At 45.7% G+C, this 144179-nt stretch overlaps 1 protein-coding gene and 1 long non-coding RNA gene across 10 annotated transcripts; both read right to left on the minus strand.

Moving 5' to 3' along the window:
• Positions 1-17449: 17449 nt before the first annotated feature.
• On the minus strand, positions 17450-58294 carry LOC138918320 (uncharacterized). Of its 8 annotated transcripts, XR_011427554.1 has the most exons (7): positions 58063-58265; positions 56058-56131; positions 54055-54147; positions 53658-53717; positions 52126-52222; positions 28130-28337; positions 23955-24840 (listed from the first exon to the last, which is right to left on the minus strand). It is a non-coding gene; the product is annotated as an uncharacterized lncRNA (long non-coding RNA). The 8 variants fall into 8 exon arrangements; XR_011427552.1 differs by lacking the exons at positions 54055-54147; positions 56058-56131 and adding an exon at positions 17450-17754 and having other exon boundaries at positions 24664-24840; positions 58063-58294; XR_011427553.1 differs by lacking the exons at positions 23955-24840; positions 54055-54147; positions 56058-56131 and adding an exon at positions 17450-17754 and having other exon boundaries at positions 58063-58294.
• Positions 58295-76397: 18103 nt separating this feature from the next.
• LOC138918481 (ral guanine nucleotide dissociation stimulator-like) lies at positions 76398-87444 on the minus strand. Of its 2 annotated transcripts, XM_070240063.1 has the most exons (16): positions 87171-87444; positions 86658-86768; positions 84895-85005; positions 83836-84029; positions 83139-83246; positions 82284-82474; positions 81833-82137; positions 80846-81061; positions 80376-80479; positions 79797-79866; positions 78959-79027; positions 78444-78518; positions 77843-77869; positions 77350-77471; positions 77042-77145; positions 76398-76702 (listed from the first exon to the last, which is right to left on the minus strand). In XM_070240063.1, exons 1-16 carry the CDS (start codon positions 87306-87308, stop codon positions 76641-76643), a joined length of 2007 nt encoding a protein of 668 aa, XP_070096164.1. In that variant the 5' UTR covers positions 87309-87444; the 3' UTR covers positions 76398-76640. The 2 variants fall into 2 exon arrangements, with proteins under 2 accessions (XP_070096164.1, XP_070096165.1); XM_070240064.1 differs by lacking the exons at positions 86658-86768; positions 87171-87444 and adding an exon at positions 85409-85574.
• Positions 87445-144179: the final 56735 nt, after the last annotated feature.

The following is a 144179-nucleotide window of genomic DNA, read 5'->3' on the forward strand; positions in this document are numbered from 1 at the left end:
CATTCCTATTTTGTAGATGCATAAACTGAGACTCAAGGCAGTTGTATAACTTGCTTGCCTAAATTAAAGTAATGAGAAAAGACCTATTTTTAGAAACCCTGTGTGTGTTTACAATCTCTATTCTTTTACCATGCTGTCTCCATATTTCTGTAAATTTCTTTATTTCCACAAATCATCTCGTCTTAAGTCAGTTAATTGCCGTCTTCTCTTGCTAATCTGCAGACTAAATAATTCAAACTATTTTACTGTGAGTCCTTTACAATGTAGATGCAGATAGTAGAAGAGCCTCGTGCTGCGCATGTGGGAAAAAGTGTGGATTTACCTGTGCTTCCACCTTCTGGAGAGTTAACGAGGTTGGAAATTGACTTGGTGGAAGATGATGTACATTATTCTGCTGGTATACTCTATATGCGTATGATAATGTTCATGATCTCCTGTGCTTTCTTAAAAATTAAGAAAGTATATTTCTTTTGGCTACAACGATAAGGTCTAATATTTGTCTTATCATCATTTGTTTTATATATCTCACATTATTAGATGGTTAGAAAGATTTTCGCTTTCTCTTTTTGCCAAGGGGCGGTAATCAGAGTTGTGAGCTGTGTTTTATTCTTGCTCTTAATCATAACTTTTAACAATTTCATTTATGTAAAGCACTGATCAGAAATAATGCAAATTGCTCAAAGGTATTTCTATTCATGGATTTCTTATATATAAAATTTTGATCATTCTCACTATGGGAGAAGATAATGACAGATATTATCCAAAATCTGTTGGTATACTCTCTCAATTTGTGTTTATAAAAATAGTAATGCTGTCTTACATTCACATTGCATTTTTCAGTTTACTAAGTGTTTCCTGTGCATTAACTTATCTGATCCTCACGTTTACGTTTTCTTTCTTTTACACATATTTATCTTTTCAATTATATTTTACTCAGAGTATATTTAAAATTAACTTATAATTCCTAAGCACACAATTACCAGTGATGCAGGACAGTGTTTGGCAACATAGTTACTACTAGGGCAGGTTAGTTTATGATTGAAAATTCACCCATTTATCATATTCAGCTGAAGTCAAAATTCAGCAATTCATAATATTCTGCGAGTGGATAATTAAACACTGATTACTGTTCTTAAATAAGAATTGGAGTAAATTTACCTTTGTTATTGTTGTCTAAAGGAATACCTTCTCTTAAGAATGCTCTCAAAGTTCTGTGATATCGAAATTTTAGTTATTATACAACTCTATTATGAGGTGTCATCAAATCCTAACTTTGCTGTTTTTCTCTAGCAAATACTGCTTCAGACAAAAAGCTTCTAATCGTAATTGATACAGATATTCTGATGAATCATCTCAAATTTGCTAAAATTTTGAAGACAACAGAAATCACAGGTATTTATAAAACATTTACTGATTCTGATTTTCTTATTTGAGTTGATATTTTATATTAACAGTGATGTGGGGTTTTTTCCCCACGTATGTTTCCATTTCGGTATGCTATTAAGCACATATGTATTAAGCATAATCAGCTTAAGTAAAAAAAAAAACAACAACAGAGCCTTCACAGGTTAACCCAGCAATCTAAACTTCTCTTGTTTGATATCGAATAGTATTTGTTTTTGTAACATTCTTTTGACACTTACATCTATTTTTAATTTTCATTTTTTATGTATTATCTCTTTGTTTAGGTTGTGAATTCCTTACTTTAAAAAACTTCAAATTCTCCTACAGCAGTTCAATTTAGTAATAAGTACTTGTTGACTTCTAAGAAATCTTTTCATTTTTCAGGCTTTGACAGACTTGTATTAATAATTCCCTGGGTTGTTGTGCAAGAGCTAGATTGTATGACGGCAGGAAAACTGCTAAAACATGCCCAGCACAAAGCCATACCTGCAGTTCATTTCATCAATGACAGTCTCAAAGATCAAGATCGAAAGCTATGGGGTCAGTCAATACAACTCGAATCTCAAAAACTTTGTAAGTATTGTTCTCTCACGGTCCTTCCTGATTAAGATTTGTTTGGGTGCTGACTCGTTGGAGGGAAATGGTGCAGAACTTCTAAGAAACTTATAACAATTGGAATGTGAAATGCAGAACACAGTGATCGTTTGGGGTATTCTATTAGGCTTTGGTTTTGGGGGTCTTTGATTTTTCTTTTTCTTTTTCTCCTAGACCACCTTAGGTTATGTGTGTATTTCACAGATAGTGACAACATAGTTCTAACGTATAGTTGTCTATATTACAGTACTTTGAATTCCTTTTGTAAAGATCATTGTTGAGTGATGAGGCCAGTAAGTGATCTGGGTTTCTAGTCTGTCACTGTATGCAGTTAGTATGATGCAGAAGCAGGCACTGTTTTCCTCTCGTCTGTCAGAATCTATAGTAAGCAGGTGTTCTTATAATAAAGGTCTATAGATTTCCTCCTAATTTTTTTTTTCTGTATTAGTTTCTTTTATGTCATTTTTAAATCACTCTAGTCTTAGAACCAAGTATGTTTTTTATGTTTTATATAACTTTTTAGAAAAAAATCTGTGTGTAGAGCAACACTGTTATATACACGTGTAGAGGATTTATTTCATGCTTCAAAAATTTGTTTCTTCCCAACTCAGAATTATTTGTATATGTAGATTCACATTATTTTAAATATCATGGATTTATGTTATTTACTGTACCCATATTTCACTATAAGACATGAAAGACTTTGTCCAAAACTGAATCTAATCATGATATTAATCCTGAGAAGCCTTTTGGCACAGCTATTTAGTCTTAACTCTTTGAGGAAAAAAGGCTTCCACCATCCATTCATTCATTCCCTTTGCAAATATTTATTAGCTCTTGGTATATCCCAGATACAGTGCTTATGCATTTTGAGAAGTAAGTTCGTATGATGTTTCAGAGCTTTTAAAGGAAAACCATGAGTAAATATGACTTATTAGAATCAATAAAATGTTAAAATATTTAAACACATTGTATTAAATTGGACATCTTAGTCTTTTTTTTACTTTTCTTTATGAAAAATTTCAAATGCAGAAGAGAATAATATAATGAATCCCTATGTACCTATCACTTGTTTTCCACATTTTGCTATTGTTTATTTTCTCATTTTCTTTTCTACTTCTCCCCCAACTCCTGGAACTCCTGCAGTAGTTTGAATCAAACCCCAGATAACATATCATATCATTTTTACCCATAAATACTTTGGTATGTGTTACTAACATATAAGACTTTTTATTTTATTATTATTTTCTTGTTGCTTTTTCTCCCCAAATCCCCCCAGTACATAGTTGTGTATTTTAGTTGTGGGTCCTTCTAGTTGTGGCATGTGGGACGCTCCCTCAACATGGCCTGACCAGTGGCCATGTCCACGCCTAGGATCTGAACCAGTGAAACCCTAGGCCACTGAAGTGGAGCACGCAAACTTAACCACTCAACCATGGGGCCGGCCCCAAGACTTTTTATTTTAAACAGCCACACAGTTAACAAAACTAATCCCTGATCTAAGCTATCATTTTGGTAAAGCCCCAGTCCTTATAAGCAGTGGGAATTTTTCTTACTCTTAATATTTTATTGTTTTTAGTTTGTTGATGCAAAATGCATTTTATTATATAATGATATAGATATTAATGATAATTATAGATAACACTTATATGACCATTATTCTCCAGACCCTTTTCCAAGTGCTTTACAGCTAATATCTCATTCAAACCTTATAGTACTTGTGGAAGATAATTTTATTAGCCCCATTTTTTTTTTTTGAGGAAGACTGGCCCTGAGCTAATAACCTCCAGATCAAAAAGTGGTTGTGAAGATTGGTTAATATGTTACATTATAGTACTTGATTGCTCATGGCCTGCAGTAGGTGATAATTCTCTCATGTCTTCATTATATGAAAAGCTTATGCAGGTTGATTGGAATATGTAAAATTCTCTTCCCCTAAATGGACAAAGATTATTAATAGGTAATTCACAAAAGAAGAAATACAACTAGTCAGCCCATTGTTTGCTGCAAATATGTTCCTGTTTGTTGTTTTTAATATTATTAATTTCCCATGTATAAAAATTTTTATTTTGTAGCTTTCACTTTTTCCTTTTTTTTTTTTTTATTGCTTCTAAGTTTAGAAAGTTCCTCCTTCTCAGCAGCTGCTGGGAATACTTACAGTGCTTCAGGGCTTTAGGAATATGAGTTAGTAACTTTCAGGAGAGCAATTTATCAGTGTGGATCAAGAAGCCTAAAGATATAATTCTCTTTCTAGAAATGTATCCTAAAGAAATAGAGATGCTCACAGTGATTTATATAAATAGTGTTCACCACAGCGTTATTTATATAGCAAAAAATTTGAAACAATGTAACAATTGGAGAAGTTATATACGATGCTATAGCCATATGAGGGAATACTATATTTTGAAAAATGTTAATCAAATGTAATATTAAACAAAATACGATTTAAAAGAATATAAAGTACAACTCCAAATTTGTTAGATTATGCATATATACTTAGTGAATGTTGGTTATATTTAGCTGATGAATTATGAGTTATTTTAATTTTCTTTATATTTTCTGAATTTTCCTGATTTTCTATAGTTATTTTATTTTTATAATAAGGTAAAAATAATTAAAGGCAAAAATAAAGTTATATGCCACCTCCCCTACCAGACGTTTGTTCCATCATTTTTATGTTTTCTTTTATTATATTTTTTGTTGATTCATTTATTTGCCAAATATTTGTGCCAATGCTGTTGTAAGTGTTGGGGCTGCAGCAGTGAATGAAACACACACAGCCTGCTGCTGAGAGGCTTAAATTCTATTTAGTATTAAAAATCATATTAACTGTAGTTTATACAGAATTTGTTTTGGTGTTGTATGTCAGTATAGGTCATTGCTGTTGAGGTGCCATTTAAGCTGACTCTTAGTAAGTATATATAACTTAAAAAGCACATGCTGTTGCCATATGTTGGGCCAAGTGCTTCATATCAATTTCCTCCTTTAAACCTCCTGGTTAAGCAGTTTGCCCAAGGTTATACGTCTGGTAAGTGAGAAAGCAGGGATTCAAACCCAGATTCGTCTGTTTCCAGAGACTTTGTTTTGTTCACTTTTGAATAGTACCTGAGCAGATGCTCAAAAATATTTGTTCAATAAATACTTCATGACTATTCTTGCAGTTTTAAGTGTCTTTTCCAACCCCATGTATCCTAAAAACGTCTTTTAAGTTGAGATAGCTTTAAGCATGATGTAATCGCCTAATTTACTTATAATCTCTAAGTGACTGAACTGAGACTAGAATTCATAGCATTTGGTTTCTAGTATGGCACTTAACTTGCTGATTATGTTTCTTTCCTTTGTGTTCCTGAATAGGCATATCTTATTCCATTTTAGCAGTAAACTAACCACTTTGTTAAACCCATGACTATATGCTACTGAATTCTAGATCTAGAATTTTCATGGCATTATTTTACTGTGTCTTACCTTCCTCTTTTTATTTAAAAAGTTTTCTTTCTTTTAGATGTTTTTGATTTGTAAATACAGCCTAGATTGTTCATATAGTATCTGGATTTTTTTTTCCTTTTTCTCCCCAAAGCCCCCTGGCACATAGTTGCACATTCTTCGTTGTGGGTCGTTCTGGTTGTGGCATGTGGGACGCTGCCTCAGCGTGGCTTGATGAGCAGTGCCATGTCCGCGCCCAGGATTCGAACCAACGAAACACTGGGCCACCTGCAGCGGAGCACGCGAACTTAACCACTCGGCCACGGGGCCAGCCCCAGTATCTGGAATTTTAGTGTGCTGATTGATTGTTGCTTTTGTTAAATTTGCAGATGGATTGAGTGACGAGAACAATGATGATTGAGTATTAAAATGCTGTCTTCAGTACCAGGAATTATTCCCTTGTTCTCTTGTTATTCTGTGCATGTGAGTTTCATAGTCATTTTACTCTTTTGTTTTAATAGCAACTTATCCCAAAGAATTTTTAAAAATCATACTGTATCCACCATACCAAGGATCTGAAACATGCATAATTTTCTAAATCTGCCGGTAAGCATATTCAGTTATATCTCACATTCTTATAATGTGTAAGCTATAGAAGAATGAGATTTGAATCTCATGAAATTTCATTTCAATTTAATTTGTATGATATTTAGAAGACTTTTGAAAAAGCAGGGGAAAGTCAATTTAATATCCCAGTAAAGTAGTTCAGAAATTAAAATCTGACATTTTTTGGTCATGAGGCAAGAAGCTTATTTAATCGACTAATTAGTTTGTTGGGGAGGGTAGGTTATGTAACACTTATGTCCTGGGTGCCTGTTATGGGGTTGGAGTTGGAGTCCTGGGTCTGCCACTTATCAGCTTTGTGACCTTGGAAAGTTGCTTCACTTAGTTTTCTTACGTGTAAAATATAGGGAGAATAATAATACTTGCCTCGTGAGGTTATTGTGAGTATTTAGAGAAAAAAAATATATATATATATAAAGGACTTAAAGTTGTGCCTAGTACATCAGATGCTCTCTATAAGAGTTTTTCCTCCTCCTTCCTTCCTCCTCCTTCCTTTCTTCCGTTCCCAAGTGATATTTTCATAACTTAATTCTAAGGTAAAACTAACAATGTTAAGCAAAATTGTATTCATCATATGTGAGAAAAAGCTCTGAAGGAACCAAGCAGAGCAATTTTAATTTGCAGCTTTAGTCTGAATTTTATTCACTGCAAAATGGGAGTTTTACAATTTCATGATTGTGCCTGAATTCTCTGTGAAATGGAGTGATTATAGAAATGAAGAGCCCTAAGATTTTTCTTGTAAGGGGGCTTGGTCAGTTATCATTTTAGCTGTCTTCAAAGATGTTATTCATTTTGGCATTAAATGAAATATTAGAGATTTCTATCTCTAGGTTTTAAATTTTTTTTGATGAAGGACATAATATATCGTTTTGGAGTTTGTTCAAGGCTGAAATAGAACTAGTAATATGTTGATCAGTTTGAATTTGAGATAAGCTAGATTTGAGAGATAATTGTTATGTAATTTTTTTAAAGTTCAACTTAGAATGAAAATTAAATTGAAGAGACTTTATCAACTCTCCATTATTTCTGCAATCAGTGTTTTGGGATTAACAGATGTAACATTTTGTAGTGAAATGAACATTTGTAATCAAACCTTACTTTTTAAAAAAAATTATTTTATTGAGGTCATATTGGCTTATAATATTGTGCAAATTTCAGATGTAGTTTATTATGTGGGGCCAGCCCAGAGGTGTAGTGGTTAAGTTTGTGTGCTCTGTGGCCTGGGTTTCATAGGTTTGGATCCCAGGTGTGGACCTACACACCACTGTAGCAGCCTCCCATGTACAAAATAGAGGAAGATTGACACAGATATTAGATCAGGTGCAATCTTTCTCTCACACACACACACACAAATACATTATTATATATCAGTTTCTATATAGACTGCATCATGTATACCACCAATAGTCTAGTTTTTATCTGTCACCACACATATGTGTCCATTTACCCCTTTCACCCTCCCCGAATCCCCTTCTCTGGTAACCTCCAATCTGTTATCCTTATCCATGCGTCACACCTTACTTTTCATTCTGGCGTTAGCATGCTCCACATGAGCCTGTTTTTATTTTTATTTTTTCCTATAAAGGGTGATAGTCATGCCTACTGTGTAAGTCACACCTCCTTATTATAAGGATACATTTATATTGCTTAAATGGATGATGAAGATGATAATTAATATTAATTGATAATGATAGTAAAGGAGAACCCTTCTATCATACTATATACTATACCTCATTCTAAGTGCTCTACTTACATTTACAATCCTAAATATGGGCCAGCAACCCCTTGTTAGTAACTTCAGTCCATATCTCTCTTCTAAACTCTAGACTAGTACATTCATCTACTTATTTGATATCTCTACTTGGATGTCTCACAGACATCTGGGACGTACTGTCTCCAGAAACGAACTCCTGATCTTTCCTTCTAAACTGTTTCCATCTGAACAAAAAGTCCCACCTTCCACCCATTTGCTAAAGCCAGAAAACTCGGAGTCATTTTTGATACCTGGCTTCCCCTCATAATCTATATCCAGTCAATTCGCGAGTCTTGTATGGTCTTTTCTTTATCTCCCCTGCCACCATCCTATGTCAAGCCATGTTATTTTTCCTCTTTTCTTCCTTTTCTACTCTAAGATTAATTATGCTCTCTACTTCTACACTAGCTCTCCTTCATTTACTCTTCAAAAAGTAATAATGGTATTTTTAAATTTTTAATTTAAAAAATTTCATTATGGAGAATTTCAACATATTCAAAATGAAAGAGAGCTGATAAACTCCAAAGTACCCAGCTGCAACAATTACCGTAATTCTGCCGTCTTCTATCTATATTTCCATCCACTCTCTGTTCCCCATATGGTTATCTTCATACAGTTCTTTTTTTTTTTTTGAGGAAGAACATACAATATTAAAATGCACAAATCTTAACTCTACAATGTTGACAGTGGGTACACTGGTGTAGCCTGCATCCTCCTTGATATATAGAACACTTCCATTGCCCCTTTGTGCTCTTTTTCTGGTTTCTAAAGGTGGAAGCTTAAGTCATTTATTTGAGACTGCTGTAGATTTCTTTTTAAGCACTGCTTTAGCTGCATCCCACAAATTTTGATATGTTGTTTGTTTATTTTTATTCAATTCAATATCCTTTATAACTTCCCTTATGATTTCCTTTTTGACCCATAGGTCATTTAGATGTTTGCTGCTTAATTCCAAATATTTGCAATTTTTCCAGTTATCTTTTTGTTATTTATCTGTACTTTAATTCTGCTATGGCTTGAAAACATAATTTATAGGATTTCTATTCTTTTAAATTTGTTAAAGTTTGTTTTATGGCCAAGAATATGGTCTACGTTGGTGAATGTTTTATGTGCACTTAAAAAGAATGTATATTCTGCTCTTGTGGGTGGAGTATTCTATAAACTTCCATTAGGTCAAGTTGGTTGATAGTGTTGTTTGGGTCTTCTATAACTTTTCTGATTATCTGTCTACTTATTCTACGATTACTGAGAGAAGAGTATGGAAATCTCCAACTATAATTGTGGATTTGTTTACTTCTCTTTTCAGTTCTATTTGTTTTACTTCATATATTATGAAACTCTGTAGTAAGATGGATACAAATTTAGGATTATTTAGGATTCTCTTCTTGGAGAATTTGCCCCTTTCTCATTATATAATATCTCTCTTTGTTTCTGACAATATTCCTGGTTCTGAAGTCTCCTTTGTTTAGTGTTAAGATCACTATTCCAGTTTTGTTTTGGTTAGTATTTATGTGGTATATCTTTTTCCATCTATTTACATCTATTTACTATCTGAGTCTTTAGTTTTTTTGAGGATGGCATAGAGTTGGTACTTTTGTCCAAGCTGACAATTTTTGTCTTTTAATTGATGAGTTTATATCATTGATTTATTTGGTTGGATCAAAATCTACCATTTTGCTAATTATTTTCTATTTGTTTCATCTGCTCTTTTCTTCTCTTTTTCTTTCTTAGGTTATTTTTTATGGTGCCATTTTATCTCCATTATTGATTTATTTATACCTTTTTGAAAAAACTTTTTAATGGTTTCCCTAGTGTTTACAATATACGTCTTTATTTGATCCAAGCCTACTTTCAAATAATATTATATTGCTTCACATGAGGTGTAAGGATCTTATAACAGTATATTCCCAATTTCTTTCTCTCATGCTTTGTGATGTCATTGTCATATATTTTACCTTTATGAAATAATAAACACATAGTACTTTGCTACTATTTTTGCTTCAGTCATTTACTGTTTAAAGCATTTAAAAATAAAAAAATGAATATTTTAATCTTTCATTCCATTTTTAGCACTTTTCATTGCTTTTTATAGATTCAGGTTTTTGTCTGGTATCATATTCTTTCTGCCTAAACAACTTTCTTTGACATGTGTAAGTTTGTTGGCAATGAATTTTCTAGTTTTGTTTGCCTGATAATGTCATTATTTATTATTTATTTTTGAAAGGTATTTTTGCTGGATATGCAATTCTGGGTTGACTTTTTTTTCTTCTGGTATTTCAAAGATGTCACTCCATTTTCTTCTAGCTTGTGTGGTTTCTGATGAGAAGTCTGCTATAATTGTTTTGATTCCTCTTTATATAATGTGTCTTTTTTCCCTCTCATTGTTTTCAGGATTTTTTTCTTTGTCTTTTGCTTTTTTAGCAGTTTGTTTTAGCAGTTTTTAGCAGATGTGCCCAGGTGTGTGTTTGTGTATGTGGGGGCAGGGTAGAGAAGAGGGAAGTTATGCTGTTTGATGTTCTCTGAGCTTCTTGGATCTGTAGTTTGGTGCCTGTCTTTAGTTTTGAAAAATTCTTAGTCGTTATTTCTTCAGATATTTCTTCTGCTCCATTCCCTCTTTTGTCCTCTGTTATTACAGAATTACATTGTAGTAGCCAGCCTCCAAGATCACCCCAATGATCTCTGCCTCTTAGTATTAAAGCCTATGTGTAGTCCCCTCCTCCACCATACCAGGCTCAGTTGACTGCATAATAAAGAGCAGGCATCAGAACTGATAATGTTACTTCTGTGATTAGGTTATAAAAGACTGGGACTTCCTTCTTGGTCACTCTCTTTCTTCCTCTCTTTCTTGGATCACTTCTTCTGGGGAAGCAGGCTGCCATGATGTGAGCAGCCCTCTGGAGAGGCCCACATAGTGAGAAACTGAAGCCTCCAGCCAAGAACCAGTGAGGGCCTGAGGCCTGCCAACAGCCACATGAATGAGTGCCAACTAACCTTGAAATGGCTGCAACCCTAGGCAATACCATGCTCCTGCCTTGTGAGAGAACTTGAGCCAGAACCATCCAGTCACGTTGCTCCTAGATTCCTGACTCTTAGGAGCTGTGAGAGAATAAATGCTTGTTTTAAGTTGCTAAGTTTTGGGATAACTTGTTACACAGCAGTAGATAACTAATACATGTGTGTATGTTAGACTGTTTGATGTTGTCCCACAGCTCTGGGTTTTTTTTTAACCTTTTAGTCTCTTTTTGTTTCAGTTTGGGTAATTTCTGTTGACTTGTCTTCAAATTTGTTTTTCTTTCCTCACATATTTCAAGTCTGCTGAGGAGCCTGTCAAAGGCATTCTTCATTTCTGATAACTGCTTTTTTTTTAATTGCTAGCCACTTCCATTTGATTCTTATAATTTTCATCTGTGCGGAAACTGCCCATTTGATTTTGCATGCTATTTACCTTTTCCATTAACTTTTCCATATCCTTTAGCATATTAATCAAAATTATTTTAAATTCCCAATCAGATACCTTCAACATCTGTGTCATATCAGAATCTGGTTCTGTTGATTGCTTCATCTCTTGGCAGTGTGTTGTTTTTTCTAGGCAGAATTTATGTGCAGCTTTTAGGGCTCACCTACTCTGTGGTTTCCTCCCTTCTTCAGTTTCGCCTTTAACTTTCTATCTGCCCTGGCCAGTCCTGAACATTGTCTTCTGACATTTCAAGCCACTAAGACTGTGGCTTTCTGTCATAAGCCGTTGATGAATTGGGGAATGCCCTCAGGCGAAAAGATAGAAACTTCTTGTTTTCACCAGTGTAGTGTCTGTCTTGAGGGTAGACCCTCTTCTAGCTTCTGCCTACATTTTAGTGCTCTCGAGAGCCTTCAGATAGTTTTCTGTTGTTGTTCAGATTTTCTAATTCTCATCTGTGGGAAAGTTAGTCTGATCAAGCTGTTCTGCCATTAACAAAAGCCGGAAGCCTGCTGGACTCCAGAATAACAAGTTAACAGACACAGATGTGATCATGTCACTTCCCCATTGAAGCCCTTAAAAATGTCTTTGCATTTGTTAAGGTCCTTGCCTTTCTCTCTAGCCACGTAAATTGGTCTCCTGCACTATGCTCTAATTATACTGACTTCTTTCTGCAAATAGCAAATTTACACCATTTGTCTTATGCTCCCTCAGACTAAATTTGTAATTGCCTGCCCTGTGTAAATTATTTCTCTTACTGTGGCTCTCTATTTATTTCTTTTTGGATGATCGTATTCTTGTGTTCAAATCTGGCTTCCACGTACCAGGTATAACTTTGGACAAGTTACTTAAACTTTTTACACCTCAGGTTCTCATCTGTGAAATGGCGATAAGATTAGTACCACTCCCACCTAGGAGGTTTGTTGTGAGAATTAAATGGATTGATATGTGTAAAGTGCTTAGAACAGTGCCTGGTACCAGGAAAACTTTTGATATATAATAATTATTATTATCCTCAAAAACTCATATGATGTGCCTCTGCTATGTGTTAATTCCTTTATCTTTCCTGTTAAAAAAAAAATTGCTATCCTTTGTTAATATGTATGCTGAGAATCACCAACCTCTGATTAGATCCCATGTATTTTGAGTTGCTGTGTGATTTATCTTACAAAAAATAAAATATTTTTTACTCCTAACCTCAACCTTAGGTATGATAGAAATTTAAGAAACAAAGGCCTAATAAGTGGTGTGAAGTCACTCAGTAAAGAATAATTGAGTGCAGAGTTGTTAAACTTATCTCTGAACACAGATGTATGTCATCAGCCCTGTATATCTAAGCAACAATTGAAAGCAGGTAGTATTCTTACTACAAATAATTAGAAATATATCTTATTTTATATACTAAGATTATTGATAACAATTGGAATTAATAGTAAATTTTCATCTTGTACATTTAAAATAACATTGTTTGGAATATTTGCTGGCACATAAATGGTAGAAATAAATGAATGCTATAATGGTAATCCAAAAGAAAACATAATTAACATTATTGCCTTCTACATACACTTTTACAAATTAATTTGAATTTTTGTCTGCACACTCACATTTTTACATATTTATAATCACTGTATGCATGCTATTTTGTACCTTGAAGAGTATGGCTTTTAAATTAATAGTAGCTACAGGAAATATTCATTTGAGGTGGAGAGAATTTTTTTGTTTCTTTCTACAATTAGCCTTATATTCATAACCTTCTATTAATACAGTAAAAACTCAGTAATAGAGAAACTTGAGGGACTCTAGTAATAATTATTTTTTAATTTTAAACTAATACTTAAAAAAGCTAAAGGCCATACTGTTGTTTAATCTCTTTTTCTTGACCAGAATAATCTGTTCTATAGCTTGTTATTTGATGGTATATTATATTAAATCTGACATAATTTAAAAATACATCCCACCTTTTTCCTCTGTGGGGAGTGTAATTATTGAAATCTCTAATATTGTATGTACCTTTTACATATAATTATAGAAAAATTCATATGTACACATGCTACTTTTTTGACCTTTTTGGTAATAAAATTTCTTTTGTCATAAAATTCAAAATGGCATTTATTAGAGGTAACAGGATATTCCAGTGTATGGTTTTTCAGGGGTCACATACTTTCAGTTTGCCCATTATATGACTGTCATTTTTAATCCTTAGTTTGTATTTCTAGAGATAAACCACTTAATATTTTGAATTTTCCAATAAAGAAATTGCAGTTCTTTTCAGGTATCAAAATAGTAATGTTAATGAAATGATATTAATTAAAATAATAAAAGCTCATTTTAAAAGGAGAGGGTGTAAAGGCAGTTAAGCTGGAGATTTTGGTGCTTTCATAACATATTTCATCCTTCTTGATGTGAGCAGCAATTGGAAAAATATACTATTTTTGGAAGCAAAACATTTTGATCCATAGTTCTTGGTTTTCTATTATAAATATATATAAAGCATTTTTTGAATTTTTCCTTTTTTTGGAAAATAAAAATAAAATTGTAGTTAAAATATTACACTCATTTCTTAAATTTCTATTTTAGTAAAAATATTTAGTTGCCTTTTGTCAAAAAGATAAAGCATTGGCTAACATAGTATATTTATCTTGCATCTAAAACAAGTATACTAGAGATACATGTTTCTAAAGAAAGTATTGGTTTGTTTTCCAAGTAATTCAAATACTAATTATATACATAAAGTATTTATTAATTATGGCTTAATACTAACTGTATATGTGAAATGTTTACTATTCGTGTCCTAAATAAAGCCTGTAACTGTTTTTTTTAAAGAAGCAGCACCTTTGGAAGAGAGCTATGAGGAAGAATCTACAAATTCTGGACTACTCATTCTACTTGAAAGCATCATATCTGACCTTGAAAAATCTCTTGGAACAACTTTATCTTCAATATTAGAAACAGAAATGAAAATTGCTTTTGGAAACCTTTGGATGGAGGTGATTATTTCAACCCTAATAGTTGAAAATTTCTCTTTTATTGCTAAAGATTTGTTACCTTACTTTAAGAAATATTTCTTGTATAAAATGTGTAAGCTTCATTGTACTAATCTATATAATATTATGGGTTTTTTTTGAAGTTTTTGAAAATACTTTTTGAAAATTAATTGATGGACATTTCCTAAAGACCAGGACTATATTTTATTCATTTTTTCAGTGAACAAATATTTATTGTGAATCTCCTAGTGTCAAACACCTTGCCTCATGGAGCTGAAGTTGAATTCAGAAAAATTTCTCTCATATGTGAGTCAAAATGTCTTGTATAGGGAATTCCCCTAGCAATATGTATTCAAAGAAGTATATATTTTGGCTTATGTCATGTAAATATGAGAATCAGAGTATAAATTTGATCTTATTAGCAAGATATCTTGAATTTTCTTTAGACTCACATCTTTTCTGCAATCAGTAAAACACAGCATTTGGCAATAGTGGCCTTTTTAGTTTAGTTTAAGGTTTGTTTGCTGTTGACATTTATAGCTGGGAGAAACATTATTCCCCATCAACTATAGACTGTATCTATTCCAGATGTTCACGGAGATGCTAATGTTTGCCAATATGATGTGTTTGCTGCTTGGTTATTATCAAGTGTTGAACCAAGATGAAGAATGATCAGATGCTTCTAGGAGGGTTGACATAAATTAGATATTTCCTAATAGAGTCTAGGAAAATCATTGCATGTGAATGCTTCCAAAAAGGCCATGCTGACGTCTTGAGGTACTAAGTGATCAATCTTTTTTTTTTTTGAAAGATTTTATTTTTTTCCTTTTTCTCCCCAAAGTCCCCCAGTACATAGTTGTATATTCTTAGTTTTGGGTCCTTCTAGTTGTGGCACGTGGGATTCCGCCTCAGCGTGGCTTGATGAGCAGTGCCATGTCCGCGCCCAGGATTCGAACTCATGAAACACTGGGCTGCCTGCAGTGGAGCGGGAGAACTTAACCACTTGGCCACGGGGCCAGCCCCTCAGTCTCTTTTTATACATGTCTTTGCAAGAGTGTACCAAGTGTCGAGCATAGTTGACAACTTTTTCTATATAGATTTTTTCCAATTATATGAAATAACTAGACTGATTTCCTCAAAGAAATGACTGTGTTGAAAAGTAGATTGATGCCCTTTGCTGGTTAAAACTATGCTTTTTCCAATTAGAACTGTGCTTGCTTTTCACACATATAGTTTCTGAAACTATAAGGACTAATACAAATATGAATTTTACAAAAGCAATTTGCAATGGAATTAGCCTTTAAGATTATGATTGGCTTTAATAAAATATCTTTTTAGTTTAAAAAGAATTTAACTATATTTTGCCCAAAAATGTATGTAGGAATTCCTGAATAGGTACTTTTTAATAATAGGAATAATAAATAAATCAATAGATGCTATTTTTTTCTAAATACTTTTTAGATGCTGTACTTGAAACCACCATGGACTCTAATACATTTGTTACAGTGCTTTAGAAAACATTGGTTGGCTATATTTGGATTAGTTATGGAAAAGAACTTGCTTTTAACCATTGAGAGCCTATAGGAAAATCTCTACAAAGGTATGAATCTTTTATTTTGTATTTAGCAGTGTTGTGTTAAAGTGAGACTAGGAGATATATTCCATGGGATGTGAAGATGAATTAATAAAAAATTTGTCATTTACTTCTTAATTATTCATTTTTAATTCTAATTTCTAATAGGAATTTGTGACAGCTGGTTGAACAGAGCTTATGACTCTTAATGGTATCATTGTTGATGTTACTGGATGTTGTGAATATATAATTTTTAATAATGTTTAAAACTTTTTAAACCATATTTTACAGTTTATTCAGATATACAAATAGAATTATTTAGATTTTTTTAAATTTCTCATTAGGTTTAACATGCAAACTCTGACCACATTTCATGTACTAATTTTAAAAATAATGTATCAAGGTTTCTATCTAAGCTGTAGGGATAAGGAATAGGAAAGCTTTGGCTGTGGTGCGTAGTGAATTTTAGAACCACCAAAGACTATATTCCAGCACTTAGTTGGTGGCTTTTAAAGTACGTGGTACAGAACCTCTTGCAGCACCTCTGGAGTTGCCACAGACTGGAGGAGGAAAGGTTGGTGAATGGGGAGCCTGGTAAGTGGCCTCTGGCCCTCAACTCCGACTTTAGTCATGCAGCTTCCTTTTATCTGTTTATCTTTGGAAATTCCATGTAAGATTTGAAAAAGAAAGTTTCTCTGCTAAGAAGAAAAAGATGTGAAAAGCACTGATCTAATGTTATTAAAGCCCATTGTTGTATGATGAAGAAAACTAGCCCTGAGAGGGTAAGTGATTTATCCAGAGTCAAACAGGTATGTATTGCTGTACCTTTAAAAAGCAAAGTGTAGGGGCCAGCCCCGTGGCGTGGCGCAGTGGTTAAGTTCACAAGTTCCACTTTGGCCACCCGGGCTTTGCCAGTTCAGATTCCAGGTGCCGGTTCGGATCCCGGGTACAGACATGGCACCGCTTGGCAAGCCATGCTGTGGCAGGCATCCCACATGTAAAGTGGAGGAAGATGGACACGGATCTTAGCTCAGGGCCAGTCTTCCTCAGCAAAAAGAGGAGGATTGGCAGCAGATGTTAGCTCAGGGCTAATCTTCCTCAAAAAACAAACAAATAAAAAGCAAAGTGTAACCATTACTAGGATGTTCAGTTCTTGATTTTTTTGAACTCCTAACATGAAGTGATCTATTTATTCTATGTATTACTTTATTTATTACTTATATCCTGTCAACTTTTAAAAAGTAACTGTGAGTATGAGGGCTATTAAATAACAATCTGATTACAAGAGGGTTTAAGTTAGGTTTAAAGGCACAAGAGCCAGGTAATAAAGAATCAGAAAGATAGCTTTACCGTAAAACATATGCAAACAATTATTGCATCACTTGAATACAGATTTGAACACTCAGCTTCCTGGAAGCTAAGACAGAACAAAAGCAAAAACGTATTCTATAGTAGGTATACCAGTTCTCTCTCTCTTTCCCCTGAAGTGTAAACTCTTTGAAAATTTTTATATTTTTAAAAATTCCTCCAGGGGATTTAAAGCTCCTAATTAGCGACTTATGACTTATACGTGGTAGATGTTGCATGAATGTCTCTTTTTAAAAGTTACCAATTTTTAAAATAAAGATACTTTCCAGGCATTGTCTTTAACTTATGGAACTTATTTATTAGGGGTATTATTATTTAAGGGACATGGAACAACCTACTGGACATGTCTTCAAAGCAGTTTTACAAGATATATAGAAACACTTTTCATATCTTTTACTAGGGGCATAATTTAGTGGAGTCTCTCAAAAGAGAAAATCCATAAACCGTGTATGATCTTGAACGAGATTTGGTTTCAAACAGAGGGTATTTGGTTGCCATCTTCTATCTGTCTGTTTTCCAGCGGTGGGCCGTGTTTCACTCTTACACGCAGCTCAGAGGTAGTGGGCAGCAGCTCTAACTGGCAGTAGGGAGAGAAGTGAAAAGATGGTGACTTTTGCTTCTGCTAAAAAGTCATTTTTGGAATCATTGTGTGTGTAATTTATTGACCCTTGGTCTAGAAGAATCTGATGCCTAATGTTTACTGACTTGTGAAGAATACATAATAGAAGTACAAAAGTGCCTTCTGCTCCAAAATAATTTTGAATTGGAAAAATCACAGTTTATGATTTTGTTTAATATCTTTTTTTTTCTTTAAAGATTTTATTTTTTCCTTTTTCTCCCCAAAGCCCCCCGGTACATAGTTGTGTATTCTTCGTTGTGGGTTCTTCTAGTTGTGGCATGTGGGACGCTGCCTCAGTGTGGTCTGATGAGCAGTGCCATGTCCGCGCCCAGGATTCGAACCAACGAAACACCGGGCCGCCTGCTGCGGAGTGCGCAAACTTAACCACTCCGCCACGGGGCCAGCCCCTTGTTTAATATCTTTTAATAGTATCCTCAGCTGTTGAGTTATGCATATGTGTTTAACTTCAGTATAGCAAACTCGTATCCTTAGATCCATTCATAGAAAATTGTATGGAAAATGACTAATAGTTTTTTCTGGCTTTGTTATCTATATTTACTTTAATCTAAATAATTATTGACCTATATAAGCATTAAACTGTTTAAACCGTGTAGATTTCTTTACGTTGTGTCTAAGTACTGAATTTATGTTTATTTCCCTTTTGCCCAAATCTTAGTAAAGGATTTTTGTATGACAGAAGTCAAATGATTGATTCAAGAATGTAAGCCCTCCTGAACACTGACTGCCTTGGAGAAGCACCCTTAAAAGAAGTTGTGTCCAGTTTCTCCTCCTCAGGAGACTTACTGGATTCATCTAGTCTACATGCTGTCCTATGTGTAGCATCTCTCATCTCTCTTTTCCCACAGGAATTTAAACTCATTGATTTAAAAAATAACTAAAAATGTGTTTTTGGTGTTTTTTTTTGAGGAAGATTAGCCCTGAGCTAACTACTGCCAGTCCTCCTCTTTTTACTGAGGAAGCCTGGCCCTGAGCTAACATCTGTACCCATCTTCCTCTACTTTATATGTGGGACGCCTGCCACAGCATGGCTTGCCAAGCAGTGCCCTGTCCGCACCCGGGATCCGAACCGGCGAACCCCGGGCCGCCAAGGAGCAGAACATGCGAACTTAACTGCTGTGCCACTGGGCCAGCCCCCAACTAAAAGTGTTTTGTAAGGAAATAATAGTGTTTGTTTGATAAAGGAGAAGCCAGAAGCTTGGCTATAACCATCAGATTAGATTAGAATTTCTGAATGTTGTATAATTAAGTATTAAAATCTTTTTATTTTCATTTCATCTTTCAGTATTTCATAAACAAATGCTTCTTGTGTAAGTGATACAGAGGAACTCTGGGGGCCGGCCCGGTGGTGCAGCAGTTAAGTGCACATTCCGCTTTGGCGGCCTGGGGTTCGCTGGTTTGGATCCCAGGTGCGGACATGCCACCGCTTGGCAAGCCATGCTGTGGTAGGCGTCCCACATAGAACGTAGAGAAGGATGGGCACGGATGTTAGCTCAGGGCCAGTCTTCCTCAGCAAAAAGAGGATTGGCAGATGTTAGCTCAGGGCTGATCTTCCTCAAAAAGAAAAAAAAGAAAAACAGAGGAACTCTGTTACTTTACCTCACAGTTCCAGTAAAAAAACTATGCTGATGTTTCAGAATATAACAGAGTCTCTGAAACGATGAACATTAAAAGAAAACAAAACAAACACATTGTAGCATGGTTATTCTAAATGCCTTTGAAAACTATGTAGCATTCTATCTTAGTAATGGAAAGAATTTTTTCTGATCTGAGTTTTGGTGACATTAGAAAGTTACTTATCTTCACTGTTCTTAACGTTTTAAATCTTTGAAATTATTGCCACTAACCTCTAATTGGTTTGAGAATTTAATGTAAGTAATTTAGTTTCTTGAGAGAAAATTGTTATACCATTAAATCATTATTTGTAGATTAACTCACTTTACTAATTTACAGGGGACAAAAATTCTGCCAGCTTCTTTTGCCCACAGCTCACTTTTACCCAAATTGTTTATTTTTTGCTGAAGTTGTGTTGTGCAGAGAGAGAGCACACATTATTTTCAATAAACCTAGTATTACATTTCATGTAATGGAATGTGAAGGTAAATCTCAACGTGATAACTGAGTTGATTGAGAGGTACCACATAGAACTTACACGCCTACCACCAAAATGTGACTCTTCCAATGCCTCCACAGTAATTTGTGTATGAAACAACCTCAGTTTTCAAAATCTGTTGTTTAACTCATTTGGTGATTCTCTCTCTTTTCTGAAGAGGATAATGTTCTTTCACTTAACTTTTACTTTGAAGTTGACCGTGTTTAGGGAACTCCTGGAATCTGAATACACAATACCAGAAGCAACTCCAAGAACTTTATCTCCAACAAAGCCTGTTTAATTGTTGCTTTTTACACCAGAGCGATAAATTAGGAGTGGCATGTAGGTGTGAATGCGTACTCTTCTTAACTTCCATAATTAATATTAGATTGGCTTTACAAAGATGTTTTTGTGTTGTATACTCATTCTTATGTGTTTTTTCCTTCTTAATTTTCAGTTTCCAGCTAACAGTGCAGTGGATTTTACAACAGTGGAATTCCTGCTTCAGGATTCTAAGAGTTTTTACATGCTTTCAGCACAAGGTCGCATTGTGATGCTATTCTTCCACAGGCCTTTGCTCAAGTAAACTGCTCCAAACATTTACAGAGGTAAGATACCTTTGGAATGCTGTTTAGAGTAGCTAATCACATACCTTCTAAAAATGTATTTAGCAGACAACAGCAGGTAAAGGATATTTTCATTCTAACTTATTCTAATGTACTAAAGGCATTAAGCAAATACTAAGTGAATTGAATGGAGAGTAAACAGTTATTATTATAAGTTATAAAACACACATCCTCCTATGGAAGCCGTGTCACAGCAGTGCTGGGATTTTATATTATTTCATTTATGGATGGAAGAAAGCTGTGCAGTGTTGTTTGATTGTTCATTTTCCAGTGCTCCAGACCAGGGGATCAAAACATGCATCAAAATACTCTGGAAATTTTTTAAAACATGCAGATGCCAAGCCTTTATCAGACGTTACTGAGTCAAATTTCTGGCAGTGGTGCCCAGTAATGTTGTTGTTCTTGTTTTACTTTTTATTTTGAAATAATTTAAAACTTAGAAAAAATTTGCAAGAGTAGTACAAAGAATTCCCGTATATATCCTTTACCTGGTTTCCTGATGTTACATCTTAGCACATTTGCTTCATTGTTTTTCCTTTCTACCTGCCTACCTGTCTATCAACTTACCTATCCACATTTTTTTCTGAACTCTTTAAGAGTGTGTTGTGGGTCTGATGCTCCTTTACCCCTAAATAGTTCCATATAAATTTCCTAAAGAATAAGGATATCTTATGTAACTAGCATAATTAGTTAGGAAATCAGTGCTGATACAGTACAATTTTTGAACCTATAGACCTCGTTCAGACTTTGCCAATCGACCTACCAATTTAACAAGTGTCTTCATGTGATTCTTGTGCAGTCAGCCTAGGAGTCATGACTTTTTACCCCTTTTAAACTATGTAAGTTTTGTCCCTGGTAATACTCTATTTCTACAGTCTTCTAATTTCAAATCTGGGAAATTCTGGGAGTTTTGTGTGCCAGAAACTGCTCAAAAAACCTCATTATCACAATTACTAGATAAGATATTAATGCTGCTTTCATCTAACATATATATATATATATATATATATATAGTCTGGAAGGGGTGAGATTACGGAGGAAGCTCACTTTTCCTCACATAACCCTCCGGAGTCCTGTGGATTCCAGCTCATACCACATTCTGGATTTCCCTGAATTGGCCTATGGTTTGCATCAGTATTACTCAAGCTTTTAAACTAGAAAGCAATATACAAATATTAATACTTTTAAAAATATTGCTCTTACAAACAATGACTTTATTTTAATATATAATCTATAAATTATGTTATATTAATTACATGTAATGAATTAAAATAATATAATTATATAATAAAATATAAAAATTATAAAATATAATTTTAATAATTATATTATTGAGTTTATGTGATTTTATTATATAATTAATATTATGTAGTATGTAATTATTACATAATTATTTTTACATAATTAATTATAAATCTATATAGTAAACAAATGGGTGCACTTTATTACAAAAATATCAACTCGTATAAGCACAGACATAGCTAAAGTATTGGTAAATTTCCCCCAAACGATGCTTAGGTCATTTAACATTTAAATCAAGCACATGGTATGAATCCCTTTAAAACACGCTTTTGCTGAAGTATTTGTGCACATACATGATTAGAGTCCTTTCTTTCTGTTGACTGATCACACCAGTGAAATGTGAAATGAGTTGTTTGACTGACTGGACTTTTAGAAATCAAATGGGATAGGCACAGGGTTTGGAGAAAAGCCAGGTCTTACGTACAGCAGTATTCTACAGTGCAGGGACGGCCACTTTCACATGGCTTTGGGTCTGGGCTGCCCGTGGCCTGTGTGTGATGCTGTCGGTGACGGGCCCTGAGATCCCCCACAAGCCCCGGAGCGGGCGGTGCTTCAGTGGACCAGTTGACCCATCTCTACCACAGACACACGGCACAAAGCACACTGAGAGGTCGTGAAGCTCAGTTAATATTTAAAACGTTTTGATGCTCAGGTAAAAGGGGATTCAAGTTGTCACCAATTAGTAGGAAAAGACCAATTATTATACAGACCTATTATCTTTTATAAGCAGAAACATTAAAGGAATCTAAAAGCTGTCACTTTTTATGAAAGAGCAGATGGCCTGAATTAGACCCCTAACATATAATGAGTGTGAGTGTGTCTGTCCAGGTCTGGATGCAGATGATCCAGATCTAGGTATAGACAACTGAACAGGAACACTTTTAAGGGCTGTTGGGGGAGGGAGAGAAGAGAATGGAAAACACACTGTCGATGTCCTTTGAGTCATTCTATTCAGTACTATCTATAGGGATTGATCCAGAAAAAGCATTGCCTTCTGTTCCAGACTTTAACTACTTGGAAATATGTTTAAATTATCATATTTCAATAAAATTCACAATTTAGGCAGTAGAGACTTCCTGAGTCCCTCCTCTGGGCCAGACACTCAGCTACTATGATGAACAAGCCACAGCACTGGCTCTTCAGGAGCTGACAGTCCAGTGGAAGGAGACAGGTATATAAATAGGGCTGTTACCCTACACCCCAATTTCCTACCTTATCACCCCATCACCACTAAATTAGCATCTGGTTCTTGGAAGGAGTAGTCTGTCTCATGTCAGCTCCTGAGTTTTCTCCTTAGTGGTCGTGTTCCTCCCCAAACCCCTAAGTCAAAGGCCACCACTGCTTTTGCTGCAGCTCATCTCCTGAAACCCCCCAAAGGGCTCCACATACAATTATGGAGATTGTGTAAGGCACCCTTTGGGGACATAGACTACTGTAGGTTCACAAGGTGACTAAGGGAACTTCATGTAGGAGAAAACATGGCAGGCTAAGTCTGGCTTTTCCCAAAGGCAAAAGAAAACTTTTTGCAAAGAAGTTCAAATCTTTGTAACCCTCCCAAGCATCTCCCCAAGAAACTTGAAGAACACCCATGTCCTTTGCTAAAGCAATTATCTTCTAGTTGGGACTGGGGACTGGGGTGATGGCTGAGGGAGCCTCCTTCCCTGAGAGATCTAGCTGGTGCTTTGCCATTTAAGGCTGATCTTTGAGGTGTCTATGGCAGTCTGAAGTGAGAGTGGTCCTCATCACTCTTCCAGGTCTTCTGGAGGAAACCTTTGATTCAAACACACACACACACACACACACACACACACACACACACACACACACAAACAGGCACACACATACACCACCTGTTTCCTTTGCCCTTAGACACAGGAATTCTTAAGCACGGGGTCATCAATGCTGGTTTCCCAGAGCAAACCCCTAGGGACTGGAGGAGGGTGATGAGTGAAGGGAGTAGCTAGTCTTCCAAATAAAGCAGGAACAAGCGATAATAGCCACGGGACTGTGGCCTTTGGGGAGAGGGACTGGATTAAACTGTCTGCTTTGAAGGTAAATTGTCTGACTGAATTAGATAAGGTTTTTTTCCAATTTGGTTTGCAAATATAGTGACAGGAACATTTTTGTTTGAGTTTACTCCACAATCTCAATAGTCATAGATTATCTACAAACAGGTTCAGATACTTAGGAATAAGGATTTTGGGTAATAAAGATTCTTTTCATTGAGTGTGGGGTAGTAACTAGGAACAAGAAGAAGAAGCATGCTAAAGTGGTGGGATGATTCAGCATGGGAGAAATAGTGAACCTTCTGTAAACCTGAGGATCTTTTCTTGACTCAGCAGCAAGAACTGGTGTCTTAGCACTTTTTTGCCAGAGTTACTAATGACCCATTATAAAAGAACAACTGAGGTTGATTATTTATCACGAAGGGATTTCTGTGTGTAGATAGAGCAGCATTTGCTCGATTGAGCCTCTCTCAGTCCTAATCCAGCGCAAAGGCACTGCTTGGCCTGGAGAGGGGTGTGACGTGCCCTGAGGAAGCTGGACAGAATCTTCTTCCCTCGAACCACGTGTTCATTCATCTAGTTTCTGCTCTGCTCACTCTTCCACTAGTCTGTTTTCTCCACTAATGGCCTGCCCCACCTCTCTCTCTCTCCCAACACTTTCTATTCTCCATTCATATGGCAGACAGAAGATGCTGTGCATAATGGAGCCCAGTTCGTGAACACAGGTCTCTCCTGGTCAGAGGGGAACTTCTCCTCTTTTCTTTTATTCTCCTTTTGTCCCTCTTTTCAGAATTTTAGCCAATTACCTCTTTTTGCTCCTCACCTTCTGTGACAAGTCCACTGAGCTTCTTAGTTTTAAGACAATAAGGGGGATTTGTTCCTGTAAACTCTTTGGTTAAAAAAAAATGAAAAACAGTTCTGTCAGAGATGGAAGTACAGGTAAGATCTGAAGCTCGTCACCGCTGGGCAGTGCCAGTTCACTGGGGGCTCTGTAAGTGACCTGAGAGGAGACATATTTAGCAGTTAAAAGTATTTTTAGGAGACCTTAAAATAGAGCCAAAGAATAAATCTAACAGAAACAAGAAAAGGAGAACTTGGATTCTGGGATACCCTGTGGTTCTTGAAATGTGAATAAAATTACTTCCTGAAAAAGCTCAAAAAGGTTGTTAATCATTCTCTTCTCAGTCACCATGTTCAGCAGGGTCTCAGGTGCCTGTCTGACAAATAGCTCCATGGGCGTGAGTGATCCAAATGAGGCACAAATCTTTACACACTTCCTACGTGTCAAAACAGCCTGCAAGATTTTAAAGAAACGTCCTCACTTGACAGCTCCCGTCAGTAGGCCCTGGGACCATGCGGGGACCCGACACGTTAGGTGGACCTGTTCCAGCTACTCCATTCTTTCCTTTTTCATTCCCTTTCTTTTCCTCTCTCTTTTTAATTGAGTATTTTATATGTTACCACCTTCATAACTCTAATGTTCTTGGTGGTCAAATGTTACTGAAATCAGGATCCTGAGAGTAGTCCAAGAAATAGTGTAAGTGGGAGTGCAAGAAAGGTTCTTCAACGGATGTGTTGAGTCCAGCACACTTTTATCTTATCAGTTGGTTTCTTCTTCCTTGAGAGAAGGAGGGGAATAGCTTGAATGAAAAGTACATAGACCAACTTGCTATAATGCGTCATCTTAGAAGTTGACTTTAGACAGATGAAGTTGAAGTCGTATGTGAACACATAGTACACCAATTCCTTCCCTAACCCTTCTATTAGGGCTCACTGTGCCCTCACCATGTGATGGTCATTGTGTTTTTGTGCTATGCTCCATGAGAGCTATCAGCTGCAATTAACCACCTCCTTTTCAGATATTTAAAATCTACCAGTGGGAACAAGTATGTACACAAATAACTTTATTACTAAGTGGAAGGTAATGTCCCTGTAAAGATATAAATAAAGCTCTTGAGTGTTCTTAGGAGAAAAAGATCAGATCTAACTAGAGGAATGTGAGGAATTCATGCAGGAATGGATTTTCCACTCAAAATGATTTCTCAAGAACTACTAAGCCTCCAGCAGCTAGAGATTCGTAAGAGGTCATTCCAAAGCTCTGGGAATTGTGCCTGGAAAGCCAATAATGTGGTAAGGTTTAGGTGTATTTGGGAAATGTTCATGTAGGCTCACTGAGATGTTCCAGGAGACATTTATGGATAAAAGACAATGAAGAAGACACAGATCCTGTCCGTGGAGAGCGTCCAGTCTGGTGTGGGACATGATGAATAAAAAACAATGTTTGCTACAGTGTTAGAAGTGCTGTATTAGAGGCACATACAAGGGAGGAGGAGGAGGAGTCAGAGAAGGCAGTAAAGACTGGTCCTGAAAGAGACAGACAATTTTATTAACCTGCATGAATTACAGGGGAAACTAGAGTTTATACAGAGATACAGAGATGTGAAATGCACATCCTGTTGAGCAAATTGTAAGATTCAGTGGCTAGAGCGTGTGGGACAGGATGAGCCAGGAGGGGCAAGAAATGAAAGTCCAGATAATTAGGTTAGGGAAGGACCTTGAAGGCCAAGGAAAAGAATTTGGATTTATTTGCCAGGCAACAAAGGCTTCTAAGTGAGGAAATAAAATAATCATACAAAATTATATAAGTAAATACTTTTTTCTTTAACCAAAATAAAACACAGAACCTCCTCTCCTAAAGACTATGGAATACCAAAGAATAGACAGACATACAAATCCAAATAATCTGGTGAATAGGGCAGTTAAAAATTTTTCATAATGGTCAAGGGCAAGGACAGCCCTGAGCTCCTAGGATTTTAAGATACATGAGAGCGCCAATGTCTGTGTTCATCACCAAGCCCCAAGTGTTCAATTAAAATTTGTTGAAAAAGTGAAGGAAATATCGGATAAGTGAGTGAAACAATGAAAATGACCCCCAAATAATTTCAATCTTTATGAAAGGAGGAAGAACAAGGAAGACCAGTGCCCTCCAGCTTTGCGTAGACAGCTTCTACATGAGAAGGAGGGAATCAATCCTACATCTTGTGTTCTCCTTGGATGAGTCAATAACTAAATGGTAGTAAAAAGAATATGTCCCAAAGTCAGGGGAAAACAAGAGGTACCATTCCTAGTGAGCACACTTCCTGTGGACTTTCAACACATGTGCACAACACATAGGTAGGAATGAAGAGATGACAGGATGCTGTAATTGGTGAAACTGAGAGCAACAAACGTACTCATCTTGGTTACATGATAAAAATGACTATAGGAGGGATGAACACTAACACTCCATAGCAGAATAAATATCGAGTAGTTAATTAACAGTTTCAGCAGAAGTGATATGTAAATACACATACTTACTAAGGAAAACAAAGTAGGAAATCCTATTATCTGTTTAATATCTGTGACCTCTTTAAAGCTAGAAACCACATATTTGATGTCTTTGGTTCCTAGCACTGAGCACACTGCCTTAGTAGGCTAGCAGGCTCTCAAAAAATAAATACTAAATGCAAATGAATATACTCAGATGCCCCTTCAAGTGTCTGCATCCATCACCTTCCTCCAGGGTGTGAAGGTGGTGTGGTCTACCCACCATCACCTGCCATCACCCAGGGGGACCTCAGGAGACCATCCTTCCTCTGGAGCCCACCTGTCATTTCAAGGTTATGACAGTAAGGTGGCAATTTTTTACGAGATTTTCTCCTTCTTTCCTTTTACTGTTTCGAGGATCGCTAGGGTGGCCGTAAAAACAAGAGCCTGATAGCTCTGGAGAGAGCCAGGATGAGGGCAGGGCAGGTTGTACAAGCCCTTCCACAAATGCTCTGCCAGGCCCCTGCCTTGTGTGCGCAACACCTCAAAGCTGACTTAAACGCATCCCACTGTTCCAGGATGGCTGCCTTTCCAGACTGTAGACTGCTGCTGGGGCAACTTGCCAAATGCTGCTCCTGGTCTGAGAAGGTTAACCAGTGTCCATGCTGCATGGGAATGAGCCTGCAGAATCAATGCCTATCGACACTGAGATTTCACTTGGATCTAACTCTGCCAGATAAAGCAGTAAGAGGCGTGAAATCCAGCAGTTCACCTGAGAACAAATTTCATGCCGGTAAATTCTAATCTTTGCTATTGGCAGTGTTGTTCAGCTCTGCAAAGGCTGCCCCGCCTTCTGCCCTTTCCCAGCCTGGAAAGCAAAGCCAGCTTGGGTCACACCTGTCCTGGTGGCAGAATCCATTGTGTGTCACGGCCTCCCCTCCATGTCAGCACAAATATCCTTTAAGCCAAAACTTTCCTCTTACCATTTCCATGACGGAATCATTTCATCTGTAATAATTTTCCATCAGAGGCTGGAGAGGAGGCTGCTGGAGTTTACCTGCTGTTCAAACCAGGCACGGTGGAGAGAGACCATTTTTCTTTGTATTTGAAACCACCAGGAGGATGAAAATGCCCCATCAATACAGCCAATCAGGAGTATTTTATATCTATTGCTGCAGTGAGAAAGCCCACCTGTAACAAAATAGAAGAGGGATGCAAAGAAATAAGAAGCAAAAAATAAAGAAGAGAAGGAAGAAAGATTTAGAGAAAAAAGGGAGCAGGAATAGTCAATCCTTCCTGTCGAAATGCTCTGTGGTTTATAGCGAAATAGTGCTTTGCACAGCCGGGGTTGTTTGTCAAGGGTTAAATGTCACTCAAATCACGCCCGTTATGAACTGGAAAGTGTGTACGTGTGTATGCGTGTGTGTGTGTGTCTGGAAGGATCGAGATGTGACGCTACTTTCTTATGCATTTCAAATGGAGCCACGCTGGCCTGGAGGTGACCTGCCACACGATTTTTAAATTATCTCTGAGCGCGCTCCGCTTGTTTTGGAAATGCTCTAAATAAAAATAATGGACTGTCTTTTAATAAGTCTCATTGTGAGGATTCCACATGGCAAACCACGCAGCGCAGCTTGGAGGCAAACATCGGGCATGTGTGATCTCGCTGGAAGAGAGACAAATGGTGATGCGAGGAACTCGATCGAGGGACTGCTGACAAGAAAATGGCATTTGCAAACTGACCCATCTGTCAGGGTGGAGAATATTGGCACCTGTCATGCAATTTCAGTCATGACTTTTAATAAAGCTGCTTTCCCTTAGGTAAAATTGGAACTTGACTGTAATGTTAGCTGCGAGCACGTCTTGTTTTCCCCTTCAGAGCGCTTTTGTACGTGAGGCGGTTCAAATGAGTCTTAAAGCCAAAGTAATGATGTTTACCAGCTTTTCCCCTGTTCTCCCCAGAACTCTGGATTTGAAAAAGATGTTGCACTGAGTTTTCCTTTTTTTTTCTTTCTTTCTTTTGCAAAATGTCTCCTTTTGCCAATGAATGCTGGTTTCGGCATAGACTTTCATACGGTTCGGCTCACCCTTCTCCCCACCATCCCTGACCTCCCTCTCCCCCTCGCCTCCGCCTCTGACTGGGTTGTTTCAGTGAATTTAGTCCGAGGAAGTATGTATATAATAAAAACTCGATTGGGATTTGTTGGGTGTCAGTCAATAAACCAGTCAGAGTTTAATTACCAGGCAAGTGATGGGCTGTGGTGACAGGCACCAGCTCCAGTGGAGAGGATTTCTTTTGGGGCAACCACTACAGAAAAAAAAAAAAAACTAAAAATGAGGTTACTTTGAATGTGTGTGTGTGTGTGTGTGTGTGAGAGAGAGAGACAGACAGACAGACAGACACAAGGAGAAGCTAAGAGACAAAATCGAAAAGCAAAAAGTTGAGTGCAAAAGCCAAAGAGAAATGAAAAGTTAAGGAACTCCACTGCTGCCGTCAACCCTATCGAAACTGGAACTCTCACTTCCTACCAAAACTATCGGAAAGAATTACTGTATAAAAAATGACATAATGTGTTAAATGCTGTTTCACACAGTAGGAATCAAGTGTGTTTTCTCCCTTATTAACTTCCCACAAACAATGAACCATTTCTTTCCCACCCCTCCCAGCGCCCAAACACCACTTTGGAGCAAGATTCCAGGTTGAGAGACCCTACTACAGATTCAGGATTATTGGGGCGGGGAGGGGAGGGCGGGGGGAATATTCTTGTCTTTTTTTCTAAAGGCAATTCACACTCAACATAGATTTTATTTTTGACTAGTTATAGGAAATGTCATCTTCTACCTGTCATGTGTCATGAAGCTGTATGTGAAGATGCAGGGTATTTTGACTGAAGGGATGTTCTATTTTCTTTTCACTGTTCTCCAGTGGTATGTCTCAGTTTGTTTATTTGAAATTCTTAGATCATTTTAAGGAATTGTGGGGATCTTTGACTCAAGGTAGTATATCCACTACTCAGAGAACCCCTCTCGGCTGGAGTAGGAGAGGAAGGGAGGCATCGGGCTGTGCTGAGAATCTGGGATGGTGGAGGAGGCCCAGAGTATAGATCCTTTCCTAGAATTTAAATTCCATTGAATTTTACCAGAGTATCCTGGATCTTTTCCTCCTTTCTGGAATTCTTTTAGAATTATACAAAAGCATGAGATTTTTATAAATATATCATAAAGGTTTAAGACAAAAAAGATCAGGCAGGATGAGCTGTGAAGATATATGAAAAAAAATTATACACAGCACCAAAGCAAAATCAGCAGGCTTTTGGCTTTTGCCAATTCTTTGTGAAGAAAATATTTGGCATTTTGCCTAAAATCTTAGCAGCAAACATCAGCCATTCAAGCTTAAATTGATATTGAAAAACAAAACCAAAAAGGAAAATAAGACAAAACCCTGCACCCCTGGGCCAGAAAATTGCCTGTGACCTGAGTCCTGGAAACCTATAAACTAGAGCCAATTCCCCCACTTCCATTTGCCCTGGGTTGAATCCTTTCTAGGCCTCAGTTTACCCAGCTTGCCGCTCAAATGCCAATGCTCTTGGGGACCAATAAATTCCTCTATGGTTTCAGTCCAGGTAGCAAGTGATCAATTTCAATAAACTTAAGAATGAGCAGGCTTTGTTTAAATGTCTGTTAAAACAAACTTTATGACTGCTTCAGTGCTGTAACAGATAGCCCACCATGTCCACATACCCCATAAAACACGTCACCAGGCTTCCCGAATATGTCAGGTTAAGAGAACCAGAATCTTTCCTGGAGCATTTCTGTTTTGAATGTCTCACCCCATATGAACAACCTTTAAGTCCAAACCTAATGGGACATTGTAACCAGAAGAACTAGAATTACAAGAAATAATAGTGGTATTGTCTCAGAGAAAAAAGGAAGATCATGAAGTGGAAAAAATAAGCGAAATACTATTTTAAATTAGCCAAAAGGAGCTTCATTCTCTATGGTTTGACATTTTGCAGTGTCAAAAAACTGCCTGCGTTTTCAACCCATCAGGATTCTTACCTGCCGCAAAACTGCGATCAAAGGAAAGGCACAGACAATCATCCAGCCACAACTGGATTATAATCCAATGCTTACCAAGAAGGTAAGACAAACCTAAACACGCCTCAACAACAAAAAGACAGGCGGGTCCCTCTTTTAAGCCCACTATTTCTGTTGAGTATCATTTATGTACATCTTCAAATAAAAGAGAAAAGCAAACACTGAAACAGTTATTAAGTGTGGAGCTTTCCACTGCTTCCAAGCGATCACTATCATGGAGAGATGTCTACGGCAACTCTCTGTGCAACATCCCTCATTGCTGTTGTTGTTGAAATAACCATGGGGTTTCAGAAATGAGTAAAAATTAAACTACATCTTTATATTATCCTATTTTTAAAGATCTCCAGGAATGGGATTTTCACAAAAGGAATAACACTCTATTATGGTGCCCTAAAACACTTCACCACTTTATATTCGAAGTGCTGCACTAGGAGCTTGTTTCCTCTTGTTCTCTTAAGAGAGAGAGGAGAGATTTCACTTATGTGCTGTTTTTTTAATTTTTATAGACCAGCTCACTAGCACAGGATGAAAGATTTGCACAAAAATGGGTGTGGAAGTCACTGTTGGCAACAAGTCCCTGCTGGCGGATTGTTCCCCGGCAGCAAGCTCCTTTGTGCCCAGCACTCCTGTTGTAGTTGTTAGCACACGCTCCTTCATTCACTCACACACGGATCCCTCGTTCATTGGGGCAGGCCACGCATTTTGACTAAAGACCTCCTTAAGCTCTAGGGAGATATTCAAAAAAAGGAAGGCAAGGCCCCTGCTTTAAAAGAGCTGGCCTTCTCATGGGGATAGACTGAAAACAACCAAACACGTAAGCAAGAGAAGCATCAGGTGGTGATGAGTGTTATGTGGAAAATGAAAATAACACGCACTAGAAAGCTCCTTTGGTTTTCTGGTCAGGAAAGATCTCTCTGAAGAGGTGACATTGAAGCAAAGGAGCCAGGTGAGTGAAGGTCAAAGCAAGAACATTCCGGGCAGAGGGGACATCTTGGAACCTTGGGAAAGGAAATGAAGGCTGGCGTTTTTGAAGTGTAATGAACAAAGGCAATGTGACCAGAGACGAGTTAGGACAGGCAGGCGGGAGGAAGACCATGTAGGGTCTTGTACCCATGGCAGCAGTTTACATTTTCTGCTAGGTTTAACAGCAAGCTATTGTAGGGTTTCAGAATGAAGACTGACATGATTTGATTTGAGTTGAGTTTTAAAAGCATCACTCTAATGTCTATTTAAGTGGCCAAAAGTAGAAACAAGGAGACCAAAGAGGGGATATTGCAATGGTCCAGGCAAAAGATGGCTTGTGGCTTGGGCTGGGATGACTGTAAAGAGATGATGAGAAGTGGATAGATGCAGGACTTATCTTGAATTAGTCAACAGGAACTGCTGATGTATTGCTTGATGCTGAGAGATAGTGAAGTATATCCTTCAGTATGAGCGGGCTATACTGTGTGACACACAGCACCAAAATCTTAATGGCTTAGAACAACTTAGATTAACTCCCCCTCCATGCTCCATGTCCATGGAAATTCAGTAGGGACTTTGTTCCACATTGTCCCCACTCAAAGACCCAGGTTGATGGAGACGCTGCACTTGGAATGTGGCTGCTTGCTGCATTAGGATTAAAAGAATACAGACAATCATGCACTGACTTGTAAATGCTTCCACACAATGGTGACACCTGTCACCTCTACTCACAGCTCATTGGCAAGGATCATTTGGTCAAGGGGAGGGAAAAGTAGAGTTATTCTCTGTGGAAAACAGTGGAGGGAAACCGGGTATTGGGGCACATAGCTAATATTGATCACAGGAGGTGTCAAGGGCAATGCCTCCATTTTTGATTTGAGTAATGGCATAGATGGGGCCGCCATTTCTTGACTGGGAGATGAGGGGAGGAGCTCTTGTAATCCTTCACCATGATTATAGCTGTTGGTTCAACACTCATCTTGCCAGAGACGGTGCAAGCTCCATACTCCTAAGGTCACTACTGTCCTAGACTCTATGAACCCAGCACCATGACTGGAGTATAATATTTGGTGATTTTATGAATGAATTAATGAAGCAAAGAATAAGTCATTAAGCCTTTTTTTTTTTTTCACTTTCCAAGGGTGGCAAACGATTCTATTTTCAACCTTCCTGTCTGAAGTCAACCCAGAAGTCCACATTTAAGCCTGTATTATAAGCCAGGGCTCAGCTGCATGGGCTGATTCACACAGGAGGGGTTAACAGCTACATACTTTCCCTGGCCGACATTTGGCTGTGATGAAGTTTCGTGCTCTAGTTCCTGATACCTCCATGAGTTTTGGCAACTTATCTGAATGCTTCAGATTATCTTCCTGGTCACCAGCTGACTTCTCAGTTTTTGAGTTAGCTGCACTTTCAACTCCAGCTAAGGGACACTTTGGTCAGCCAAGGCATTCTGACACTATCCTATGAGCCATTGGAAGTATGGACCATTTTCAAGTCAAGAATTGGCATGAACTGTGTGCTGACTGGAAACTCCTGAGGGCTGGTGCTATATTCCTTGAATCTAAACATTCCCAACACCAATCAGAGTAATGGTCACACATAGGCACACAATAAAAACTTGACATGTGAATTACTGAGCAAATGAATGAACACATAGATGATTGAATGAGGTTTAAAAAGATTAATGTTGTGGCAGTAGCAGGTTTAATTGGAGGAGGTACAAGCTTGTGGCAGAAAAACAAGCCCTGTTGGAAGAGTCTAGAGGTGAATTTATAATACCCAGATACCGTCTGTCTCAGTTCAGTGAGTCCCTGGCTGAAGAGTGATATTTAAAATTGCAACTCAATATTCCTTCTGATTCAATGTCAGTGCGACTTGTTAGAAAGACACAGGGCAAGATTTAAAGAAATAACTTGTAAAAAATTTATATAGAGAGATAAAGTTATGTCATCAGAATTACTAATACCTGACTCCCCATGCAACAGTAACTCTGAATTCCAACACTATATAATTTGATCTAATGAAAACATGCATTGAGTACAACTTTAAGATGATAACGCTTATGGTTTTCAAACCCTTTTTAAATCTGTGATATCAATTTAGGCACCTGCTCAAGACACCCAAACCACACTTTTGGCATATAGGAATACTAAAATCCACTTAATTTTCCAGTGGTATATTAACGTGGAGTTGTTTACTTGCAAGAACAGAAACACAACTAAACTAGCTTAGAGGAATGCAAGTGCTCATATGAACAAACCACAAGCAGGACAGGACACAGCTGGAAAGGTTGTGTGCAGCTGAGCTTTGAGGATGGCTGAGACCAGGTTCTCACACACCATCAGCTTCTCTCCTTGTCTCCCACTCAAGTCCACTTCCTTCTGTATGTTGACTCTGTTCCTTCACACGACAGATCAGCTTCCTTCACAGTAAGGAAGACACGGCAGCCAACAGCTCTAGACTCTGATGTCTCCTCTAGGGAGGAACTCAATCCCTTTCCAAGCTCTAATTGGATGGCAAAGCAAGATGCAGATCATCTGTCACCTGGAGATGAGAGGGAGAGTGATTGGCAGCTTTTACTGAAACCACAGGGCTGTGGCTCTTGATCAGTGGTAGGAGCAGCTCTCTGAAGAAGAATGGGGTTGTTTCCAGCTGAAGAGAGCCTAGGCACTCATTCTTCCACCGTCTCTCTATGCTGTAAACCTTCAGGAGGCTGCTGCTGCTGCTGTTTACTCTGCTGGGGTTGTTTTTTATTTTTAACCCCCACTGTATGAGTGAGAGAATGAGCGTGTATTAGCTTGTTCAGGCTGCCATAACAAAGCACCGCAAACTGGGTGGCTTCAACAACACAGATTTATTCTCTTACAGCACTAGAGGCTGGAAGTCCAAGATCATGGTTTAAGCAGATTTGGTTCCTTCTGACGCTGTGAGTGAGAACCTGTTCCAGGTCTTTCTCCTAGTTTCTGGTGGTTTGCTGGCAATCTTTGGTGTTCCTGGGCTTGTAGATACACCCCCTTGATCTTTGCCTACATCTTCACCTGGCACTCTCCTTATGTGCATACACATCCAAATTTCCCCTTCTTATAAGGACACCAGTCATATTGGATTCGGGCCCACTCTTGTGACCTCATTTAAACTGAACCTCTGCAAAGACCATGTCTCCAAATAAGGTCCCACTCTGAGGAGCTAGGAGTTAGCAGGGCAACATATCCTTTATGGGGGGAGGGGGGACACAATTCAACCCATTACAGAGGGCGAGGACATTTTTGCTCAATAAAATGGGTGGACTTCTTGAGAGTGAACATCATTCAGTCTCTAACTCAGTTCTTCTTAAATCCCTTTCACTTGCTAATTTATTGTGTTCTTAGCATTGCTATCTGTGTTTTAGGAGGTTTTTTTTTTTAACCAAAGTTAATATTGTCTATTTGCATTTAACTTTGGCAATACAAATGTAAACAACTTCACTTTTCTTCACTGTTACCAAATCATAAGTAATTACACATTTTTTATTGTAGACCTATGGACAATCAACATACAAATTCTTTATTTAGAACTTTTTCAACCAAATTAGTTTTTCTTTAGAATATTTCTCAAAAGGAACATTGGCTTCTTCCCCATCTAGCTACTAAAATAATTCTCAATAAAATCAATCACTACAGTATAATATGTTAAAACCGTTTCACACATTCCGGTAATCGAGTACTGGATCCCCTTTTGAATTTATGTCTTCCATGTTACATCACAATAGGTATTAAAGAAAGAGGTTAAGGGAAAAAATGAATGACTAATAAGTGGTATTATTCATTGTGATAATTTGTGAAGGGGAGAAAATTCGGTTTTCAAATGAAAAGGTATCAAAATCAAGGATTGATCTGAAATTTTGTTTTAAAATAGTGTCATTTTTTGCCCCGGTCTGTGAAACCATTTGTGCCCTCAGATGAGCCACTGGGAAGACTTGCTGGAGTCTCTGAGCAGAGGAATTCCTGGACACCCAGCTTACCCATTCTGGACTCTCATAAAATGTTCTCAACATGATAAAAATGTGTGTAAGTATATTTTTTTCTTATTTTTTAAATTAGTAAAAAGATAACTGAGTGGGACCCTCAGAATGGTGTAATGAGTAACTTGGCAATTTTCCCCAAAAAGCAATGATGAAACTGCATAAAATTATTAAAACAATTACTTTCACACTATGAAAATTGAGCAAACACATAAATGAATCAAGAAGCATTTATTCAAGCAAAACTACTGAACTCTAGGAAGGGACGATGAAAGTGTCCAGAGTTTTAGCCTAGGGATGCTCCCATCTCCCTCTGGCTTTGTTTTACCAGAGCTGAACAAGGTATGAAAACCAGCACCTTTGAGCTCTAGGAGACTGCCATGAGTTAGAATGGAGTATGGAAAAACCCCATGCCTGGAGGTGCTGTGCAAAAGGAATATGAACCTCAGTGCAAACAATTGGGGATGGATAGCTAACACAGATGGTCTGAGGGTGCAGTATCATGAGACTAACCAGAGGTTAATCAAGACAATTCTGGAAATGAGAAAGCCAGAGAAGCTCTTAATAAGATTTGACATATTCGTGGCGGTCTGGAAGGTTGGGTGTATGCATAAAGTTGTGAGAACCCTAGCCATCTGTTCATCTCTGGCTGAATATGAGGTCTTGAGTATGCAAAGAGGTGACAGGAGAAGGCCCTGCAGAAAGTAAAAAGTCAAGGATTTATTTTTTTTATTTTCTTGAGGTCATAATAATTTATATCATTGTGAAATGTCAGTTGTACATTATTATATGTCTGTCACTATATTAATGTGCCCCTTCACCCCTTGTGCCTTCCCCCCAACACCCTTTGCCTCTGGTAACACCAAATTGTTCTCTTTGTCTGTTAGTTTATCTTCCATTTATGAGTGAAATCATATGGTGTTTCTCTTTGTCTGCTAAAAGCTGGGAATTTTAATGTGTTTCCCAACCAACACTCAGATCCATTGTCAAGGGGTAGAATGGCAACATCTGGCCATTCATCAGCTGACCACTAAGCTATGGTGACCCAGAAGTGACTCTATGAAGCCAGGCTTAGAAGAGAAAAAAAGAATTAAAAAAATAATAATAAACTGGTCAGAGACATCAGCCTCTCCATGTTGCAAAGGAGACAGATTACATAATTAGTCAAGTCGGTACACAAAAGCAACAATATCAATTCTGGGAGAAGTAGGAGATCTAAATCCAGAGTTGGTGCAATATTATCTAAAATGTCCAGTTGTCAACAATAAAAAATGAGACCTGCAAAGAAATGGGAAAGTGTGAACCATACATGGGGAAAAGTCAACAGAAACTGTTTCTGGGGGAGGTGAAGATATTGGACTCAGGAAAAAAATACTTAAAAAGAGCTATTATAAATATATTCAAAGATCTAAATGAAACCATATTTGACAAACGAAAATAATGTCTACAATGGCTCATCAAATAGAGAATCAATAAAGAGAGATTACTTTTTAAAAAGAACATAACAGAAATTCAAGACATAAAGTGTTGAATATCTGAAATGAAAAGTTCCAAAGACAAGCTCAACAGCAAATTGAGTCGTCAGAAGGAAGATTTTGTGACCCGGCTGATAGGTCAATGGAGATTTCCAGTCTGAAGAAACAAAGATAAAAGGAATAAAAATTAACAGAATGTCACAACCTGCTGGGAAAACAGTCAAGCATAGCAAGAATACACATGACTCAAGTTCCAGGAGTATAATAGTTACTTTGAAGGAGAGCAGAGAAAAGGGCAGAAAAGTTCTTTGAAGAAATAATGGCCCAACATTTCCCCAAATGAGGAAAAACCAATCTAGAAATGCAAGAAGGTCAACAAACTTCAAGCAGTATAAACAAAAGGAAATTTACATATTAACACATCATAGTCAAGCTACTGAAGGCCAAAGACAAGTAGAAAATCTTGCAAGAAGCAAGAGAAAGAGGACTCATTATGTACAAGGGAACCACAAGCAACTGAAGCTGACTTCTCTTCAGAAACAATGGAGGCCAGATAACATTGAAAATGCATTTTTCTCTTTCTTTTAACTGATTGTAAAGATGATTGCACAAAACGATAAAACTGTATTGTTGGACCTATATAAAGATGTAATATATATATGAAAATGGGACAAAGGCAGGGAGGAATGGAGCTATATTGAAACAGTTTCTAAACCTTACTGGAAGTTAATTAATATTAATCTTAAGAGTATTATGTTAAGATGTATATTGTCTTCCCCTGAATAACTACTAAGAAAATAATTCAGGATATTAAGAGAACCAGTAAAATGTTCCTCTGGAAAAAATATATTTAATATAAAAAAGCAGTAAAAAAGGCACAAAAGCACATAAAACATAGGAAACAGCAAAATGGGAGTTATAAAGTAAACAATATCGATAATTGAATTAAATTTGAAATGTATGAAGGACTCCAATTGAAAGCTGAGATGGTTGGGGCCAGCTCTTTGGCATAGTGGCTAAGTTCATGTGCTCTGCTTCCGTCACCCAGGGTTTGCAGGTTCTGATCTCAGGTGGGACCTATCAGCCCTCATCAGGCCACACTGCAGCCACATCCCACTAAAGCAGAGCAAGATTGGCACAGATGTTAGCTCAGCAACAATCTTCCTCAGGCAAAAAGAGGAAGACTGCCAACAGATGTTAGCTCAGGGCCAATTATGTTCAGGGAAAAAAAAACAAAGATTGTCAATCTCGAAACACAACAATATACAACTGTATGCTGTTTACAAGAGACACACTTTAGATTCAAATAGACAAACAGGTTCAAAGTAAAATCATAGTAAATTACACCATGCAAATAGTAACAAAATAGCTGAAGTGGCTATATCAATATCAGGCAAAATACTCTTTGATGTCAAAAACGTCACTAGAGACAAAAAGGAATATTTTATAAGGAGGAAAAGGGCAACTTACATAAATATTTAACAATTATAAATATAAACATATTTGACAACTGAGCAACAAAATACATGAAGAAAGTCTGACAGAATTAAAGAAGATATAAACAAATTGTCAACAATGGCTGGGGTCTTTAATATGCCATTCTCAGGCTGGGTCCAATGAAGAAAGAGAAACCTCACAGTAATTTGAACAGGAAACTGTTAATATAAATGACTATTAATTAATACTTACATAAGCAAATTAGAATAATGAGAGATTAGCAAGTAAGTAAACAGAACGCTACAGAATATAAGACTAGACATATAAGGAACACTAAACAGGGCTGAGATTGAGGGCCCATGGGAGATCCACTTGACAGGAATGAGATGCAGACCTTGTGGGAGAGGGCAAGGCATTCACTTACTGAAAGGACAGTGCACGTAGGCTGTGAGAATGGATCTTCAAGAAGCCCACCCCCTAGGGTGCTGCGTAAAGCTGTCCACGGGACATCTCACCAGAGATACTTAACTGCAAAACTGCTCAATGGGAGACACACATGGAAGCTGCTGATTAGTGTGAGCTGCTGGCACCAGGCACTGGAGAAGCTCTGAGTGATGCAGGAGCCAAGGAGATACTCCACCACAAAATAACCCAAGGATGGGTGTGTGATTAAAGAGCAAAAGTGTATTTACAGAGCAGCCAGAATGAATGAACTTATAGCTGAGTCAATAATTTTTTAACTGTCACACTGTATTCCCAATAATGGAGAGAAAAACTAGATTAAAAAATGAATATGAACAATCTTATCTGCCAATTGGAATGGTGTCACGTATAGAATAGAGGCACAGACCATATGCTAGGCTATAAATCACTCAATATATTTAAAAGAACTGAAATAATGTCAAGTTCTCCTATCACAATATAATTGAATTAAAAATCAACAGAAAGAAATGTGGGAAAATCTCAAAGTTTGGAAATTAAACTACCTGCTTCTAAACCGCCCATATGTCAAAGAAGAAATCACGATGGAAACTAAAAATAATCGGAATGAATGAAACAAAAACAACATCCCACAACTGATAACAAGTAAACGAGGATGCAGAGGAAAATTTATAGCTGTAACACCTATATTAGAAAAAATCATTTTAAATAAATACCTAATTGTTCACCTTAAGAAGATATAAAAGAAGAGCAAAAAAACCAAAAGCAAGCAGAAGGAAGGAAATGATCAAGAAAAGAGAAGACAGGGAGAGGGGCAGAGCGAAATGGCGGGGTGAGCTGACCTGGGACTCTCTCCACTCCAAACTACAACAAAGGATTGGAAAAACTGAACTTCAGCCAATAATCCTAATGCCAGACCATCAGAGAACTACAGAAACAAGACCACGGAGGATGGAGAGGCTGCAGACGGCCTTGGAGGAGCTAGAAGGGGGTAGGAGAGAACTTCGTTCCCTCCTCTAGAGACTGGGATCGCTGCTGTGGGTGAGGGAAGGAGTGGGGAAGGGGCTGCACAACCGGGGATCGTCCAGGACTCCCGCCGCTGGTACAGTGGAAACCCACTGACAGGGGAAAGCTTCTGTGCATGGGGACCCCATCAAGCCAGGGCACCGGGAGACGAGAGAACGAGAGCTGGTCAGAATCCAGATCGGTGCGTGAGAATAAGGGCCCCTGCTCCCCAACCTGCACTGGTTGCCGCCATCTTGCCTGAAGGCGGAGAGCTCAGAATGTGTGGCTCTCAACCCCCATCTAGTGGTGACAGGCTGTAACTGCAAACGAATACTACCATCATGTGCAAAAACTGCTCCTCTAACATCCAGCAATTTATAAAAGCTCCAGAACAGAAGGAAAACAATAAAAACACAGAATTAAGTCCTGAGGACTTGGAAATAGGTAAACTAAGTGAAAATGAGCTCAGAGTAGCTATCATCAAAAAGCTCAACGAGGTAGAGGGAAAGAAAGAGAAACAAGTCAATGACTTCTGGAGTTACTTCACAAAAGAGATTGAAACTATAAAGAAGAATCAATCAGAAATACTAGAGATGAAAAATACGATGGATCAGACAAATCAGAATACGGATTCCCTGAATGCCCATGTAGACACCATAGAGGAGCAAATTAGCATAATCGAAGATAGATAGGCTGAATGGCTCCAGACAGAGGAAGAAAGAGAACTAAGGATTAAAAAGAATGAGGAAAATATCAGAGAGATATCAGATTCAATGAGGAGAATGAATTTAAGAATCATCGGAATTCCTGAGGGCATGGAAAAGGAAAATGGAGCAGAAAGTGTGCTTAATGAAATTATAGAAGAGAACTTCCCAAATCTAGGGATTGAGGGAGAAATGTGTGTGGAGGAAGTTTTCAGATCTCCTAGATTTGTCAATGTAGAAAGACCTACTGCAAGGCATATAGTAATAAAAATGGCAAAAATGAAAGACAAAGAAAGAATACTCAGGGCAGCAAGACAAAAGAAAATAACCTACAAAAGAACTCCTACCCGACTTACAGCGGATTTCTGTACAGAAAACTTACAAGGTAGGAGAGCATGGAGTGACATATTCAAAACTTTAAAAGATAAAAATCTTCAGCCAAGAATGCTCTATCCAGCAAAAATATCTTTCAGATGTGAGGGAGAAATTAAATCTTTTCCTAACAAAAGTTAAGGGAATTTGTAACCAAAAGTCCTCCACTACAAAAAATCCTTAAGAAGGCTCTCATACCTGAAAAAAGAAAAAAAAGTGAGAAAGAGGTCACAAGCCACAGAGTAGGGAGACAGATAGCTAGAACCAGAATACGATAGCAAATATTCAACTATAGCATTAGGATAAAGGTAAGGAAACCACCAAAGTAAAGACGATCTTATCACTCTGACTACAAACTCATAACACAAGTTGGAATAAGAGATGAAAATAATAATATAGGAGGGGAAGAGGAAAGGGACTAAATCAGTCTAGGCCAAGTAAGTAAGAGACCACCAGAGAATAGACTATATTATACATGAGACTCTAAATACAAATTTGAGGGTAGCCACTAAACTAAAAAACAGAACAGAGCCACGAAATATAAATAAGGAAAAATCTAAGAAACCCAGCATAAGAAATTGCAGAAGTCAATGGGTAGGCTAAAACACACAGGACCAGAAACAAAGGTAATGCAGGGAAACCAGATATGACAGCATTAAGTCCATGTGCATCAATAATCACCCTCAATGTAAACGGATTGAACTCTCCAATAAAAAGACACTGAGTGGCAAAGTGGATTGAAGAACAAGATCCAACAATTTGTTGCCTCCAGGAAACACACCTCAGACCCAAGGACAAACACAAGCTCAGAGTGAAGGGATGGAAGACAATACTTCAAGCTAATAGCAAGCAAAAGAAAGCAGGTGTTGCAGTACTTATATCAGACAAAACGGATTTCAAAATAAGGCAGGTAAAGAGAGACACAGAAGGGCAATATATAATGATCAAAGGGACACTTCATCAAGAAGAAATAATGCTTATAAATATCTACCCATCCAACACAGGAGCACCAAAGTTCATAAAGCAACTATTAACAGACCTAAAGGAAGATGTTAAAAAAAAAACAATAATAGTAGGGGACCTCAACACCCCACTCACATCAATGGACAGATCATCCAGACAGAAAATCAACAGGGAAATAGTGGAGCTTAATGAAAAACTAAAACAATTGGACTTAATAGACATATACAGAACACTTCATGCAAAAACAGCAGAATACGCATTCTTCTCAAGTGCGTGTGGAACATTCTCAAGGATAGATCATACGTGGGGAAACAAGGCAAGCCTCTACAAATTTTAAAAAACTGAAATAATGACAAGCATCTTCTCCAATCATAATGTTAGAAGGCTAGAAATTTATTACAAGAAAAAACCTGAGAAAGGCACAAGGATGTGGAGACTAACCAATATGCTACTGAACAAGCAATGGATCATTGAAGAAATTAAACAAGAAATCAAAAAATACCTGGAGACAAATGGAAATGATAACATACCATGCCAACTCATAGGGGATACAGCAAAAGCTGTATTAAGAGGAAAATTCATCTCAATACAGACACATCTTAACAGACAAGAAAAATCCCAAATAAGAAATTTTAAATTACACCTAATCGAATTAGAGGAAGAACAAACACAGCCCAAAGTCAGCAGAAGGAGAGAAATAATAAAAATCAGAGCAGAAACAAATGCTATTGAAACGAAAAAGGCAGTAGAAAGGATCAATGAAACAAAGAGATGGTTCTCTGAGAAGATAAATAAAATTGACAAACCCCTAGCCAGACTTACAAAGAAAAAAGGGAGAAAGCTCAAATAAACAAAATCAAAAATTAAAGAGGAGAAATAACAATAGACTCCAAAGAAATACAACAGATTATAAGAGACGACTATGAAAAAGTATATGCCAACAAAATGGATAACCTAGAGGAAATGGATGAATTCTTGGACTCCTGCAATCTCCCAAAGCTCACTCAAGAAGAAGCAGACAATTTGAACAGACCAATCACAAGGAAAGAGATTGAAACAGCAATCAAAAACATCCCAAAGAATAAAACCCCAGGACCAGATGGCTTTCCTGGGGAATTCTACCAAACTTTCAGAGAGGATTTAATACCTATGCTTTTCAAGCTATTCCAAAAAATTATGGAGGATGGAACACTTCCTAAGACATTCTACGAGGCCAACATCACGCTGATACCAAAGCCTGACAAGGACACCACAGAAAAAGAGAACTACAGGCCAATATCGCTGATGAACATCGATGCAAAAATTCTAAACAAAACTTTGGCAACCAGAATTCTGCAGTTCATCCAAAGGATCATACATCAGGATCAACTGGGATTCATACCAGGGACACAGGGATGGTTCAACATCCACAAATCAACCAACGTGATACACCACATCTACAAACTGAGGAATAAACACCACACGATCATCTCAATAGATACACAGAAAGCATCTGACAAGATTCAACAGTCGTTCATGATAAAAACTCTGAACAAAATGGGCATAGAAGGGAACGACCTCAACATAATAGAGGCCATATACAACAAACCCATAGCCAACATCATACTCAATGGGCAAAAACTGAGTGCCATCCCCCTCAAATCAGGAACGAGACAAGGATGCCCTCTATTACCACTCTTATTTAACATAGTACTGGAGGTCCTGGCCAGAGCAATCAGGCAAGAAAAAGGAATAAGAGGAATCCAAATAGGGAGGGAAGAATTGAAACTCTCGCTTGTTGCAGATGACACAATCTTATATATAGAAAACCCCAAAGAATCCATTGGAAAACTCTCAGAAGTAATCAATAACTACAGCAAAGTTTCAGCATATAACAGTAATTTGCATAAATCAGTAGCATTTCTATATTCTAATAACAAACTAACAGGAAAAAGAACCCAAGAACACAATACCATTCACAATCGCTACAAAAAGAATACAATACGTCGTGGTGAATTTAACTAAGGAAGTGCAAGACCTATACAATGAAAATTAAAAGGCCTTTCTGAGAGAATTGGATGATGACATAAGGAGACGGAAAGACATTCCATGTACATGGATTGGAAGAATAAACATAGTTAAAATGTCTGTTCTGCCTAAAGCAATTTATAGATTCAATGATATCCAAATCAGAATCCCAATGACATTCTTTACAGAATTAGAACAAAGAATCCTAAAATTCATATGGGGCAACAAAAGACCCCAAATTGCTAAAGCAATCCTGAGAAAAAAGAGGAAAACGGGAGGCATCACAATCCCTGACTTCAAAACATACTCCAGAGCTACAGTAATCAAAACAGCATGGTACTGGTACAAAACCAGGTGCACATATCAATGGAGCAGAATTGAAAGCTCAGAAATAAAACCACACATCTATGGGCAGCTAATCTTCGACAAAGGAGCTGAGGGCATACAATGGAGAAAGGAAAGTCTTTTCAACAAATGGTGCTGGGAAAACTGGAAAGCCATATGTAAAAGAATGAAAATTGACCATTCTTTCTCACCATTCACAAAAATAAACTCAAAATGGATCAAAGACCTAAAGGTGAGACCTGAAACCATAAGACTTCTAGAAGAAAACGTAGGCAATACACTCTTTGATATCAGTATTAAAAGGATCTTTTCAGACACCATGTCTTCTCAGAGAAGGGAAACAATAGAAAGATTAAACAAATGGGATTTCATCAGACTAAAGAGCTTCTTCAAGGCAAATGAAAACAGGATTGAAACAAAAAAACAACCCAATAACTGGGAAAAAATATTTGCAAGTCATATATCTGACAAAGGCTTAATATCCATAATATATAAAGAACTCACACAACTCAACAACAAAAAATCAAACAACCTGGTCAAAAAATGGGCTGAAGACATGAACAGACATTTCTCCAAAGAAGATATATGGATGGCCAATAGGCACATGAAAGATGTTCATCATCGCTGATCATCAGAGAAATGCAAATCAAAACTACACTAAGATATCACCTTACACCTATTAGAATGACAAAAATATCTAAAACTGATAGTAACAAATGTTGGAGAGGCTGTGGAGAAAAAGGAACCCTCATACACTGCTGGTGGGAATGCAAACTGGTGCAGCCACTATGGAAAACAGTATGGAGATTCCTCAAAAAATTAAAAATAGAACTACCATAACCCCCAGCTATCCCACTACTGGGTATCTACCCAAAGAGCTTGAAGTCAGTAATTCCAAAAGTCCTATGCACCCCAATGTTTATTGCAGCCTATTTACAATAGCCAAGACTTGGAAGCAACCTAAGTGCCCATCAACAGATGATTGGATAAGAAGATGTGGTGTGTATATATACAATGGAATATTACTCAGCTATAAAAAAGAACAAAATCGTCCCATTTGCAACAACATGGATGGAACTTGAGGGAATTATGTTAAGTGAAATAAGCCAGTTATAGAAGGACAATCTCTCTATGACTCCACCCATACGAGGAATTTAAAAATGTAGACAAGAGAACAGATTAGTGGCTACCAGGGGAAAGATGGGGGGGGGGGGTTGGGCACAAATGGTCAAGGGGTGCACCTACAAAACGAGTGACAAACGATAATGTATAACTGAAATTGCACAAGATTGTAACCCATCATTAACTGAATAAAAATTAAAAAAAAAGAATAGAGAAGAGATGCAAGTCTATTAGAAATAATAAAAAATTACGGCAAAGTTGCAGGGTACAATACAAACTTACAAAGATCAGTTGCATTTCTATACTCTAATAATGAACTAACAGAGAATTGAAGAATACAATCCCATTTACAATTGCAACAAAAAGAATAAAATATCTAGGAATAAATTTAATCAAGGAGGTAAAAGACCTATACAATGAAAACTATAAGACATTACTGGAAGAAATTGATGATGACATAAAGAAATGGAAACATATTCCATGAACTTGGATTGGAAGGATAAACATAGCTAAAATGGCCATACTACCTAAAGCAATCCACAGATTCAATGCAATCCCAATCAAAATCCCAATGAAAATCTTCACAGAAATAGAACAAAGAATCTTAAAAATTGTATGGGGCAACAAAAGACCCAGAATAGCCAAAGCAGTCCTGAGAAACAGGAAGAAAACTGATGGCATCGCAATCCCTGATTTCAAAACATATTACAAAGCTATAGTAATCATAACAGCATGGTACCAGAACAAAAACAGGCACACAGGTAAATGGAACAGAACTGAAAGCCCTGAAAAAAACCACACATATATGGACAGCTAATCCTCAATAAAGGAAGCAAGAGGGGCTGGCCTGCTAGCACCGTGGTTAACTTTGCTCATTCCTCTTTGGTGGCCCAGGGTTGGCCAGTTTGGATCCTGGGTGTGCACATGGCACCGCTTGGCATGCCATGCTGTGGTAGGCATCCCACATATAAAGTAGAGGAGGATAGGCACAGATGTTAGCTCAGGGCCATTCTTCCTCAGCAAAAAGAGGAGAATTGACAGCAGACTTTAGCTCAGGGCTAATTTTCCTCAAAAACAAATAAATAAATAAAAAATAAAGGAACCAAGAACATAGAATGGAGTAAGGAAAGCCTCTTCAATAAGTGGTGCTGAGAAAACTAAGGAACCACATCTAAAATAATGAAAGTAGACCATTATCATTCTCCATAGACAAAAATAGACCCAAAATGGATCTAAGACTTGAATGTACGACCAGAAATTATAAAACTTCTGGAAGAAAATATAGGCAGTACACTCTTTGTCATCAGCCTTAAAAGGATCTTTACAAACATAGTGTCCACTCAGACAAGGGAAACAAAAGAAACAATAAACAAGTGGCCACGACTTCATCAGACTAAAGAGCTTCTGGAAGGCAAAAGAAACCAAGATCAAAATGAAAAAACAACCCAGGAACTGAGAGAAAATATTTGCAAATCATATATATGTTAAGGGATTAATCTCCATAATATATAAAGAGCTCACACAACTGAACTATGAAAGAATAAATGACCCAATCAATAAGTGGGCAGAGGATATGAACAGGCATTTTTCCAAGGAAGATATACAGATGGTCAATAGGCAGATGACAAGGTGCTAAACATCACTAATCATCAGGGAGATACAAATCAAAGTTACAGTTAGATATCATCTTACGCCTGTTAGAACAGTTACAATCACCAAGACAAAAAAATAACAAATGTTGGAGTGGTTGTGGAGAAAAGGGAACCCCCATCTACCGCAGGTTGGAAGGCAAACTGGTGCAGCCACTTTGGAAAACAGTATGGAGATTTCTCAAAAAATTAAAAATGTAATTACCATATGACCAAGCTATCCCACTACTGGGTATTTATCCAAAGATCTTGAAATCAACAATACAAAGAGACGTATGCACCCCTATGTTCACTGCAGCATTATTCACAATAGCCAAGATGTGGAAGCAACCCCAGTGCCCAATGACTGATGATTGTATAAAGATGACGTGGTATATACATACTATGGAATACTACTCCACCATAAAAAGGACATAATTGTCTCATTCACAACCACATGGATGGAACTTGAGGGCATCATGTTGAGAGAAATAAGCCACACAGAGAGAGAAAAGACCATATGATTTTACTCATATGTAGAATATAAACAAACTTATGGACAAAGAGAACAATTTAGTGGTTACTGTGGCGGCAGGAGAGTGGGTACAAGGGGTGCAGTGGCACATTGATATGGTGTTTGATAAATATTGATGTACAACTGAAATTTCACAATATTATAAACTATTTAGACCACAATTTTTTTAAATTGGTTTTTTGTAAAGTTCAAAAAAAGTGAGACAACATGAGTGACATCAGCATCATGGTGGAATTTTCCCCCTTGTCTCTCCCCTCTCAGTTACAGCCAAATGGACATGCACTGACCAAGAGAGGATTTCCTATACAGCACTAGAGGATGCCTAAGAGATCCATGCATCTATACATCTGAAGGTGGGTGGACTCAACCCCCAGTAAGCAGTGGAACTAGGGGAGAAGCCCCCACCACCCTCCCTGAGCAGCAGCAATCCAGGTTGTGGATCCTCACACAGTGGCTTGCACAAGTGGTGAGGACAGCCCAGCTCACATGACTGCCGGTGGAGCATGGATGGTGGCACCCTGGCCTGTGTGACTGCTGGCACAGTGGAGGTGGCCTGGCCCACACAACTGTGAGCAAATGGAGTTGGGGCAGAACAAATAGCCCCTTTGCCCCAACACTGGCAGGTGGAACGTGTGACCAGAGCCTTCAGGAAACACAGCAGAACTGATGACCCAGCCCCCACTGGTGGCACCCCCCCCCAACACCAGCTCAGCAGCAGCAGGAGATACATATAGTTCTCCAGGTCCCTGGCAGGGAAAGTGACACCTGTGAACCCAGCACCCCTGGCAGCAGTGCAACCAGCACCTTCAGACAACCCAGGACAAGCATCACCGGTCATGATGGGGCAGCAGCACCCACGCCTATGGGAGCCAACAGAAAGCCAGAGGGGTCTCAGATAGACCAGCCTCACTATACCTGGAAGACCTAGAAAAAGAACAAACAAAGCCCAACGTCAGGAGAAGGAAGGAAATAATGAAATCAGAGCAGAAATAAATGAAACAGGAAGTAGAAAAACAATAGAAAGGATCAATGAAACTAAGAAGCGGTTCTCTGAGAAGATAAACAAAATTGACAATATCTCAGCCAGATTCAGAAAAAAAGAGAGAAGACTCGAATAAATACAATCAGAAATTAAAGAGGAGTAACTACAGTGGACACTGCAGAAACACATTGGATTACAGAAGATACTATGAAACACTATATGTCAACAAACTGAATAGCCTAGAAGAAATGGATAAATTCTTAGAACCATATGACCCCTCAAAACGGAATCATGAAGAAATAGAGAATCTGAATACACCAATCACAAGCAGAGATTGAAACTGTTATCAAAAGCCTCCCAAAGAAAAAGTCCAGGACCATACAGCTTCTCTGGTGAATTCTACCAAACATTCAAAGAAGATGTAATTCCTATGCTTCTCAAACTATTCTGAAAAATTGGGAGGACAGGACACTTCTGAATTCATTTTCTGAGGCAAACATTATCCTGATATGAAAACCAGACAAGGACAACACAAAAAAGCAAAATTACAGGCCAATATCAGTGATGAACATAGACGCAAAAGTACTCAACAAAATATTAGGAAATTGAATACAACAATACATTAAAAGGATCATACACCACGATCAGGTGGGATTTACTCTAGGGGTGCAGAAATGGTTCAACATTAGCAAATCCATCAATGTGATGTATCACATTAACAAAATGAAGACTGAAAATCACATGATCATCTCAATAGATGGAGAGAAAACATCTGACAATTTCCAACATCCATTTTTGATAAAAACTCTCAATAAAATGGGTATAGAAGGAAAGTACCTCACCATTACAAAGGCCATATATCACCAACCCACCGCCAACATCATACGCAATAGTCAAAAAGTGAAAGCCATTCCTCTGAGAACAGGAACAAGACAAGGGTGCCCACTCTTGCCACTCTTCTTCAACATAGTACTGGAAATTTTAGCCAAAGCAGTAAGGCAAGAAAAAGAAATAATAGGTATCCAAAAAGGAAAGGAAGAATTAAAACTATCACTATTTGCGGTTGACATGATTCTATATACAGAAAACTGTAAAGAATCCAACAAAAAACTATTAGAAATAATCAACAAATACAGTAAAGCTGCAGGGTACAAAATCAACATTCAAAAATTATTTGCATTTCACTCCACTACAGTGGCCTGTGGTTTGCCAGTTTGGAACTATACACCGCTCATCAGGCCGTGCCATGGTGGCATCCCAAAGAGAAGAACTAGAATGATTTACAACTAGGATATAAACTATGTACTGGGGCTTTGGGGAGAAAATAAAAGAGTAAGATAGGCAAAAGATGTTATCTCAAGGCCAGTCTTACTCACACACACAAAATCAGTTGCATTCCTATACACTAATAATGGACCAGCAGAAAGAGAAGTCAAGACTATAATCCTATTTACAATTGCAACAAAAAAGAATAAAATACCTGGAATAAATTTAACCAAGGAGGTGAATGCCATATACACCAATAACTATGACATTAATGAAAGAAATCAAAGAAGACAAAGAAATGGAAAGATCTTCCATGTTCATGTATTGGAAGAATAAACACAGTTAAAATGTCCATATTACCTAAATCAATCTACAGATTGATCTACAGCTCAATCTACAAACTTAATGCAAACCTGAATGGAATACCAATGATATTCTTCATGAAAAGATAAAAAAGAATCTTAAAATTTATATGGAAAAACAAATAAGACTGAATAGCCAAAGCAATCCTGAGGGGGGAAAAATACACTTGGATGTATCATGCTCCCTGAACTCAAAATATAGTACAAAGCTGTAGTAATCAAAACAGCATGGTACTGGCATAAAAAACCCAGATATACAGATCCTTGGAACAGAACTGAAAGCCTAGAAGTAAAACCACACATCAAGGGACAGCAAATCTTCAACAAAGAAGCCAAGAACACACAATGAAGAAAGGACAGTCTCTTCAATTAACAGTGTTGAGAAAATTGGAGAGCCACATGCAAAAGAATGAACGTAGACCACTGTCTCACATGATACACAAAAATTAACTCTAAATGGATTAAAGACTTGGATGTAAGACCTGAAACCATAAAACTCTTAGAAGAACATATAGGCAGTACAGATTTGGTGTAGGTCTTAGTAGTATCTTTCTGAATACCATGTCTCCACAGGAAAGGGAATCAAAAGACAAAATAAAGAAATGGGACTACATCAGACTAAAGAGCTTCCGCAAGGCAAAGGAAACCATCATCAAAATGAAAAGACAGCCTACCAATGGGAAGAAAATATTTGCAAATCATACATCTCACAAGGCGTTACTTTCCAAAATATATAAAGAACTCATACAACTCAATAACAAAAAAAAGAATAATCCAATCAAAAAAATGGACAGAGGATATGAACAGACATTTTTCAAAGAATATATCCAGAAGGCCCACAGGCACATAAAAAGATGTTTGACATCACTAATCATCAGGGAAATGCAAATCAAAATGACAATGAGGTATCACCTCACACCAGTCAAATGGCTATAATTACCAAGACAAAAAATAGCACATGTTGGAGAGGATGTGGAGTAAAGGGAATGCTCATAAACTGGTGGTGGGAATGCAAACCAGTGCAGCCACTGTGGAAAACAGTATGGAAATTTCTCAAAAACTTAAAAACAGAAATACTGTATGATCCAGCCATCCCACTACTGGGTATTCATCAAAAGAACATGAAATCAATAATTCAAAAAGATATATGCACCCGTATGCTCACCACAGCATTATTCACAATAGGCAAGATGTGGAAGCAACCTAGGTGCCCATCAAGGGACAAATGGATAAGAAAGTGTTGTATATATATACAATGGAATAGTACTCACCCATAAAAACAGACAAACTCATCCCATGTGAGACAAGATGGATGGATCTTGAGCAAAACAAGTCAGACGGAGAAAGAAATACTGTATGATTTCACTCCTATGTGGAATATAAGCAAACACATAGATGAGAATAGATTAGTGGTTTCCAGAGGAAAAAGGGATGAGGGAGGATGAAATGGTAAAGCCACATATGTATGGTGACGGATAAAAACTGAATTATTGGTGATGAACACAATGCAGTCTAAAGAGAAACTGAAGTCTAATGATAGACACCTGAAATGTATACAAGGTTGAAAGCCAATAGGACCCAATAAAATAACTGTATATACAGGTACATATATATATATATATATATATATATATATATATGTAAATATAGACAGTGACCACTAAAAATAGGCACACATAGAAAAAGCAAGTTAAAATGGAATTTAAAATAAATATTATTAACCCCAAAGAAGCAAAAAAGAGAAAGGGGAACAAAAGCCAAATGGAAAAAAAGAAAACATATAGTAAAATGGATGACCTAAATCTAACTGTCAATAATTACATTAAATGTAAAAGCATAAAATTCTCCAATTGAAACTTAGAGTTTGTCATAACAGATAGAAAAACAGCACTAAAAAAAAGCAAAAGAATATCTTAAATACTCAGAGTCTTTGTTAAATTCTATCATATGTAGTTTCGTTATTTTGACAAATATTTTGAATTGCTGCATAGCACTCTAATTTATGGTTATAATAGAATTAATCATGTTTAGATATTACGATGCTATACATTAAGTTGGACAACTTATCTAAGGTCTTTTCAGTTCTTGCTCTTTGTTAATTTAAGACTTATGATTTTATTCTCTTTTATGGCCACTAGCAATCCCTGACTGAGTACTTCTGTGGTTCATGAGTTAGAGGATACTAATGTAGCATGATCCAGAGTTGTGTCAAATTCATTCAAATTCATTGCATCCTAGTTAGCAATAAAATAGTCATACTTATCATTCAGGAATCCCTTACAAAGGACCATGATCCATATAATTTCAAGTCCTAAATCATATTGCTATTCAATTCCAAAAACCTCACAGAGCATTGGATCTCAGCCTCCAGAGACCGTTCATTGCTGGGCTTTATCACATGTATCTAGAAAACTCACGTCTGTGAGAATGTCAGAGTCTTTCCCTGCTTGGCCAAATGGGATCTCCATCTCTCCTCCAGCTACAGTTCTGACACGGGAAGCTCAAATAATTTCTTGACAGGACTTAATTTCTTCATTCCTCCATTATAGCTCTTAATATTACTAAGTTGAGCACATAGGAGAGAATAATCTGGTCAGTGAATACATAAACACTGGCTGGAAAAGACTGGGCCACATAAGGAGGACTAGGTTATTTGGAACCATTGTTCAGTTCACTGGAATGGGAGGAACTGGGAAGCACATAATCAAATGGGGTTCTTAGAACAATTAATGAAAACGTTTACGTCTCACTATTTCAATGAGAAGGAAACACTAACTTACACATACCATGGTTTTGCACCTACCAAAACTGATCAGTCCTCCTTGGGATTCCTCTACTGGGAAAGAACAAAGAGAATCCAGAGCTGGGAAAGGAAAAAGAGACCATGAGAGCAAGCATAATTTAGGGTTACCATGAAAGGAAGTAACATTTGGCTCCTCCATTCCATTTTGCATAATACCACTAACTGTACAAACACAATATGAAAAGATTAGAAGGATTGTAGATAACCCCAAACTCTTCCCCTAATCCCCAGGAAACCCAAACACTTCAGCAGACAGTTTTCTGGCCTGTCCTCCACTTTGGGGAAGCTGCTCTGCACCTGAGACTAGGCTGCTCAGCCCTGCCCTGAACAGGTCCTCGTCCCTCCATTCACACCTTCCAGGACTGAAAAGGAGCCACGCCATCCAACCACACCTTACCTCATGGCCTTGGGGTCCCGTGAGGTTGAAGAGGTTAGAAAAGACATAGAACTGGTCAGGAAGTATTCAGTATTCCAATTCCAGAAAAACTGACTGTGATTAAACACATTACGACATATTCATGTAATAAACGTGAAGTCAGGAAAAATATCGTGAACATGGAAAACATTCCAGAAATACTGTCAGTAGAAAAATCAGGTTATAAAACTAGGTACAATATGATACCATTTGAAGAACATATGTGTATCTCAATATCAAATGACTGAAAAATCATCAGACTTCAATAGACAGAAAACAAGCTAGAAAGTTGTACATTCAAATATTAACAGTGCTTATCTTTTGTTCCTGATGGGGGTTTTGTTTAAGTATGTATTAACTTGCTGATTCAATGGCCATTTCGTAAAATATCTATGCATGTGAACATTTGTTGTGTGTTAAGTGGAAGCTGTTTTCTAAAATGTGGAAAGTTCATTCTTCTAAACAGATTTTAGTAGGTCTTGGAGAAATGTACTAAATTTGGGTTCTTTTACTAAATGTTTTTTGTTTCTTTCAGTTACCAGTGACACAATCTCCTCTCAGGTTTCTAGGCATGCTCATTGTTGGATGACTGTCTAGACAGATGCTCAAGTCCCTGAGTATAGCTAATATGTACTGTTGCTGGTCTCGGGGTTACATCCTTCTGCAAGTTTTCTGTACGGAACCCTTTCCCACCCTGTGAGTCACGTCCTCCAGAAAGCTACTCAATTATCTTATCCCATCAGTCTCACTCAGCAACCACCATCATCAGAATAAAAAATGTAATGTAGGAGTTACCGTGTGACCCAGCACTTCTGCCCTTAGCTATATACCCAAGAGAATGGAAATATGCATTCACACAAAAACTGGTACACAAATGTTCACATTTCTAACAGCCAAAAAGTGGGAGCAACCCAAATGTCCATCAACAGATGGATGAGGAAAATGTCGTTTATGGATATAAGGGAATATTACACGGACATAAAACTGAAGGCTATTTTGATACCGACTCCTCGTGGATGACCTTGAGGACACTGTGCTAAGTAAAATGAGCTAGTCATGAAAGCATAAATTTTGCACGATTGCTCTACTATGAGGGTCCTAGAGAAGTCAAATTCATAGAGACAGAAAGGAGAACGGTGGCTGCCAGGACTGGGCGGAGAGGGGAATGGGGAGTTAGTGTTTAATGGGACAGAGTTTCAGTCAAAGATGAAAAAGTCCTGGAAGTGGACGGTGCTGATGGTCACACAACAATGTGAATGCACTTACTGTCACAGAACTGTACACTGAAAAGTGGTTAAAATGGCAAATGTAATGCCATGTATACTTTCCAAAGTAAAGTAAAAGAATAATGTGCTTATCTACCACATGGACGAACTTTGAAAAACTCTTGCTAGGTGAAAGGAGCTAGACATAAAAGGACACATACTGCATGATTCCATGTAGACTGAATTTCAAGACTCAGCAAATCCATGGAGACAGACGACGTGTTAGCGGTCTCCAGAGTATGGGAGGATGAGGGATAGGAAGTGACAGCTAACAAGGCCAGGGTTTCTTACTAAGGTGATAAAATGTTTTGGAATTAGATAGTGGTACTGATTTTTACAACCTTGTGAATATAGTAAAACGTTTTCTTTTGAGTACATTTTTACAAGGTGATTTTTGGGGCTGGCCCAGTAGCGTAGTGGTCAAGTTCAGCACACTTTGCTTTGTTGGCCCAGGTTCACACATTTGGATCCCAGGCATGGACCTACACCACTCAACAAGTCATGCTGTGGTGGCACCCCACATACACAATAGAGGAAGATGTGCACAGATGTTTGCTCAGGGCCACTCTTCCTCAAGCAAAAAGAGGAAGACTGGCAACAGGTGTTAGCTCAGGGCCAATCTTCCTCACCAAAAAAACAAAAAAAAACAGTGAATTTTATGATCATGAATCTATCTCAACTTAAAAAGTAATGTAAAAATTTGCAACATAAATTCCTTACCATCACGGTGCTCTCATAGGTCATCAGAGTTTAATCACAACCCGACAGTGGTGACTGCAGTCAGAATGACATCACTGCCGTATAAAACACCAAGTCACATTATCTGAATCTCCCTAGTGGCCTTCGATGCATCTATTCCTATTCAGGGTTTACTTTACTTACCAGAAGGAATGTAAAAGTGTCAACTATGTCATTTGAGTCTTTTTATCACCCCGAATACTAAGATGGCATGGTCTGGCATATCATAAGCACTTACTAAAAATCTGATTATTCTACTCCAAATTCTAGTTCTAGACATTTCTTAAGAAAATACTGAGATAAAGAAATGCACGTACAAGTATGTTCAATACTTAGTTTATGACAGCCAAAACTAGAAACACAAAAATCTAACGGAACAGGTTAATTAACTTGGTTCTGCTATATGATGGCAGGTACAGCATTATTAATCAGGATGATACTGGTCCAAGTGTAAAATACGCACTCATAACTGGGGATCCAGTTGAAACTTAAGACATAGGTTCTGTTCTCAGATTTTCTAAACGTAACTGCTCTTAGAGTTCATGACATTTTAATGCCTTGGGTTGTTCATCAGTAAAACTAAGAGTGTGAAGATCACTTACTAAGCATGAATATCTTGGAGAAATATAATCTACATAAAAACTTAATAACATGTTGTAATCCTATATAAATAAGTTAGATATTTTTACTGAAGAACATTGCATGCCCTCTAATTGGGTATTATAAAAGAAACAATTATTCTTAGATTAAAATTGTGCTTATCAGCCCTGCTCTGATAATGCTCACAAAACAAAGGGAAAAAAGTCAGGACTTTTGCTTGAGAATGCATTTTTAATTCATAAATCAAGAGTTTCTAGAAAAGAGGAGGAGGAAATTTCCCTCCCACCGAAATGCAGCAGAATCAAAGAGACATTTGTGAATCACAACCTGCCCAAAGAACCTGATGTGATCAAGCATCTCATAAGTGAGAACATCAGTAAGACTCTCAGTGCCCTGAAGCAGCAAAGAAAGACGTGGGGAAATACAATGATTCCTTAGTTTCTTCTATTTCAATCAGTATTTGGAAATGTTTTTGGGAAGACAACTAAAATCAGATATTATTGCAAAGTTTTGTTAAGTTTTTCTTATATCAATAATTTAAAATCAATGATTTTATGGAAAAAAAAAACTATCCTCAATGTTGACTTTTTTGTGTAAAACAATTATTTTCCCTTTTCATGGTTCTTCTTTTGGGGATGGCAGGACTGAGGAGGAAGTCAGGAGGCACCAGGCTTTTCTTGGGGCACAGAATGACTTCCTTACACGACACTCTCCAGGTCCACACCCGCCCTGCTCATACACATAAACAGATGGAAAAGAGGACAGAGCCTGGACCACGGGAATAGGTTTACAGCACGTTCCTGGGGTCCGAGCTCTGGGAACCCCCAGGCTCTGAGACAGTAGCTGCCCCTCAGAGCTCCCAAGTAGAGAACTCCCCAGGCTATCCCAAACTAACCTCGGTGCCCCCTGGCTGGAAATCTTCCTTTAGGGCTCAATGTCCTACTTCCCTCTTGCAGCCAAGCAGCTGTGAGGAGAGAAGAGGAAGAAGCGCCAGGGAGCCCAGAGCCACCAGACAGTGAAGCCACAGACCCACAGCCATCACACCCGCACAGGTGAAGGACATGCAACCAAATCCCCGTCACCCCAGCACAGCCACGCACCTGTCACAGCCTCGCAGCCACACCCACGGCACGGAGGCGCATCCCACCGCTCATTCGCGTCTCTCACACACACACCCCGCCACACGCTGCCCGTCTGTCCCCACAGACACACCGTCCTCTGCCTTTCAGGCCCGAGAGTCCCGCGAGGACTGGCGTCCCTACTAAGGGCCTCCACGCTGTGAGCGCTTCCGCCGCCAGCCCTTCTGGTTCACGTCGGGCTCGAACTGACTCGCTTCACAGGATTCCCGCATCCTGTGCTAACACATCCACAAATGAGCTCCACTCACCTTGCAAAGAGGGAGAACCGCGCGAACACGGAATGGAAGCCGAAGATCTGGAGTGACCGCTACCCTCTGGGAAGTGTCGCTCCAACCTGAACATCTCCGGGCGCCGCGGCTCGTCCGAAAGGCCGCCGAAGCGCGGAAGTCCCGTTGAAACGGCACCGCGAGAACCGCCCGGAGCCCGGCCCGAGCGCAGGTCTCTCCGCCAGGAGCGCGACGCGAGGGCGCGTGCGCGGGCACGGAGTCTGCGCGGAGGCCGCTGGTGCGCGTGCTCGGTCCAGAGGCGCCGCTGCGCCCAGGAGGCCGAGCAGGGCGGCCCGGCGCCGGCTCCGAGCGTCCGGCCTGTGCGCGCAGAGCCGCGCGGGAGGGTCGGCGGGGCGGCCCTGGGGAGAGAGCGCGTGGCGGGTGTGAGCTCTGAGGGCGGGGCCCCGGGCGAGTCCCCTCAGGCGGCTGCAGCCTGGGGACAGCATGTGGGGCAAGCAACTGTTGATCCCGCCGGGGATGGGCTGGTTTATTCAGTGTCTGTTAGCTGCGTTTAAACAGTGTGTAGGAGTGAAGTAATACACATTTACTTAATTCTCTAGGCTAAGCTATAATAGTCAAAATGGAATGAATAATTAAATGTAAAAGCGATCTGGAGATACACCTGCATATGTTTTTGTAATATTAAGTTAGGGACAGATTTTCCAACCATAACTGAAGAGAGAAATGCTAAATAAATACTGAGATTTGACTTGATAATTATGTGTAAACATCCGAATCATCTAAATGACAATCAATTATTGAAATAAAAATTGATGCAAGACAAAAATTCAATAACTTAACACATGTAATGAACAGACAGATAATCTCAAGGCACTGTGTTTTTGTCGCTCAAAATAATGGTCACTAGTCTAAGAGGAGAGTAGCAATAACTATAGAAATATAAATTATATATGCAAATTATCAGCATTACATGATGATAGTTGAAAATACAAATTACCATTAGTAATAAATATTATCATCAAATACATCAGAATCAGAATTACTTGACCTTTTAGGAATTGATCCTGCTCTCCATAATGAGTAACTAAGAAAATATGGGTCATTTTATTCCCTTAACTCTGTTTATGCTCCTGAATCTCCTGATGCATTTTATTGCTCCATCTTTTTCATAATTATTTTTTGTAGCTTCTTTCTCTTCAGCTGAGACATCTCCTACGTTCTCTTTACACTATTCCATAAATGATCCCAATTTCTTCCTAGGCATCATTGGTGAATTCCATGCTTGTGATGACAATGTAGTGATAAATTATCCATGTGTTTTTTCCTCCAGTTTTGTCTATTCCTCAAGTGACTCTCCTGGATGTAGCAATAGGCCAGTAGCGATGCATGACATTTCGGTCAGGTCAGGCAGTGAGAAGGAAAGAAAATCTAAACTCTCTCTTTGAGATTTTCAATGCAAGATCTGGGTGGAAGCCGACAAATAATTTGGAAGTACCCACGATTAGTCAGTATGAGGATTTTATGCTCCCTCAAGAGTAATTGAGGTGGGGGGTCGGGATGGGGGGTGAAAGGGATGAAGAGGGTTGAATAACAAACTTCCAGCTATAAATAAATGTCTTGGGGATGTAACGCACTTGTTGACTCTATTTATATTTATATTAACTATAGTTAACGCTATATTGTGTATTTGAAAGTGGCTGAATAGATCCTAAAATTTCTCATCAGAAGAAAAAAATATGTAATTATGCATAGTGATGGATGTTAACTAGACTTATTGTGGTGACCATTTCACAATATACACAGATATTGAATCGCTATGTTGTACACCTGAAACTAATATAATATGTCAATTATATCTTAATTATTGTTTTTAAAAAGAGTACTCGAGGTTGTTTGATCAGATGGACAAAAGAAGCTATTTCAAAGGAAACAAGAAGACCTAATATTTAGAGTCTAATATTTAGACTCCGTGGGGTCCTTGAGAAATGACTCTGTGTCCTGGCCACACTACTGGACAGTGCACTTGAAATACCAAGTAAAGTAAAAGAAATAAATGATATCAGTGCCCCACAAACATTTTCACGTAGGATGATGTAGGAATCCCGGGTTCCCTCCTACCCTGTCCCCCACACACAAATCTTGACCAGGGACAGAATTACAGAAAAGAAAAGGCTGAGTAAATTTACACCACAGTCATCACCACACACCCACCAGAAGCCTCAAATTAAAATTTGGACAGTATTAAGTGTCAGCAAGAATGTGAAGATATGGGAATTACAGTGTGGGACTATCAATTGGTTTGTTGACTTTGAAGAAAAAAATGACAATATCCCCAGTAAAGCTGAAGATATGGTTACCCTATGATCCCTGCTTAATACCATAAGTAAATCCATGCGAATGGTAACCAGATATATATATGTGTGTATATATATATATACACACAGAAGAATCGTCTCAGAAGCATCATTTGTAACTGCCAAAAGTGAACACAATCCAGACCTCCATCAACAATCGAAGGAATAAACAAAATGGTGTATTAATAGGATTAACTTGCAACACTGAGTATGAATCTTAAATACTTAATATTGAATGAAAGAAATCAGATGCAACAGTATATATATGTTACCCTAATTACACAAGGGAAAAAAAACAGGCAAAAATCAGACTATGATTTTGGCATAGAAATAGACATGATAAGAGTATAAAGAAAGGCAAGGGAGGGTTATTATACTAATTTGGATATTCGATACCCTGGGGGCAAGAGGAGTCTAGCAACAGTAGGGGGCATGCAGGAGACCTACTGGTGGTAGTAGTACTCTATTTCTTGACCTGGGTTGATGTCACACAGTTGTTTATTTAATAACCATCTATATGTATCCATTTTTTTTGTTAAGATTATGATAGTTTACAACCTTGTGAGATTTCAGTTGTACATTATCGTTAGTCATGTTGTGGGTACACCACTTCACCCTTTGTGCCCTCCCCCTACCCCCCTTTCCCCTGGCAACCACCGATCAGTTCTCCTTGTCTAATATGTATCCATTTTTGTGTTTGTATATTTCACAATGAAAATGAAATAGAAGAAAGGAAGGTGAAAAGAAAGAAATTTCTCTATTCATGAAGTTCTTAAAGTTATAATTTTTGTCAATCAGGTTTTTCTCCAAATTCAGATTCTAAAAAAGTGAAAGCACAAACACTGTTTTCAGGACAAGCGTAACTGTTCTTTGTAAATGTATTTCAAGTCAATGACCAGCTCACACTGACCTCTGAGTCCGTAGGTTACGATCTGATTGCCTCAGTACTTAAAATAAGCTTAACTGGACATTTTCAAAGATTATTTTCACAGAGCTACAATTCACTCAGGCTCTTTTTTCTGTGGATCTCAAAACAGGAATCCTGCCTCAGCAAATCTAGCATTTATTTGTCAGTATGCTTTGGAGGAGAAAGAAAAAAATTCTTAATTTTGTCAACTTAATAATGGAAATTGAATGTGACTGTTGGGGGAGGCGAGCCTCCTTTCACAATTATGAAAGAACACAGGTTTATTAACCGTGGAGGATCCCAAAGTGAAGCCTCTGGGTCTCTTCCTAGGTCTGAGTTGACTTGTGGTGTCTTCTTTTTGTCCTTTTCTTCATATTCTGATGATTAGACCACTTAACCCTCCTTCATGCTGACAGATCACCGTTGGAGCTGTGAGGTTCCTGTTACCCCAAGCTGGTGGCATAGTCTCTCCAGTTCCCGCTTTCCTCATTGCCACTGGAAAAATCCCCTAGGTTTCCTCAGTTTGAAGTTCTGCTTATTTCAAAATAGTTTCATTATCCCTGCTACTGCGAACATCTCGCCCTCTTGTTTCCAAGAACAATGTTTAATGAAAAGACCTCTTCTTAAACTAAAGATGAAATCCCATCATTCTACTTATTGTATGTAGGAAATCCACATCTACAGGACCCTTCAGAGAGGGACCCCTCTTGCCCTGGAGTAATCCTATTAAGCACCTTCATCTCACTGTTTCTAATTATAATAAGAAAGTCAGAAGAAACTCGGTTTCTCCTATAATGACTTCATACAAGAATTTCTGCAAGTGACAAAACGTTGGAGAGAATGACTTCAACACTCAACAGACTGATTTTTTTTTTTTTAAATAGGTCTGATTATTTCCTACAATGTGAACAGCCTTTGTGTGTCTCCTATGGCTTGACTGACTCACAAAGTTGTCCTTTCTTTTCCTCCAATACCAGAAGTTGGAAGGAAACCCCTCCCAGCTACTGTAACGTATAAGCATGTAACTCATTGTCTAAACACTGTAATCGTGGAGGATGTTAAAACTTGGCAAAGTGGAGAAGATTGTTCTGTGCCATGCATCATGAGGTCATGACCATCAGTGAAGACTGTCAGAGCCCTCAGTGGCCAGATGGCCCGCGTGCATCAACTGGCATGGTGTCACTGAGTTGGAGATCTCTCCTTGTGTTCCAGGAGTAAACACATGGAAGATGTCATAGACATACAGAAGGGAATGCTGTGTGAGGTCGTAGCGAGGACTCTCCTCTTCAGACCAGGGCAGGGAACCCAGCACACCAGAGGGATATGGCACCTGCATAACTGCTTCAGTGTTTTTGTTATTATTGTTGTTTTTTATCAAAATAAAGCATTGTTTGCTTTGATTCTCATTCAGAATTTTCTTGATGATACATTCCATCCTTTGAATTATAGAAAATTCCTGTATTTCAATGAGGCGAGGACATGTTCACAGGAAAATGGAGTTCCCTTATATGTATGAATCTTCTTGTGTCCATTAAGGAGACATGGCAAGACAAAGCTTTCCTCAGCACACTCCACAGACATCCACTGTTAACTCTTCCCGCTTCCAATGTCCTAGTTCAACATGTCAGTTCTGGCACTCCAAAAGTAAGTAATAGTTCTTCTAAGTGATCTAGGATTAACAGAGAAATTTCTCTGCTAGGGACCTTATCCCTATAGTGGAAGCCTAGGCTGAGAAACCCTGAAATCCAGCTTAATAAAGTTTCTCTCTGTTGTCTTATTCATTCCGCTGCAGTAGACATTTTTAAAAAGTTCTGGAACCTACCCAATATCCCCTTTTGGTCTCGGGTCATTTTTCCAAATCCAGTAGTCCCTGTGGCACTGAAGTCTCAGGGAAGGAGTAATCAAATTAGCTAGCTCAACATGATATTCATGATCAAGTTGTTTAACATAGCCTGATCACATGTACCCCTCCCAGAAAAGAGAGACAAAGGATGCAGCAATCTGTGAACATCTTTGGGGAGGCCAATGGCTCCATCACTTGATGTTGGATCTTTCTTTTGTAAAAGGGGTAAAAAAGAAAAAAAAAATTCATATAAAATAAAAGAAGATCCAGGGACCGGCACCGTGGCCGAATGGTTAAGTTCGTGCACTCCGCTGTGGCGGCCCAGGGTTCAGATCCTGGGCGCGGACATGGCACTGCTCGTCAGGCCGAGTTGAGGCGGTGTCCCACATCCCACAACTAGAAGGACGTGCAACTAAGATATACAACTATACGGGGGGGGGGGGTTGGGGAGATAAAAGCAGAAAAAAAAAAGATTGGCAACAGTTGTTAGCCCAGGTGCCAATCCTTGGGAAAAATAAAAAAATAAAGAAAAGAAGATCGGGCTTCTCTTTGGCTTTAGGCAGAGTTCTTAAAATCTATATAGGAAGGAAACTCAGAATTCCTGTCCTGCAATGGTTACCTTTGTGATTGCATTCCAAGGCTCCCTTTCCAAAATTATTGTTTAAAGAAATACTAATCCCTTATGGTAATGCTGTTGACGTAAGAAACTTTATGTAGTGCTGGTGGAAATATAAATTAGGAGCAATTAAAATTTTTCTCAGTTCATGCTCTCTTATACGCCTAGCGTAAGAAAATAAAAAAATATACAGAATGTTTTAGTATGAATATATGTTAATACCAGCATCGTTTATAATCGCATATTATGGAAAACAACTAAATTTCCCAAAGATTGAGATGGTTAAGTAAGTAACGAAACACCCTCAATATAATTTTGTAGCCGTTAAAATGTTTAAGTGTTTATTTTTTTGTATGGGGAAATTATTTTCTTACGATACTGATAGCTGAAACTGGGTTATAATTGTATATTAAGTTATAATACTTTAAAATGCACACACACAAGCAAAATTCTATAGCACACAAACAAATTTTCACATTTCTTTTTATTGTACAAGCATCTTATGGCCATTTGTCTCTCCTTCCCTGGCTTGTGTGATTTCCACATTTCCTCAGATAATATTATTAATTCTTATAATAGAATTATTAAAGAACAGCTATTTCATGTCACTTCCTTCTCTGTTCCTCTTTGAGGTTCCTGGACCCAGGACCCTGGACCAGCTGGCTGTCCTACAATGCAACTCAATTCACCCAAATTCTGACACTGTTTACCTGGAGACAGCATCAGATTTCACAGGTTGAGGGTTCAGTCCTACCAGACAGTTCCCCCCCCCCAACTTCAGATGCCAATCCCAAGCCCCAGTTGTCACTTGCACTTCTGACCGACAGGCTATAGATCAGACGTTCCCACAACCTCCTCCTTGGGTTCAATTTAATTTGCTACAGCAGCTCAAAGAACTCAGAGATATGTTTTACTTTTAAGATTACCAGTTTATCATAGAAGAATATAACTCTGAAACAACGAAATGGAAGAGATGCCTAGGGCAAGGCATGGGGAACCGGCACAGATCCATGCACTGTCCAGGCATGCTACTTTCCCAGCACCTCCACGTGTTCACCCAGAAGCTCCCCAGACGCTGTACTGTTGGGGTTTTCCGGAGGCTTTCTCTCGTGGGCGTGATCAATTATTAACTCCGTCTCCAGCCCCTCTCCCTCTCTGGAGGATGAAGGATGGGGCTCAAAATTCCAAACTTCTAGTCAAGACTTGGTCTTTCTGGTAACCCGCTCCCATCCTGGAGTCATCCGGAGGCCCACCAGAGTCACCTGTTGGGACAAAAGATGCTCCTACTGCTCTCACCACTTAGGTTTTTACAAGGGTTTTAGGAGCTCTGTGTCAGGAACCAGGGGAAGACATCAATATATATATTTCTTATTATTTCACAGTTCCCAACTCATGTTTACTCCTATTCCATGAGCTTTCAGTGTTCACAAAACATAACATTTTTTTAAACAGTTAAACTCTTTATAGAGGTACTGGATCATGTTCTCAGCCTAGTTTTTATCCATTGTCAGAGATTGAAATACCCTAAGTAATCTTAGAAATATGTGTGTGAATGAGATTTTATTTTGCTGAACCTACAAAAGGAATAATATTGCAGTGTTCTCCTATTTGTAGTACAAATGTGGCTAAAGTGACAAGTGTGGAATCCTCGCTGAGCCTTGACACAGAGGGAAAACGTCTCTTTGAATGATATTTGAGGTGAGGAGAAAGTAGAGCATTAGCGCAAGAAGAATGGAGAGTCAGAGTAGGAACTGAGGGCTGGGGAAACAGACACTCACACATTGCTGTGAAAACGTAAAATGGTACAGTCACCATGAGAAATTTTTCAAGTGAAAAGACACTCAAGTGAAAACTCATCACAAGTGAAAATGCACCCAGAAAATACACTTTTGAAAATTTAGCTTACATGTAAGCCTACATAGATGAAAACTGTAGTTTATGCAGGTTTAATAATTGGAGCACTGCTTGTAAGAATACAGGGAAATCCTTAATGCGTGTTACTAGAAGACGGGTTATTTAACCTAGGGTGCAGCCACACATACTGTGACCTAATTTGAAGCTGTGGGAAATGACGACATGTCTAATGTACTGATTTGGAACCACATGTGTGTGAAGAAAAAAATAAATACCTACAAATGCATATATGTATTTGAGATTGCATATTAACATAGTATAGACCTATATATTTATATAGGCATATAGGTAGGTGTATGTATTTTCAGCATCTGCCTATTTGTATATGAAAGTAACTTCTCTGCAAGGATACACACCAAAATTAAAGCACTGTTCTCTCTGAAGTGAACTACTGTGTGTCTGAGCACTTGGAAGGAAAGTTTGCTGACCCCTTTTACCTTTTGAACGGTTGTGCTATGTATGCATTACATACTTAAATATGTAATAATGCTGATAACTAAAATGTGGGCCTCCTTTGAGGAGAACTTTACATTTCCCATTTGCTCCAGTTCCTCATGAATCTAACTACTGTAGGGGAGCAGAATTTGCTACCCCAAAATGTGTCTCTTTGGCTTGATCAATTTTAAGAGGAAAAGACTTTGACCTTCCCCATAACTGCCTAAAAGAATTCTAGATGGAAGGCCTGTTCCAGGAGGGAGCTCCTACCATGGAAACTACAGTGTGATATGAACGAGGTGTGACAGACAGCGAGGAACCCAGAGAGGCCGGGTGGATCACAGTCCTCTCTGTCTCCAAAGTCTCTGCCAGGTACGGCAAACAATTATTTACCAAACATTTACTTTCCCATCTCCACATGAATTGCCCCTGGAAGTCCCAAACCCCCACCGCCAACATCCCCTGTGTCTTCAGCTTGAGTTGTAATTAAGGTGGTGGCTTCAGCCGTTTTGGTGAGTTTCTCAGTTTTCCTAGGTTTCTCCCATGCATACATGTTATTAAACTTTGTTTTCTTTTTCTCCTTTTTTCTGTCTTATGTCAATTTAACTCTTAGAACAGCCAGAAGAACCTAGAAGAATAGAGGGAAAATTCTTCCCCCCCATCCTATGTAGGGATTCAGCTTCTAATAGCCCCTTCTTTCCGGATTTTGAGCCTCTGGCTGCAGCTTATCCATGTCTGCATATGCCTGAGGAGCAGAGTATTTGTAGTCAGATACTCATGAACAGGCGTTACAGATTACGGACGCTTCCCCATCTGCGGCCTCTGGGAGCAGTCAAGCCCACCCAGGCTTAATACAGCAGAGAAGGGTGCAAACGTGCTGTATCGACAGTCAGTATCTGGAGACAGTAATGTGAAATGGAAAAAATGTTGTGAGCTTATAGGAAATATAGATAGGTCTCTGCCCACAGTTCCTGACACAGTGCTCCTGGAACACTGGTAAATTCCTAAGTGCCAAGAGCAATAGAAGCTTCTTTTGTTCTAACTAGGCGACTCTGGGTGGGCTCCTGTGTGGCTTTTGGATGCAGGCTGGACACCAGAAAGACCAGGCTGTGATTAGAAGCTTGGGATTTCCATCCCCCCTTTCTCCTCCAACTTCTCTAGAGAGAGAGGAGGGGCTGGAAGTCGAGTTAATAATCGGTCATGCTTATGTGAGGGAGCCTCCATGAAATCCCAATACTATGGGCTTTGGGGTGCCTCCAGGTTGGTGAACACATCTGTCTACAGTGGGGGTGATCCATCCCGACTCCACAGGGACAAATGCTCTCATGTTCGGGACCCTCCCCAACCTCACCCTGTGTGTCTCTTCATTAGGCTGTTCATCTGTATCATTCGTCATATCCTTCAATAAACTGGTAAACATATATAAATGATTCCCTGAGTTCTGTGAACTGCTCTAGAAAATTAATCGAACCTGAGGAGGAAGTTGTGGTAACCTCTGATTTGTAGCTAAATTGGACAGAAAATGTGGGTAACCTGGGGACCTACCGCTTGCCATTGGCATCTGAAGTGGGGGGCAGTGTCATGGGACTGAGCCCTCAACCAGTGGGATCTGATGCTATCTCCAGCTACAGAGTGTCAGAATGACGTTAAATTGTAGAACGCCCAGCTGGTGTCCATGGAATTGCTTGGTGTGGGGAAAACCCACATAGATTTGGTGAAGTGAGGTGTTCCTTGTGAAAATTAAGATGAGACACTGGGTAAAGGAGAACTGTAAGGTTTTTTCCTAACACGAAGGCATTGCTTTTTGTTTTCTTTTCAAGGAACTCCTGCAATCAATGATCTTGAGAAAGAACCTGCATTCACTCTTCTCTTTTCTACAAGAAGTCATTAGAGGTTAAAAAGGTCAGCTCTGAAGGAAGCTTGTCTGACCTGGTAACATGGCTTCAGCACTTAGTAAACGTAATAACTTCATAGATGTTATGTAATCTCTTCTGACCTCAGAATCTTCAGCTCTAAAATAGAAATATAATAGTAAGCACCTCCAGTGTTGCAAGTGAACTGAACATTAGAGAGGGGATACTGCGCATGCTACATACACAAATATAAAAATGATTAGATTATGAACCCAATGTAGCCAAGAATACGGAAACTTCTCAGGAATGAAGTGTCCTCCAAGAGATAAAAGAGATGTAGCTCCTCTCAGAGCTCTCTCTGGTGGCAAATACAAAATGAAAATGCATAATGGGAGAGGCATTGGCTGCCACTGCCACTGCTGGGAGAGGCAATCCAGCGCCTGTGGTCTGTGGACCCTCACTGGGCCACTTAGGAAGGAGTTGTGGGCGGGGAACACTTCTCCACCAAGAGGTAAGGAGTCTGCACAGCCTGTGCTGGACTTGTCACCTCTTGTGGGACTATCTTTTCCCATTCCAGACTCAATGTGTTCTCCGTTCTGCTTAAGCTTGGGAGTCACATGGCAGCTGGCCAACTCCACTGCTATACTTGTCCCCTGCAGAGAGGGTCAGGTTCTTTCTTCTATGGCATGAGAGGGGTGTGTGCAGGCCAACTGCCCTGCCTCAGCTGCCAGGAGGAACCAGCTGGCCATGGAGGACCACTGCCTACCACTGAAGCTGATCTTGCTCTGTCTCCTCTATGTGAGTAAAGCATTGTTCCACCCAGTGCTTGGCTGCGTTGTGTTTTCCTTGGAGACTCCAATACTAAGACGCAGTGGCAGAAGTGTTTGGGTTTCTGCCTCTGGTGATAGGCAGCACATGCCGCTTGCATGGCAGACACCATCCACTCAAGATAGACTCTCATCATCTCTGACACCGTCATCACCTGCTGTACAGCAACCTATTTATACATAGGGCTTATGGCATCTTTCAGTAAAAGCATATATAAAAACTCAAGCCTCAATAAGATATATGTGTGCACAACCAGATACTATGGAGTTTTCACTCAAAACTCAATTTTAGGTAGACCACAATTTATCTGACAGAGGGCACAGTCAGTGCCTAGTCAGCCCTGAAGATCATCTCTGCCTCCACCTTCCTGTCATCCCAGCCATCTCTGTTCCTGCAGTTCATTCTGTTTCCGCCCTTTCATACACAGATGGCAAATGAGCACACAGAAAGATGCTCAACATCCTTGCCATCAGGGAAATGCAAATTAGAAATAACAATCAGATACAAGTACAGGCCTATTAGAACGGCCAAAACCCAGAACACTGACAACTGCAAATGCTGAGGCGGACATGGAGCAACAGGAAACTTCATCCATCGCTGTTGGGAATGCAAGACAGTGCGGCCACTTTGGAGGAGAGTTTGGAAGTGTGTTACAAAGCTAGACATTCTTGCCCTAAGATCCAGCAATTTCACTCCTTGGTATATACTTGAATGAATTGAAAACATATATCCACACAAAACCTGCAGTTGAATGTTTATGTCAGCTTTATTCATTATTGGAAAAGATGGCAAATAAACAAGATGCCCTCCAAGAGGTAAATGGATAAACAAACTGTTATCTATTCAAACAATGGAATATTATTCAGCAATAGAAAAGAAATGAATTATCAAGCCAAGAAAAAAACATGGAGGAATCTTAAATGCACATTTCTTAGTAAAAGAAGCCAATTGGAAAAGGCTGCACACTGTATGATTCCAATTATGTGCCATTTTGGAGAAGGCAAAACCAAGGAGATGGTAAAAACTTCAGTAGTTACCGGGACTTGGGCAGAGGGAGGGAGGAATGAATAGGAGGAGCACAGAGGAATTTTAGAGCAGAGAAATTATGGTGTATGATACTGTAACAGTGGATAGATGTCCTTATACATTCTTCAAAGCCCATTAAAGATAAAACACACAGAGTGAACCCTAACATAAGCTGTTTACTTTATATTGTATCAGTGTTGGCTCATCAAATATAACCAATGTATCTCACAAATGCAAGATATTGATGACAAGGGAAAGTGTGTGTGAACTGGGGTATGAGGGAGGATATTGGAACTTGTGCTGTCTGCTGTATATATATATATATATATTATATATATATATATATATAATATATATATATATATATATTTTTTTCTGGGGAAGATTGGCCCTGGGCTAACATGTATTGCTAATCTTCCTCTTTTTGCTTGAGGAAGACTGCTGCTGAGCTAACATCTGTGCCAATCTTCCTATATTTTGTATGTGGGGCACCACCACAGCATGGCTTCATCAGTGGTACATAGGTCTGCACCCGGGATCAACCCTGGGACACCCGAGCCACCAAACTGGAACATACAAACTTAACCACTATGCCACTGAGCCAGCCCCATGCTGAATTTTTCTGTAAACTTAAAATTATTCTCAAAAGTAAAGTCTATTAATCAGAAAATTAAATCCTAGAACAGGGAGTTATTTGTGTACTGATGGCTGTCTCCTTGCTAGAACCTAAGTTTGGTTTGGGTGTTTCCCATCTCATGGACTCAGGTGACATGACCTTTTCTTCTCACCTGAGAACAGTGGGGAAGGAATTGAATGCAATCCTGTCACTGCTCAAAGTGTAGCTTAGTGATGGGCTGGATTGCAACCCTGACCCAGAAAGTTCCCTTGGGGCTTCTGGAAGGAAAGCCCTGTCTAGTGAAAAGGGGTATGGCAGGGCATATTTTCTCTCACTGTCTTTGGACATTTGGGGCCAAGAATCAAATAGTCTTGTGACAATGGACAGAAAACTCTCACTATGAGAGAAAATGAAAATCTACCACTCCTGGAGTAGTCATGAGGTTGTTGATCGAGCCCTTTCATCCTTGAGCCACAGGGGCTCTTGACACTGTTGTGGGAGCTAATGAACTCTGTATTGTTTTCTTAAAGTCAGGTAAAATTCACGTCACGTAAAATTCACTGTGAAAAGGTGAATCACCCACAATTCAGTGGGGTTTAGGACATTCCCAGTGCTGTGCAATCATCACTACTGTCTGGACCACAAGATTTCATCATCCTAAAGGAAACCCCATACAAATTAAGCAGTCGCTCCCCATTCCACCCTACGCCCAGCCTCTGGCAACCAGGAAGGGACATTCTATCTATTGATCTGCCTTTTCTGGACTTTTCGTATCTATAGAAACATAAAGATTTCTCCTTTTGTGTCTGCCTTCTTTCACTAGCATAGTGCTTTTAAAGATTATACACACATCAGCAGTTCACTTCTTTCCATGGCTGATTCATATCCCATTGCATGGATGTCCCCATTTTTGTTTCTCCCTTCATCAGTTGATGGACCTTGCACCTTGGACTATTATGCACAGGGCTGATGTGAATATTCCTAGACAAATTGTTGGTTGTATACCTGTGTTCGATTTTAGGGGGTAAATATCTAGGAGTGGAAGTGCCAGGTCATCAGGTTATTCTATGTTTAACTATTTTAAACAAACTTCAAATTCAGGTTGAAATTTGCTCCACAAAATTGAGTTTCAGCACCAAAAGTAACAGCCATATTTTCTGTACTATTGGTAGAAAAACCCAAAAACAATTGCTTTGGTAGGTTTTCCAGGTTTTGCTTGTAAAGCAAGATGAGACAGTAGATATAGTCATGGAGAAAGACAGAAGAGAATAGACAAATCAGGTGCTGGTATCCATGACCTCTGACTGTCTTACCCTGAAACAGAGCTGTTCAGCATCCCCGCGACAAGCTTCTGAAGACATAGGCTCAGCACAGGAATGTGAATAGCAACAAGCAGACAAAAGTTTCTGCAGTAACCCCTCAGTGCTTCCTCAAGGGCCCCTTCTAATCATTAAGTTTTCCTCTGTATGAGCCATCCTTCTTTGTCCCTTTGTATGCCCTGCAACTTCTTGCAGGAGACTGAGTATTTGGAATAGGATGATGTGACAATTGAGGATGTCAGGTTCTCCCCATCCCCAGCATTTCTTGTTTCTGCTTATTACAATAGTCCTTGTTCATTTCTTTAGTGAATTTTCTGATCCACTCCTGCGAGTTCTGTATTCTTTGTCATGTGTGGTCCCTGAAGTCTTTGTCCCATTAGCCCAAGGGTCAGCTAGGGTTTCTGAGTCTACCGGGTCTTCAGATGTCCTCCTTGGGAAATAGGGTGAGTGAATTCTCTATGTGAGAGGGAAAGCAATCATATCCTTTGGTGAAAAGAAAGAGAGTGTGGTGCCAGCATCCACTTCTGCTTTCACTCTCGCACACAGAAGACTATGTTTCCTAGACCTCTTGGTTTTGGAAAGGATGTGTGGCACCTTCCAACCAATGGCATCACTTTTAAGCCAGAGAAGAAAAGAGGAGGTGTAAGACCCTAGGTGCTCTTTCTGTCCTTTGGGGGCAACTGAAGAAGGCATCAGTTTCAGATGGTGTACCAACAAGATCGTGGGGCCTCCATCAGCCTTGCCCCACGTGACTTAGGAAGCAGGGGTCCCTTCACCTCAACTATCAATGTATGATGTAAATCTGAGGAGAAATGCATCTTTAGTCATGAATTTCTCAATTGTTGCATTTATTACCAGAGCATTACCTAAGTTATCCTGGAGATGACATCGACCTACCCTCTCAGATCATCTAACAGATAATTCTTCCAGAACAGCATTTGCCGAATCTCATGCTGCTGTGTTCAGCATTAATGTCTCCCGATTGCTGCCTGTCACAGATGGGGCCCTGGAAAGAGACTGTGAGGGGGAGGATTCCATGTGGAAGGTTTACGGAAGTGTTCTGGGGAGATATCCCTATGGGAAGTTAGCAAGGCGGAGATAGTTGAAGGAGAAGCTGAAGGCCAAGACAGTTGCCACTGAGTCTGTGCCAACTCTCAAGGATCTCTGGAGCTGGGACAGCCCTTTGGTGTTGTCCCAAATTGAGACCAGGCTTCTTATTCCCTTATCAGCCAGACATGGGCCTCTGGCTGTCCCTCGAGAGGGCTGTGTCCTAAGGTTAGGTGGTTCCCTATGCTGTGGGCATGTCCTGTGAGGGAAAGAGCTGTGAGCTGTCCTCAGCCAATGTTCCCAGGAGCAGTGCGGTGGATGCATTGGCCTTGAGCATGACCCTGGGCTGAGTCTCAATGTTTCCATGGCACTTCTCCTTCACCATCATATTCCTTCCCAACCCAGTTAATAATCTCACAAACTGAGAAGTCCTTGGGATGACATACGTAGAGCTTCTGCCTTTCCCTATGATTGGATGAGAGAACTGATTGGTGAAGACCGGAATCTCTCTCTCCAGAATCCAGACCCCTTACCCAGGGGCTTTGGTAGATCTCCAGAAGTGTTCCAACCTTAGCTGCAAATGCTGAAGTTGTTCCTAAAACAGTGGCCCCAGTTTTGCTCTAGTCTGGTGGTTGTAGTTAGAGAGAGTTCAATTCCCTAAGGAGAGTCAGAGTGGTCTCCAAGGTCTTGTGGTCACTGGGACAGGCAGTGTACACATCAAAACCTAAGGGCAGGTTGAGGAGTCAAGAAGGGTTCTCATTGGTCTCCTCAATGGTGAAGGAAAGGCCAGTACATCTTGGTACCTCTTCCAGAGCCACCAAAACCGAGGGGGCAGCAGTCGGGTGAATGGGCCAATCATGTCATTCAGGGAGAAATCCTAAGGCGAGCCAAGGGAAAGGCAGTGTTTGGGAGTCAGGTTTCCCATTCAGAGACCCTCCTGTCTTGGCAATTGGAGGTGGTATGAATATGGTTCCCAGGGTTCTGGAATACTCTGGCATGAATCCCTCACTGTGATGAGACAGATCACCAAGAGAGGCTTGCGGGACACTGTGAGTGGGGTGAGGTGGCATTTAGCTGGGTGGTATGGCTGTCAATGGGACAGATTTTTTGTTAGCTCCTGTAAATGGAAGATGCATCAATGAATGGACCACGTGGCAAGAGATTCTTGAGGGACGTGAGTGAGGAGTACAATCCCATGTCTTACACCACTTTGGAAAGACTGAGGTCACTCCTAATGTGATCTTGTTTTCACTTACACTGGAAGATGAGATGCAAGCACCCATCCCCACCTTACACCTGCAACAGTTTAAACAGAACCCTGCTTTCCAGTTCCTCAAATATTCTGATGATTTCTCTCTGACACTATATGCACCTGAGGGATTTCAAGAGATTCACATTGTTATTTTCTCTTCCCTTTAGTTAGCTCTTAGGAAGCCAGTTTTGGTAACTCATACTTTCCTTCAAAAATAAACCTGTCATCCAGATTTTCTCACTGCTTTACTCATGGACTTCAGCAAACAATTTCCAATTTGGAAACCCAAAGATGGGATAAATTGTCCCTCCTCTGCCACAGCTGTACCCACATGACTTACTGAATGTTGCTACCTGCCGGGTCGGCTCTCAGGAGCATCCCAGTCCTGGAGGAGACACTCGTGGGACACCCATGCCTTCATCCTGGACCTGGACTAGCCCTGGGACCTGCCACGACTCTTTCTCCCTGGAGGGACAGCACAGCCTTCCCCACCTTCCTCTGGCAAGTCTCTTTCCTGGGTGGCTGTGCCGCATCAGCAAGGGCCTGGGCTGCCGGGAACCAGGATTGATCCTCAGCTTCTGGCTGTCCTGAGACGGCCTTCCTGGCAGAGTCCGGCCTGCCGAGTGTCTGAGTGACACTTGTAGCCATCAGGAAGGAGGGGATAACTCAGAAGTGACAAGCGATTCATCTGGTCCTTGCTTACATGGTGTTACCTGGGGATGAAGCTCGAAATGCCGGGTGGTCACCCCGTAGCTGTTGGTTCTCAGGCGGGTTCTCCGATTGAGCCAGACCAGTGTCTGTTGGACACCCACACGGGGAGCATTTCCGGATTATACTTGGTGAAGCTGTGTCCATGCACATCCACAGAACGTTAGTTTGGTGGCATTGCCCGCAGGACCCCCAACTCACACCTTTCTTAGTCCTCATCTTTCCAACTTCCCAACAGGAAAGGTTCACACCTCAATGACAGAACCACCGCACAAGACTGTGGAAAAGACCCTAGTCACCCCAGGGGCTACATGCTTCATGGGCTCGGGCCCAGCTACCACTTTAGGAAAAGCCAGTCAAATTACACCAGAGTGTGTAAACTGGTGATTGTCCAAGACCATGGACCTGAGTACCTCACAGGCCCAGAGGTCACCCCGGGCAGCAAGGAACACTCTGGGGTCATTCCTGGTCAGGATGATGGTCTGTTATCCTGGAAAACCAGAGCTCACCTGGGATCCATCAGGTCCAGCCTGGAAGGAGTGGCCACGATGGACCTGACAGAAAGGCTGGGGGCATCTAGGGAATTTCTGCCCTCAGAGAGAATTGCATGCGGAAGTGCAGGGATGCTGAAAATCCTAGTTCACAGGGAGCACCAGGTTCGTGGAGGGAGACCCAGCTGTGGCGCTAAAAGCTGCCTCCCCAATCTTTCCCCTTGGAGAAAAATAAGCAGAAAGTGGGAATCAGAGTCAAGGACCCGAATCCCAGGAGGACCAAGCCCAGGTCAAAGGTGAACAGGGAGACCCTAGAGGGCCCAGAGAGGGAGAGTCCTGCCCGCCCTTAGTCCATTTGCACAGGACCTTCCTCTAGCCTCGCCCTCTCCACGCGCACATTTTGAGGTTTTACAGGATTTTCCCCACTTACAGTGGATGCAATTCCAGGGGCTGAATCAGAAAAAAGTTCCTCATTTGGGCAAGAGGAACTGGGAAAATGTTCCCTCGTCCTCCAAGTGCAGCAAGGCAGCCACGGTCCTGGGCAGGAATTGTGCTAGGCACAGGCCAGGGCCAGCTTTTTGGCTATTGAGGAAGGTTAGGTCTGAGCTAACATCTGCAGCCAATCCTCCTATTTTTGCTGAGGAAGACTGACCCTGAGCTAACATCCGTGCCCATCTTCCTCTACTTTATATGCGGGACACCTGCCACAGCGTGGCTGGACAAGGGATGCTTAGGTCTGCACTCGGGATCTGTACCAGCATACCTCAGGCGGCCAAAGGGGACCTTGGGAACTGAACCGCTGCACCACTGGGCTGGCCCGAAGCAAGTGCTACTTTTAAAGACACTCCCGTTTCTGTGGCTGTTGTTCTGCCAGAGAAAGTCCCTCCAACGTCTCAGCCCCGGGAGATCGGAGGGGCCACTTCTGCTCCAGGACCAGGTGAACCACACTGCAATGATCCTGTCCTCTGAGTGAGGGGGACACAGGACTGTCCTTCAGCAGCCAGGGGCGGCACTGGCACTTCTCCCTTCACCACATGCCCTGAGCGGAGGACTCTGCGAGGTTTCTGAATTCAAGGAGGAATGTGAGATTCTGGATCTCATTTTCATGAGCACAGAGAGTGAAAGAACCACATGTCCACTCCCAGGCTGAGAAAAAAACAGAAATTTAATAGAATACCCAAACTTAGCATTTATCATTGACAACAAAAACATGGCCCCTCCAAAGAGGGAAATAGGCGCTGGGGAAAATGTGTGAGGGAGATGGGGGGATCATCCACTCCCTTGTTGCCTTCAGGGACCCCAGGAAATGGATCACAAAGTTTTCATTCACATCAGCCTCTGAGAGGTGGCCCCATGCACCTGAGTGTCCCCGCTGTGTCCCTGCTGTAGTTCAGCTGGTCTCAGGAGCATCATCTGCCACCACCACTGGGTTCTTTTTTGGGGGCCTGGTGTCTGGATAGAGAGAGGAATTTCCTAGGGGGCCTCCCCCAGAAACACAGCATACTCTCCCCCCTCCCCGCACCCACTGTACCCTGTGCCCCAGCCCCGGTGCTGAGTGCTTAGTCAGCCAACAGCACCCCATGTCTCTGACACAGGGGCTGATATTTAGTGTCACCCACTTCACAGAGAAACAAACCAGTCCCAGAAATGCGAGGGGAATCACCCGTGACAGGACTGCTCAGCGGTGGAGCTGGGGCCCCAGCACCACAGCTGTCCGACTCCCCTGGCCCAGACTTGGCCTGAATCTGTACTGAGCCCCTGGATTCAGCCACTGCCAGTCCAGACACTCACTCAGCCCTGGGCGGGAAGATGAGTGGCTCTTCCTGTCTGTGAAGAAGAGTCGAATCTTTCTGGTCCACTGGTATCGTGGCTCCAGCTGACAGGACAGGCTGTAGCTACAGGACAGAGTGGAGTTGTTGGCTCCCAGGAGCCACGCCTGAGCTGTGCCTCCCAGAGCCTCCCAGCAGCTGGAGTCCCAGGGCCCCAGGGGTCGCCATGCAGCCAGATCTGAGGCTGACCATGGAGCCACGGCCATGGACACTGGAGCTGGTCTGCAGAGAGAGTCTGCCCTGCCTCACCCAACTCCTGCCCCGCCTCACCTCGCCTCCTCGCTCAGGGGCTCCACGGCCTGGAACCAGGCACCAAAATGCTCATCGGGCTGCACGGTGTACAGATTTGCAGCCTTCTGGACCATCTCGATGTCCTTGATGAATTTGAATTCCTGGGACAGAGGAAGGACAGGATGGAGACATGGCCTGGGTGGGGGACCCTGCAGGGCTCTTGGAGGGGGTGAGGAGGGGGACAAGGAGCCAGTGTGGGGCCTTTGCCAACTTGGGAACTCTCCTTCCCTGCAATTCCAGTCAGGACGTGCCTGTTCTCACAGTTGGCCTGAAATAGATCCTCTACCAGGAAGGGGTCATTGATGCCAGCCCTTCCCCCACCCGCCAACACCATAGGATCCCAAGCTCTGTATATCAAACTCTGCAAATAAATGTCCGACCCCAGGGATCGAGCTAGAGGGCTTGTTATGAAAGGGGAGCTCTCTGATTCCCACACACCCACACTCACCACAGTGAGGCCGCAGCTCCTTACCTCATTCCGACAGCTGAGCACATTGCCCTGGAAGGCAGACAGCCGAAGTCCATCAGAAACAGCCCCCTTAGCCCAGAACTAGCCCCCATCCCACCTCTTCCAGTGTTGCACTGCTGCCAGTGGGCAGGCCCTTCCAGAGACCAGTTTTGGACCTGGGCCAGGCTCTGGGCTCCAGACCTGGGGGCAGAGGAGCTGAGACATTGTAATCTAACCCTCTCTGATGACACGTGGGGAGACTGAGGCCTCAGGCAGGAAGGGACAGCTCAGCCAATGATGTGCTTCCTGACTGGGAGGGGCCCGACTTCTCTTCCCTCATGGGCAGGGCCAGAGGGAGAGGCTGAGTCCAGCTCAGACACCACCTCCTGCGCCCACACAGCCAGGCAGCTCTGAGCCTCAGCAGCCCAGGGAGCCTGGATGACGGCCTAGGCAGAGCCTCCCATCACTCATTGCTGAGATGGGCCTGATGCCCTGGCTTCCACAGGAGGCTGGGAGGCTCTGCAGAGGACCTTTCCAAGTGTGAGAGCTCAGGGCTCAGGCAGGACTCTCTCCTCCCAAACCCTCAGGAGCCTGATCCCAGGGCCCCACCTCCAGGCTCACTCACCTCCACATAATAATCCGTCTCATCATGCAGCAGCTCCAGGTAACTGAAGATCATCTCGAGGGAGGGGATGACACCCTGCTCCATCAAGGTGGGGATGGTGATGAGTTCCAGCACTCAGGTGCCCCCATGAACCCTCCCCTGAAACCCCTTACCCCAGCCACCTGCCCACCCCAGGCTCCCATGTACAGTAGCCTAGGACCCTCAGGAGCCCCCACCACACACAATGCCCTCCTCCCCTCCCCTCCAGGAACACCAAACTCCCCCAGTCACGTCCCAGGGCTGGCTGTGGGCCAATCCCAGGGGGTGTGGCCCCTGCCCCTCCCCACCCCAAAACCATCCTGCTCGCAGCCCTTCCAGGCCTCCTCCTGCTCACTGCCAGTGCAGGCACTTCAGGCTCGGCAGCCACAGCAGATGCGCTGGAGGAGGAAGGACCCTCTCGTGGGGCAGGCCTCTAGCTGGGAGGGGGAGCACCCTTTCCTCTGACTCCTGGGCACCTCTCCCCCAGGCACCCTCACCTGCTGCCGCTGCCTCTCCCGGGCTCTATGGCGGCCCCTCTGTGCAGTGGCCAACACGGTGGTCGCCTCCTGTCAGTGCCGAGGACAGGGTCAGAGAGGCCCTGCTCCCTTCCACATGTCCCTCAAGGCCCCTGACCTCAGACCCTGGCCATCTGACTCCAGTCCCCTGCTGCCTATGCTGTTCCCACCTCCAGGGTGCTCTGATTCTAGACCAGTCCTGGCTCCAGGACTCACTGTTGTGTGACCTTGGGCCTGCCCAGGCCTCCCTGAGACTCTTTCCTCATCAGGAAAGAGTGGGGAGAACTCCACCTGCCTCCAGGGCTCTCCTGAGGACTCCCTGTCATCTGACTGTCATCACTGCTCTCCCCTCAGCTCTCGAGGAGGAGCCAGCACAAATCTCCTCCCATTCCTGTCCTCCCTTGGATGGTATCACCCCACCGTGAGGCCTGCACCATGTCATCTCCCTCCATTTCCCAGAGGAGGAGACCGAGGCCCACAGAGGGGCAGAGACTTGCTCAAGGACCCACTGAGGAGAGGTCACTCTCCCTCCCAGCCAGAGCCCCTGTCCCCGCTGCCTTCACCCCTCGCCCTGCCCCACCACTGACCACGGTCCTGACCTCTGCACTCCCAGAGTGTGTCCCAACAATAGCCAAACTGAGACATGGAGGGAGAGGGCAGAGGGTGTTGGGGGAGCCATGTGGCATCTCCTTCCTGCCCCACCCACAGGGGTCTCTGAACCCCAGGATGGCCTTACCATAGCCTCACTTCCTAGGATGCCCTCAGGATGTTCCCGGCCCCCTCACAGACCCCTCCTCCCAGATCTCCAGCCCCAGGTTACCTTCAGGAACAGTCTCTTGCTCACGTGCTGCTGTCCCCTGCACCACTTCTTAAAGGTGTAGGATCTCTCCCTGGGGGAGTGGGGAAAGAAAGGAAGAAAGATTATGGGATGGTTGAAGGTCAAATCCGTTTGTTTGAGATCCCAGAAGACCCAAACAGCCTGGGGCCTGGATGAGGGATTTCACTGGGTTGCTCTGAGCCCTGAGGTCCCCATTGGACTGGGGAGGGGCCTCTCCTGTTGTCACCTGGGGCCTCCATTCCCATATCTACCACACAGATCTGTTTTGAACACTCTTGGTTTCAGTTGGATGGAGATTTCTGTTGCTGCAAAGGAAACACTTGAGAATCTCCAACTGGGCTCAAGTCAGGATCTGATATTGAAGGAAATGAGTTCCTGGGCAGAACCGCTGGCCTAAGGGCCCTGAGAGGCTCAGAGACCCAGGAACCGGATCAGTCCATGTCCCAGGCATTCACTGTCTCCCAGGTGGTCTCAGCTGACTGCGGGGGCCATGGCGACCCAATGCTGGGTGCAGGGTCCACATCCCCCTCGTGGTGCTTGGATGGAGGGCAGCCTACCCACCTGGACACTTGTCCCCAGGTGTGTTTGAGACGCTTAATGGCAGGGCTCTGCAGAGCAGAAAAGATCGTGTGGAAGGATGCGAAATTTCTGAGGCCTAGGCACCCCTAGGGAAGGGAAGAGATTGAGCTGTGAGTGGGGGCTGGAGCTCTCCAGCTCTGGATTCTGTCCCCTCATGGACTTCTCCTGTCCTGGATGAGACAGATGCCCAGGAAACCCAGGGAGGGCACACCTGGGACCTGAGGAGTAACACTGCCAGGCGCAAGGATTTTTAGCTGAACACAAGGAAGGAGCACAGGAAGGAAGTGAGCTTGCCACCACCAGGACCTCAAGTCAAGGTCAGTGTGGCCCTGGCAGGAGTGTCTAGGGCCAGTGCAGGGACTCAGACCACAGACTTCAATATCGACAGCTGAGAAATAAGAGGCAATTCCCATGACTCCAGACAGGGCCTCCATGGGCCTCCCATGACTTACTTCAGCCACATGAATCCACAGCTCTACCATCCTGGCCCTGTCCTGCGCTGTCATGCCCAGGGCCCCGAGGCACGTAGCGATGACACTGTTGGCCAAGGTGTTCATGTGTGCCACAGTGTCACGGATGGTGGGTGCCAGGAATTTGCGGTCCCTGCGGTCTCGCTGGGACCAGATGGAGCCCAGGCAGTGGGCAGGCACCAATTTCTTGAACAGCTCCTGGGGAAGATTCAGAGTGTTGCCAGCACTGCCTCACCCCAGCTTGGCATCCATGATCCTCCACAGTCCCAGGCGGGTTGAGGACAGAGCAGGAGCTCAGGAAGCAGAGGATGTGATCTCTGAGGTGTGTGGGATTCCCTGGGTTTTGTCTGTGTCCACTGAAGGTGTCAGCACAAGATGACTGGGACACAGTGCTGTGCAGAAGGGAGGGCATTTGCTCCCAGCCCCATCTCACTTCCTCCAAGCTCCAGAAAACAGCCCTCACTGGCCCACCCCAAGGGACATCTTCCACCCATCGCAGTCCCCCTCGGGTCCCACTCCCCATTCCCATGCACATTCCCCCGAGGCAGGGAGAAGCACCGGCTTTATGTGATTGTCTCTGCTGGAGTCAGTACACATCACATGCCTGATGTGTGCTGAGGATTTGAAGGCCCCCTGGGCACACGCGTGATCGGCCCAAGGACCTGGCAGCACTTCAGTGAGCTCCCTCCTGCACCAAAAGGCCAGACCCTGCCCAACTTCCTCTCTGTTCCACCTCATTCATCGGCACAGCCACCCCGTGCAGCAGGTCCCCTTAGTGTCCGGCTCTGCTGTGCACGTGAGGACAGCGAGTGCTTGGGGTTAAGAAAGTGCCCAAGTCGCAGTGTTGGTAACGGGGGAGCAGGAATGTGAACCCAGATCATCAGATTTTGGATCAGGGAATGGCAGGTGTGGGGCAGCTCACGGCACAGGAAGGCAGGGCCCCCCTGCCCTGCAAGCCCCACTGCTCACCGCCTCCATCCTTGTCAGCTGCTCTGCCACCAGCCGGGGAGGGAAGTCCAAGATGTTCGGCTTCTCCTCCCGCAGCTGGTTTTCGGTGGTCACAGCCCAGGGTCCAGTGGGCTCTAGTTCAGGAGCCGGCACTGGGGCTGAAGCTAATGGTGCCCCTTCCTCCAGCCCTGTAGGGTCCGATGCAGGTGACGCTGGCTCCAGCTCTGCCATGGGTGGTGGGGCTGGAGCTGGAGATGGCTCTAGCCCAGGGGCTGGTTCTGGCTCTGGCTCTGGCTCTGGATGTGGCAGGAGCTTTGGAGCTGGCTCTGCAGCAGGATAAGGAGAAAGTTTCACCCACACACCTGACAGTTTCTGTGCCTTTCCAAAGACAGGAAGGACTCCACTGCCTTTAAGGGAACTCTAGCCCATGAACCTCAACACAGACAGTCTTCTCAGACTCCAGTACCCTCACCTTTCTGTTTGGCCTCAATGGCCTTCAGGTGCTCCAGGTGTCCTGGAAGATGGTAGGCATGGCCCTCCACATGTGAGCCACCAAAGCTGACGTGCAGAGTGGCCAGCTGCAGGGTCCAGCATGGAAACTGTAGGGGCTCCCTGCAATCCTGCCCTTGGCCCAGCCAGGTTCCCAGCAGGAAATAGATAGCACTGCAGGGAGGCAGATGGGCCAGAGAGTCAGTGGCCCAGCCTTTCCTTAAACACTGCCCGCCCAAGGCACTCTTGTTAGCATCTGGGCCCCTGTGCCATCCCCTCCCCCTCCAGAGGAGGTGCCCATCCCAGCCCTGAGCCCTGGCTGGCTGTCCTGGCTGTGGCAGGCCTGCTCATCCAGCAGGCCGAACACAGAGTCTGTGAGAGTCTCTTGTTCCCACCGACACTCTCCTCCCCAAGGGTCTGGACACATCCCACCCCAGCCCTCCATGCAAATGGACCACTGGAATGAAGACTCCAGCAGATCTGTGAGCAGCTTGCTCACACACCTCCTACTATGGACCTGGTGGTGGCGCTCACAAGGGGTGGATGTGGAGAAAGGGAGGCAGAAGGAGCTGGGACTCTGCTGGGATTGGGTCTCTAGGAGGCAACTCAGCCCAGCCTCCCTTCCAGTTCTCAGGGGGCCTGGGACCCATGCATAGCTCTCTTTGAGTCCAGTCCTGCTGGAGTGGAAGCCACCAGAACTCAGCCCTCCCATGGGAATCACAAGATGGGTGAGATGCAGGGTTCTCCCAGGCCTGACCCGGCCGCAGCCTCCATCCTCTCCCCGCACCCTGTTTGCTAGAGACAGGAGGCCCTCCGTCTGCACCCAAAGACCACTCACTTTGGAAGGTGGTGCTGTCTTCCAGCATCCCGCACACAATGGGCCAAGCTGCCTCCATGTGTCCCAAAGGGGATGAGGGCATTGCCCGGGATGGAGGGTAGATGGGACCTAGGAATGATGTCAAGACTCTCAGATTAGAGAGGAGGCCCAGGGAGGCTGTCTGCTTCATTTATTGAGTGACACTTAGTGTGTCCAGATGCCCTGCACACAGTACGTCCTTCATAGACATTGTTAAATGAACTCCAATCAGAACCACCCCAGGTGTCTGAGTGGGCCTGTGGCCCCTCTGTGGCCCTAGAGATCCCTAAGTGGCTACACCAAGGACAAGCACCAGGACCAGCTGGATGGCATCTCAAACTCCTTGACAGGGTGCTCTCCAGGTGCTTTTCCAAACTCAAAAAGCCACAAGCCAGTGAAGGGAGAGGAAGACTACTTTCCGTGGGGGACAGAGAAATAATCACCACCAGCAACCACAGCACGGCCCACCACCCTCTCTGCAGAGCCGGGCACCAGGGCAGCACCTGGAGGGCTGATCCCATTCATCCCTGGGAGAAGCCTAGCAAGTTCATCCTCTGCCACTCCACATTTCGGAGGAGCCAACTCAGGCTCAGAGAGATGCGGTGACATTCCCAAGACAAGACACACAGCTGGCAGTGGGCAGAGTCACCACTGTGCTGAGGAGGAGGCGGGCAGTCACCTGGGAAACAGCTGGTCCAGCACCTGGTGGGCTGTGCTGGAGCCTGAGTAGCTGCAGAGGGAGGTGGTGACACTGCAGAGGACTCTGCTGGGGAAGGCTGGCAGCACAGTCTCTGAGAGCCTCTGCATCACACCTGCCTGGAGGGCACGCATCCTGCAGGCCTCAGTGACAGACAGAGTGGACTCATCTTCACTCTGGGTGGGACGAGGAGGACACAGGGTCAGGGCCACCACTGCAAACCACCAGGATTATCAAGGTCTGCAGCTGACCCAGGAACTCCTAGCCCCTCCCACACATCTGCAACAGGAGACACATGAGCTCCCACACTCAGCAAGGTTCTGGGCTCTCACAGTACAATCTGACTTTGGTCCTGCGAAGGATTCCACACTGAGCTCCCTCGAGGCCATTTGCTCGCTGAGGGACAACAGAGCTCCCTCTGTGCAGAGCACCAGCCCAGTGAATCCTCAACAGACACCCCTCTCCACAGAGGAGAACAGAGGCTTAGGCATGCCCAGTGGCTTCTCTAGGTCCTGTGGGTCAGAGCTGAGAACCGCCCAAAGTGAGGGCCGAGGGCCAGCCCCTCTAACTGCCTGAGGCTTCAGTGGGCCCCGACCTGGAGGGAAACGTTATGCAGCCACCCCACCCCTCCCAGGTCTGGAAACAGTGTACAAGGCAGTGACACACTCTGAGAATCCCTTTGGCTTCCAAAACACGCTGATGGTTATTTCTCTTACATTAAAGGGAGTTTGGAGACCCTCGTTGTCGAGGTTCCATTTTCCAAAAAAGGCAAAATTCAAAGATACTCAGGGCCTATTGGGAAGTGACAACGACAACAACGTTTTCTCTAATCTTCCTAGGGAAATGCAAAGACTGCCCTCCTACCCTCCTATGCAGCTGGTGGGGAGGAGCGGAAGTCCAGATTCCTTTGGGACTGTGGGACACTCATGGGGGACAGCCCTGGTAGGGTCCCAGGAGAACGGCAGTTTGAGGTTGGATTCTGGGCATGCCCTGGTCATCTCAGGGTCCTGGGTGCGAAGACCCCTCCGTGCCCACTCTCACCTCAGAGCATCCCTGGTTATTGATGACGGTGCGGTGCAGCTGGTCCCTGTCCAGGGAGATGGAGTACCCGAAGCCATCAGTCAGCTCTTCGACCACCTCCTGTGTGCTGCTCTGCAAAGACAGTGCCCGAGAGCCGGGCCGGGAGGTTTCAGGGGCCTGCCTCGGCTTGGCCACGGGAGGAAACCCCAGTACAGATCAGGTACCCAGCAGCGTCTGCATAGACCTCCAGCCAAGGAGGGAATGAGATGACACCTGGATGGCTCGGGACTCACCTATGGGTAGAGGAGTTTGGTCCCCAGCACCCACTCTCCCATCATGTTAGCCACCACCTAGGCTGGGAACACGACGCACTGTCAGGCTTCCAAAACCGAGCAAACGGCTCCTGCCCAGGTTGGGTCCCCACTCCGCCCCGCCGTCCCTCACTCCATTCCCCCCCTAACACACAAGGAGGCTCAAAGGGGTGTGCGGGTGGCACCCAGTTGTGGCCTAACCCTGTTGGCCTGCCCTGTGTTACCTGAGGGCTCCTCCTGACAAATGGACAGAGGCGGTGCAGTTAGGGCCAAGCCAGTGTCTATAGTGACTGAAAAGTCTCTTTTTCTTGGCTTTCCTGAAGCCACAGCCTCCACAACTCGGGAGACAACAGGAAAACATGCTGTTCTCTTGAACGTCTCCACTCAAGTGAGCTCCGTAGGACACTATGTCTAGAATGTGGGTGCCTGGAGACCAGTGTGCTAAGTTCTATTGGGGTCTGTCTCCAAGGAAGTGAGGTCACTACCTCTGGGTTCCCTTACCTTGGCCCCTTCTTCAATCACACCCACTGAAAACCCCTCTGGGATCTTGGCTGCTCACCCTCCTTGCCCATGTCACCTCCAGAACTGTACACAAATAGCCAGCACAGATCCCAACACAGGACCTTGTGATGAAAGCAGGGTTCAAGCTTGAGGACATGCAGCTGAGTTCAGACCTCTTTTTTCCTACAAGCTCTGTGTCCTGGAAATGCCATCATGCCTCCCAGGGGCTCCTCAATCACCCAACCTGCACGATGGGGACAATGCCAGAAATATCTCCCTTGGGACATCCTCAGGTGTAGAACAGACAATAGCGACAACACCTGTGGTCTGGTTACCATGTGTCTGATGCACACACTTAGAGATGAATGAATGACAAGAAGGGGTGGGATGTAGTGTGGAGTAGCCCTCAAAACAGGCCTGGGTTCCAGCTCTGCACCTTTAAGAGGTGGAAATTAGGGGAAATTCAGATATTTCCATTCACTGGCATGAAACCTTGCATGGTCTCCTGTTTGACTTAGAATCAGACCCAAGTGCCTCGTGTCGGCCTATGTGGTGGGCAGCCTCCACCACGGCTCCCAGTGCTCACTGTCTTCTGCTGTGCGCATCCTTGTGGAACACACAGTGGTCAGGAACTGGCTTCTGAACAGAATGCAGCCAAGGTGATGGGATGGCACGCAACCCAGGGTTAAGAACAAAAAGCCTGGCCCTTCCTTCTTACTCATTTTCTTCAGCCCCCTCCCTCCTTCCCTCCTCATGTTTCCATCTCTCTCTTTGCCTGTATCATATATCTCTGGAACTAGGGGAGCAAGTGTGCATGTTTTCAGTTGCCCTATGTAGAGGCTCTATAGGAGAGAACGGAGGGAATGATCGGCCAAGGACAGGCAGGAGAACCTGAGTTTGAATTTGGATTCTGGGCCGGCCCTGGTCATCTCAGGGTTCTGGGTGGGAAGACCCCTCTGTGCCCACTCTCACCTCAGAGCAGCCCTGGTCACTACTGTTGGCGGGGTGGAGCTGCGCCCGGTCAAGGGAGATGGAGTACCCGAAGCCATCTGCCAGCTCTTCAACCGCCTCCTGCATGCATCTCTGCAAAGACAGTGCCCGAGAGCTGGGCAGGGAGGTCTCAGGGGCCTGCCTCGACTTGGCCACAGGAGGAAACCCTGGCACAGATCATGTACACAGCAGCATCTACGTAGACCTCCAGCCAGGGGGGGAATGAGATGACACCCAGAGGGCTCAGGACTAACTTATGGGCAGAGGAGCTTGGTCCCCAGCACTCACTCTCCCATCCTGCTAGCCACCACCTAGGCTGGGAACATGACACACTGCCAGGGTTCTAAGGCCAAATAAATGTCTCATGCTCACGGTGGGTCCCCGCTCCGCAGCGCTGTCCCTCACTCCACTCCCCCCCGACACACAAGGAGGCTCAAAGTGGTGTGTGGGTGGCATCCAATTGTGGCCTAAACCAGTTGGCTTTCCCTGTATTACCAGAGTGCTCCTCCTGCCAGTTGGACAGAGGCGGTGCAGGTGAGGGCCAAGCCAGTGTCTATAGTGACTGAAAAGTCTCTTTTTCTTGGCTTTCCTGAAGCCGGAGCCTCCACAACTCGGGAGACAACAGGAGAACATCCTCTTGTCTTCAGTGTCGCCACTCAAGTGGGCTCAATAGGATGCTATGTCTAGAATGTGGGCGCCTGGAGACCAGTGTGCTAAGTTCTGTTGGGGTCTGTCTCCAAGGAAGTGAGGTCACTTCCTCAAGTTTCCCTTACCTGGGCCCCTTCCTTCAATCAACCCACCGAAAACCTCTCTGGGATCTTGGCTGCAATGTAGGACTGCAACCTCTTGCCACTTGAGAAGTAGTGGTTCAACTCTATGATGATGTTGGTCTTACTTTCTAAGTGTGTGTGTGTGTGTGTGTGTGTGTGTGTGTGTGTATGAGACTGTTTTCTGCATCTTGCCACGTGGGTCAGATTGACTTCTTTCCTTGGAAAAATTGTCCCTAACCACTTTCTCTGGGCTTTATTTTCATGTCTTGAACAGTGCTGTCCAACAGTAGAATTTCACACTCTATCTTATGAAATTTAAACATTTTTAAAATACTCACATTTACAAAAGTAAAAATAAACAAGTTAAACTAATTTTAATAGTATATTTAAACCCATTATAACCAAGATATTACCGTTTGTCCAGGCAATCTATATAAAAATTAATAGTGAGATAGTTCACATTTTTTTTTAATTGGGATCAACAAATCCATTTACATAGTCTCCGTTTGTAAGTTGAAACTTTTTACATATGCGGTTTCTGTGTCCCCCACTCAGAACCTGGCCTGACTTGTTAGAGAGGAAATAAAGCAGAACAGGCATAAGTAACGATCACGGTCAATCCAGCTCAGCACGAACACTCACCACTGACAAAAAGGCTGTCCCTGACCAGGAAGTAGAGGCCCCTCGGGGTCACATGGTGGATCAGCTGGTTCAGCACCCAGGAATGCTGCTCTCTGTCACATGGGGTCTCTGTCACACTCTCCATCATGAGCCATGGGGTCAGGGTGGTAGGTGCAGACAGCTTCCATGCTGGAGGCTGCCCCTTCCTCCGCAGGCCCGGGGAGAGAGGAATGTGGGGACTCTAGAGAGATGTCCTGAATCCTCTGATAATGGGGGCCAGAGGGAGGGAGGAGCAAATTGGCAGTCAGTGGGAAGAGTGAAAACTGGGGTGGTCACCGAAAGTGTTCATGAGTCTCAAATGCTCAGAAAAGGGACTTCCCTGAGGGAGATCAGTCTACAGCCCAAGACAAGGGGCCCGGGCTGCTCTTCTTGAACAAGGATCCAAGCAGGGGAGGAGGCAGGAGGAGGACGAGCAGGAGAGACAGCAGGTGGGGTGCGGCTGGCTGGGACTCATCCTGCTGGGAGCTGCTGGCACCAGGGTCTCATCAGGTGCTGCAGGACTCTCTCAGTGGAGTTCAATGTGGCTGAGCCCTTGCTCATGTCTGTCAAATACTGGATGTCGGAGATGGTGGAGTTGAGTGTGAGGGCCTTCAGGTCGTGCCCCTTGGCTGCAAGAAGAGAGGGAGAGAGATGGCCATCACTGAGAGCTGGGCTGAGACCAGATCAGAAGCCTGAACTCAGTATCATCTGTTGCCTTTGCTCCCAGTGGAACCACCACCCAATGCTGCGCTCATCCAAGTTGAAGCCAGCATATCTCTCAGCTCCTCCTCCCTCCCCTGCCGGTAACACCAATTGCACCTACAGATTGCTCCTCAATGCATTCCTTCTGTTCATTCACGTCCCAGGTAGGTCTGATCTTTTCTCACCGGAACCAACACCCTAACATGCTCACTGGATGCATTGTCTAAAGGATGTTCTCTGCCTTGAACATTAGAAGCATTTTTCTGAAATGAAGATCTCACTAGAACACTCCTGCTCTAGCATCACCCATGGCTCCCTAAGGCCTTCAGGGTTAAGTTCAAACTTCTTGACCTGGCACTCAAAGCCCTTGCACATCTGGCTCCTGCTGACTCTTCAGCCTCATTGATGCATTCACTCTGAGTTAGGCTTTGTGCTTCAGGCAAACCAAATTCCTGTCAATTCTCCCATACACTATGCTGTTTTTGCCTACAGGGCCCTTGCTCATGCAATTTCCTCTGCCAGGAACACGCTCCACACCTTATTTCCCTATATAACTCCTACTCCTTTTTAAAGACCCCAATTGGGCAAAACTTCCTCCAGAGAGCCCTTCCCACCCAAAGGATGCCAGGTGCTTCTCCTCAAAACATCCCACCTTGTATTAGAATTTTCTGTGACTTTCACAAGACCAGGGGCTCTCTGAGGGCTGCATCAGATTGAAATATTGGTATAATCCTTGTGATCAACATGCTTGCCCTCAAAGCAGAATTGCACACCTCGGCTTCCCAGCTGCCCAGTAAGAATTGGTCAGTTGAGGTGTGGGGCTGGAGAGCTCCTCTGGGGAAGGAAGACGGGCCCCCTAGGCCTGTGGTGTCTTCTGGTTGCTCAGGCAATGAGGAAGTAGGCAGGAACATGCTGCCCGGCTCAGGAGCTGTGGAAAGGGCTGTCGTCTGGGAGAGACAGAGACCCCACACAGTGGGTGAAGCCCCACAGGCTCATCTGCACTCCAACAGTGGCTGTCCCGGGACAACCATTCACAGGTGAGCCATAAATGTGAGTGACAGAAGGAGGGATTGTGTGAGTAGCGGGATGTTCGAGCCTGTGAGTGAGATGAACCCAAGAGAGACAGTGTGCTTGAAGAAGAGAGAGACGTGACAAAGAGATAGGTAGAGGCACAGATAGAGGGGATACCTGGATGGACAGAGGAAGAGCGGACAAATGGAGGGTCACAGGGAAAGCAGGAAGAACAAAGACAAGGAAGAGAAGTTGAGAGATGGGAGGAAAGAGGATGGAAGGAGAGAAGAAGGACAAACAGGCAAACAGGCTGGAGGACAGTTGGACAGATTGATACCTGGACAGATGCTCGGGTGGATAGATGGAAGGAAGGAAGGAAAGAAAGAATGGAGGGAGGGAGGGAGGGAGGAATGAAGGATAGAAGGAAGAGAGGAAGGAAGGAGTCTGAGAGGAGGGAGAACTGGGAAAGTCACCTGCCCACGTTCAGAGCGTGCTTTAAAGGGAGGTTAAGGCTGAGAATACAGGACCCCTAACTCCCAGGCTTGTGTCCACCTGTCCCAATGCTACCTGTTATTACTCGTAGAGATGAGCATATGGATGTAAAAGAAACCTTGAGCCCTACCCTCACAATACACAAAACTCAATTCCTGGACACTGTGACCTAAAGGGGAAAGGTAAAATAATGAAACTTCTAGAAGACAACATAAGAAAACATCCTCAGGACCACAGGGTAGAAAAAACTTCTCAAAGAAGACACACACACACACGCACACACACTCTCCATACAAGAAATATCGGTAAACTGGGATTCATTAAAATTTAGGCTTTCGGTTCATCATAAGACACATTACAAGAGGGAATTTGCAAGTCACAGGATGCGAAGAGATTGTCCCACTTCCAATATTCAACAAAGGATTCACATGCAGAATACAGAAAATCTTCAGCATATTTATTAGATAAAATGCAGTGAAAGAGATACATATTAATGCTGGTTATTTTAATGAGCCACATTTATTTTACAAGGACAGTGAACAAAGCAATCTGAAAAGCAGGGTGTGAAAAACAAACAGTAGATAAACAGAATCCCAGGAGGGTTTGGAAAAAGCAATAGAAGCCCCTTACATAACAGTTCATTGGCCTTAGAAAAGGAAAGTACTACTGGATTCTGTTAGGAAGTCAGAAAGATTGAAATATCTAGTGCCTTCAGTGGAAAAATAAGACAGGAAAAAATAACTATGATAGTTATTTGATTTTCCTCCAAATGACTTTATCCCTTAGAGAGCAAGGCACTTTCCTTTTCAATCATCAACACATCAAAGTTTAATTTCCCTCCATTTAGCCTTTTTCGTGGCCATAGGTTAGAAGCAGCAAAGGGGCAACCAGCCTGCAGACATACCCTGTCCGGTTCCACACTGGCTCACACACGTGCAAAGTGGGCGCTTCTCACAGGGGAAAAGCCTGCAGGGCTGAGGGGCAGCCACCCCTTGGATCCTGTTTGTTTGTACCATTGGAAATTTCTCCTGAGTCTCTACTCAAAAAGGAAGTGGAGGAGGGTAGAATAAGAAGGCCATATATTTGAAGGAAATAGGAGAAAATATTTCATTGTGAGAGTAATAAATATTGCTTTTCAGAAGTCATGTGTACGTTGAAAGTCTATGTCTTAAGGTACCATAATGAAACAATGTACACGTCATCTTCTCCCTCTTTTATCTGAGCATAAGGTTAAAATCCAGGAAATTCCTAAGCTTAAAAAAACACGCAAAAATCACAAGGAAAGCTTTGGAGGTCATGGATGTGTTCAGCACTTGGTTGTGGGGATGATATGATGGGTGTATGCATATGTCCAAACTAATCAATACACATATAGAAAATGTGTGCATTTTTTGTCTATTACTCATACCTCAACAGAGCTAAAAATTCAAATAAATTCCTAAGTTTACTTTTTTGAGGATGTATAAAAATCAAAATTTCTAATAAAATTCAGATTGTTAATTTCTGAACATAAATAGCATTCCTGCTTTGATGGGTGACCCCACAACTCTCAAAAAAATCAAGAGCAGTTGCTACTGTCAATCTCAGTGGAAGTTATTTTCAACACCTCACCCCCTTCTTTACACCTCATTATTTAAAAACCAAGGAAATAGTCTTCAACTTTTAAAATGAAGGAGTAAATGAGTCAGCTTGACATTATACTTTATTCAAGATTTAATGTTAAGTAAAGGAAATAACTGAGCATGAGCAGAATCCCTTCCATAACTCATCTTTTCTCCTATGCTGATAATAAAAATGACACTCTACTTAAACATAGTTTGCATGATATATTCTCAAGTAAATATACTTAACTGCTGGACATTTTAATTCGTTTTCTTTCTTTTTTTAATCAATAATTTACACAAAAAAATCAATTTAGGAGATAAAACATATTGCTATTTAGAATTATTTCCTGATTGTAAGTTACTAGAAGTATAAATATGAAGTCAATGCTAAGGACTTTTTAAGTCCTTTAATTCATTTTGCCAAATTTCTTTTTTAGAAAATAATGTTAATATAGGACTTCAAGTTTGAGAAACCTGTTTCATGACACCCTAATCTGTTGAAGGATAATTTTGAGATTCTTATTCAATTTCTTCCTATTCATCTATAAAACTTATTTGGCGTCTTTCATCTTATTAACATTTTCATCTTTTTAACTTTCGAAGGTTTAACTTTCCAAGAGACGATTTTTTAATGACGAGCTAACTGATGAATTTGTGTACCGACTGTTTTTTTTGAGACTGAACATACAAATGGACAAAGGCCAGATCATATATGACAGTATAACTCTGACCCCCAACGTGGGAAGCAAACATCCCAAGAAGCCAAGTCACAGCCCCTGCAGCATTCAGCACAGAACAGTCAGCACTTGGTCAGTAACTGCCAGTTTCCAAAACTCTCGTTCTGCTTTCAACACAGGACCGCCAGAGAAAGCCACATATGCTCCCTAAACCATCACATAGGATGCCTGCCTTCTACTTAGTGAACTCCAGCTTCCCCATGTCAACAACTTCCAATCAGGCCACCCCTCCCCCACTCCCCGACCTCTGCCACCCTCTCCCCTCCCTTTCCCTTCTGTCCTCTTCTTGTACATGCAACAATCCTCTCCTGTTGCATTACAGTCTCTGCGATATTTTTAACGTGTGATAGAGCAGTCCCTCCCTCAGAGTTCTTCCTGGTCCATATTTTCCTAGCTTAGCTTATGCGTTTATTTTTTCCATGTAGGATCATTTATCTAACTCAACAGAAAAGCTCGTTAAAATTTTTATTGGCATTATATTCCATTTATAAAGTAATGGGACTGACCATTTAATGAAACTTCCTAACTTAGAACATAGACTGACTTTCCATTTGCCAACTATTTTTAATTGAAATTTATAGTGAGATCGTTGTAGATTCCACACTGTTGTAAGGAATAACTCCAAAAGTTCCGGTGTACACTTTACCCGGTTCCTTACAACGATAACATTCTGCAAAACTATAGGACGATACCACAGCCAGCTTTTGGCATTGATACAATCCACTATCTTATTCAGATTTCTCCAGTTTTACTTGTACTAATTTGTTCCTGTGTATTTAGTTCTGTACAGTTTTATCAGATGTGCAAGTTTGTGTATCCATCACAGCTAAAATAATGACTAGTTTTATCAGCACAAGGTATTCTTGTATTGCCTATTAAAAAATAAATGGATGTTATTTTTTAGAGCAGTTTTACGTTTACAGCAAAATTTAATGAAATATACAGTGTTCTCATATAGTCCCTGCCCCCACATATGCATAACCTTTGTGTTGTCAATATCCCTCATCAGAGTAGCATACTTTTCACAATTGATGAACATACATAGGCACACCATTATCACTCAAAGTCCATAATTTACATTAAGGTTCACTCTTGGTGTCAGAGATTACTAGGGTATAACTCTGTGGTCCATTTCTGGATTCTCTACTCTGTTCCATTGATTTATGTAGCTCTCCTACAATGAAAATGACCATGCTGTGATTACAGTATCTACAAGGCAATACTAAATATTGTTAAAATGTTTACTGCCGCATTATTCTTGCTGTCACGATTGTTTTAGCTACTCTCAGCTATGTGCCTTTCTATATAAATTTTAGAAAAAGGTGTCTATGTCTACAAACTGTGGTGGAATTTTTATTACAATGATATTAGACCTATGGATCAGTTTGGGGATAATTGAGACCTGTACTCATTATTCTATCCAGTAACATGGTGAGGACTGCAGAATTCTCAGCACATAACAACTCCTTCCAAACCCCCACACCAGGAGGAGACTCAACCAAACTCTGGCATGGCTTCTAGCAGCATAAGGCTGTGTAACCGGAATGACTCCAGCCCACCATTAAAATGCCTTCCTGAGAGCTCAAAGCTGACAGAAAAATTTGCTATTTATTTTAGTCAACACCCAATTATAGGCCTCTGATCCCCCTTCTTAGAGTATTTACTAAAGAGGGCTTACAACTGTCGATATGTATCTCTCACAATTCTCTCAAGGACCTAAGAGCCACTCCTTTGAAATATGATCATTAAGACAGATAGAGACTCTTTCTCTCAACTTCTGAGTGAGGATAGAATCCTAACTTTGATAACTGCAAAGTAACGAACACGGTGGGTCTAATCACAGTTACACTGACCAACCTTTGTCCTTTTTCACTTCTTTGACTCCACTGAGCCCCTGAAACCTCCTCCTTCATTCCCTCTTTAAAATTCTAAATTCACCTCCGTACAAATCTGAGCGCAGCTCAGCTTCTGTGAGCCGTTACTGAATAAAATCTGCTTTCACCACTTTAACTAATTTCTGCTGCATTTGTCTTTGACAATAGTAAGGCTCTCAATTTATTTGCATCTCCTTTAATTACCGTAATTGGTATTTTATAATTTTCAGCATCAGATCCTGTACACATGTTCTTGAATATATGCCTGAATATTTCATGTTCTTTGGAGTGGTTTTAAATAATACAGCATTTTCAAGTTTATCATCTGCAGCTTCATCATTGGTTGTAGAAATAAAATTGTCTTTTGTGTGTTGATCTTGTACTTGGTGAACTTTTTGTACTCATGTATTAGTTCTGATTTTTTTTGTAGATTCCCAGAGTTTTTTTACACAGACAACAATGAAACTAGCAATGGTTATATTTTTTCCTTTCTAAACTCTATGGCTTTTATTTCCTTTACTTCTGTTATTGCCAGAAGCTTCAGTATTTTGTTGAATAAGAATAGTGAAAGTGGTCTTCCTTTCCTTGTTCCTTATTATGGGGAGAATCATTTAGTCTTTCCCTGTTAAGCATGAAGTCAACTGTGCATTTTCTGTAGATGATCTTCAACAAGTGAAAGTAATTTCTGTCTATTTCAAACTTGCTTGAAAATTTTATGACAAACAGGAGTTGGATTTTATCAAATGTTTTCTCTACATCTCTGGCTTATTAACAAGTCTTGCCCTTAAACAAACAGCCAGTTATTTCTCTGGCAAAAATTGGTTTATCTGGGATTAGCAAAGAATAGCCATTTGGAGTGAGCAACCATGGCAAGCCATGCAGGAGCACCCAGCAAGAAAGAGAGGAGAAGCTCTTTCATCTCAGAGTGGGGAAAATTGGGGGGCTCTTGGACACAGTCTTGAGGGCAGTGGCTTTTCATCGGCAGAGTTGTGACAGTCTCTCCTTGGGTTAGTTTCTGACTGGTCAGGAAGAGAAAGTCTTTATTCTTCCTGTTGCACTGCGCCTTTGACATAGGGCATGAGAACTCCCTCTATTAGCCTTCCAACACTATTTCAACTACGTTTCCGTTTATTAACTTTCACATGTCCCCATTTTGATTGCGATCTTTCTCTGAAAGCACTGTTGATCTGCAGTCAGATTTTTCCACTTTCAGTAGCCTCTCGTCCCTCAATGGCAGGAAGGAGCTTCTCTGGGAGTCATGTCCCAGGTTGGAGGAAAAACACACAGATTGGAAACCTATTGTGGCCACATTTGAGGAACACGGAGTGAGAGGAGGGAGAACTCTCTGGCACTTTTTACCTGAAGTTTGCATGTTATCAAGATCAGAGGCATTGGAGATGATCTGAAGTGTCATGTCATCCTCAAAGGTTTGGCAGACAAACTTCCAACAGACCTGGTCCAGACACCTTGGAAACCTTCGCATCAGATACTGTCTGCTTCCATTTGGAGAAATCTTTATTTTTAAGTCACCAAATGATGTGCAGTCCCCCAGGGTTTGTGCTTTCTTCAGGTGCGTCACATGAATCCAAGTCTTGAGTTTTGTGGCAAAAAGCTTGGCTAGCAGCGCCTGATCGAGGAAAATACTATCATCTTGGTTGAGTTTTGTTAGTTTGAAATTTTTGGTAAATTGTTCCTTGTTTTCAAGTTGTTAAATTTATGAGAATGGAGCTGCTTATATTATTTTCAATGGCTGAAGAACCTGCAGTGATCTATCCCTCTAGTGTGTCTCAGGCCTTTGAGGGTAAAGAGACTTCCCCAAAGCTTCTTGAGGCAGAACCCTGTTTGCTGTTGGCCCCTAACATCTTGAGTGCATCTGGGTTGGGGAGGAGACAGAGACTTCCAAGAACAAGTTGTTTCTTCTTGAAGGAATGCTGAAGATGCCCAAAGTATGGTACTTTGACATACAAATTACTTTGAGCCAAAAGCAATCGAGAGCCAGCAGATGCAGGAAAAACTCTTGATCTCCACCTTGACTGCTTTAAATGAAGGATAGACTTCCTCTTTGGAAAGGAAATTTATGTTTATAAAGGAAATTTCCATTAGTAAAAGCATCTGCACCAGAAAGAGAATGACTCTTAGAGAATTTTTTTTTTGAGGAAGATTAGCCCTGAGCAAACATTCCCCACCAACCCTCCTCTTTTTGCTTAAAAAGATTGGCCCTGAGCTAACATCCATGCTCATCCTCCTCTACTTTATACGTGGGATGCCTGCCACAGCATGGCTTGATAAGTGGTGTGTAGGTCCGCACCTGGGATCTGAACTGGTGAACCCCAGGCCATCAAAGCAGAATGTGTGAATTTAACCCATGTGCCACCAGGCCAGCCCCTAGAGAATTTTTTTTTTTTTGAGGAAGATTAGCCCTGAGCTAACTGCTGCCAATCCTCCTCTTTTTGCTGAGGAAGACTGGCCCTGAGCTAGCATCCATGCCCATCTTCCTCTGCTTTATATGTGGGACACCTGCCACAGCCTGGCGTGCCAAGTAGTACCATGTCTGCACCCGGGATCAGAACCGGCGAACTCCAGGCCACCGAAGCAGAATGTGCCCACTTAACCAGTGAACCACCAGGCCAACCCCTAGAGAATTTTTTTAACTGAGAGATTTATCTGCACAACAAGGCAAGCTTTATTTATTATACATTTTCTCCCCTCATCTCCCAGATGGCTTCCTGTTTCCAAGCTCCCCCATGTGCACCCAGTGTGGACTGGACTTGCAACTGGCAGCTGGTGTGGAGCTGCCTGCTCGAGGGCTGCAGAGCACCATCCTAAGTCTCATCCCCAGCATGACCTACCTGGCCAGAAATACTCAGGATCTGCTACCACTGCACAGGATTGGGGCCGTAGCACTGATGGTTCAGATTGTGGGCAGTACCCAGCCCAATTCCCACTCACCTTTGTTGACTACATGCCTGTGCTGTTTGCAGATGGTACAGATTTAAAAGAGAAGTCATATTCTGCTGTTAAAGTGGAACTGTTGGGCTGCCTTGAGGAATTTTTCAACACCTGTAAAACTAAAGAGAAGCTAGGAGAATTATCAGAAGAGTTCTACAAAAATGAACTACTATTGATTGAAATGTTGAATATACATGTCCCTGCAGTTGCTAAATTGAGATGTCTTTTAGACAGTTCTCCTAGGGAAGATTTACTAGACATTCTGACATCACTTATCCAAACAAGCAACAGAAATGCTCCAAATTTTAGATACTGTGACTCTGGAGGAACTGTCCAAGATGATGATACCACTGCTGGTGAAACAAATGCAAGAATTGAAATTGCTTTAAAAAAACAGAAAACTTGGGGCTGGCCTGGTGGCACAGTGGTTAGGTTGGCATGTTCTCCTTCAGAGGCCCGGAGTTTGCCGGTTCAGATCCTGGGTGCAGACCTACGCACCACTCATCAAGCCATGCTGTGGCAGGAGTCCCACATATAATGTAGAGGAAGGTGGGCATGGATGTTAGCACAGGGCCAGTCTTCCTCAGCAAAAAGAGGAGGATTGGTGGTAGATGTTAGTCAGGGCTAATCTTCCTCAAAAAAAATAATAATAACAATAAAACAGAAAAAGCGAGAAAGATGATAATAAATGCATTATATGAATATGCCTCAATAGGATTTCACACATCCTAGGTACTTTATTTTCTGGCACATTGTTACGGGATATCATGCAGGTGATTTCGACATACCCTGTGTGTTTTCCATGCGTGTCCAACACCTGATTCTGGCGTGTCCAGCAGGTAGTTTCATTGAATCAGGCACCTGGTTCCGGCCTATCCAACAGGTGGTCCCGGCATGTCTGGTAGGCGATTCCAGCACATGTGACATGTGGTTCCGGCGTATCCAGCAGGGGATTTCAACGTGTCCAGCAGGTGGTTCCAGCATGTCCAGCACCTGGTTCTGGCATGTTTTGCAGGTGGTTCCGTCATGTCGGCACCTGGTTTTGGCATGTGCGACACCTGTGTCTGGTGTATCTGGCAGGTGGTACTCACAAGACTGGCAGGTGGTTCAGATGTGTCTGGCACCTGGTTTTGGCATTTGCGACACCTGCGTCTGGTGTATCCGGCAAGTGGTTCTCACAAGACTGACAGGTGGTTCAGGTGTGTCAAGCAGGTGGTTCTGGCATTTCGGGCACCTGGTTCTGGCCTCTGCTGTACCTGTTTCTGGTGTCTCCATCACATGGTTCCAGCATTGCTGGCACATGGTTCTGGCATATTCGGCAGGTGGCTTCAGCGTACTGGGTGCCTGGTTCCAGCGTATCTGACAGTGGGTTCCATGGTTTCTGGCAGGTGGTACCTGCGTGTCTGGTATGTGGTTCCGGTACACTCTGAATGTGGTTCCAGCGTGTTCGTCAGGTGGCTACCATGTATCCAGGACCTGATTCCGTCGTGTGCGGTTGGTACTTTCAGAGTGTCCAGGTGTTGGTTCCAGCATGTCTGGCTGTTGGTTCCCGCATGTCCAGGGGTGATTCCGGTGTGTCCGGCAGGTTGTTCTGGCCTTTTCCAGAAATTGCTTCTGGCGTACCCAGGACCTGGTTCTGGTGTATCCGGCAGGTGATTTTGGCATGTCCAGCAGGTTGTTCCGACGTGTTACGCTGGTGGTTCCGGCCTCCGTGGCAGGTGTTTGTGGCATGTCTGGCACCTGATTCTGGCGTATACGGCAGGTGGTTTCAGAGTATCTGGTACCTGGTTGCGGCACATCCAACAGGTGGTTCCGAAGTGTCTAGCATGTGGTTCTAGTACGTTCGGAAGATGGCTCAGGCATGTCCGTTGGGTGCTTCAGGCATGTGCGGGAGTTGGTTCTGGCGTGTCAGAGTCATGGTCCCAGCATGTCCGTCAGCTGGTTCCAGGTGGTTCTGGCTTGTCTGGTGGGTGCTTCCAGTGTGTCTGGCGGGTCGTTCTGGCATGTCTGTGTGGTGGTTCCAGAGTGTGTGGTGGGTGGTTACGGCATGTCTACCGGGTTTCTCCAGCATCCAAGGTGCCTGGTTCCAGCATATCAGGCAGGTGATTTTGGCATGTCCAGCAGGTGGTTCAGGTCTGTCCGGGAGGTGGTTCCGGCGTGTCCAACATGTGGTTCTGGCATATCTGAGAGGTGGCTCTGGTGTGTCCGGTAGGTGGTCCCGTTCTGTCTGGCACATGGTTACGGGGTATCATGCAGGTGATTTCAACGTGTCCTGTCAGTTGTCGAGGCCTGTCTGACACCTGGTTCTTGTGTGTCTGGCAGGTAGTTTCAGTGAATCAGGCACCTGGTTCTGGCATATCCAACAGGTGGTCCCGGCATGTCTGGTACATGATTCCTGCCTGTGCGGCACATGGTTCCGGCATATCCGGCAGGTGATTTCGACGTGAGTGGCAGGTGGTTCCAGCATGTCAGGCACCTGGTTCTGGCATGTCTTGCAGGTGACTCACTCGTGTCTGGCACCTGGTTCTGGCATTTCTTTAAGGTGGTTCATTCATGTCCAGCACCTGGTTTTGGCGTGTGCGACACCTGTTTCTGGAGTTCTCGGCATGTGGTTCTCACAAGATGGCAGGTGCTTCAGGCGTGTCCAGCAGGTGGTTCTGGCATGTCAGGCACCTGATTCTGGTGTGCCCAGCATGTGGTTCCGGACTGTCTGTCAAGTGGTTCAAGCTGGTCTAGCAGCTGTTTCAGGCGTGTCCAGCACCTGGTTCTGGCCTGTGCTGGACCTGTTTCTGGTGTATCCGTCACATGGTTCCAGCATGTCTGGCACATGGTTCTGGCATATTCGGTAGGTGGCTTCAGCATACTGGGAGTCTGGTTCCGGTGTATCTGACAGTTGGTTCCATGGTGTCTGGCAAGTGGTTCCTGTGTGTCTGGTATATGGTTCTGGTACATTCGAAAGGTGGTTCCGGCATGTCCAGCAGGTTGCAACAGTGTTTCTGGGACCTGATTCCATCCTGTCCGGTTGATGCTTTCAGTGTCCTGGCTTTGTTTCCGACCTGTCTTGCAATTAGTTCCCACATGTCCGGTGGGTGATTCTGGCGTGTCTGGCAGATTTTCCAGCCTTTTCCAGAAATTGGTACTGGTGTATCCAGGACCTGGTTCCGGTGTATCCGGCAGGTGATTTTGGCGTGTCCAGCAGGTTGTTCTGGTGTGTTAGGATGGTGGTTCCAGCTTGTGTGGCAGGTGTTTGTGGCGTGTCCGGCACCTGGTTCTGGCATATTTGGGAGGTGGTTTCAGTGTATCTGGTACTTGGTTCCGGGATATCCAACAGGTGGTTCCAAAGTGTGTGGCAGGTGCTTCCTGTGTGTCTGGCATGTGGTTCTGGTAGTTTCGGAAGATGGTTCCGGCCTGTCTGTTAGGTGCTTCCAGCATGTCTGGAAGTTGGTTCTGGCGTGTCAGACTCATGTTTCCAGTGTGTCCAGTGGGTGGTTCCAGGTGGATCTGGTGTGTCCGGTGGGTGCTTCCGGTGAGTCTGGTGGGTCATTATGGGATGTCTGTGTGGTGGTTCCAGAGTGTTCGGCAGGTGCTTTCAGCATGCCTGTAGTGTTTTTCCAGCATCTAAGGTGCCTGGTTCAAGCATATCCAGCAGGTGAGTTCTTTCTCAGCTTCCTAAAGAGCTGGAAACAAGACAGTTTGTGGCTTGTCTCCGCTTGGGGGACGGAGGCAGTGCTTTGTGCCATCCACCTCTCGAGCAATATAGGGCATGGTTGAGAGCAAATGGGCCTTTCTGACATAGGGGCTTTCTGACACTCTCTCCACGAGTGCACAAGGGCGGTTGGTTAAAAGCCTCTTGTCTCTATCCTCCTAAGCTTGTGGAATCACAATCATTCAGGCCTTGGCCCCATTGCTTAAGGGGAAGATGTAGCCATTACCCCTGAGCCAGGTTGGCAAGAGGGAAATGTGGCAGAAGCAGAAGTTCTAAAGCAGCGAGTTAAGGGCTGGGAGGAAATGGTGTTCGGCTGCCTGTGTATGAGAGGTTCCCAATATGCTGTAAGAGCACTGTGGAAAGCGACTTCTTTCTCAGCTTCCTAAAGAGCTGGAAGCAAGATGGTTTGTGTCTTGTCTCCCCTGGAGGGATGGAGGCAGTGCTTTGTGCCTTCCACCCCTAGAGCAATGTAGGGCACGGCTGAGAGCAAAGGGGCCTTTCTTCCATAGGTGCTTTCTGACACTCTCTCCTCCAGTGCACAAGGGTGGTTGGTTAAAAGCCTATTGTCTCTCTCCTCCTAAGCATGTGGACGCACAATCATTCGGGCCTCAGCCTCCTTGCTTAAGGAGAAGATGTAGGCATTTTGTCTGAGCCGGGTTGGCAAGATGGAAATGCCCCAAAAGCAGAAGTTCTAAAGCAATGAGTTAAGGGCTCCAAATAAACAGCATTTCAGGTGCCTTTGTATGAGATGTTCAAGGTACACTATAAGAACAGTGTGGCAAGTGAGTTCTTTCTCAGCTTCCTAAAGAGCTGGAAGCAAGATGGATTATTGCTCATCTCCCCTTGAGGGTTGGAGGCAGTGTTTTGTGCCTTGCAGTTTTAGGGCAATGTAGGACTCTGCTGAGCAAACTTGGCCTTTCTTCCATAGCTGCTTTCTGAACACTCTCTCCACCCATGCACAAGGGTGGCATGAGAGGTTGCCGGTATGCTGTAAGAGCACTGTGGAAAGCGAGTTTTTTCTTAACTTCCAAAGAGTGGTTGGTTAAAATCCTATTGTTTCTCTCCTCCTAAGCATGTGGAAGGACAATCATTCGTGCCTCAGCCGAATGATTCGGGCGGGACTTGTGTGACCCACCTGCCTTAAATGCTGGAAGCAACTGTTGGACACTTCAGAAACATCATCTGGAAACGGTGGAACCACCCACCACAGATGTGAGAATCAGGTCCAAAACATGCCAGAAGCACCTGCAGGACACACCAGAACCATCTGACTCAAACGCCAAAATCACCTGCCTGATACACAAGAACCACTTGATGGACACTCCAGAATCACATGACGGGCATGAAAGAACCATCTCTCAGAGTGCCAGAACCATGTGCTGGAAACGCCGGAACCACATCACTGACAGACATGAACCACCTGCTGGACACGCCTGAACCACCTGATTCACTTGCCAGAACCACCTTCTGGACAAGCCAAAATCACCTGCCGGATACACTGGAACCAGGACCCTTAGAAGCCAGAAAAAGCCAACAGACATGCCAGAAGCACCTGCTGCACACTCTGGAACCACCATACAGACGTGCCTGAATGACCCGCCATACACACCAGAAGCACCCACCAGACATGCCAGAGCCACTTGGAACCACCCGCCGGACATACTGGAACCATGACACTGACACGCCAGAACCACCTTGCAGACATGCCAGAAGCACCCAAAGGACATGCTGGAACCATCTTCCGAACATACCAGAACCACATGCCAGACACACAGGAACCACCTGCCAGACACTTCACAAACACCTGTTGGATATGCCGAGACCACGTGCCAGATACACTGAAACCACCTACCAAATACGCCAGAACCAGGTGCCGGCCATGCCACAAACACCTGCCAAACAATCCAGAACCACCAGCCTAACACGCCAGCACAACCTGCCGGACATGCCAAAATCACCTGCTGGATAAACCAGAACCAGTTCCTGGATACGCCAGAACCAATTTCCAGAAAAGGCCAGAACAACCTGCCAGACAGCCTGGAATCCCCCACCAGGCATGCGGGAACCAACTGTCAAACACGCCGGAACCAACACCTGGACACACTGAATGCACCAACCACACATGAAGGAATCAGGGTCCGGACACACGGTAGCCACCAGCTGGACACGCCGGAACCACCTTCAGAACATACTGGAACCATATGCCAGACACACAGGAACTACCTGCCAGACACCACGGAACCAATGGTCAGATTCGATGGAACCAGGTGCCCAGTACGCTGAAGCCACCTGCTGAACACGCCCAAACGCTGTGCTGGACATACCAGATCCATATGATGGATACACCAGAAACAGGTCCAGCACAGGCCAGAACCAGGTTCCAGAAACACCTGAAACAGCTGCCGGACACACCTGAACCACCTGTTAGACCAGCCTGAACCACTAGATGGAGAATCCTGAACCACATGCCAGGCACACCGGAACCAGGTGCCCCACACGCCAGAACCACCTTCTGGACACGTCTGAACCACCTACAAGTCTTGTGAGAACCACCTGCCGGATACAGCAGATACAGGTGTCGCACACACTGAAACCAGGTGATGGACATGACTGACCACCTGCAAGACATGCCAGAACCAGGTGCCAGACACACTGGAACCACCTCCGGACACCTCAAAATCCCCTGCTGGATACGACGGAACCTTGTGACACAAACGTCGGAATCATCTACCAGACATGCCGGGACCACCTGTTGGATATGCTGGAACCAGGTGCCTGATTCACTGAAAGTACCTGCCAGACACACCAGAACCAGGTGTCAGACACGCCTGGACAACCCACAGGACACGTCGAAATCACCTGCATGATACCCTGGAACCATGTGCCAGACATAACGGAACCACCTGCCAGATACACCAGAAACAGGCGCAGTACATGCTGGAACCAGGTGCCCCACATGACTGATTCACCTGCTGGACAAGACTCAACCATCTGCCCGACATGCCGAAACCACCTTCTGGGTGCGCTGGAACAATCTGTGACACACACCTGAACCACCCACCGCACAAGTGTGACCCATGTGCCTGACATGCTGGAACCAACTGTTGGACATGTTGGAACCATCATCTGGACACTCTGTAACCACTCACCACAGTCGTGAGAATCAGGTCCAGAATGCGCCAGAAGCACCTGCAGGAGACGCCAGAACCACCTGACTCACACGCCAAAATCACCTGCCGAATATGCCAGAACCACTTGACGGACACTCTGGAATCACATGCAGGGCATGCCAGAACCACCTCTCAGATATGCCAGAAACATGTGCCAGACATGACGGAACCACTTCCCGGACAGACCTGAACCACCTGCCAAACACGCTGGAACCACCTGCTTGACTCACCAGAACCACCTGAAGGACACGCCAAAATCACCTGCCGGATACACTGGAACCAGGCCCCTTAGACGCTGGAAAAACCCGACAGTCATGCTGGAACCACCCTCTGCACACTCTTTAACCACCACACACACATGCCAGAACGACCCGCCAGACACACCGGAAGCACACACCAGACACACCAGAACCACCTCGAAACACCTGCCGGACACACCAGAAACATGACTCAGACACACCAGAACCAACTCCCGCACATGCCAGAAGCACCTAACGGGCACATTGGAACCATCTTCCGAACGTACCAGAACCACATACCAGACACACAGGAACCACCTGCCAGACACTTCGCAAACACCTGTTGGATATGCTGAGACCACGTGCCAGATACACTGAAACCACTGGCAAATATGCCAGAACCAGGTGCCGGACATGCCACAAAAACCTGTCAGACAAGCCAGAACCACCATCCTAACACGCTGGAAAAACCTGCCAGACATAACAAAATCACCTGCCAGATACACCAGAACCAGCTCCTGGATACACCAGAACCAATTTCAGGAGAAGGCTGGAACAACCTACAGAGACAGACTGGAATCCCCCACCACACAAGCGGGAACCAACTGCCAGACATGCCGGAATCAACACCTGGACACTCTGAGCGCACCAACCACACACAACTGATTCAGGTCCTGGACACACAGTAGCCACCTGCCAGACACGCTGGAACCACCTTCAGAACATACCGGAACCACATGCCAGCCACACAGGAAACACCTGTCAGACACCATGGAACCAACTGTCAGATACGGAACCAGGCGCCAGGTATGCTGAAGCCACCTGCTGAATACGCCAGAACCATGTGCCACACATGCCGGAACCATGTGACGGATACGCCAGGAACAGGTCCAGCACAGGCCAGATCCAGGTGCCGGACACACCTGAAACAGCTGCCAGACACCCTTGAATCACCTTCTAGACCAGCCTGAACCACTTGACAGAAAATCCGTAACCTGGTTCCGGTGTGCCCAGAATGTGGTTACGGTATCCGATACCTGATTCTGCCATATGTGAGAGGTGATTCTGGCATGTCTGGCAGTTGGTTCCAGGGTGTCAGGCTCGTGCTTCCACCGTGTTTCACAGGTGGATCAGTGCTTTCCAGCACGTGGATCAGTTGTGTCTGGTGGTGGGTTGCAGCATATCTAGGGGTCGTTGCAGTGTGTCCAGAAGGTCGTTCCGTCGTGTCCAGCACGTGGCTCTGGCGAGTCAAGCAGGTGGTTCCAGCGTGTACGGCAGGTCGGTCAGGCGTGTCTGTCAGCTGGTCGAGGTGCATCCGCCAGATGGTCCAGGCATGGCCGTCCCCTGGCCCAGGCATTTCTGAAATGTGGTTCTGATGTGTCCGAATGATGTTTGGGCATGTCCTGCATGTGATTCAGTCCTCTCCGGGAGGTTCTTTGGGGTTGTATGGAAGGTGGTCCGGGTGTATCCAGGAAGTGGTTCGGCATAGTTGGTGTGTCCTTCGAGAATGTCTAGCCTGGGGTTCTGGCATCTCCCACAGGTGGTTCCAGCGTGTCTTGCACCTGGATGTAGTGTGTTCGGCTTCCAGCATGTCCACCAGATGGTTCTGGCGCATCCTAAAGGTGGTTACAACGAGTTCATCAGGTGGTTCAGGCTTTTGTCCATCACTTGGTTCAGTCGTGTCCAGGACCTGTTTCCAGGACGTGCAACACCTGTTTCTGGTGTATCCAGTAGGTGGCTCCAGGGTGCCCGGCAGGTGGTTCAGTTGTCTGGCACCTCGTTTCGATGTGTGGGACACCTTTTTCTAGCACATCTGGCAGGTGATTCTGGCATGTCTGGCAGGTGGTATTGGCATGTCTGGCAAGTGTTTCAGGCATGTCCAGCAGGTTTTTCTGCCCTTAGGGCACCAGATTCCGCCATGACCGGCAACTGTTTCTGGCATATCCAACAGGTGTTTCCGGCATGTCTGGTAGGTGTTTGCGGTGTGTCTGGCAAGTGGTTCTGTTACATTGGTAAGGTATTTCCAGCATTTCCAGTGGGTGCCTCCAGGGTGTCCAGCAGTTGGTTCTGACGTGTGTGGCTGGTGCTTCTGGCGTGCCTGTGTGGTGGTTCTGAAGTGCCTGGCTGGTGCGTCTGGGGTGTCTGGCAGTTGATTCCCACGTGTCCGGCAGGTGATTCCAGCGTGTCTGGCAGGTGGCTACGGTGTGTCCGGGACCTGATTTTGTCATGTCAGGTGGTGGTTTAGCATGTCTGGGTGGTGGTTCTGGCATGTCCATCAGTTGATTTTGACATTGAAGTTGGTTCTGGTGTATTCAGGACCTGGTTATGGCATAACCAGCAGGTGATTTCAGCTTGTCCGGCCTGTTGTCTGGCGTGTCTGGCAGGTGGTTCTGGCATGCTCGGCAGGTGGTTGTGATGTGTTTGGCATCTGCTTCTGGCGTATCCTGCATGTGGTTTTACAGTGTCCGGCACCTGGTTCTGCCATGTCCGACAGGTGGTTCCAGCGTGTCAGGCAGGTGTTTCTGGGATGTCAGGCAGGTGGTTCTGGTGTGTCCGGCTCGTGGTTCAGCTGTGTTTGGCAGGTGGATCAGTGCTGTCCAGCAGGTGGATCAGTCATGTCCGGTGGTTGGTGGCAGCATATCCAGGGGTGGTTCCAGCGTGTCAAGAAGGTGGTTCCGTTGTGTCCAGCAGGTGGTTCTGGCATTTCCAGAAAGTGGGTCCACTGTGTCCAACGGGTGATTCTGCTGGTTCCTGAAGGTGAGTCCAGTGTGTCCAGGACCTGATTCTGGTATCTCCAGTGCATGGTTCCAGACTGTCTGGGTGGTGGTTCTGAGGTGCCCAGCAGTTGGTTCCAGCATGTCAGGCAGGTAGTTCAGGTTTTTCCAGTGGATTGTTTCAGTATGTCCAGCGGGTAGTTCAGCTGTGTCCGGCAGGTTGTTCAAGCATGTCTGTCAGCTGGTCCAGTTGCATCTGGCACTTGGTCCTGGCATGGCCGTCCCATGTTCCAGGCATTTCTGAAACGTGGTTTTGATGTGTCCGAAATGTGGTTTTGGCCTGTCTGGCATCTGATACATTCCTCTTCAGGAGATGCTTTGGGGGTGTCCGGCAGGTGGTCTGGGTGTTTCCAGGAAGTGGTTCGGCATGTCTGGCGTGTCCTTCAATTACGTCTTGCCTGTGTTTCTGGCGTGTCCAGTAGGTGGTTACAGTGTCTCCGGTAACTGGCTCCTACGAGAGCAGCAGGGGCTTCCAGCAGGTCTAGCAGGTGGAGCCACCTGCTGGAAATGCCAGAAACAGGCACAGCCGGACACACCAGAACCACCTTAAGAATGTACCAGAACCACATGCGAGACACACAGGAACTACCTGCCAGACACCATGGAAACAATTGTCAGATATGCCGGAACCAGGGGCCCGGTACGCTGAAGCCACCTGCCGAATACACCAGAACCATGTGCCGGACACGCTGGACCCATGTGATGGGTACACCAGAAACAGGGCCAGCACAGTCCAGAACCAGGTGCCGGACACACCTGAACCACCTCCTAGACCAGCCTGAACCACGTGATGGACGATCTGGAACCACATGCCGGGCACACCGGAACAAGTTGTCCAACATGCCAGAACCACCTGCTCGACACTCCTGAACCACCTCTCAGTCCTGTGAGAACCACCTGCTGGGTACACCAGAAACAGGGGTTGCACATGCCAAAACGAGGTGCTGGACATGACTGAACCACCTGAAAGACATGCGAGAACCACATGGCGGACATGCTGAAACCACCTGCAGGACACATCAAAATCCCCTGCCGGATACAGGGAAGCCATGTGCCGCACACGCCAGAATCACCTACCAGGCATGCCAGGACAACCTGTTAGATATGCCAGAATCAGGAGCCTGATTCGTTGAAACTACCTGCTGACATGCCAGAACCAGATGTCAGACATGCCTGGACAACCCACATGACACGTCAAAATCACCTGCATGATAACCCGGAACCATGTGCCAGACATAATGGAACCACCAGCTGGACACACCTGAGCCACCTGCCAGATATGCCAGAAACAGGCACAGCACATGCAGGAACCGGGTGCCCCAGATGACTGATCAACCTGCCAGACAAGACTGAACCATCTGCCGGACATGCTGAAACCACCTTCCGGATGTGCCTGAACCATCTGTGGCACACGCTGGAACCACCCACCGGACATGTGTGACGCACCTGCCTGACGAGCTGGAACCAGCTGTCAGACACGTAAGGACCATCATCTGGGCACTCTAGAACTACCCACCACAGATGCGAGAATCAAGTCCAGAATGCACCAGAAGCACCTGCAAGACATGCCAGAACCTCCTGACTCACATGCCAAAATCACCTGCCAGCTATGCCAGAACCACTTGATGGACACTCCGGAAGCACATACCAGGCATGCCTGAACCACCTCTCAGATATGCCGGAGCCATGTGGTGGACAAGCCGAACTACCTCCCTGATAGACCTGAACCACCTGCTGGACACGCCTGAACCACCTGCCAGATATGCTGGGACCAGACCACTTAGACGCCGGAAAAGCCTGACAGACATGCTGGAACCACCCACCGGACACACCAGAACCACCTGGAACCCCCCCACCAGACACAGTGGAACCATGACTCTGACATGCCAGAACCAGCTCCCGGACATGCCAGAAGCACCCAACAGACATGCCATAACCATCTTCCGAACCTACCAGAACCACATGCCAGACACACAGGAACCACCTGCCAGACACCAGGGAACCAACTGTCAGATATGCCGGAACCAGGCGCCTGGTACCCTAGAGCCACATGCCAAATATGCCAGAACCATGTGCCGGACACGCCGGAACCATGTCATGGATACACCAGAAACAGGTCCAGCACAGGTCAGAACCAGGTGCCAGACACGCCTGAAACAGCTTCTGGACACACAAGAGCCACCTGCTAGACCAGCCTGAACCACTTGACGGACAATCCAGAACCACATGCCAGGCACACCAGAACCAGGTGCCCAACATGCCAGAACCACATGCGTGACATGCCTGAACTACCTGCCTGTCTAGTGAGAATCACCTGCCAGATACACCAGAAACAGGTGTCGCACACGCCAAAACCAGGTGCCGGACACGACTGAACCACCTGCAAGACACGCCAGAACCAGCTGCCGCACACACTGGAACCACCTGCCGGACAATTTGAAATCACCTGCTGGATATGCTGGAACCACGTGCTACACTTGCCGGAATCAGCTACCAGACACGCCGGAATCACCTGCCAGACACACCGGGATCACCTTTTTGCTATATCGGAACCAGCTGCCTGATTCGCTGAAAGTACCTGCCAGACATACCAGAACCAGGTGTCCGATATGCCTGGAAAAACCACAGGACGCGTGTAAATCATCAGCATGATACCCTGTAACCATGTGCCAGACATAAGGGAACCACCTGCCATATATGCCAGAAACAGGCGCAGCACACGCCGGAACCAGGTGCCCCACACGACTGATCCACCTGCCGGACGAGACTGAACCATCTGCCAGACACACTGAAACCACCTTCTGGGTGTGCAGGAACCTGTGGCACACGCCGGAACCACCTGCTGAACCTGTGTGACCCGCCCTGCCTGAGATGCTGGAACCAACTGTCGGACACGTTGGAACCATCATCTGAATACTCTGGAACCACCCACCTCAGACTCGAGAATCAGGTCCAAAACTCACAGGAAGCACCTGCAGGACACACCAGAACCACCTGTTTCACATGCTGAAATCACCTGCTGGATATGCCAGAACCACTTGATGGACACTCCAGAATCACATGCCGGGAATGACAGAACCACCTCTCAGATACGCCAGCATCACGTGTGACACATGCTGGAAACACCTCCCCAAAAGACATGAACCACCTGCTGGACACGCCTGAACCACCTGCCGAACATACTGGAACCACCTGCTTGACTGGCTAGAACCACCTGCCAGACACACCAAAATCACCTGCCAGATACCCTGGAACCAGGCCCATTGTACGCCAGAAAAAAGTGAGAGACATACCAGAACCACTCGTTGGACACTCTGGAACCACCACACAGACACGCCAGAACAACCTGCCAGACACACTGGAAACACCCACTGGACACGCCAGAACCACCTGGAACAACCAGCCGGAGACACTGGAACCATGACTCTGACACACCAGAACCAACTCCCGGAAATGCCAGAAGCACCGAAAGCACACACCAGAACCATCTTCCGAACATACCAGAACCACATGCCAGACACTTCGGAACCACCTGTTGGATATGCCGCAACCACGTGACAGATACCCTGAAACCACCTGCCGAATACACCAGAACCAGGTGCCAGACAAGCCACAAACACCTGCCACACAAGCCAGAACCACTAGCCCAACACACTACAACAACCTGCCGGACACTCCAAAATCACCTGCCGGATACAGAGGAACCAGGTCCTGGATATGCCACAACCAATTTCCGGAAAAGGCTGGCATAACCTGCCGGACATGCCGGAATCACCCACTGCATATGTGGGAACCAACTGCCAGACATGCCGGAACAAACACCTGGACCCTCTGAAAGTACCAACAGCACACGATGGAATCAGGTCCCGGACACACGGTAGCCAGCTGCCGGACACGCGGGAACCACCTTCAGAACGTACTGGAACCACATGCCAGACACACAGGAACCAACTGTCAGAAACACCAGAACCAGGTGCCCGGTACACTGAAGCCACACGCTGAATATGCCAGATCCATGTGCCGGACACACCAGAACCATGCGATGGATACACCAGAAACAGGTCCAGCACAGGCCAGAACCAGGTGCCGGACACACCTGAAACAGCTGCCGGACACACTTGAACCACCTGCTAGAACAGCCTGAAACACTTGACGGACAATCCGGAAACACATGCCCTGCACACCGGAACCATGTGTCCGACACGCCACAACCAACTGCTGGACATGCCTGAACCCTCTGCCATTCTAGTGAGAAGCACCTGATGGATACACCAGAAACAGTATCGCACACACCAAAACCAGGTGCCGGACCGACTGAATCACCTGCAAGACATGCCAGAACCAGGTGCTGGACATGCTGGAACCACCTGCTGGACACTTGGAAATCCCCTGCTGGATACGCCAGAACCATGTGCTGCACACGTCGGAATCAACTACCAGACATACCGGGACCACCTAATGGATACGCCAGAACCAGGTGCCTGATTCCCTGAAACTACCTGACTGACACGTCTGGACAACCCACAGGAAATGTCCAAATCACCTGGATGATACCCCGGAACCATCTGCCAGACCTAACGGAACCAGCTGCCTGACACGCTGGAACCAACTGGCGGACACGTTGGAACCATCATCGGGACACTCTGGACCACCCAATGCAGATGCGAGAATCAGGTCTAGAAAGCGCCAGAAGCACCTGCAGGACACGCCAGAACCACCGGACTCACATGCCAAAATCACCTGCTGGATAGGCCAGAGCCAATTGACGGACACTTTGGAATCACATGCCGGACACGCCAGAACCGCCTCTCAGATATGCCAGAACCACCTGCCGGACAAGCCAGAACCACCTGCCTGACACGCTGGAGCAATCTGCGGGACGTGCCCCAATGACCGGCCGCATATGCCAGAACCAGGTCCTGTAAAAACCTGCCGGACACGCTGGAACCACCAGACGGACACGCTGAAACCACCAACCCAGTATTGGCGGTCCCGCATCTGGTTCCAGCATGTGCGGCAGGTGCTTGCGGCGTGCCAGGACCTTATTCTACTGTCTCCAGTGGGTGGTTCCAGAGTGTCCTTGTGGTGGTTCTGATGTGTCCGGCAGTTGGTTCCAGCATGTCAGGCAGGTGGTTCAGGCGTTTCCAGGAGGTGCTTTGGGGGGTCTGGCAGGTGGTCTGGGTGTGTGTGGCACCTGGCTCCGGCGTGTTCGGCAGGTGGTTGGGTCATGTTCACCAGATGTTTCTGGTGCATCCTGAAGGTGGTTATGGAATATGCGGCAGGTGGTTCAATCATGTCCAGCAGCTGGTTCAGTCTGGCTCAGCAGGTGGTTCAGTCGCGTCCAGCACCTGCTCCTGGCACGTTCAACACCTGCTTCTGGCATATCCGGCAGCTGGTTCTGGCATGTCCGGTAGGTAGTTCAGTCACGTCCAGCAGGTGGTTCGGGCTCGTCCGTCACTTTGTTCGGTCGTGTGCAGCACAGGGTTCCGGTGTGTGCGACAACTGTTTCTGGCATATCGGTTAGATGGCTCCCGCATGTCCGGCAGGTGGTTCACTCATGTCCGGCACCTGGTTTCTGCATGGGAGACACATTTCCTAGCCTATCTGGCAGGTGATCCCGGCGTGTCCGGCAGGTGGTTCACACAAGTCCGGCAGGTGGTTCCGGCCTGTCCAGCAGGTGGTTCTGGCCTTAGGGCACCAGGTTCCACTGTATCCAGCACCTGGTTCTGGCGTATTCGTCAGGTGGTCTCAGTGTATCCGGCACCTGGTTCAAGCTGATCCAACAGGTGGTTCTGGCGTGCCTGGCAGTTGGCTAATGTGTGTCCGGCATGTGATTCTGGTACGTTCGGAAGGTGGTTCCGTCATTTCCAGTGGGTGCTTCTTGCGTGCCCAGCAGTAGTTTCTGGCAAGTGTGATGGGTGGTTGTGGCGTGTGTGTGTGGTGATTCCGACATTCCAGATGCACATTGCGGGCATGCTGGAACCAGATGCATGACACACAAGTACCACCTGCTGGACACTCCTGAACCACCTCACATCCTAGTGTGAACCACCTGCTGGACTTGCTGGAGCCACATGCTGGATATGCCTGAAACAGTTTTTGCACATGCTGAACCCAGGTGCCAGACACGACTGAAGACCTTCCAGACACGATGGATCCACCTGCCTTATACACCAGAAACATTTGTCGTGCCTGCCAGAACCAGGTGCTGGACATGACTGAAACACATGCTGGAAAAGCCTGAACCCCCTGACAGCCTTGCATGAACCACCTGCCAGACACGCTGCGGCCACCTGCCTGATATGCCAAATACAGGTGTCAGACATGCTAGAACCAGGCGCTGAACACGACTGAACCACCTGACTGACCAGCCTGATCCACCTGGTGGGCACGACAGGACCAACTGCCTGACGTGCCATAATCTCATTCAGCATGCACTGGAACCATCAGTTGGACATGCTGGAATCACCTGCACAGCACGCCAGAGCCAGGTACTGGACACTCCAGAACCACCTGTTGGACACGCCGGAACCATTGGCCAGACATACTGGAACGACATGCCAGACATGCAGAAACCACATGCCAGACCAACCTGGACCACCTGCCTGACACCCGAATGCCCTGCCCAGAGAGGCCTGAATCACCTGCCAGACATGCCCAACGTACCTTTCGGACACATGAGAACCACGTTTCAGAAATATGTGGTGCTCAGAAGGGCCATTCCTTGACCATGTGCTTGATGCACCTGGACCAGCTGACAGACATGCCTGAACAACCTGCCGGACATGCCAGGACTACCCACTGGACACACCGGAACCATCCAACAGAAACACGTGAACTGCCGGGGTCCAGCCCCAGCCGAACAGGGTCTCCTGAGGGATGGACTGCGTCGGCGAGGGAGCAGGCAGTGAGACAAGGAGTTTAGTCTCCAAGTCTAACTTTATTTTGTGTATGTATGATTTATATAGGGCTCAGGGTATGCAAGGATGATTTCATGAAACAGTCCCAGGACATATCTTTGGCTCGCGTAAGCGGGTTTTTGCAAGGTAGACAATAGTCCTAAGAGTAATTGATTGTAAGGTAGACAATAGTCCTAAGAGCAATTGATTGTGTGCAGGCCCGGGGGGAGTCAAGCTTCTGTAATTCTGTACTTCAAGAAGGCTACCCCCAGCGGCCTCCTGACTCAAAGGGCCGTGGCAACCACCGTCCTCCCAGAGAGATCTGTGGGGGCCACAGATTTCTTTGTTCCGTCTCCACTCCCATCGCTTCACCTGACCGAAGGACGGGTCAGAATGTTCTTTCCCTAGAAGATGTTTTTCCCCAGAACTTTCCCTAGAATATCGTATTGTATCATTCTCATTCCCAGGGCCGGGCTGAATTCCCCTGAAATAACGCCAGGTGTAGAACAGAGTAAGCAGAAGCAGGAAAGTCAAAAGTACCAGGGAGACGTTGCAGGGGCAGCCAGGTAGATTCCCTTGAGTGTCACTGTGCATCCCCTCATCTCTCTCCCGGACCATGTCACAAGGCAGAGGCTTAACTTATAGGCTGATGGCTCCCGGCAGTGAATCACCTGCCTGACATGCTAGAACCAAATGCCACACATGTCGGAACCACCACCCAGACACTCTGGAACCAGACATTGGAGACTCCAGAATCAGGTCTCGGACAGGCCGGAAGCACCTTCTGGACACGCTGGAATCACATACAGGAAGTGGAAAATCACTCACCAGACACAACGGAACCATCTTCTGGACACACCGGAACCAACTGACTGACAGGCTGGAACAACCCCCAGATATGCAGAAACCAACCGCCGAACATGACTGATCCACCTGCTGGATAGCACTGATCCACCCACCAAACACGGCTGAACCAGCGGCCGGACACGCCGGAATCACCTGCCTGACACCTGGATCCACCTGCTGGAATCTCTGGAACCACATGTTGGATATGCCAGAACCAGGTGCCGGACACAGTAGATCCACCTGCCAGAAAAGCGAGAATCACCTGCCAGACATGCCGCAGCAGCCTGCTGGACACACTGAAATCACCGGCCAGATGTGCAAGGACCAGGTCCCAGATATGCCATAACCAAATTCCGGACAGACTGGAAATACCTGCCAGAAATGCTGGAACCACCACCTGGACATGCCGAAACCACCAACCCGTCCCGATGCAATCAGGTCTCGGACACGCTGTAGCCACTTGCCGGACATGCCGGAGTCACCCACCGGAAATGTAGGAATCCACTGCCAGACACCCCAGAAGCAAACACCGGACACGTTGGAACCACATGTTGGATACGCCGGGCCCAGGTGCCGGAAACACCAGAACCACCTGCTGGACAAGCCTGAACAACCTGCCAGACTTGTGTGAATCACCTGCTGGTCATGCTGGTATCAAGTCTAGAATGCTCCAGAATCATCTTCCAGACAGGCCAGAAAAACCTGCCGGACATGCCGGAACAACCACCCGGAAACATTGATACCACCAACCAGACATGACAGAATCAGCTCCTGGACACGCCAAATCACCCACCAGACATGTGGGAACTAACTGCCAGACACCCCAGAAGCACCCACTGCACACGTCAGAACCACCTTACAGACATACCGGCAACTCATGCCAGACACACAGGAACCCCCTGCTGGACACACTGGAACCACATGAATGACACGTCAGTACCATTGGCCAGACATGCCGGAGCCACCTGCCAGACAAAACTGAACCACCTGCCAGACAAGACAGAACCACCTGCCAGATACGCCTGAAACATTTGACAGACACTCTGGAACTACATGCTGGGCACGCTGGAACCACCAGTCAGATTGCCAGAACTGGGTGCTGGACACGCCAGAACCACCTTCTGGACAGGCCTGAACCACCTGTCAGAGAAGAATGAAGCACTTGCCTGATACGCCTGAATCACTTGGTGGACAGTCCAGAACCACCTGCCAGGCACGCCAGCACTATCTGCCAGATAAGCCAGAACCAGCTGCTGGACACGACTCAACCACCTGCCGGGCAACCTGAACCACCTGCTGGAGAGACCTGAGCCATCTGCCGGACCCCCTGCAACCACCATCCAAATGTGCTGGAACAATGTGGTGGACAAACTAGAACCACCTGCCAGACACACAGGAACCAGTTCATGGGCATGCCAGAAACACCTGTTGAACAGGAAGTAAGAAGCCGACAGACAACCCTGATCCAGTCAACGGACACGCTGGAACCACAGGTCAGACAAGACAGAATCATGTTCCAGACATGACGGAACCATGTGACTAAAATGCCGGAACCACAAGCCGGACACGACGTAACCAAATTCTGGACACTCCGGAACAAATCATCATACATACCAGAACGAAATGCAGGACAACAGGGAATGACATTCCAGACACAGCAGAACCACCTGACTGACAGGCCGGAACCAACTTTTGGATACATCGGAACCATCATCTGGACACTATGGAGCCACCCACCACAGATGCAAGAATCAGGTCCAGAACGTGCCGGAAGCACCAGTAGGACATGCCAGAACCACCTGACTCACACGCCGAAATCACCTGCCGGACATGCCAGAACCACTTGATGGACACTCTGGAATCACATGCAGGGCATGACGGAACCACCTCTCACATGTGCCGGACACGCCAGAACCACCTCCCGGACAGACCTGAACCACCTGCCGGACATGCCAGAACCACTTGATGGACACTCTGGAATCACACGCAGGGCATGCCAGAACCACCTCTCACATATGCCAGAACCATGTGCTGGACACGCCGGAACCACCTCCCAGACAGACCTGAACCACCTGTCGAAAATGCCAAATCCACATGCTTGACTCGCTGGAACCACCTGCCGGACACGACAAAATCACCTGCCGGATACGCTGGAACCAGGCCCCTTAGACGCTGGAAAAACCCGACAGACACGTGGGAACCACCCGCTGGACACTCTGGAACCACCACACAGACATGCCTGAATGACACTCCAGACACACCTGAAGCACCCACTGGACACGCCAGATCCACCTGGAACCACCCGCCGGACACACTGGAACCATGACTCTGACACTCCAGAACCAACTCCTGCACATGCCAGAAACACCCAACGGACATGCTGGGACCATCTTCCTAACGTACCAGAACCACATGCCAGACACAAGGAACCACCTGCCAAACACATGGAACCACCTGTTGGATATGACACAACCAGGTGCCAGATACACTGAAACCTCCTGCCGAAGATGCCAGAACCAGGTGCTGGACACCCCACAAACACCTGCCACACAAGCCGGAACCACCAGCCTAACATGTCAGAACAACCTGCCGGACACGCCAAAATCACCTGCCAGATACACTGGAACCACGTCCTGGATACGCCAGAACCAATTTCCATAAAACGCGGGAAACACTTGCCGGACACGCCGGAATCACCCACCTGACATGTGGGAAGCAACTGCCAGACACACTGGGACCAACACCCGGACACTCTGAAAGCACCAACCCGACACAATGGCATCAGGTCCCGTACACACAGCAGCGACCTGCCGGACACGCCGGTACCACCTTAAGAATGTACCAGAACCACCTGCCAGACACACAGGAACCACCTGCCAGACACCATGGAACCAACTGTCAGATACACCAGAACCAGGCGCCCGGTACGCTGAAGCCACCTGCCGAATGTGCCAGAACCATGTGCCAGACATGACGGAACCATGTGAGGGATACACCAGTAACAGGTCCAGCACAGCCCAGAACCAAGTGCTGGACATGCCTGAAACAGCTGGCGGACACACATGAACCACCTGCTAAACCAGCCTGAACCACTTTACGGACAATCCAGAACCAGTTGCCCAACACGCCTGAACAACCTGCTGGACACTCTGGAACTACCCGCCAGACATACGCCCAGCGTCCACCAGAAACGCCTGAACCACCTCCCAGACACTCTGGAACCAACCGCTGTAAAAATCGGAACCACTACCTGGACAATCTGCAAACACCTGCCGGAGACACCAAAATCAGGTCCCGGCAGGTGGTCCGGGTGTGTCTGGCACCTGGCTCCGGCATGTTTGGCAGATGGTTCCGGCATGTCCACCAGATGGTTCTAGTGCATTCTGAAGGTGGTTACGGAACATCAGGCAGGTGGTTCAATCATGTCCAGCAGCTGGTTCAGTCTTGTTCAGGAGGTGCTTCAGTCATGTCCAGCACTTGCTTCTGGTATGTGCAACACCTGTTTCTGGCATATCCAGCAGGTGGTTCAGTCGTGTCTGGCACCTTGTTTCTGTGTGTGCAACACCTGTTTCTGGCATATCTGGCAGGTGGTTCCGGCGTGTCTGGCAGGTGTTTCCCTCAAGCCTGGCTGGTGGTTCAGACGTGTCCATCAGGTGGTTCTGGTGTGTCGGGCACCTGGTTCCAGCACGTCTGGCATGTGGTTCTGGAATGTCCATAAAGTGGTCCTCGCTGGTCCAGCAGGTTGTCCAGGCTGGTATGTATGGCAGCTGCTTCAGGCTTGTCCAGCACCTGGTTCTGGCCTGCCCTGGACCTGTTTCTGGCATAACCAGCAGATGGTTCCGGCGAGTCCAAGAGGTGGCTCTGCTGTGTCCGGCAGATGGTTTCGGTGTATTCAGCAGGTGATTTGGACGTGGCCACCAGGTGTTTCCACCATGTCTGGCAACTGGTTCTGGCATATTCGGCAGGTGGTTTCAGGGTATCCGGTACCTGATTCTGCCATATGTGAGAGGTGATTCCGGCATGTCTGGCAGTTGGTTCTGGGGTGTCAGGCTGGTGATTCCGCCGTGTTTCGCAGGTGGATCAGTGCTGTCCAGCAGGTGGATCAGTCATGTCGGGTGGTGGGTTGCAGCATATCCCGGGGTGGTTGCAGTGTGTCCAGAAGGTGGTTCTGTCGTGTCGGGCAGGTGGTTCTGGCGAGTCAAGCAGGTGGTTCTGGCGTGTACGGCCGGTGGGTCAGGTGTGTCTGTCAGCTGGTCAAGGTGCGTCCAGCAGATGGTCCAGGCATGGCCGTCCCATGGTCCAGGCATTTCTGAAATGTGGTTTTGACATGTCTGAATGATGGTTTGGGAGTGTCTGGCATGTGATTCAGTCCTCTCCGGGAGGTGCTTTGGGGTTGTCCGGCAGGTGGTCCGGGTGTATCCAGGAAGTGTTTCAGCATGGCCGGCGTGTCCTTTGAGTATGTCTGGCCTGGGGTTCCGGCATGTCCAGCAGGCGGTTCCAGTGTGTCTAGCACCTGGCTCCAGTGTGTTTGGCAGATGCTTCCAGCATGTCCACCAGATGGTTCTGGTGCATCCTAAAAGTGGTTACGATGAATTCGTCAGGTGGTTCAGGCTTGTCCGTCACTTGGTTCAGTCGTGTCCAAGACCTGGTTCGAGCATGTGTGACACCTGTTTCTGGCATATCCAGTAGGTGGCTCCAGGGTGTCCAGCAGGTGGTTCAGTCGTGTCCAGCACCTGGTTTCGTCATGTGCGACACCTTTTTCTAGTGTATCTGGCAGGTGATTCCGGTATGTCTGGCTGGTGGTACACGCAAGTCTGGCAAGTGTTTCGGGCGTGTCCAGCAGGTGGTTCTGGCCTTAGGGCACCAGATTCCACCATGTCCGGCAAATGCTTCTGGTATATCCAATAGGTGGTTCCGGTGTGTCTGGCAGGTGTTTGTGGTATGTCTGGCAAGTGGTTCTTTTACATTAGGAAAGTGGTTCTGGCGTTTCCAGTGGGTGCTGCCAGGGTGTCCAGCAGTTGGTTCCAGCGTGTGTGGCTGGTGGTTCTGGCGTTTCTGTGTGGTGGTTCCAATGTGTCTGGTGGGTGCTTACGGGGTTTCCGGCAGTTGTTTCCCACATGTCCGGTGGGTGATTCCAGCGTGTCTGGCAGGCGGCTACGGCATGTCCGGGACCTGATTCCATCATGTCGGGTGGTGGTTTAGGCATGTCTGTGTGGTGGTTCTGGCATGTCCGGCAGTTGATTTCGACATGTACGCCAGGTTTTTCCAGTCTGTGCAGAAGTTTGTTCTGGTGTATTCAGGACCTGGTTCTGGCGTATCCAGCAGGTGATTTCAGTGTGTCCAGCAGCTTGTTTCGGCGTGTCTGGCAGGTGGTTCTGGCATGTCAAGCAGGTTGTTGTGGTGTGTTCGGCATCTGCTTCTGGCATATCCCGCAGGTGGTTTTACAGTGTCCGGCACCTGGTTCTGCCATATCCTACATATGGTTCCGGCATGTCAGGCAGGTGTTTCTAGGGTGTCAGGCAGGTGGTTCTGGTGTGTCCGGTTGGTGGTTCAGCCGTGTTTGCCAGGTGGATCAGTGCTGTCCGGCAAGTGGATCAGTCATGTCCAGTGGTTGGTTGCAGCATATCCAGGGGTGGTTCCAGCGTGTCAAGAAGGTGGTTCTGTTGTGTCCAGCAGATGGTTCTGGCGTTTCCAGAAGGTGGTCCACCATGTCTGGCAGCTGATTCTGCCAGTACCTGCAGGTGGTACCAGCATGTCCAGGACCTGATTCTGGCATCTCCAGTGCATGGTTCCAGAGTGTCTGGGTGGTGGTTCCGACGTGCCCAGCAGTTGGTTCCAGCATGTCAGGCAGGTAGTTCAGGTTTTTCTGGTGGATGGTACCAGTATGTCTGGTGGGTAGTTCCAGTGTGTCTGGCAGGTTGTTCAAGCATGTCTGTTAGGTGGTCCAGTTGCATCCGGCACTTGGTCCTGGCATGGCCATCCCATGTTCCACATATTTCTGAAACGTGGTTCTTATGTGTCCGAAATGTTGTTTGGGCATGTCCGGCATCTGATTCGGTCCTATTCAGGAGGTGCTTTGGGGGTGTCCGGCAGGTGGTCCGGGTGTTTCTGGCAAGTGGTTTGGCACGTCTGGTGTGTCCTTCAATTGTGTCTTGCCTGTGTTTCTGGCATGTCCAGTAGGCAGTTCCAGTGTGTCTGGCACCTGGTTCCAGCATGCTCAGCCGGTGCTTCTGGCATGTCTAGCAGATGGTTCCAGTGCATCCTGAAGTTGGTTACAGTGTGTTGAGCGGGTAGTTCAGGCTGTTCCGTCACTTGGTTCAGTCGTGTGCAGCACGTGCTTCCAGCGTGTGTGACACCTGTTTCTGGCGTATCTGTCAGATGGCTCCAGCGTGTCTGGCAGGTTGTTCAGTCATGTCCGGAACCTGGTTTCGGCGTGTGCGACACCTTTTTCTAGTGTATCTAGCAGGTGATTCCAGCATGTCCATCAGGTGGTTCACTCAAGTCTGGCAGGTGGTTCAGTTGTGTCCAGCAGGTGGCTCTGCACTTAGGACACCAGGTTCCACCTTGTCCAGTGCCTGTTTCTGGCATATTCGACAGGTGGTTTCAGTGTACCTGGCACCTGGTTCAGGCATATCCAACAGGTGGTTCTGGCATGTCTGGCAGGTGGGGCAGGGGTATCTGGCATATGGTTCTGTTATGTTCGGAAGGTGGTTCTGGCGTGTCCGGTGGGTGCTTCGGCGTGTCTGGCAGTTAGCTCCAGCGTGTCTGGTGGGTGGTTCTGGCTTGTCTGAGTGGTGGTACCAGTGTGTCCGGCGGGTGGTTCTGGCATGTCTGTTGGGTTATTCTGGCATCTAGGGGCCTGGTTCCAGCATATCTGGCAGATAATTTTGGCCTATCTGGCTGATGGTTCCAGCGAGTCAAGCAGGTGGTTGCGGTGTGCCCGGCAGGACGTTCATGCGTGTCCAGCAGGTGGGTTCAGGCCTGTCCAGAAGGTGGTTCAGGCTTGTCGTGAAGGTGGTTTTTGGGCGTCCGGCACCTGGTACTGGCATATCTGACATGTGGTTCTCGCATGCCCAGCATGTGGTTCCAGATTATCTGTCAAGTGATTCAGGAATATCTGGCATGTGATTCCGGTATGTTCAGAAGGTGGCTCCGGCATGTCCAGTGGGTGCTTCTGGAGTGTCCGGCAGTTGATTCCGGGATGTCTGTTGGGTTGTTCTGGCATATAATGGCGTGGTTCTGGTGTATCCAGGAAGGGATTTTAGCATGTCCGGCAGGTTGTTCTGGCAAGTCAACAGATGGTTGCGCATGTCCAGCAGGTGGTTCAGGCCTGTCCAGAAGGTGGTTCAGGCCTGTCGTGAAGGTGGTTTTTGGGCGTCCGGCACCTGGTACTGGCATATCTGACATGTGGTTCTTGCATGCCCAGCATGTGGTTCCAGATTATCTGTCAAGTGATTCAGGGATATCTGGCAGGTGGTTCAGTCTTGTCTGGCAGGTTGTTCATCTTTGTCCGGCAGGTGGTTCTGGCGTGCCCTGCCAGTAGTACTGGCGTGTCATTCAGGTGGTGCCAGCATGTCAGGCAGGGGGTTCCTGAGTGTCTGGCATGAGTTTCCGGTATGTCCGGAAGGTGGTTCCAACGTGTCAGGTGGGTGCTTCCGGGGTGTCCAGCAGTTGGTGCCCACATGTCTGGCATGTGATTCTGGCGTGCCCTGAATCTGGCTATGTCATGTCCAGGACCTGATTCCATCATGTCAGATGGTGGTTTTGGCATGTTTGGGTGATGATTCCAGCATGTGTGGCAGGTGAATTCAGCATGTCCGGCAGGTTGTTTTGGCATGTCTGGCAGGCGGTTCCAGATTGTTCGGCATGTGGTTCTGGTGTGTCCGGCACCTGGTTCTGGCATACCCAACAGGTGGTTCAGGCATGTCTGGCAAGTGGGGCAGGTGTATCTGGCATGTGGTTCTGTTATGTTCAAAAGGGGGTTCTGGCGTGTCCGGTGGGTGCTTCCGGCGTGTCTGGCAGTTAGCTCTGGCATGTCTGGAGGGTGGTTCTGGTATGTCTGGCACCTGGTTCTGGCATATCTAGCAGGTGCATTCGCATCGTCCGGCACCTACTTCTGCTGTATCCGACCTGTGGTTCCAGCTTGTCAGGAAGGTGGTTCTGGGGTGTCAGGCAGGTGTTTCTGCTGTGTCCAGCTGCTGGTTCAGCCATGGTTGACAGGTGGATCAGTTCTACCCAGCAGGTAGATCAGTCGTCTCTGGCGGTTTGTTGCATGTCCTAGGGTGGTTCCAGCATGTCCAAAATGTGATTCCATCGTGCCTGGCAGGTGGTTCCAGCGTGTCAGACAGGTTCTTCTGGCGTGTCAGGAAGGTGGTTCCATTGTGTTCGGTGGGTGATTCTGGCAGTTCGTGCAGGTTGTCCCACCATGTCCGGCAGGTGCTTCCGGCATGTTCAGGACCCAATTCTTGCATCTCTGGGGTTCGTTCCAGAGTTTGCAGGTGGTGGCTCCCATGTTTGCAGCAGTTGGTTCCAGCGTGTCAGGCAGGTGGTTCAGGCGTTTCTGGTGGATGGTTGCGGTATGGCCAGAGGCTAGTTCGGCAAGTCTGACAAGATGTTCAGGCCTGTTAGTCAGCTGGTCCAGGTGCACCTGGCACATGGCATGGCACATGGCATGGCCGACCTCTCCAGGCATTTCTGAAATGTGGTTCTGATGTGCCCAAAAGATGGTTTGGGCATGCCAGACATCTGATTTGCTCCTCTCCGGGAAGTGCTTTGGGGGTGTCCAGCAGGTGGTCTGGGTGTTTCCGGCAAGTGGTTTGGCATATCCAGCATATCATTTGATTATATCTGGCATAGGGTTATGTGCCGTAACCACCCACAAGACATGTCGGAATCACCTGCTGGACACACTGGAACCACCTTGTGGAGATGCCAGAACCACCCCTGGATAAGCTGCAACCAACAGCCAGACTCGACTCATGGCTGGAACCAAGCTCCTTATATGCTGGGAAAACCGACCACACGTGCCGGAACCACCTGCAGGACACACTGGAGGCACTACAGAGACACACCAGAACCACCCAAAACACACGTCACAATCAGGTAGGGGACATGGTGCAACCTCCTGCTGAATGGTCTGGAACCACCTGCCAGAAATGCTGGAACCAGGCGTCCAACACGCCAGAACCACCTGCTGGACATGCCTGAGCCACATGCCAGACTTGCAAGAACCACCTGCTGGGCACACTGGGACTACCTGAAGTATAATCCAGAAACAGGTATTGCACATGCCAAAACCAGGTGCAGGAAATGAATGAAAAACCTGCAAGACATGACAGAACCAGGTGCCAGATATGCTGGAAACACCTGCTGGACACGTCGAAATCACCTGCCAGATACACCGCAACCATGTGCCGCACACACCAGAATCACCTACCAGACATACCAGGACCACCTGTTGGATACGCTGGAACCAGGTGCCCGATTCACTGAAACTACCTCCTGGACATGCCAGAACCAGGTGTCGGACACGCTGGGACAACCCACAGGACACGTCAAAATCACCTGCATGATACCCAGGAACCGTGTGCCAGACATAATGGAACCACCTGCCGGACATGCCAGTGCCACCTGCTGGATATGCCAGAAACAGGCGCAGCACACACCGGAACCAGGTGCCCCATATGACTGATCCAACTGCCAGACAAGACTGAAGCATCTGCCGAACATGCAGGAACCACCTTAAAAATGTACCAGAAACACATGCCAGACACGATGGAACCAGCTGTCAGATATGACGGAACCAGGCACGTGGTACACTGAAGCCACGTGCCAAATAAGCCAGAACCACCTGCCGAACACGCCATAACCACCTGCTTGACTCGCCAGAACCACCTGCCAGACACGACAAAATCACCTGCTGGATACACTGGAACCAGGCCCCTTAGACACTGTAATACTCTGAAAGAAATGCTGGAACCACCCACCAGACACGCTGGAACCACCACACAGACATGCCTGAATGACCTGCCAGACACACAGTAAGCACCCTCCTGACAAGCCAGACCACCTGGAACCACCCGCCGGATGCACTGGAACCATGACACTGAAACGCCAGAACCAACTCCCGCACATGCCAGAAGCACCCAACGGACACGTCGGAACCACCTTCCAAATGTACCAGAACCACAGGCCAGACACACAGGAACCACGTGCCAGACACTTCGGAACCACCTGTTGGATATGCCGGAACCAGGTGCCAAATACACTGAAACCATCTGCCGAATACACCAGAACCAGTTGCCGGACATGCCACAAACACCTGCCACACATGCTGGAACCACCAGCCTAACACACAGGAACAATCTGCCGGACACGCCAAAATCACCTGCCGGATACACCGGAACCAGGTCCTGGATATGCCAGAACCAATTTCTGTCAAAGGCCAGAACAACCTGCCAGACATGCCAGAATCATCCACCGGACATGTGGGAATCAACTGCCAGACACACCGGAACCAACACCTGGACACTCTGAAAGCACCAACTGGACACGCCAGAATCAGGTCCCGGATACACAGTAGCCACCCGCCGGACACGCAGGAACCACCTTAAGAATGTACTGGAAACACACACAAGACACACGGGAACCAACTGCCAGACACCACGGAACCAACTGTCAGATACGCCAGAACCAGGCGCCCAGGATACTGAAGCCAACTGCCGAATATGCCAGAACCATGTGCTGGATACTCCTAAACCATGTGATGGATACACCAGAAACAGGTCTGGCACAGGCCAGAACCAGGTGCCGGACGTGCCTGAAACAGCTGCCACACACACCTGAATCACCTGCTAGACCAGCCTGAACCACTTGATGGACAATCCGGAACCACATGCCAGGCACACCAGAACCAGGTGCCCGACACGCCAGAACCACCTGCTGGACCAGCCTGAACCACCTGCCAATCTTGTGAGAACCACCTCCTGGATACACCAGAAACAGGTGTCGCACATGCCAAAACCAGGTCCCGGACATGACGGAACAGTGAAATCACCTGCCAGATACGCCAGAACCACTTCACGGACACTCTGAAATCACATGCCCGGCATGCCGGAACCACCTCTCAGATATGCCAGAACCACGTGCTGGACACTCTGGAACTACAGGTGATTTTGGCGTGTCCAGCAGGTTGTTCTGGCACGTTAGGCTGATGGTTCTGGCTTGTCTGACAGGTGTTTGTGGCGTGTCTGGCACCTGGTTCTGGTGTATTCAGCAGGTGGGTTCAGTGTATCTGGCACCTGATTCCGGCATATCCAACAGGTGGTTCTGAAGTGTCTGGCAGGTGGTTCCTGTGTGTCTGGCATGTGGTTCTTCTACGTTTGGAAGATGATTCTGGCGTGTCCATTGGGTGCTTCCAGCATGTCCGGGAGTTGGTTCTGGAGTGCCATAGTCATGGTTCCATCGTGTCCAGAAGGTGGTTCCTTCATGTCAGTCAGGTGCTTCTGGTGTGTCCTGTGGGTACTTCTGGCGTGTCCTGGCCCTGATTCTCGAGTCTCTGGTGGGTGGTTCCAGAGTGTCCGGATGGTGGTTCCAACATTCCGGCAGTTCGTTCCATTGTGGCAGGCAGCTGGTTCACCCATGTCCAGTGGGCGGTTCTGGCATCTGCAACAGATGGTCCAGAAAGTGGTTTCGGCATGTCCGGCAGGTGGTTCAGGCCTCTCTGGCAGATGGTTCAGTCTTGTCCCTCAGGTGATTCAGTCGTGTGGGGCACCTGGTTTCGGTGTGTGCTGCACCTGCTTCTGACGTATCCAGCAGGTGGTTCTGGTGTGTCCAGCAGGTGTTTGTCATGTCTGGCACATGGTTCCAGAGTATCATGCAGGTGATTTCGATGCGTCCAGAGGGTTGTTCCAGTGTGTCAGGCACATGGTTCTGGCGTGTTCGGCAGGTAGTTTCTGCAAATCAGGAACCTGGTTCCGGCGTATCCAACAGGTGCTTCTGGCATGTCTGCTAGGTGGTTCTGGCGTTTCTGGCACATGGTTCTGGCATATCTGGGAGATGATTTTGACGTGTCCAGCAGGTGGTTTCAGCGTGTCCAGCACCTGGTTCTGGGGTATCTGACAATTGGCTCTGGAGTGTCCGGCATGTGTTTCTGGCGTGTCTGGCAGGTGGTTCCAGCATGCTGGGCACCTGGTTCTGGTGTCTCTTGCAGGTGGTTCAGTCATGTCCAGCACCTGGTTTTGGCACATGCAACACCTGTTTCTGGAGTATCCGTCAGGTGGTTCCGGCGTGTGTGGCAGGTGCTTCTCACAAGTCTGGCAGGTAGTTCAGGCATGTCCAGCAGGTGGTTCTGGCGTATCAGGCACCTGGTTTTGGCATGTCCAGCAGGTGGTTCTGGACCATCTGGCAGGAGGCTGTGCCATGTCCCCTCCCTGATTCCGGGATGTGATTCCAGTGTGTCTTAGTGGTGGTTCCAGTGTGTCTGGCGTGTGGTTCCGGTATGTGTGGTGGGTGGTTCTGGCAGATAAGCTTGGTTCCAGCAGGTGACTTCAGCTTGTCTGGCAGGTGGCTCTGGGGAGTCAAGCAAGTGGTTCTGGTGAGTCAGACAGTTGGTTCTGGTGTGTCCAGCAGGTGTTTTAGGCATGTCCAGAAGATGGCTCAGGCCTGTCTGGAAGGTGGTTCTGGAGTGTCTGGCACCTGGTTTTGGCATATCTGTCAGGTGGTTCCGGTGTGCCCGGCATGTGGTTCCAGAGTGTCCGTCAAATGATTCAGGCGTATCCAGCAGGTGGTTCAGTCTTGTCAAGCAGGTGGTTCAGTTTTGTCTGGCAGGTTGTTCTGGCATATCCAGCGGGTGTTACCGGCTTGTCATTAAGGTGGTTCCGGCATGCAAGGCAGGAGGTTCCTGTGTGTCTGGCATGAGTTACTGGTATGTCTGGAAGGTGGTTCCCATGTGTCCATTGGGTGCTTCCGGGGTGTCCAGCAGTTGGTTCTCGCATGTCCAGTGGGTGATTCCAGCCTGTCTGACAGGTGGCTACGGCATGTCTTGGACCTGATTTTGCTGTGTCCCGTTGGTGGTTTCAGTGTCTCCAAGTGGTGGTTCTGCCTTGTCCGGCATGTTTTTCTGGCCTGTCCTGAAGTTGGTTCAGGCATATCTGGGACCCGGTTCTGGCACATATGCACGTGATTTCGGCTGTCTGGCAGGTTGTTCCGGCATGGCAGGCAGGTGGTTCTGGCTTGTCCAGCAGGTCATTCTGGCATGTCCGGTACCTCACTGTGGCATATCTGGCAGGTGGTTTCACGGTGTCTGGCACCTTCTTCCACCATATCCGACAGGTGCTTCCGGCGTGTCTGGCTGGTGGTTCTGGGAGTCAGGCAGGTTGTTCCAGCATGTCCGTCCGGTGGTTCAGCCATGTTTGGAGAGTGGATTAGTGTTGTCCAGCAGGGGATCAGTCGAGCCCGCCGGTTGGTTGCAGAGTGTCCAGAGGTGGTTCTGGCATGTCCAGGAGGTGGTTCTGGCATTTCCAGAAGGTGGTTCCATCATCTTCAGCATATGGTTACTGCATGTCCAGCAGGTGGTTCATGCAAGTTTGGCAGGTAGTTCAGGCGTGTCCAGTGGGTGGTTCTGGCGTTTCTGGCACCAGGTTCTGGCATGCCCGGCATGTGGTTCCAGAATGTCCATAAAGTGGTTCAGGCATCTCCAGCAGGTGTTTCAGGCTTGTCCGGCAGCTGCTTCAGGCATATCCGGCACCTGGTTCCGGCCTGTGCTGGACCTGTTTCTGGTTTATCTGGGAGATGGTTCTGGCTTGTCTGGGAGGTGGTTTTGGCGTGTCCGGCACATGGCTTTGGTGTATCTGACAGGTGATTTGGACATGTCCAGCAGGTGTTTCTGGCTTGTCTGGCACCTGGTTCTGGCGTTTTCAGAAGGTGGTTTCAGTGTATCCAGCACCCGGTTCCGGTGTAACCAACATGTGGTTCTGGCATGTCTGGCAAGTCATTCCTGTGTGTCTAGCATGTAGTTCATGTACCTTCAGAAGGTGGATACAGTGTGAGTGGTGGATGCTTCTGGGGTGTCAGACGGTTGGTTTGGGCATGTCTTGTGGGTGATTTCAACATGTCCGTCAGGTGGTCCTGGAGCATCTGCCAGGTAATTGTGCTGTGTCCCGGACCTGATTCTGGCATGTGTGGAGCGTGGTTCCAGTGTGTCTGTGTGGTGGTTCCAGTGTGTCCTGTAGGTGGTTCCGGCATGACTGGTGGGTGGTTCCGGTGTACAAGGAGCCTGGTTCTGGCATATCTGGCAGGGGGTTCTGGTGAGTCAAGCAGGTGCTTCCAGCGTGTCAAGCAGGGGTTCAGGCATGTCCAGCAGGTTTTCCAGGCCTGTCCCGAAGGTGGTTCTAGAGTGTCCAGGAGTTGGTCCTGCATTTCAGGCAGGTGGTTCAGGCGTTTCCAGTGGATGGTTCCGGTATGTCTGGTGGGTAGTCCCGGCATGTCCAGCAGGTTGTTCAGGCATGTATGTCAGCTGGTCCACGTGGATCTTGTACATAGTCCAGGCATGGCCGTCCCATGGTCCAGGCATTTCTGAAGTGTGGTTCTGACGTGTCCGAAATGTGGTTTCAGCATGCCCAGCACCTGATTCAGGCCTCTCCAGAAGGTGCTTTGGTGGTGTCGGGCAGGTGGTCCGGGTGTATCCGGCAATAGGTTCTGGCGTGTCTGGCGTGTCCTGCCAGTATGTGTGGCCTGTGGTTCCGGCATGTCCAGCAGTCAGTTCCAGCGTGTCTGACACCTGGCTCTAGCGTGTTTGGTAGGTTATTCTGGCATGTCCAGCAGAGGGTTCCACTGTGTCCCGAAGGTGCTTACGGTGTGTCTGACAGGGGTTCAGTCATGTCCAGCAGGTTGTTCAGGCTTGTCCAGCTGGTGTTTCTGTCGTGTCCAGGACATGGTTCCAGAGTGTGCAACACCTGTTTATGGCATATCAGGCAGGTGGCTCCATCGTGGCCAGCATGTCTTCAATCATGTCCAGCACCAGGATTCAGCATGTGCCACAACCGTTTCTCGCATATCCAGCAGGTGGTTCAGGGGTGTCCAGCAGGTGATTCAGGCGTGTCTAGAAGGTGGTACTAGCGTGTCGGGCACTTGGTTCCAGCGTGCCCAGCATGTGGCTCCAGAATGTCAGATTACCTGGTGGACACCCTGGAGCCACGTTCCAGACATGCCTGAACCACCGGCTGGACATGCCTGAACCACCTGCTGGACATCATGGAACCAACTTCTAGACATGCTGGAACCACCTGCCAGAAACGCTGGAACCACCAGTCAAATATGGTGGAACCTGGTGCTGGACACAGTGAAACCACCTGCCAGATATGCCAAAAGCAGGTGCCTGACAGGCTGGAACCACCTTCTGAACATACCAGAACCACATGCCAGTCACACAGGAGCCACCTGCCAGACACGCTGGAACCATATGTGGGAACCGGTGGAATCACCCTACGGACACCATGGAACCACCTTCCGGACATACCGGAAACTCATGCCAGACACACAGAAACCCCCACCTGACACGCTGGAACCACCTGAATGACACACCAGTACCACTGGCAGACAGGCTGGAATCACCTGCCAGACAAGGCTGAGTCACCTGCCAGACAAGACTGAACCACCTGCCGGATACACCTGAACCACTTGACCGATAATCTGGAACCACATGCCGGGCATGCTGGAACCACATGTCAGATATGCCAGAATCAGGTTATGGACGTGCAGAAACCACCTTCCAGACACACCTGAACCACCTGCTAGACATGCCTGAACCACCTGCCAGACATGCCAAAATCACCTGCTGGATACACTGGAAACAGGACCTTTATATGCTGGAACAACCTGACAGACATGCCAGAACCACCCACTGGACACACTGGAAGCACCACTCAGACACACCAGAACCACCCAGCAGACATGTCAGAACCAACTGCCGCACATGACAGAAGAACCGAATGTACATGCCAGAATCACCTTCTGAACATACCAGAATCACATGCCAGACAAACCTGAATGAGCTGCCAGACAGGCCAGAACCACCTGCCAAATATGCCAGAACCAGGTGCTGGACATGGAAGAAATACCTGCCGGACACGTCCAAATCACCTGTCTCATATGGCGAAATCATGTGCCGGACACGCCAGAACCTTCTGCTGGACCAGCCTGAACCACTTTACAGACATTCCGGAACCACATGCCGAGCACGCTGGAACCAGGTGCCCGACATGGCAGAACCACCAGATGGACACACCTGAACCACCTGCCAGATTGCATGTACCAACTGATGGACATGCCAGAACCACCTGCCAGATACACCAGAAACAGGTGTCACACATGCTGGAACCAGGTGCTGGACATGACTGAACGAACTGCCAGACATGCCGGAAACACCTTCATGACGCCCCAGAACCATGTGGTGGACATGCCGGATCCACCTGCCGAACTCACTGCAGCCAGGTGCTGGACCGCCTGGTGGACATCCAAGAATCAAAGTCCAGACATTCTGGAAGCACACGCTGGACATGCCGGAACCACTTGCCAGACACACACAGACCACCTGCGAGACATCACCAAACCACCTCCCAACGAGGCCTGAATCAGATGCCGGGCACGCCCAAACCACTTTTCGGACATGTCAGAACAACGTTTCAGAAATGCCAGGACCACGGGACGGCCATGCCAGGACCATGTGCCGGATGCAATTGGACCAGCTGACAGACATGCTTGAACAACCTGCCGGACAAACCAGAACTACCTGCCGGATATACTGAAACCATCCACCGGAAACGCCTCAACCACCTGCCTGACATGTTGGAAGCAAATGTTGCACTCGTCAGAACCACCACCTGGACACTCTGGAACCACGCAGTGGAGATGCCAGAATCAGGTCCTGGACATGCCGGAAGCACCTAGTGGACACACTGGAACCAGCTGCGGGAACCGGTGGAATCACCCGCAGGACATGATGGAACCACCTTCCGGTCACCTGGAACCACCTGACTGACACGTCAGAACCACATATTGGAAATGTCAGAACTACCTCCGGATGTGCTGCAACCAACTACCTGGCATGACTTATCCACCTGCTGAACAGCACTGATCCACTGGCCAAACACGGCTGAACCACCAGCCGGACACACTGCAACCACCTGCCTGACACCCCAGAAACACCTGCCAGACACGCCGGTGCCACTTCTCATATATGGCGAAACCAGGTGCTGGACACCATGAAACCAACTGCTGGATTTGCCAGAACCAGATGCTGGACATGCCAGAACCACCTGCTGGACAAGCTGGAACCACCTGCTAGACACGCCGGAACAACCTGCTGGACACACCAAATTCACCTGCCGGATACGCCGGAACCAGGTCCTGAATATGCCAGAACCAACTTCTGCACAGGCCAGAAAAACCAGCTGTACATGCCAAAATCACCTGCCAGACACGCAGGATCCACCACCCAGACATGCTGAAACCACCACCTGACATGACGGAATCAGATTCCAGACACACTGTAGCCACCTGCCAGACACACCGGAATCACACACTGGACATGCAGGAACCAACTGCTGGACACCCCAGAAGCACCCACTGGACACGTTGGAACCAGCAAACAGACATGCTGGAACCACCAGCCACACATGCTGGAACCAACTGCTGGGCATGCCAGAAGCACCCACCAGACACGCCAGAACCATCTTCCAAATGTAACAGAACCACTTGCCAGATCCACCTGAAGCAGCTGTCAGACACGCCGGAAACATCTGTTGGATATGCCGGAGCCAGGTGCTGGATACACTGAAACCACTTGCAGGATATGCCAGAACGAGGTGCCAGACACGGCGGAACCTGGTGCCCTAAGGCCAGAACCACTTGCTGGACATGCCTGAACCACCTGCCAGACATGCTGGAATCACCTGCCGGATATGCTAGAAAAAGGTGTCACACACGCAGAAACCAGGTGCCGGACATGACTGAACCACCTATTGAACACACTGGAGCCACCAGCTGGATACACCGGAAACAGATGTCGCACACGCTGGGACCAGGTACTGGACATGACTGAACCAAGTGACGGACAAGCCTGAACCACCTGCTGGACCCACAGTAACCACCTTCAGGATGCACCAGAACCATCTAGTGGACATGCTGGAACCACCTGCTGACCATGCCTGAGCCAGGTGCTGGACAGGCTGGAACCGCCTGCTGGACATGCCAGAATGCCAGGCCAGACATACTCGATGGACACGCTGGACATGCCAAACCACTTGCTGGAAACACCCGGACCATCTGCTGGACACCCCAAAAGCACCACCCGGAGAGGACTGAATCGGATGCCGGACACGCCCAAACCATCTTTCACACATGTCAGAAGCACGTTTCAGAAATGCCTGGGCCACGGGATGGCCATGCCTGGACCACGTGCAGGATGCACCTGGATCAGCTGACAGACACGCCTGAACCACCTGCTATACACGCTGGAACCACTGGCTTGACTCCCCAGAACCACCTGTTGGACACGATGGAACCACCTTCTGGACACACTGCAACCACCCCCAGATATGCTGCAACCCACCGCCAGACATGACTGATCCTCATGATGGGCAGCACTGATCCACCCGTGAAACACGGCAGAATCACCAGCCTGACACCCGGGAACCACCTGCCAGACCTGCTGGAACCACCTGTCACATCCGGCGGAACCAGGTGCCAGATACATTGAAACCACCTGCCAAATATGCCAGAACCAGTTGCCGGCCACGCTGGAAACACCTGCCAGCCACGGCCAAATCGCCTGCTGAATACACCGAATCCATCTACCGGACACACTGGAACCACCTCTTGGACACACTGGAACCATCTGACAGATACGCCAGAAACATGTCCAGAACAGGCGGGAACCAGGTGCTGGAGAAGCCTGAAGCAGCTGCCGTACTAGTCTGAACATCCAGCTGGACCAGCCAGGACCACTTTACAGACATTCCGGAGCCAAATACTGGGCACGCTGGAACCAGGTGCCCCACACGCCAGAACCACCTGCTGGACACGCCTGAACCACCAGCCAGACTTGTGTGAAACACCTGTCAGACACTCTGGAACCACCTGCTGGATACGCCAGAAACAGGTATTGCACACACAGAAACAAGGTGCTGGACACGACTGAACCACCTTCCAGACATGCTGGAGCCACCTGCCAGATATGCCAGAAACAGGTGTCGCACATGCCAGAACCAGGTGCTGAACAAGACTGAACCACCTGCTGGACATGCTTGAACCTCCTGCTTGACATGCTGTAACCACCTTCAGGACACACTAGAACCATCTGGTGGACGTGCTGGAACCACCTGACGAATACGCCAGAGACAGGTGCCAGACATGCTGAAACCACCTGCTGGACATGCCAGAACCACAGGCCAGACATACTGGAAGGACACACTGGACATGCTGGAACCACATGCTGGACGCTCCTGGACCACCCGCCAATCACCCCCAAAGCAGCTCCGGAAATACCTGCACCACCTGCCTGACACGCTGGAACCAGCTGCCGGACACATCAGAACCACCACAAGGACACTCTGGAACCACCCACCGGAGATGGCAGAATCAGGTCCCAGCACGCCAGAAGCACCTGTCAGACACGCTGGAACTCCCTGTGGGAACTGCCAGAATTGGTTTGGTGGTTTCGGCGTGTCTGGGTGGTGGTTCCATTGTGTCTGGCAGGTTTCTCCAGGACATGGTTCTGGCATATGTGGCAGGTGATTTCAGCGTGTCCGGCAGGTTGTTCTGTTGTGTCTGGAACCTGGTTCTGGCGTATCAGACAGGTGGTTTCATGGTGTCCGACACCTGGTTCCGCTGAATCTGACAGGTGGTTCTGGTGTGTCCGTAAGGTGGTTGCGTTGTATCTGGCAGGTGATTCAGGCGGTTACCGAAGGTGGGTCCAGAGTGTCCGGCATGTGCTTCCAGCATGTCTGGGACCTGATTCTGGTGTCTCCAGTGGGTGGTTCCAGATTGTCGGGGTGGTGGTTCCGACGTTTCTGGCAGTTGGTTCCAGCGTGTCAGGCAGGTGGTTCAGGCATTTTTGGTGGATGGTTCTGGTATGTGCAGTGGGTAGTTCCGGCGTGTCCAGCTGGTTTTTCAGGCATGTCTGTCAGCTGGTCCAGGTGCATCCGGCACATGGTCCAGACATGGCTGTCCCGTGGTACAGGCATTTCTGAAACGTGGTCCTGAAGTGTCCAAATGGTGGTTTGGGCGTGTCTGGCAGCTGATTCAGGCTTCCCCAGGAGGTGCTTTGGGGGTGTCCGGCAGGTGGCCCGGGTGTGTGCAGCAATTGGTTCCTGCGTGTCCGTCGTGTCCTTCCAGTATGTCTGGCCTGTGGTTCCCGGGTTTCCAGCAGGTGGTTCCGGTGTGTTCAGCACCTGGTTCCGGCATGTTCGGCAGGTTGTTCCAGCATGTCCACCAGATGGTTCCTGCACATCTGGAAGGTGGTTGCAGCATGTCCACCAGGTGGTTTAGGCTTGTCCAGCAGGTGGTTCCAGTGTATCCGGCATGTTGTTCCAGAGCGTCCATCAAGTGGTTCAGGCATTTCCGGCAAACAGTTCAGTCATGTCCAGCACCTGGTTTCGGCATGTGTCACAGCTGTGTCTGGTGTATCTGACAGGTGGTTCCGGCATGTCCCCAGATGGTTCTGGTGCATCCTGAAGATGGACACGGCCTATCCAGCAGGTGGTTCAGTCATGTGCAGCAGGTGGTTCAGGCTTGTCCAGCACCTGGTTTCGACGTGTGCGACACATGTTTCTAGTTTATCCGGGAGGTAGTTCCAGCGTGTTCAGCAAGTGGTTCTGGCATTTTGGGCACCTGGTTCCAGCGTGCCTGGCATGTGGTTCCAGAAGGTCTGTAAAGTGGTTCAGGCTGGTCCAGCAGGTGGTTCAGGCTAGTCCGGCAGCTGCTTCAGGCTTGTCCGGCACCTGGTTCTGGCATCGCAGGACCTGTTTCTGGCGTATCTGGCAGATGGCTCCGGCATGCCTGGGAGGTGTGTCTGGTGTGTCCGGCACATGGTTTTGGCGTATCCGACAGGTGGTTTTGATGTGCCCGGCATTGGTTCCGCCATGTCTGGAACCTGGTTCTGGGGTATTTGGCAGGTGGCTTCCGTGTATGCAGCACCTGGTTCCGGCATATCCAACAGGTGGTTCCAGCATGTCTGGCAGGAGGCGCCTGTTGGTCTGGCATGTGGTTCTGGTACGTTTAGAAGGTGGGCCCAGCATGTCCGGTGGGTGCTTCCAGCGTGTCTGTAGTTGGTTCCAGCACATCTGGAGGGTGGTTCCAGAGTGTCTGAGTGGCGGCTCCAGTGTTCCTGGGGGTTGTTTCATGCATTTTGGTTGGGTTGCTCTGTTGTATAATGGGCCTGGTTCTGGGGTATCTGTAAGGTGATTTCTGCATATCTAGCACGTGGTTCTGACAAGTCAAGGAGGTGGTTCCGGCATTTCCAGTAGGTGCTTCAGGCGTGACCAGCAGGTGGTTCAGGTCTCTCTGGAAGGTGGTTCCAGCGTGTCTGGCATCTAGTTCTGGCATATCTGACAGGAGGTTCTGGCATGCCCAGCATGTGGTTCCGGAGTGTCCATCAAGTGGTTCAGGCCTGTCCGGCAGGTGGTTCAGTCTTATCTGGGAGGTGGTTCAGTTTTCTCTGGCAGGTGGTTATGGCATGTCAGGCCGATGGTACTGGCGTGTCATTCAGGTGGTTCTGGAGTGACAGGCAGGGGGTTCTTGTCTGTCTGGCATCAATTTCTGGTATGTCTGGAATGTGGTTCCAACGTGTCTGCTGGGTGCTTCCAGTGTGTCCTGGTGTTGGTTCCCATATGTCCGGCGGGTGATTCTGGCTTGTCTGGCAGATGGCCATGGAGTGTCCGGGACCTGATTCTGTCATGTCTGGTTGATGCTTTCAGCATGTCCAGGTGTTGGTTCTGGCATGTCCAGCAGTTGGTTCACGCATGTCCGATGGGTGATTCCAGCATGTCTGGCAGGTTGTTCTGGCCATTTACGGACATTGGTTCTGGTGTATCCAGAACCCCAATAGATGATTTTGGCATTTCCAACAGGTTGTTCCAGCATGTCATTCAAGTGGTTCTGGCGTGTCCAGCAGGTTGTTCAGGCATGTCCAGCACCTAGTTCTGTCACATCTGACAGGTGTTTCCGGCGTTCCCGGCATGTGATTCTGGAGTGTCTGTCAAGTAGTTCAGGCATATCCGACTGGTGATTTCAGCGTGTGAGTCACTTGGTTCTGGCATGTCCTGCAGGTGCTTCCGGTGTGTTCTGGACCTGATTCTCGCATCTTAGGTGAGTGGTTCCAGAGTGTCCGGATGATGGTTCTGACATGTCCGACAGTTGGTTCCAGCGTGTCAGGCAGGTATCTGACAGTTGGTTCCATGGTGTCTGGCATGTGGTTTTGATATGTTCTTAAGGTGGTTCTGGCATGTCAGGCAGGTGGCTACCGTGTGTCCAGGACCTGATTCCGTCGTGTCCAGTTGGTGATTTCAGAGTGTCCAGAGGTTGGTTCCAGCATGTCTGGCAGTTGGTTCCCGCATATCCGGTGGGTGATTCTGTTGTGTCCAGCAGGTTGTTCCGGCCTTTTACGGAAACTGGTTCTGGCATATCCAGGACCTGATTCTGGCATATCCAGCAGGTGATTTCGGCATGTCCGGCAGTTTGTTCCAGCATGTTTGGCAGATGATTCCGGCTTGTCTCGCAGGTGTTTCTGGCATGTCCAGCACCTGCTTCTGGCGGATTCAGCAGGTGGTTTGAGTGTATCTGGCACCTGGTTCCAGCATATCCAACAGGTAGTTCCAGCGTGTCTGGCAGATGGTTCCTGTATATCTGGTGTGTGGTTCTGGTATGTTCGGAAGATGGTTCCAGCGTGTCTGTTGGGTGCTTCCAGCATGTCCAGGAGGTGGTTCCGGCATGTCTGGCACATGATTCCAGAGTGTCTGATTGGTGTTTACAGTGTGTCTGGTGGGTGGTTCCAGGTGGTTCTGGCATGTCCGGTGGGTGCTTCCTGCATGTCTGGCAGGTTTTACCAGCATATAAGCTGCCTGTTTCTGGTGTTTCTGGCAGGTGATTTTGGTGTGTCCAGCAGTGGTTCCAGCAAGTCAAGCAGGTGGTTACAGCTTGTCCAGCACCTGGTTCTGGTGTATTTGACAAGTGGTTCCAGCGTGCCCAGCATGTGGTTCTGGAGTTTCCATCAAGTGGTTCACGCGTATCTGGCAAGTGGTTCAGGGTGTCCAGCAGGTGGTCCAGGCATGTCCAGAATGTGGTTCCAGCATGTCCGGCAGGTAGTCTGACATTCTGAAGCACCATGCCACGCACGCTGGAACCAGATGCCCAACACGCCAGTACCACCTGCTGGACACGCCCGAACCACCTGCCAGACTTTTGTGAACCACCTGTCAGACACGCTGGAAGCACCTGCTGGATATGCCAGAAACAGTTGTGGCACACGCCGAAACCTGGTGCCAGACATGACTGAAGACCTGCCGGACACTATGGAGCCACATGCCTGATACACCATAAACAGGTGTCGCACACCTGAACCAGGTGCTGGACATGACTGAAACACCTGTTGGAGAAGCCTGAACCACCTGCTGGACATGACTGAACCACCTGCCTGACATTCCTTAACCACCTTCAGGACACGCTGGAACCCTCTGGTGGACACGCAAGAACGACCTGCCAGACAAGCCAGAACCACTTGCCTGCCATGTTGGAGCAATGTGCGAGACATGCCGAAATCACCTGGTGGATACGCTGGAACTGGGTCCTGGATACGCCAGAACCAACTTCAGAACAATATGCCAGACATGCCAGAACCATCACCTGGAGACACTGAAACCACCAACTAGACTCGATGAAATCAGGTCCCAGACATGCCATAGCCACCTGCCAGACGTGCTGGAATCACCCGCCGGACATGCGGGAACCAACTGCCAGACTCACCAGAAGCACCCAACGGACACGTCAGAACCACCTTCCAGGCATCCCAGAAGCTCATGCCAGACACACAGGAACCTCCTGCCTGAGACGCCGGAACCGTCTGAATGATAAGCCAGTAGCACCCACTGGATATGCCGGAACAACCTGCCAGACAAAACTGAACCACCTGTCAGACAAGATTGAACCACCTGCCAGATACACCTGAACCACTTGACAGACACTTCGGAACCACATGCCGGGCACGGTGGAACCACCTGTCAGATATGCCAGAACCAGGTGCCAGACATGCCGGAACCACCTTCCAGACAGGCCTGAACTACCTGCTGGACACACCTGAACCACCTGCCCGACAGTCTGGAACCAACTGCTTGACTCGCTGGAACCACCTGCCGGACAAGCCAAGATCACCTGCTGGATATGACAGAACCAAGCTCCTTATACACCAGAACCACCCTGGACTCATGCTGGAATCATCCACTGGACACACTGGAACCACCATTAAGACACACCGGAACCACCCCCCCCACACACACGTGGGAATCAGGTAGGGGACACAGTACAACCTGCTGCCGGATGGTCCGGAACCACCTGCCAGACACACTGGAACCAGGTGCCCGATACGCCAGAACCAACTGCTGGACACACCGGAACCACCTGCCAGACTTGCGAGAACCACCTGCTGGACGCACCGGAATCACCTGATGGATACTCCAGAAACAGGGTGCCTGATTCGCAGAATATACCTGCTGGACATGCCAGAACCAAGTGCCGGAAAAGGGAAAATAGTACTGGGTGAACACTGGGTTTCATCCAGGGGTCACTGATAGGGAGGGCAAGGAAAGAGACCTAGGAGTCCAGAAAAGCCAGACTGTGGAAAAACAAGATTGATGTCAAGCATCCTCAACAAAAACAAATGACAAGAAAACAGACTCACCAACTCCAGAGGGGGCTTGACCGCATCTAAGGGGACCCCTCTCCGATCACAGGTACAACACAAAGACAGACTCAGTGACTTTGGCGGGGGAGCCTAAAAGCCCCACCTCATCATTCCAGAGGAGATTCATTCTCCAGAGGGGTCCAGAACCCTAGACTAGTCAACAGGGATTGCTCCTGTTCACCAGAGAGGTTGGGCTGTGCAATCCAGATGTGACTCAATCTCCAGAGAGGACCTGAACCCCTGACTAGTCAACAGGGATTGCTTCTGTTTCACCAGAGCCAAGCATCGTCCCATCCTGAGTGGCTGGGTCATGCAATCCTTCCACTCAGAGGGGACTCTCACTCCCCTGAGCCAGGCTACCCCCAGATGGGACTCAAACCCTGAAGCCAGACATTAACAGGAAGACTTTATGAGGCAACTTAAAGAAATAAATCTTAGAGCCATGCTGTGGGGTTGGCGCCACTCACCTCCATTGAGAGATCCACAGAGCAAAGTGCTGCTGGGTCTCCCAAGGGGGCAGAGACATCAAGCTGGCAACATGAGCACCACAAAGAGGCAAGCCCGATATTGGGTGCCAATTTGTTACTGAAAGCAAAATGCGTTCCATCCTGGTGAGTTACATCAGACTCTCTACCAGAAGTAGTTGTCTCACAAAGTAAACTCTATTTGCAGCAAATAGGAGACCATGAGGAATCATTTCCAGAGTCATGGTGTCCCCAAACAAAGGGAAGGAGGGACATTTATTTCAGATGGGGAATGAATATTCAAAAGGGAGAGGTAAGTATGCTCTTGCACAGACTCAGATAGAAAACATGCTTCCACACACACTGCAGGTGATGGTAACAAGGCCTAAGCTCCTCCTGGAGAGAACTTAGCATTAAAAATAAGGCAAAGGTCATACATGTAGCTCTTGTGGGAAGGTCTGGTCTGGCACCAGAAGGTTGGTGATGGCATCTCCTTAACATAACAAAAGGAAAAAAATTTGCAAAAAGTTAAATTCTTGTAAACTCTTGAGTTCCTCAGGACAACTAGTCAGTGATAAGGGCAGGTCCCTGTCAGTTCTGACAGGGTCACTGTGAATTCAAGGGAGGACTCTGTGAGGTCAGAGGGAGTCTCTGTGAGGACAGATGTTGTCTCTGTTTGATCATGGGTGGTCTTTCATGTCAGGGGAGGTCTCCGGGTGGCCATGCAGGTCTCTGAGTTCAGGGTCATCTCTCTGAGGTCAGAGTTCTGTAGGGGAGGAAGACATTTCCTCCATCCACTCTGGGTCCTTCTGGCTGTACAATGAATTAAATTCACAGGAGAAAATTAAAGCTTTATAACATGTATACATGGGAGAGACCTGGACAAACTGAGTAACTCCCCAAAATGGCTGAAGCCTTCACCTTAAATACCATCTTCAGCTAAAGACAAAGGAGGATGTTGGGGGTGGAGGGAGTCAGTTATGGGAGATTATCAGAAAAGCACAGTAAACAAGAGTAAGGTTATATACAGATTTAAGTCCTTGCCTTCTGCATTGATAAGAGTTTCTAGAGATAAGGTCATCCCCCTTCTTCCTGGTACAGAAAGGGAGATATCTTTACAGATGGAGATTTCCTTTACAAATGTAAATATCTCTTAACAGAGGGTAAGTAAGTTCTACTTTTCAGAGTTTCTCTCATGTCTGCAGTTTTTTAAAAGATTTTTAAATTTTTTTTATTCTTCCTTTTTCTCCCCAAAGCGCCCCCTCTACACAGCTGTGTATTCTTAGCTGTTGGTCCTTCCAGTTGTGGCATGTGGGATGTTGCCTCAGCATGGCTTGATGAGCGGTGCCATGTCCACATCCAGGACTCAAACTAACAAAACCCTGGGCCACTGAAGAGGAGCACGTGAACTCAACCACTTGGCCATCGGGCCAGCCCCCATGTCTGCAGTTTTTAAAATTAACCAGCCCAAAATAATCCTCATGCTAAAGAGACGTATCTTGGGGTGGCCAATTCCAGTCCCCCACAGTTCTCTGTGTCTTCATGGGAGATCTCTGTGAGGTCAGGGATTTCTCTGAGATCAAGGGAGTTCTCTGAGTTCAAGGGAGGCTTCTGTGAGGGGATGTGAGGTCTCCGAGGTCAGCTGAGGTCTGTGTGTTGTCAGAGGAATTCTCTGTGAGGTCAGAGGAGATATCTATGATGTAAGGGGAGGTTTCTGTGAGATCAGGGTAGGTCTCTGTGACGGAAAGGGATGTCTCTCTGAGGTCAGGGTTGTCTCTCTGAGGTCTCTTGATGTCAGCTGTGGCTTCTGTGAGGTCAGGGAGTACTCTGTGGGGTCAGAGGTGGTCTCTGTGGGGTCATGGGAGTTCTTGGTGAGGTCTTGGGAGGTCTCTGTGTTTCAGAAGTTGTCTTTGTGAGGGCAGGGGAGGTCTCTGTGACATCAGAGTGTGTATCTGTGAGGCCAGGGGAGGTCTCAATGAGGTCAGAGGGGCTTTCTGTGAGTTAGGGGGAGGTCTCTTTGTGGCCAGATGGTGTGTCTATGAAGTCAAGTAAAGTCTCTGTGAGGTAGGAGAGGTCTCTGTGAAGTCAAGGATGTCTCTGTGAAGTGAGGGATGTCTCTGTGAGGTCAGAGGGGCTGTCTCTCAGGTCAGGGTAGGTCTGTGAGGACAGAGATGTGTCTCTGATGTTAGGCGAGGTCTCTGTGAGAGAAGGGAGGCCTATCTGATGTCTGGGGAGGTTTCTGTGAGATCTGGGTGTTTCTCAGATGGAAGAGAGGTCTCTGTGAGGTCAGAAGAGACCTCTGTGATTTCAAGGAGGTCTCTGTGAGGTCAGAGGTCTCTGTGAGATTAGATCTTGTCACAGTGAGGTCAGAGAGCATGTTGTGATGTCAGGGGAGGTCTCTGAAGTCAGACCAAGTTCTGTGTGGCAAGATCAGCTCTCTGTGAGGTCAGAGTGGGTATCTGTGAGGTCATGGGAGGTCTCTGAGATCAAGGACATCTCTGTGAGTTCAGGCAGGCCTCTGTGAGTTCAGGGGAGGTCTATGTGAAATCAAGGGAGGTCTCTATGAGATAAAAGTGGGTCTCTATAGGTCAGGGAAGGTCTCTGTGAGGTCAGAGGGTGTCTTTCTGAGGTCAGGAGAGGTCCTCAAAGACAGGGAGGTATCTGTGATGTCAGGCAAGGTCTCTGTGAGACAGGGGAGGTCTATCCCAGGTCAGGGGAGGTTTCTGTGAGATCAGAGAATGTCTCAGAGGGCAGGGAGGTCTCTGTGTGTTCAGAGAATGTCTCTGTGAGGTTGGAGAGGTCTCTTTGAGGATAGAGATGGTCTCTTTGAGGTCACTGGAGGTCTCTGTGAGGTCACATGAGGTCTCTGTGAGGTCAGAGTGGTCTCTGTGACCTCACACAGGTCTCTTTGATGTCAGGGAGGTGTCTTTGAGATCAGAGAGGTCTCTTTGTGCTCACTTGATGTCTCTGAGTTCAGTGGAGGTCTCTGATGCCACTGAGGTCTCTGAAGTCAGGGAGGTCTCTGTGAGCTCAGGGGCGGTATCTGTGCAGTCAGGGGAGGTCTTTTAGGTCAGGGAGTTCTCTTTTAGGTCAGGGGAGTTCTCTCTGAGGTCAAAAGGGGTCTATCTGAGTTCACAGGAGGTCTCTGCTAGCCCAGAGGACATCACTGTGAGGTGATGTGAGGTCTCTGTGTCATCTGAGGGAGTCTCTGTGAGGTGTGGGGAGGTCTCTGTGAGGTCAGAGGGTTTCTCAGTGAGGTCACGGGAGGTCTTTGTGAGGGCACAGTTGGTCTCTGTGAGCTTAGGGAGGTCTCTTGATGTGAGACGGGGTCTCAGCAAGGTCATGGAGGTCTCTGTGAGATCAGGGGATGTCTCCATGTGTCAGAGGGGGTCATCATCAGGGCAAGGGAGGTATGTATATGGTCAGAGGGGCTATCTGCAAGGTCAGAGGAGGCCTCAGTGAAGTCAGAGGGCTCTCTGTGAGGTCAGGGGAGGTCTCTGTGTGGTCAGACCAGGCCTCTGTGAGATCAAGGAGGTCTCTGTGAGGTCAGGGGGGGTCTCTGTTTAGTTAGAGGGGGTCACTGTGAGGTCAGGAAGGACTTTGTGATGTCAAAGGTGGTCTCTGTGATGTCAGAGGAAGTCTCTGTGGGGTCTCT

The sequence above is a fragment of the Equus caballus genome, chromosome 17 (genome assembly GCF_041296265.1).
Source record: "Equus caballus isolate H_3958 breed thoroughbred chromosome 17, TB-T2T, whole genome shotgun sequence".
NCBI classification, from domain to species: Eukaryota; Metazoa; Chordata; class Mammalia; order Perissodactyla; family Equidae; genus Equus; species Equus caballus.

Coding starts and splice junctions, on each gene's coding strand:
- LOC138918481 (XM_070240063.1), bottom strand. CDS start 87,308: ATGTTCTCCTGTTGTCTCCCGAGTTGTGGAGGCTCCGGCTTCAGGAAA. Junction 77,146..77,349: donor CCCCTGAGCGAGGAGGCGAG/GTGAGGCGGGGC, acceptor TCTGTCCTGTAG/CTACAGCCTGTCCTGTCAGC. Junction 76,703..77,041: donor ATCTTCCCGCCCAGGGCTGA/GTGAGTGTCTGG, acceptor CTCTCTATCCAG/ACACCAGGCCCCCAAAAAAG.